This window comes from Dicentrarchus labrax, unplaced genomic scaffold (genome assembly GCF_905237075.1).
Source record: "Dicentrarchus labrax unplaced genomic scaffold, dlabrax2021, whole genome shotgun sequence".
NCBI classification, from domain to species: domain Eukaryota; kingdom Metazoa; phylum Chordata; class Actinopteri; family Moronidae; genus Dicentrarchus; species Dicentrarchus labrax.
Genome location: NW_026136723.1, coordinates 5,577,583 through 5,703,121, shown reverse-complemented (window position 1 = coordinate 5,703,121; position 125,539 = coordinate 5,577,583). Strand labels below are relative to the sequence as shown.

Here is a 125,539-nt window from a genome sequence, read left to right as displayed (position 1 = left end):
GAACCCTAAAGTATAAACCGGAGTCTCTCTAGTTTTAAGTGTCATATGACCTGTGAAACCACAAAATATAACCGGTAAGTAATTATTATTACACCATGATGAAAATTACCATGAATTTAGTGATGAAACATTTAATATGAAGCATTTAAGTGTGTTTCTTAATAAATCACTGAAGGCGCAGTGCTGTATTGTACCTCTTTATAAAGGCTCTTTTTTTTCTGGGAAAAATGTTTTGCACTGCTCAGGGTGTACGTGGCTGGAAAAATATTTCAAAGGGGATACACTGCTCTAAGAGGACAATCCTCACACAATCACTGATCACAGAAATGAATAGCTCCACAGTACAACACACCTATGGAAGAGATGTTATTCCAAGAAAACCAGATCAGACAATATACAGAATACTCAGATCAATTTGAATTGAGAGAGTATAATTATGTGTGCAGCTGACTTGAAAGAGAGCTAATCATTGCATTTGGATGAAAACATATGACCCCCTTGTAAAATGGCGAACATATCTGTCTCTTAGCAGCTAAATGCTCCACCATGTTCCCCAGCTAGTCTCTAACTGTGTCTGTCTGCTGTTTGCTATTGGACAGGTAGTGTACAGTGGGTCTATCAGAGCTTTTACAGTGAAAGCAGCACCTCAGTCGGATCATCTATGTTGGATTCTTGCCCAAGCTTTCCAGCCTGTCCTGTGTGTCACTATCCTGCCCCTATTCAAGAGATGGCGCTGCTATATAGAAAATAGCATTGTCCACATATAGATGAATTATACAGGTAACTTTTACACCTAATTCAATTATAAAAAACTGAATAAAAGAGGTCCTAGAACATAACCCTGTGGCACACCTTGTTAACACTTATTAACCAGGACTTGTTACAGTATTACATCTTTAAGTTTGAAAGATTTTTTTTATTTAGAACATATTTAAATTCACATCATGTCCTCAGAGTGTGTAGGCCAGCTGTCAGTCTCTGGTGCTGCTCACAGTTCTCAGTAGTCAGAAGCAGTGGAGGATATTTGGAGGGCTGAAAGGACCTTATTGTCTGTTATTGTTTTCAATCAGGAAGCAAGGCTGATGAGAATGGAGTCTGCAGGCTGTAAAACCAAAACAAGGAGTTGATAGAGGCTAAAATGCTCAATAGAGTGGAGAGTAACTAAAGTCAGGTAATACTTCTCTGTGGGTTTGTCACTATGAACAACACCTTGCAAGTTTCAAGTAGTTATTTCATACAATGTTAATGTAAAGAAATGTTGCTTAGTGCAGCTTTACGGGTAGAATAATTTATGTCATTTTGATATTTGCCATACCTCTCTATCACCCCCCCTCTAGTCCCTGTATTCTCTGTGGACATTTCTCATCTCTCCACCAGATGCACTCAGAGTTTCAGGCCCTCTGCCAGTCACCTAAACCTGCTCCTCACTGAATCCCACTAACTCCTTGGTCCCTCATTTACCCCAACAGTACATATACCTGCTCTTAAGTCTCAGTCGGATCATCTGTGCTGGCTCCATGGCCAAGCTTTCCAGCCCTTCCTGTTCGTCAGCATCCTGTCCCTGTTCCAAAAAACCTCCCCATGAGCTTTTACTCATCTTGCAGCTGATGGGGGCCTCTAGTGGTTTAATCCAGCCATGCTGGAGCCTGCAATAATATAGGTATTGTTTAAAGACTGTAACTGTATGCTTATATTTCTTAACTAGAAAATACTTTTCTTTGCAAATAAAATGACACAGCTTGTCATCAAGATAGCCTTTCCATTATTGAATTGACCCATTAAGAGAACTGTCAGTTTTCTAGAAAATATGCATTTTGTTTTATCCGAGTTCAACAGTAATTAAAGGTGAATTAAAGTTTGCTGTACAACACAAAAATCAAAATCCAAGTTTCAAACCAGCCAGTCAACAGAGGGCGCTGTTGTATAGAAAATAGTGTGGTCCACATACAGATTAATTGTACAGTTTCTAACTTTTACACCCAATTCATTTTTTAAGAGTCTGAATAAAAGAGGCCCTGTGTAGTGTACCTCCCACCAATTCCCACACTCTGTCCCTTAAGTCTGTCCACCCTTAGACATCCACAACCTTGGTACCAGAGCATCTTTAAGACTAGAGAGAAAAAGATTAATGAGCAAAAACAATGTGGGACATTACATAAAACTACTGTATGTCCAAAACACTCCACAAACACTCCAAAACAAAAAACACTTATATCAGTGTCTGTGTCAAGGCCCAATCCCAGACTACATCAGAAACATGAAGGTAACCAACCCTCACTATTACAGTTTTTCTCAATTGTTTACACACAAATACTGGTACTTGAGACACAATGACCACAACATGTAACTCATGCACCAACCCCCTGAACCAATTCTGCTAAACTACAAGCACAATTCCTGCTTTACACTCAAATTGCAGTTCTAAAAAATGTATAATTTGGACACTGCCTTTGGCCTTCCAGTGGATTCTTAGCTGACTCATTTTGGAGGGACAGGTCCTCCATGACGACATCCTCTGTCTCTCTCAGCCAGTGGAGAGCAGTTTGTCCTCTGATGGACAGATTGGCCATGAGAACCGTGAGCTTTTCCACAGACTCATTCTCCTCTCTGACTCTTAAAGACTGAAACACAATATTTGGATATTTGTTAGCACCAGATATCCTGGAAAGGAACTAAGTACATTCAGTACTGAGTAAGTACTGTTTAGGTACAAATGTGACGTACTTTTACTTTTCTTGAGTATTTTTCATTTCTACTCCACTACATCTCAGAGGAAAATATTGTACTTTTTTTATAATTACTGTGCAATCTATTGCACATGTGCAACTGCTGCTGCTACTATTTTGTGTTGTGTTATCTGTTGTTGTGAATTCTTACTGTTTTTTCTCTTGTACATAGTGTTTTTTATTATTTTCCTACTCTTACTGTTTATTTATACTGTTTTTTTCTCTCTATCCACTTTGCTGCTGTTACATTGGGATTTCCCCATTGTAAGACAAATAAAGGAATATCTATCCATCTGTCTATCTATCTATGTTGGATGTGATACATTTATTACAAATACTATTTGTTTGGTAAATATATCACAACATAGCCTACCTACCCTCATCTGAAATTACATTTTATTTTAAAAGAAAATCTTTTTTATCCAAATGTAGAGTAAAGAATATTTTAAAAGTACACACTTATAATATTTAAATACTACCTGTAATGTTTGCAGGCTATAAGAAGGTACGGGCTGCATCAGCTGCATCATGGGTAAAAGCTCATGGGGAGGTTTGCACAACAGGGACAGGATGCTTGGGCAAGGACCCAGCATAAATACCGGATGAGGTACTGAGACTTGAGAGCAGATATATGTACTGCTGGGGTAAATGGGGGACCAAGGGGTATGTGTGGTTCTGGCCACCCCTGAAATGTGACTGGCCATCCCATTATCCATTCACACTGTCTTTCAGAGGCTGTAGTGGGCTCTGTTTTAAAGCTAGAGTTAAGATACAGATATCATATGAAACTAGATGAACTAACGCTCCAAAGCTCTTTTTTCTTTCTTTTTCAAATTGACACTGTCAGCAAAGGGCCACCAGTCAGATTCAAACCCATGGTCACTGCAGCAAGGACATGGTGAGCTATCAGGTTTTAAACAATGAAATCATAGCTGACAAATCTAAATACTGAGTCATAACACCTATAGTTTTTGCAGTCCAAGTTTCTTCACAAACATTCACAAACATTGGGGGGGAAAGTAATTTAACTGCTCAAATTGTGTAGTTAAACTACTAATTTTATTACATGTAGGTCACAACTCCCCAATACTGCTCACAGAGATGGAATCAGTGTCAGGAGGTACTGCTGGGTGGATGAATAAACTGATGTTTGTTGAGTAATAGTCAGCATGTTAATGATCAGTGTTCAAGCACAAAAAAATCCAAAGGCTCTTCTCAGAGGCAACTAAATTAAACTACTTGTTGAATAAAATATGAATTCTAACTAACACTTTGAGTAATGTACCGTAGAGCCCACTGACCTGAAGAAACCAGAAACACAGAGATATACACAGATCAACAGACACCCAAGTCATCAGATACTTTGATAGATAGATTTGATCAGTTACTTCAGTACTTTTTTTTTACAGATTTGATGTTTTATATCCACACATTCTTAAAGGTCCAGTGTGTAGGATTTAGTGGCATCTAGTGATGTAGTTGTAGATTGCAAGTCCTTTGCTTCACCCTACCCTTCCCAGTGTAAAGGAGACACTATGGTGCAAAAATGTGTAAGCCCCTTTGGTTTGTCTCTTCTGGGCTACCGTAGAAACATGGTGGGCTCCATGGAAGGCAACCTGTAGCATCTGTTGATAAAAAACAGCTCATTCTAAGGTTAAAAAAATCAGCTACAATTCCTATATTCAGGTGATGAAAACATACCTATGAATATTCAATATATTTCTGACAGTAGATCCTCCTAAATGTTACACACTGGACCTTTAATGTGCTCAAATAGTCAGAGGGCACATTTTTTTAGATTGGATTCAACTTTACTTTTTAAGTACAGGTACTAGGCAACAAAATGCAGTTAGCATCTAACCAGAAGTGCAAAGCAGTAAAGTGCAGAGTAATGTGCATATGTACAAAAATGTTAAAAAGTAATAATAACATTTTATATATGTGAATATATTAGCAGGATATTTACAGTATAAACAGTATTAAGAGAATGAACGGAGTGAAAAGAATACACAAAGATATATACAGCAATTAAGTTAAGATATTTACATTATGAGGTTGACATTATATACAGACAGCTAGATATAATTACACTATAGGTGGTTATGAATACACTATGGGTAGGTAATACACTATGGATAGATTTCTGTTTTCTTTTGACAGAAAAGTAGATTCATATCTGCCTTGCAGGGTGCATATTGGATTGTTTCCAGAATTTTTAGACTGAGGTGGCATGAAGTATGTATCTCAGCTTTTCATTCATTCCCAGTTTATGCAATTCCAATACTGTTTATGGACCCCAGTCTGCAGAAATATTCAAATACCCTAGGCCATAATAACACATTTATACCACATGCGAAAACCCCCAAAAGTCACAGGCTTTCCTGTCTGTCAGCATCCTGTCAGCATCCCTCCCCATGAGCTTTTACCCATGATGAAGCTGATAGGGCCCCCTAGTGGTTTAATCCAGCCATGCTGGAGCCTGCAACATTACAGGTATTTTTAAAAAATTATAATACTTTTCTTTCTTTCAGGTGACGGGGTTGGTATGTTGTGATATATTTACCAAACAAATAATATTTGACATAAATGTACCACATCTAACATATTTATTTTATTATTCATTCATTTTAAAGAAAATGAAGGGAAATGACCCGTATGTAAAACACAATCATTACCATTTAATATTATTAGAGTTATTTGTACATAAGGGCCAATATTATTGCAGAGGATATAGATACATTCATAGTGCTGTATGTCACTTAAAAATGATTAACATGATTGTCTGATTTCATAAGCTTCTGTAGGTTGTTCCATATGTGTGGTGCATAAAATCCAATTTCCAGTCTCAGTGTTAATGTGATGATTTTTGAGGACCAAATATTTTTGCAGCATAGTGCAATGTGAAATTGAACTAAATGGATGCAAATCGGCACTCTGCAATAGACCTCCTTTGCTCAGGCAGAACATTGCAGTTTGGTACTTTGCACTTCTTCTTTTGACTGAAACACATTTTACAGCCAAAGTGTGGCAGAGTCATCATGCTTCTTACTTCCTCTATCAGACCTACCGATATTTTCTGGATCAGAATTTTGTTTTTAAAATATACTGACCCCAGGTGTAAGTGTTGCCATTAAAGAACCTTCCCAGTCCTTCCTCTGAGTCTCTGCTTGTCTTGTGGGACAGCAGTGACCCTAAAATAATGAAACACAGAATACTGGATACTTGTTTACCTACGTGAAGCAAAGGAGATACTTTAAGGTCCAGTGTGTAAGACATAATGGCCCCAAGCTTCACCAGCACAGGAACGGCCCGGGAACTGTACAAACATGGCGGCTCAACATGGCAGCTGAATCTTTGTCTTTTCGCTACTTTAAAATGAGCTCTTTTTATCTACAGAGGAAAATAAATAGCCTAAAATAATCCAACTCAGGGTTCTGGCCTCAACAGCTGGACGGCTGAATGCAGAATGCTTACTGGCATATATAAGTATGTGTTTCTGGACAGACTCACGGCCATTGGGACATCTGTAAAAGAAATCCAGTCAGGGGCCAAGACTTAGTCATTTCATTTATCTAGCTTTGTATTCTCATTGTTCACAAGAAACACACAAATCAGCTAAAGTTCAGGAACTTATGAAGTTGCTTCAGCCGCTGCTTGTTTCCTGAAAATATTCTGAAGTCTCATGAGCTTCTTATGAGCCTCTGCTTTGTCCCATTGTACTCCATGCAGCTCCACCTGCACCCACCTGTGTTCATCTGTCACATGGTGAGCAGCCACAGCTCCTTGAAGAACATAATTATATATATATATATATAATAAACAATAAATATATTAACATGTTTCCTTAGTGTCTGTTGATTTAATACAGTAAGGATATTGCATTTTGTTCCTAATATATATATGGATTTCACTGACCCATGGGATTTCAGGATTTCTCTGGATTGTCTCTGCAGTTGTAGGTCATCTCTTGAAAATGCATTGTGTGCTACTGCCCTCTAGTGGGGAGGTGGCTCAATTTCACAATAATTCACATCAGCTGTCTCGTCATCTGATGAAAACATGTTCTCACGTCAGCAGGACAGGTGCTCTAAATAACAAGCTTAAAGTTGATTGCATCCATATAAAACCTCTTGTTTCAAATCGTCTGAGAGAACCTTCAACACAGGATTGGGCTCAGGACACGACAATAGAGTGTAATTCAGCATACTGAGATCTAAAGTTAAAAATTAAAATGGAATGGAAAAAGGTACATTTGTGCTGAAGGACAAGCATGTCTGATAAAAGGAGGTGTGTGTGTGTGTGTGTGTGTGTGTGTGTGTGTGTGTGAGTGAGTGAGTGTACTGTAGATTGATGCCCACTGTCCAGCATGTTACTGTTTGTAGCTGTAAGTCACCACTCGGTGCCCTGAGTGGTTTCCAGTTTCCCAGTGAAACCAGATGCTGATCAATGGGGCAGTGTGACACCTCCGAACAGGGTTCCGACAGACCAGGAGTGTCTGTTGTGACAGATTTGGTTACTGATTCATTCAGAGTGTGGGTCAGCTCCTCCAGATCAGGAAACTGGTCTGTGACACTGAGCTGAGTAGCCTATATTCTGTAGCTCAGTGATATCGGCTAGGCTAATAATTTTTTTACAGAGTTAATGTTTGGTTTGTCCGTTCTGGGCTACAGTACAAACATGGTGGTTCAACATGGCGGACTCCTCAGGAGACCTGTGGTGTCTGTAGATAAAAACAGATCATTCAAGCACATACAAAGAAAAAAAACACAACAAAGCACACAACTCCACTGTATTACTTTATTCGAAGATTCTACCTACGAATATCACAAAAAAAGTCATACAAATAGAAAACATCACACAGAAATGCCATGTTATTAAACTGTACCATTTAAGGGGTCTTTGAGGGAGCAGAGCAGCACATGTGCACCCGATATCAGGTCATTCTTATTCTTATTCTCAGGTCAAACTCATCAAGTATCACAAATCCTAAATATACCAGTCTGTATAAATGACACCAACATAGTAACTGCCCATATCAGTGCAGTCTAAAAGGTAGATTAAAGGTAACAAAGTGCAAATAGTCTAACAGGGCTTCAAGTCAGTGCACTTGGACCACTAGGGCTTCATAGAGCATAATGAGGAACACACCTTCAAACTGTCACACACAGAATTACAGGTGACTTTCACCCTTTTGGGACATTTTCTTTTATGCGAGTGTAGAACATTGCTGACAGGATCAGCTTTAATTAGCAGGCCTGTGTGTGACAACTCTGATGAAGCACTTGCACGGTTATCGGTCCCTCTCTCTTCAGTAAGACACAGCTGCTTCCTGCTTTCACAATCTTTCCCTCCAGCAACAACTCTGTTTTAATGCCTAAAATCTGTACTACAAAAATAGTAACCTTAAGTGGTATCTAGAGGAAACAAAGTGCAAGAGTCTTCGCTAAAGAGACGGATATAAAACAGTAGGTAAGTACACTTAGATCAGAGGTGCATGAGAGAAAGACAAAGATTCCTTACATTGGAATCAGATCCACAACTTTTTGACTTTGGCTAAAACTAAAATGTCTAAACTGAACCATATTCATGCACCACAAAAACATTAAGCATTCAGGTATTCTCCAAGAATTTCATTGTTGTGAGGGTGAAAGTGCCTCTGCAGCAGCATTCATATTGGAGCCTGACGGATATCACCGGCTAATTGAGCTTATCACATATAGGTATTAGTGATGTCACTTCTTTAAACAATCTGTTGGACTAGAGAGAACAACAATAACCTTGTTGAAGGAAACAGGACACGCAAAGGATCAAAGTGACAGTAGTTGTGTTTCCATCAACATGTATCCCAAATTTTAACCAAATTTCTGCAAAAGATTATGTGAAGGAATGCTTGTTTCCATCCGCTAGCGTTTTGCAATTATTGGGAGTTGTTTCACTGAGATATGCAGCCGGAGAACAAGAAGAAAAGGGCGCAACAAGATGGTGTATTTAAAAGAGCATCATTCACACCTCAAACAGTGAAAAACAATGCAGAAAACAGGATGGAAATATGACATATCTGTTTGTTTCATGGGTTAATGTGAGAAAGGTTCCATCAGATCTCTGTGCAGCGATCATGGATGTATAATAGAGCCATGGGAGCGATGAGGAGACTGTCATCAGTCATGTGACTTAGATGTTTGCTAAGTCAGAACGTTTCCTAATGTGATATTTCAAAATATGTTGATTGAAACAGGACTAGTGTCTTTTATGAACTAGTACAAGTTATTTGAAGGGTTTGAATTTTGAATTAAAGTGAAAGGTATATATTGGCCGCTAAATAACAAGAGTACAGAAATCCTTAATATATGTTTGAAATCAAAAACATAATTTTTCCCCCCACTAAGTAATGACAAGTGTATTTTTCAATTGTAAAATCTCAGTACATGTCTCGGTCACAATTCTTTAACAGCCAAATTTAAGGGATCCTGATCAAATATGTTTGTCCGTGTGATGTGTCTGTTTTCAACAACACATATCAGCTGACATACGGTAAACAGTTAATGCTGCAGTGGGTAGGTAGGTAGTCTAGTGCTTCTAATGACATTTGCAAGAATCCACCGGGCCTGACTCAACAATCAGCTATTTTCAAGCTTCCAACACAAAGCATCTTTCTATCTTTCTCAGCTCTGATTGGTTGTTTTCATTCAGGCCCGGTAGATTCTTGCAAATGCCCTTTAGGAGCACTAAGAGGAGCTGATTGTTTCACAGATTATCTGTCTCATGTACTACTGTCAGGATATAGAGAAAGTTTCAGCAAATATGACAAAAAGTTAGTTTTATGAAAGTTACCTACTGGCTAGCTTTAATAGATTTTTAAGTCTCAAATGTCAATATAAGCTTGAAAACTCCAGTCAGACTCACATGTTTCAATGGATATTAATTCATATTAATTAATGAAAGTCCTCTTAAACCTGGGTATCACACAAAACAGAAACAGTCAAGTAAAAAAATGTTGGCACCAAGTGCTTGTAATTGTTATAGCAAAGAAAAGTATGGTATTGAAAAAGTATCATTTTTGTATTGATACTACAATCCTTGGATTGTATTGGCACTGATTAAAAAATTCAAACGACATCCAGGCCTAAACACAACATATTGAAATGATTCTCTGGGTGATTCCTTCTCTATCTGTGGAGAAATGACTGAGCAACAACAGATTTTTAATAAAAGCTAATATCAGATTAAACTAATGTATCCCTGTACCTAACACAACTCTACACTACATGCAATACAGCACGCTGCACAAGTCGCACACTCTGTTACCATGCACAGTGACGGTGGTGATGCATGCGGGCCATGGCTGGCAGTGGGTATTCTGGTGTGATCAGGTTTGTGCAGGGGCGTGGGCGAGGGGGGGATCAGATGATGGTCTTGAGCTCCTCGTCAGTCAGCTGGTTGACCGCCATGATTTTCGTCAGCTGCTCAGCATACCTTGCCTGGTCCTGCATGAAGTGTGGGATGCGGACGTTCTCCATCTGAGCCAGGGCTTTCAGGCGGTCCACGTCTTCAAACGACACCTGAGCCCACAGAAATTAGAAGGGACAGAATTAGTAACCTGCTGCACTGGAACTCACTGCCAGAACCAGTGCTGAAATGCAACAATTACTTGAAACAAGACTAATGCCATGTTTCCACTGCAGGGCAAGGCTTGGCTCTACTTGACTCTATTCATTTTTATGTACCAGGTACCGTGTCAATTACGTTTACTCTATGAATAGTACCCTGTCAACGTAGGGGGGGTTCTTAGCTGATCGACTCAAGCGCACAGGAACAATGGAGGATAGATTTTCCTTTTGAGATCCTTTCATCAACAATCAAACAAAGGACCGTCTGCACTTTGTCAGTTGACCCCAGCATGGTTTTGCGGGCTGCAATTTGCAGTCGGTGCTGTCTGTCCGTATCGCGCAAGGGTCGCTTCTCTCCGACTAAGACGACCAATCAGTGGTCTGCCGAGTTTTTACGACAGAGGTGATACTAAAAAAAGAATCAGGTAATATCCACAACTTTTGACAAAAAAGAAAGAGTGAGTAGAGTCAAATCATACAAACGAGTATACAGCCATGCTAGCAGCTCTGTTAGCTCAGTGGTGCTTTGAGCTCAATGCTAATGCCAGCATGTTGGCAAGCAGGGCATTGAGCAAATGCTCGTGTACATGTTTAGCAGGTAATGATTACTACTGTTCTCATTTTAGTTTACTGTCTTAGCATGCTAGCATTAGTGAGTTAGCACTAACAAAGTACAGCTGAGACCGATGGCAATGTCATCAGTTAGCAGGTATTTGGTCATAAACAAAAGTATTGAACAAATTGACATTTTGACCTGATGACGGAACTAGAAGAAAAGCACTTATTAATGAATGGCAATCCATTCAATTGTTGAGATATTTCAGTCTGAAACAAAAGTGGTGGACTGAAAGCCACGCAGCAATCAGGGCTAAAGTACCTTCCAGTTCAAAATCAAACTATTCTGTGTTAAGTGAAAAAGTGAGTGACACACTTTGCTCATGAGGAAGGTTTTTGATTGATTTCTTTCATATTTTAAATAAATAAATAAATTTGTTTAAAGCTGTGGTAGATAACTTTTATAAAAATAACTGTCGTATTTGCTGAAAACTTTCACTATATCCTAACGGTAGAACATGAGACAATCTGTGCTGGTGGCCTGAAGATAGCTGAATGTTGAGTATCATTCTCAAAGCAAACTCAACCATCAGCTCAAAGCATCTTTCTCAGCCCTGATTGGTTATTTTGGTTCAGGGCCAGTAGATTTCTTTTCAGTAGAGGAACCAGATTATCTGTCTCATTTTCTACTGTCAGGATATAGAGAAGATTTCTGCAAATATAAGTTATAGTTATTTTATGAAAGTTAGCTACTGTAGCTTTAAAGTTATTTAGTGTATTCTGCCGCAGTGGTGTTATTAAAAACACATTGATTCTTACATCACATTCAACATCTACACTGGAATGAGCACCTTGTTTAATCAGTGGCTTCTGGTCCTCTCAAGCAGAACACAGCCTGTTCTCTCCTTAGGGACAGCAAGGCCTCTATATCTGAACTGTAACCCTCTTCTGTGTAGTTAAACTTTTATTTCATGCAAATGAATGTCACAAAGGACATTGTTCTGCTGTTAGTGGCGTCATAGAAGCAGAGGGGAGATACCATTAGACGCATGACACCACTGAAGGGAAAACAGAAAACAGAGCAGGTCCGTTTATCTGCAGTAGTGAGGAAAAACCCAAGAAAACTAGCCTTTAAAGGGAAGTCCGATAAATAATGTATTCACCTTCCTTCAGGACACAATCAGCACAACACTGAGACCTTATCTGCTACTCTGATATGGAGAACCCATCCTCATTGCTGTATGGTGGAGCAGAAGAAGCCGTGCAAATGTCAGCCTCTGCTGAGGTAATTGGGGCATTTGATTAGGATGCCTCCTGGACATCTCCCTGTGGAGGTTTTCGGGCACATCCAACAGAGAAGAGACCCTGGATTCCAGCCTTAGGGATCCCCCAGGAAGAGCTGGAGGGTATGCCTAGGGAGAAAGATGTTTGGGCCACCTTACTTAGCATGCTGCCACTGAGACAAAGATAAGTCGAGAAATGGATGGAAGCTGACAATTCAGCATTTGTTGTGGTCTTTTTGAAGCTGCAGGAACTTCAAATGAAACAAGTGAAACAAGGGTCTGCCGGAAGGTAGACATTTGGATTCAACCAGTGACTGTAGCTAAAGAGAAGGAAGCAGTGGCATGGCCGATCAGGATTAATCAACCTGCCTGATTCAGGTTGTGACTGACATCACCAAAACATCTATTAAAAAGACTTTCAGCTGTGGATAATGCTGCTTAGTGAATCAGTAAACTGACTAATGACACCACCAGCACCAGACCAGAGAAAGTTGAGCTGCCTCACCTTTCCTAGAGCCATTAGCAGTGAGAAGTTGATCTTGTCTCTGTATCTCAGGATCTTCAGGATACCATCCAGGTAGACCTGATCTTTACTGAAGCATCCTGCAATGCGAGAGGTCAGAAGTTTGTCAAGTGTCAATATTAAAAGGCTGATATTAATATTTTGAACATATCATGTGAATCAATACAGGTTTAAACAACCAGTGTTGAACTGTCTAACTCTACATTAACTTTGTAATCAAGCCTAAAACTGGCTGCATATCAGCAAACTCTGACCTGGCTGTGCGGTATCGGTCTGGCCTCTCTTGGCTCGGACGCAGTAGTCCCAGCGGGTGTTGGGGTCCTGGACGAAGCGTCCCAGATTGTGGAAGAGCTGAGAGAAAGACATGTGGCTGGCCTGATAGACAGTGTAGTAGAGCAGGGCGGCGCGCCACAGAGTGGGGTCTTTCCTGAACAGGACACTGTGGATGCTGGCCAGGCCCTCCTCTGTGGGGTTCAGAGGCTTCAGGTTGTGCTTCTTCCTGCCCAAACTGCTGCTCCACGGCTGGTGACAGTTGTTGATGCCACGGAAATAATGTGTGCCTGGTGGACAGAGACAAGGACTATTTATATAGTTATATCTGAGTTCAAATTCACATTTACTTGAAGCAACATCAACTCAGGAAATGGTCTACGGATCCAGTGTACTCAAACCAAGTTTCTTAGTAGATACTGTATCTGACTTGTCATTAGAATGTCTGCTGGTGAACTATCCCTGGTGACCTACAGGAGGCCCACATTAAAAATAAACATGTATGAGAGCTACTGTACCCACCAATCTCATGCCTCAGCATGCCTTCCAGCCAGTGCTCCCGGGCAGTGGAGATGTTGATGGTCAATGTGGGTCTGCCGTTCACCACTGTCATGGATGCTCTGGACAGAAGGTCGTCTGTCACCTGGACTACAATCTATCAACACAGATAGGAGTCAGTGCTACTTTTTTGTTGATTACTTTTTTGTCGTATTGTCCTTTACCCTGTCAAGTCCAAGATAGTAGTGACAACAAGAATAACACTATAAGATCACCATAACACACTCAAAATTACAGTATTGCATGGCTGTTGTATTAGTCTGCATTAGATGGTACATCTGTTCATTTCTTGGAACTCCCCAGGTGGAGCTGAAGGATGTGGCTCAGAAGGATGTCTAAGGCTTCAGTGTGAGTGCACTTAAAGCAAGGTCCTCCCTATTAACAACATGATGCTGCCTTACATAGAGTCCAGTCTGATTCAAAAAGTAAGGCTCTCCAGTGCCCAGCAAATTAGACAGAGAGGGTGTGATTGACCTGTTGTTCAGAAAGTATTGATCATCTTTATTCTATGTAACAATAAAAGCAAGGTTGGAAGTGAATCCAAAGACATTAACAGAGTAATAACAATAAGTGTTTTAGGTGTGTATAGTTAGTAAAGGTATAGTTTATAACTTCTGTAATGTTGCCTTCAGCTGCTTATGTGACTCCTTCCACACAGTTTCCTGTCTTGCCCATAGACTATATAATAAGTAGCGGACGGAGCCATTCTGACGTCAGCCACTGGTTTGTGGACTTTCATTTTGATTGTCGCAATTTTGGACCCAGATGTGATCACATTTGGACGAGAGTGTGGAGCTGGGGAGTATACACATTGCTGCGACTCTATCCTGATTGGATCTGACTGATAACCCGAAGAGATAGCAACTAGTCAATCACAAAGTAGCCACGCCCTAAAGCATACCCTGCCTTATGGTCTATTTTACTCTAAATGGGACCAAATGAACATCATGCTGTATGGAAGAAGACTGGAACTAGAGACTGAGACCATAAACCCATTAGGAAACTGTTTACTGAGCTCATAAATCAAGTCAGAAGTAATTTACTCACAAGGTTAAATACAATCAGACAAATCTTTGGGCCTGCTGGCAATTAGAAAGAAGAGAAAAAAAGAGAACATTTTGGCCTGACCTCTTCTACAGTAGCCCAGACCCCAAAACAACAGAATAGGGGGTTGACATCATTGTGAACTTTTTTTTTTATGTATTTGTCAGCTTTTTTAAACTGAGAGGCAGGCATACTAAATTCACTATACTGAAATGGACAAGAATGTTAACAGCAGGCCAGACAGCTGAGCATGTGTTCTGTTTATACTGGACTAGGTGTCTGCGTAGGCGGACATATTCAGATGTGCAGTTGGCGTGTGCTTTCCTAAATCTTGGGCTGCATTTTGATGTCCACAAATATGTCAGTGTGAACCCTCACAGACATGGGCGCATGACAACACTGACATTGTGCAAACCCTTGCACATCTTTGTGGCCAAGACTCTGAAAGTATAATTAGAGTTAGTCCTAAACCACTGATGCTTTACATTGCTGAAATGTGTTCTTCTATTATTTGTAGCAGCAGCTCAACAAAATGAGCCCATAAATGCAAGTGTCACATGGTTTTATGTGGATTTCACCTTTAATGCAATTCCCTCCATTGTATTTTCTTTCCACGTGTATGTCTAATCCCATTAGGACTTTACCAAGCATACACAAGGTGCATGTATATGTGGTGTAATGTGTTCAGTGGAACATTATTAAGTTGGTGATGTAATGTGTATTTGTTGATGGTTACATAAATGCAGCTGCAAGCAAAGTGCAGGCTGACTTCATTGAAGTGGCGGCTTTTTGCTAGGTCTTACTTTTCCCTGGAGCTCATTCACTTAGATGCCCTGATGATGTCTGCTGCTGTGTAATGATGATGTACAAATCCACCATGACACAGACTGCAGACTACAGCCACAGAGAAGTACCAGGCTCTGCAGCCTTTTTTTTTTTCTTTACTACAGTGGAAATTGCCAGAAATGTGTTGTTTGTCATTGTCTTAGAATCACACTGTGAAAAAATATAACACCACGACAGAATACAAATAAAACACAATGCATCTCCATCATCAAATAAGCCTGAGTCGCCTTTCCTCTTACCTCCCCCAAGCAGCCTTCCTTCTCCATGTATTTCTTGACGTTGTGCCAGATGCGACTCTTGGTGAGGAGGTTGCCCCCAGTGACCTGTTCAAACTTCTCATAGCTGCCATATCGCTGCAGGGCAAGCTCCATGATGTGCACTGCCTGCAAGATATGTGAATTCATCATCAAGCTGCCCATGACTGTGTTCTGTTGTTGATGCTTTCGAAGTCAGTACTTGGCAAGATTTCACTTTGGTGCTCCAAAGTGGTAGCAATACCTGCTACTACTGTACACTGCTAAAATCAAGTCCAACAGACAATTAGACAGATATTTAACAAACACTAGTTAGTCAAACTACTCTTTTAGAAAAAAAAAAAAAGTAACAGTAAAATAATTTTTACAGAAAAACTATGGGACATAGAGAAGCTGGCATTAATTGGCAAGCGCTCTGATGGGGTTCCTCAAAGTTCTATACTTGGTCTTTCCTTAATTCCTTTTCTCTATTTATATGCTCCTGTTAGGTCTCATCAACAAAAAACATCTCTTTTCATAGCAATAGACTAATACTGGCCTAGCCGAGAAAGATATAGACTCTTTGGGCTGTTGGCTTGAAGACCCATTCTTGTGTCTCCTTCTCATGGTCACAAAGCATCTGTATTTAAAGGTCACTAGGAGCACTAGGAGGAGCCAGAGGAACCTGATTTGATTTTTATATATTTATATAATATCTATATATCTATATATATATCTATATATATATAAAAAATAACTACTGACTGCAGCTTTATATTTTATTTTTATTTTATATATATATATATATATATATATATATATATATATATATATATATATATATATATATATATATATATATATATATATATATATTTATATATTTATATATATATATATATATATATATATATATATATAAAATAACTACTGACCTAATTATAAAGAAAATAAGAGATTTTTGTCTGAGAAATTAAGTCATCTTTTTCTGTCTTTAATTTCATTTTGTAAAAAGGAATTTTGAGAGAATCATATTGTGAACCCAGTCTCATGAATTGTTGCAAATCATCAGTTTAATGTATTGGATTTGTTCCCATACATACTCTACACTGCACTCTTTTCCCTGACAAAATCCATGAATTTCATACTGTAAGACAAATGTAATTCAAGTGACAGTCCACTTTCAAAGTTCAAGACAGAGGAAGAAAGCGTGAAAAACTAGGGCAGATGCCAGGAATAAACAAACAAGCACAAGCATCCTCCACCACAGGATCATTTTACTGCGTTTCCTGTTGAGCTCACTCACTCCTTGTCTTACTCTCTGTATACTTGTGCTACTATAAGAGCCTGCAACACACCACACGTCTGATCTTATGCCCTTATTCATTAATTTGTGGGGTGATTGAACTTGCAAATACTGCGTGTGATTCTTCTATGTGCTCATACTGTTAACGTTGATTTAAAACACCCACTGAGGCAGTTTTAAACTAATCATCCAGTGTTTGCTAAGCTAAATTTGTTTCCTGAACTGATTAATCCTAGCCACTTTCCACTTTCACTTAGACAATAGGCTCACCCTGCATCAGCTCTGATCAGCCCTGATGCTAAAAACAGCCTTGGCAGCATGTCTCTGTGATCACAGTTTCCAACTTGACTGCTGGCACATGGAGGTTGCTGATCTCGAAGCAGCCAGCTCAGCACCAACCTCGTGCACTAAGGACACTGTTGTAGATGTGATAAATGACCTGTCACTGCCTCTGGGCCAGAAATTGGTGGATTTTTGCACAACACTGTCCGAGTGTACTTTCAGCATGCAAGCAAGCAAGTTTCAGGTTTTTGACTTTATCTATTTCATCTTTACCTTGATACAGTACCTTGGAGACTAATATATGAATTAAATCACAATATGGCCATGTGCAATCTCCAAGAAGCTTTTTTGAAGCTTTTTTATGAAGATAAAATGTGTGACAAAACAGCATTACAATGAAGAACTGTAGTTCTGAAATACCCTGACTTACAGACCTTGTTCTCCAAATGTAAAAAAACATGTTTTTCTGTTATGGACTTTTTCTTACTATATTGTGCAGCCCTTGTCCAAAGGCAATAACATGACTTTGCTTGCAACCCTGCTACTAACCTCAGTTTATGCAGGTGTGACACTTTAGAGATGTAACAATACACTCATCTCACAATTCGATACAATTCACAATGCTTGGTTCACTACATAGCCCCCGAGCTCAGCTGGCAGCCAGCAGCAGTAGGTCGGCTTTTGGCTAAAACAAATGTCACTATACAATGAGAAATAAGTTATATATTTATCTGAGATTATAACAATTTATTTGAAATATTTCTTGTTTACATATATGAAAAATATGCTCTCAAGTCTCGAGTTAATGCAAGTACTATATGATGGACATATGATATGACAGTAAACTGAATATCTTTAGGTTGTGATTGTGTGTAACAGTGTGTTTTTAAAATTAATTATTTTAAAAAAAAACAAGGCCATGGAACATTCAGGAGGATCTATTGTCAGAAATGGAATATAATATTCATAGGTATGTTTTTATAACCACCTGAAATAAGAATTGTTGTTTTTGTTACCTTAGAATGAGCCCTTTTTACATACAGAGGGCGTGGGTCCTCTTCTGGCGGAGGCCGCCATATTGAACTGCCATGTTTCTACAGTAGCCTAGAATGGACAAACCAAATGCTGGCTCTAGATAGGACCTTTAAAGTTTGTCAAGAGTTTTGTGGCCACTATAGTTTCTTCTACATGCTTGGAATGGGAGTGCGAGGCAAGATGCATTACATTCTACACACTTGTCCTTTAAATTGTTCCAAACACAAACACACTCTTACCTGTGTGAGAAAATGGTCAGAGGCATTGTTATGCCGGGCCAGGACAAGTGGAGAGACAGGGTTGCTGTACTCAAACTGTGGATTGTAGTTGAAGTCAGACTTAAAAAATTTGGCCTTCTCTTTCTCAACATTAGATGGCTTGATGGCTGAAAGGATGCAGAGCTTCTTGGCATATTCCACTTCCCGTGCGATCGCTGCTTTGTGCAACGAGGGAAGTTTAGTGCGAGGGGAATTGGGGATGCACGCCTTTCTGAGCTGTGGAACTGCGCGAGGGGTCAGGCCCATGGTGCTGCCCACAACTGCGATGTTCCGTGCTGGTTTCGGGACATTGGAATAGCTGCCTGAGAGGACACGATTTGCCTGTGCAGGTTTACTGCCACCTTCTGCAGCACGCACCTTTTTAGGAGCCATGCCTGGACGGTTTCTTTTACTCAACGTGGAGCCAGATTTCAATGATGGTTTTGGTCTTTTGTGCGGGGACTGCTTCGGGCTCTTCTTCTCCTCTTCCTCAGCCTGCAGCAGGACATTGTAGCTGCTGGAGCCAGCGCTAAAGAGGTCTTTGAGGACAGATGAAGATATCTTCTCCAGGTACACTTGGCTTGGACTCAGTGCCTTGTCAGTTGAGTTTAAGATGTACTTTTTGGACATTTCTACCTCTGGCCAGTGGAGTCTTTCTGAAAGAAGTAAGATGAGAGACCAGTAAGTAAGGACAGTCTGTTTGCTGCTTACTTTAGAATTCACGTGCATCTTTTATTGATAGCTTGATAGACTAATCCTCTTATCAAGGCAGGATAAAATTAGATCTATTGCAAGCTAAAAAAGGAAGGTACCAAATAAACGGATGCCCAAACTTGTATTCAGTGTGATAACCTGTGTTTTAACATCTCTATAAGCAAATGAACAACTATTGTTCCCCCTTTCTGCAATCATAACATGATCTGACACAAATAAACATAATTTGACATCTATTGGATTTCTGTAATGTCAGCAGTCCATGGCTATGCACCATGAGTCTTGCTATCACAGAGGAAATTATTCTCATCATGTCTCCAGAGACAGGGCAGTACAGCGAAAGAGTTAGAGTGGCTGTGCGATTTCCAGTAAGGAGACCTGGGGATGTCATCTCTCTGTTCGGACAGGAGCACTGAGCCGGAATCCATGCAACCACAGACAGCACAAACTAATGACCCTGCAGCACAGTAATGATCGTTAGAGTATAATTTGGAGCTTCATTGGCCTGCTCAGCCACCGAATCAAATACTATTATCAAACACATGAGCTGGGTGTCTGCTTCATCATTCAGTTTCAACTGATGTGGTACTGCAGGCTACTATCAGCTCACACTTTTAGGTACTCAACATAGCATTCCTATCTGGTAAATACTGGTGTGAAAAGTTTGACAACAAGAATTTTCAAAGTTACCAAAATGTATGACGTAATCCTGAAACTGAATGAGATTCAACAGCACAACAAAATGAATTAATGCTGAATCCATCTCACCCATCACATTAATTTAAATATCAAAGAGTCCTAATGTGAGTTCAAAGCAATAACCAGCATGATTCAGCACGGAGTGAGCTCACCAGAATTCAGCCTTTTAGACTGCTGCTGTTGGAGTCTTTCCAACACAAATGCGTAGGACAAGATAAGATACCTTATATAATACAATATGAACTATAATGAACTAATCCATCGTTTCCTAGATCATAATCAGAACCATAAATACTTTATTGATCCCTGGGGGGGGGGGGTGGGGGTTGGTTGCGTTACAGTTGCTCAAGTTACTAAACAAGATATTCTATTAAGAAATAGAAATAATAATAAAACGTTAAAATGTGTATATTAAATGTCAATATATAACAACATATATATAGAAAAATAAGAGTGTGCAAAAATATGTACATTATATTACAGTAGGCTATGTAACGATATATAGAAAATAAGACATTCAAATATATATAGTACAATATATAACAGAAGCGTTATTGATAAATACTATTGATCAGTACTAATAATGCTATTAAAAATGTTAACCAGAGTATTTAAATATTAAATATATTCGTTTGTTGTTTGTGTTCGTTAATATTACTCTAGAACTCAACTGATTTAATAACTCATTGGAGCTCATTTACCCTCCTTTAACTGTGCTAACACAAAAGGATGGCACATCCGTTTTTACTAATATACATCAGTAGTTTTAAGAAAATAAGCATAATATTGCTATTGTTACGGTATTACATTTAAGTCCTGATACTAAGTAGGAGAGCTCCAACCTACAGTCAATGGAAAATAAGAGAAACACAAGACAACATTACCTGTCACTTTTATTGACTCCAGCATCCTCTGTTAAAGTCTCTGTAAACCTGAAACACCGTGTTGCTCTTCCAACAATACAAACGTTACTTAGCAAGTCAACCTAGCTTAACTAGCCGGCTAATGTTTGTTCAAATAGAGACAAGAAAGCGAGATACCTGTAGTGACTACGTATTACGACACGCAGAAATATATATTTATATATTTAAAACATTTCACTGACTAACAGCTGAGCTGACAGTCACTGTCCCGCCTACACCGAGCCTCCTCAGCCAAACTGACGAGAAAGAGCCGAGCTGTCCGTGTAGCTCTGCATGAGCTGTTTCCATGGTTTCGCTGGTAACTACGTAATACCAATGATAATACACACGGACGCTCATGGGAAATGAAGTCCCTCTGAGAATAGGTTGGTGAAAATATCCGCGTTTGGTCTTAAATGTTCCGAGATTCATACACATAATATGTAATATTATATATATATATTATATAGTATATTGTCAGTGGATTGAATTTAGTGTTAATATTGTTGAAACTCAGACACTTGTTGCTATTAGACACCATGCTTGTAGTTTTCTATTTATTGGTCGCACCTGCTAACTTTAATTCCACACATAAACATTAAAGAAGTGTGTTTCGGTCATCTAGCCAGTAATTCTTACCTGCTGGCATTTATAAAATAACTTATGATCCAGATAACTAATTTAATTCAAGTGAAGACCCTTGTGTATACTGCTTGATTTAAATAAATGAAAAATTACAAATTGTCTGCTTGGGACAATAATATGGAATATAAGAAGAAAAATATATTTTTGACTAGAGGGGAACTTTAAGGTGGTATTAAACACTGGGAATAAATATATAAATTAAAAACATCCAATAACTATAGTTGATTGTTGAGTCTCTATAAAAAATGTCTAACTTTTATTCCCCACCAACTGTCATTTTATTTTATTTTATGGAAAATATAACCCTTTTACGACATCTTATTTGGTGACGCCTTGTTTTAACATATGTAGCTTTCCAACCCTAGTAAAGTACACAACGAGCTACAACCTCATTTTCATCAAAACAAACCGGCCTCTGCACTGCTTGAAAACCACTGATCTTTAAGTACAGTGTGCAGGGACCTTCAACAAATTTCAATAACGGAAATATATTCAATAACCGTACTCTCATATTACAGCCTCACCAAAATCACTGCACATATCATTGGCCCCCTCCTGGTTATACTACAACTGATATTTTCACAATAAAAGACTTTTGTATATTGTTGGAGATTTTTAAGTAACTCAATAATAACTCAACCATTATGAACTGTAGTGCCACTATATTCCCTCCACACATCATTGTTGCACAACTCACAATACCAAGGGGTATCTTTGTTTGGGATTTGTGCTGCTGTCATTCTGACACACTGCGTGTGAAGTTTCACACTGAATCTACATGGGGATAAAAAATTGAACATTGAAATGTTCACTTTAGCAAATCTATAATGCATACAAGTATACAAGATTTGATTACTCTACCATTATCTCAGGAATTTCAATTGAGATTATCTGTAGATTATCAACTATTCAGATCATCCACTGATGTTTTCAAACAATTAAAGATAGATTCTCACCCAAACAACAGTCCTCATTTCCACAGAGGGAACAGAAGTCATCCTTTGACACTCAAAATATTTAAGCTATATTACTGTCAAGTTTGTAGAGAGTTGTCAACATAATAATGTAATATTTTGAACAATACCTGATCCTCTCAGATTTTTTTGTGACATTTCTCTTCTTAGATTTTGAAGAGAAATAGAAATTAGAGATTGTTTGAATGAATCAATGCGAAATGTCTGCGGTATGTTTGGAAATTCCATCACCGTCATCTTGGCCATCTGTATGTCAAAACATTACATGTGCTATGTATAAGTAAAAATAATCACTTTTGCAAAGTAATCAAATCAATTTGCAAAGTCATTCTATTTTCAGTATTTCAGTACTCTGTCTAGATATTCTCCTGGTACAGAAGGTTGTTATTGAAATAACCCACCTCTTTTGAATTCATGAATATTTACCACAATATTAAAATCCTCTGTTTTTTTAGAATGGAAGGTTTAACTATTCCAAACCATCTCTCCATGTGGCAGTTTGTGTCCCTTGTTTTGCTTGGGCCAAAGGTGTCATCTTCTTTTTTCAGATAGACCACTCCAAAGGGGGAAAAGGCCCAGGTAGTTTTCAAAAAAACAACAACAGGGCAGAAGTATGGATTTTCTTCATCTTCTTTCACATGCTCTCCTTGCACCTCCTCCAAGACCTTCTTGAAATCATAAGTGAAGGGAGATTTGCCTACAAATGTGTGGGCATTTCTTCGTTCTTTATCATTTTCCTCCTGGGCTACAGGACTGTCTTCCGGTTTCTCCGTCTCTTCCATGTCAGGAATATTGCTCTTTTTTTGTAGTATTTTGCAACCTGGCAAATGTTGCAAACTCCTTTAATCCTTTGTCTTTTGTTTTTCTCCCAATAGACTCAGCAACAGCTTTGAGCATGTGTGCAGAGCATATGTGAAGCACTGTAAACATTTGTATATCTTTCCATGTCTTCAGTTTTGAACAAATAGCAAAGGCCCTTTCCAAGAAGCTTTCAATGCTCTGCCTGACAGAAGAACAATTGAGACAAAGAGTACAATAAGGATTTTTTTTGCGGAAGCTGTTATACAACACATTGGTCCATGGTTGCCTAGGTTTTGTGGAACCGTGTGGCAGAAGACTTTTTTTCCATTTCTTCATGTTCACAGTTATTGTGAATCTCTTAGGCACCACTGGCAACTTTCTCCATTTTTTTTCGTATCTTGCTCTTCTCTTACTTCATTCTTATCTGAGTCTTCCTGTGATACTGCTACGTGTTTTTGAACAGCACTCTGCAATGTCATATTCTGAGTCATATTTAGAGGCAGATCCTCTGTCCCACTGTCTTCACATGCTTCTGTATTATGTCCTTCATCCTCATTATTTATTTCCTGATTTATAATCAGATCCTTCACTCGCTTACGATTCGTGGTCCATATGACCCACAGCCAATGACGATTTTTCTTCATATCTTGAGCAAATAAGATAGTTCAAATAGTTCTAGGAAGAATAAGCTGTATCTCTGTTTGTTATGTTAAAACTTGTAATTGCTCTGACCACAGCTTCTTTTCCCCCCACCACTGCCCATAGGTCTTTCTTCTTTCCTCTGTTTCCTTTTTTAGTCTTCTCACTGTCTTCAAATAGTCCCTCGCCTAGGGAAAGGGGGAAAATGAAATGCTAAAACCTTGAATTGAAAATCATTTTTATAATAGTATTTTTATAGTCTACAAATCTGCCTGCAGATAGAGTACTTGCAACATCCTGACAGCTTATGAGTTATGAGATTTAACTGTTTTGCTGGTATATGCGAGAACTCAACCTGTTCAACATTATATAAACAAATTGGTTTTGGAACATAGTGACTTACTACTGAGGGGTAATGCATCCACATGAGGAAAGAATGTTTGCCCCATTTTGCTGAAGTAACAAGATTATTATCTCAGACTCGTAATAAGAGAGTTAATGGAACATAAAATTCTCCAAATTAGAATATAATGACGCTATCTGGGTATGCCAGTGATACTCAACTACATGTTTTACACGTGGTTAGGGTACCAGGTTTTCACCTGGGGTAAAAGTTGAGCTGTATGAAGGCTATTATCTATATCCATATCCTTTTTTATGTCCCTAATTTATTATTTCAGTGATATTTCAACACATGGTTAAAGACTGGAGCACTTCATGTGTCTTTCTTTTTGTATGCTATTTATAGAATAATACATTTGTTTGGCACTTAAGTTGACAAACATTTTATTTAATCAATTATGCACAACCTAAAGTTCAAATTTCATTTTCTGAACAGCTATATAGGCCTAGTTCTACAAACTATGTTAATCACTACCATGAAAAGACAAATAAAGATAAAGGATTACTTACATACAACCAAGGAAAGACTGTGGTGGTAAACTGGCAAAGCTATCCGAAGGCAGAAAATAGCAAAGTAATCGAAAGCCAGAAAGATGTCATTCCCCATCATCATGGTTCTGCAGTAAAGACTGAATCTCATCACTGCAGCTGGAGCTTAATTGACAGTTGCACTTGATTGGATGGTGACATCAAAGTCAGTGAGGTCACCATGGGCAATCAATGAGTTGCCATGCCTTTTTTACAAATGTGCCAGGCACGTTTGTTTCTGCAGCACTTGGTCAAGTCTGTATCTGTTAAATGTGCTATATAAATAAACTCTATTTAATTTGATGCGTAACCATATACAGTATATATATATACAATATACAGTTTTTTATTGTGAAAATGGCAGTTGCAGTATCAACAGGAGGGGGCCAATTATATGTTATTGAATATCTTTTGTGATATATATTTTCGTTATTGAAATTTGTTGACGCTCCCTGCGCACTGTACATAAAGATCAATGTTATTCAAGCAGTGCAGAGGCCGGTTTGTTATGATGAAAATGAGGTTGTAGCTCGTTGTGTACTTTACAAGGGTTGGAAAGAGGCATCGGTTGTGTTTTAAAAATGTTTCGATTATGAGTTATTGAGGCGGGAAGTTCGAATATGTGAATATATTGCCCACTTTCTCTTACTAGGGGAGATCAGCAGTCACCTCTCCACCTGGACCAGTTTTAAACTAAAATAATAGTACAAATAATAAATCAGGCTGCTGAGGCAACGCTATAGGTTAACTGATAACTAATCTAGAGCCTGGGAGCATAAGTTTGTGAGTGCTAAAACAGGTATTTTATTTGGGTTTTTAGTAATGAATGATATTGTATGCTCCCTTCAAGTAATCTTTGTAAGCAGTGAAATAAAATGACTTAAAAATGTTTAAATTGATTTTGAGTCACTATATTGTATGTAGGGTTTCAGTTAAATTGTGAAGATGTTTAATCATAAATAAGATTAAAAGGCAACCAATCAGAATTAAGAATGAAAAACGCACGGTTACATTACTGTAATGAAAGGAGACTCCTGTGCATCTGTGCATTAGGTCAGCGTATGTTTTAACCGCTTTTTGTGAATACACAGATGACTGATTGATGAAAAATGTGCATGGTGGAGGGATGTGTGTATTGTGGTGGTGGTCTGCGGTCTGGGGTCTGGGTGTGCCTTCGTTGTGACAGCTCGTTTTCCACATACCCGGGCTGTGATTGGCCCAGCGCGGCTCCTTGATTATGATTGGTTTTCAAGCGCTCCGTTCAACTGTTGGAGTCTGCGCAGTAGGCGCAGCGCTGAAATTCAAATTTGAACAGCGGTTGTTTTGTGCACAGAGAGAAGAGAGCAGCCGAGAAGAGAAGAGAAGCTGAGAGCCGCTCAGCTCGCCTCACTACGTCCTGTTTGCGTACACATCGTTGTGTACAAGGCTTTTAAAATACCAAGTTGATACCAAGGGACAAGCTGTCAAAAATGGATCCATTTACTGAGGTGAGTCGGTGAGCTACCTTAACTAACGTTAGCTAGTTAGCTGTCGCCACATATGTAAAGTTACTAACGAAAGGTGGAGTCGAAAGTGGCGTTAACGTTACCTGCTAATGCTAAGCTACCTAACGTAACTAACAGTTAGTATTTTTATAACGTTGTTAAACACATGTTAGATACATTAGTGGGTCAACTTCTTTATTTCCGTATTACTTTAACGTAAACTAACGTTACAGACATAAATATATAGTAATACATTCAAACAAGGCCAATGGAAACATCTCACGTGTTGTTTCTTTGTCTTGTCAATCTTTGAAAAGCACAAGTGTGAAATACAAATAACAACTAATAATATTAACGTTAACCAGTTCCATAGTCCTCTAACGGCTGGATATGTAATCTAGTTTTCTAACTTACATGTTATAATTTAGCCTGGCTGCTGACTGAGCGGCTCCTTATACAGTATTATAACAGCCATATCCATGTACCAAAACACACCACAATAACCTAACGTTATTCCAATGTAACAGCTTTGTCTCCATTTAAGGCAATGGAATGTGTATGGGCTGGAATTTGTCCAACACTTGGCACTCTCTTTACTTGATTTTTCTCTTTGCCTTCACTGTTGTTACCAGCTAAAACTAGAAATGATTAATATCTAATAACATTTCTTGTTACTCCAGTATCCAGGCCAGCACAGTTTGAAATTTCAAACCCAGGAACTACAAGCAGGAGTGGCTCATTGTTGAGGAATGCTGCTAAATGTGACTTCAGGTTTTCCACAGTGCCTGGAGAAAAGCCTGCAGTGCAGCTGCAGGAATGTGTTAGGGCTTGCACAGTTAACGTACAGCACAGTAAATCAGATTGTGTGAGGCCAAGGGAGGGAAATGTCATCATCTCAAGAAAAGAGGAAGGGAAAGAGGGCAAGCAAACAGAGGCCTTTTTATCTCTGGTGGAGAAGAACTGTTTTGTGTGTCTTAGGCTGTTATGTTCCTTGTTAAAGTATCCAATATAGAGACAGACAATATGCTGTGCCTCCTTCCACATATTTGCTTTTGTTCAGCAGTAATCCTGGCTGGAAAATGGAGAATTGGCATATTTTTGCCTTTTTGAAAAAGCCACAGAGTAATTGCTCACAGCAACGAGAGTGTAATTATAAAGAGGCCTGAGTCTCAGATTCTTTCACTGTGTAGTAGGGCTGCAACTAAAGATTATTTTCAGTATTGAATAATCTGTTATTTTCTCAATCACTTGATTAGTTGTTTGGTCTAAGAAAGGTCAGAAAATATTAAAAAATGTTGATAAAAAGCTGACGGTGACATCCTAACATTTTTCGTTTGGCCCACAACCCAAATATATTAATTTCAAGGTTATAGAGGGCTAAAGAAACCAGAAAATATTCACATCTGACAATCACAAAATTTGGATTTTTTATTGTTTATTTTAAACATGTCTCACAACACTTACAGCTCTATAGCCTAGACACATTTACAGAGGGAAGTCACGAACTATGCTGCAGAGGCAAAACATGCGTACAGTTAGAAGTTGTAAAAAGTCTCCATCTCATTGGTTTCTCTCTCTCTCCCAGCCACCACAAGAAGGGAAGTTGTTCTGGTTAATGAAGAATTGACAATAGACATAAACAAGTAAACAACATTTTTTGGGCCAAACTGCTAATTCAGCAATTGAAAAAATGAGTGACAGATTAATCAATAATGATGTAATGTAAGTGCAGCCCTAATTTAGAGCAATAAAATGATCTATGTAAATGGTAAATGGACCTGTACTAGTATAGCGCCTTTCTAGTCTTCCGACCACTGAAAGCGCTTTTACACTACAACACTGCAAAGTCCATCAAACAGAAACTAACTCATTCTTACACATTCACACACCGATGCACGGCATCAGGAGCAGTTTGGGGTTCAATATCTTGCTCAAGGATACTTCGACATGTGGCGGTATGCTTCTTCATCGAACCAACAACCTTCCGATTAGTGGACGACCCGCTCTGCCTCTGAGCCACAGCCGCCCAGCATATGTCAATTGATTTTAAACCTGCAACATCCATGGCACGTCAGGTTGTTTGTGGATCTGTAATGTGTGTTTCATTAATAAATAAATAGGTCTACTATTTGGGTAATTTTTGGTCCAAGAGTTTGTGTTTTTATGCAATAAGTATGGAGTTAAGCTGGGAGGCGATCAGCCTAAAGGTCGAGTTATGCTCGTTCAGAACTGGTTCATACATCATGTTTCTGACCACTTTACTGTTTGTAGTTGTTCTGAACGGTCACACTGATCGCAGGGTGAAAAGCTGGTCGTTGGGGTTGCTGTGATATCGTTGAAATATGGGGCTAATAACAGTGCACATTTTACATTTCATATTGTTGCACTTGGTTGTTCAGACGAGAAGTGACGAAAATGAGTAAAGAGAGAAGCTCCTAATCCGACGGTGGACAGGTGTGGGAGGAGGGGGTTTCTGAAGCTAATGATCATCTGACAAGGACTTCTGAAGAAGCATACTGCTCACTTAACTTTGTAGGCATGGTCAGTGTGTCTAGCTGTTTAGAAATAAATAGTTTCATCATGTGACTCCCCCTAAAAGCCCAGATAGTTGCTTTTATGTTTATAAACCGCTAACAGGACAAAACATTCAGAGGTGTGGGATCACATGACTAAATTCTAATTCTATAATAATAATAAAATAACTGTTTAATCTTTTCATGTCATGTCTTTTATGTTTTGTACCAAAGTATATATCGATAAGCAGTATGGGTATCAATCAAACCCTATCAAACCTGGCTTGGATTAAACATTTCTGCTGTATACAGGGACGTAATAAAAACAACACCTCTTAAAAAATATGTAATCCAATACAGTAGTCCTGCCACAAATAGTACCTCCTGAGCAACTTCTAATATAACATTAAGATCGTCAATTCTTTGGTTTGAGGCTTTAATTTGTGCAGTTGTTGTATTGTACCTGATACAATAAAGTCTGTCCAGCCTCTGCATGTATAAAGCAGCCATTTGAGTAACTTTTTTTCCCCTGTCTAACCAGAAACTGTTGGAGCGGACCCGGGCTCGCAGAGAAAACCTGCAGAAGAAAATGGCAGAGAGGCCAAATGCAGCCAACAGACCGATGGTGAAAAGGCCCAGAGAGCCACTGGCTGACACCAATAGTGTGCTCAGTGAGCCAGTCATTGATAAAGGTATGAACACTTTGCTGTCAGTTTGACCACCGCATTGCAGCTCTACTCTTTGCTCACATTTCCCTATCACCTCCTCCCAGTTCCACAGGGCTCCACCAAGCCTTCTCCTTCCAAGCGCAGTCGCTCAGGGGAAAATGTTCAGCCTGCAGCCGGCGAGGAGAACCACGAACCGATGACAATGCGACCTGTGGTCCCCACCCTCCCGGATCCCATAACGGACAAGAAACCACCCGTTGGCCCCGCCAGCGTCCGCCCTTCCTCATCCCTGGAGAAGACTGCTGCCCGGCCTGCTGTCCAGTTTCAGCCAGGGCAGCTGAAAGCTGCACAACCACAAACAGAGAGGATGGCCGTCACCCCTGTCCCTGATCCTCTGAGCTGCATAGAAGCAGAAATGGGTCCTGTCAGTTCAGCTCCGCAGAGGAACAAGGAGGACCTGGTGGAAGATCCAGCTTCATCTGCTGCTGGCATGAAGTCTCGTCTGCATAGGCTGGCAGAGCAGAGAAAGTGTTGGGATGGCACTGGTAAGAATATCTTGTGTATGATTTCTTTAATAGCTTTTCAGATAAACTAGTTCTAAAATAGAAGTTGGCAAAATTCAGAAGAGAAGATTGACACCAAAATAACAAATGAAAGGGTTTGATTCCACTATAACTGACTGACAGTTAGCTGTTTATAGACTGATCTAACAGTAGACAGCAACCAAATCAAAAGTAACTTGTTCCTTTTTAAAGCATACACGTGCACTGTTCTGTATAGAAGTATGGCTCTGTGATGGGACCAAAATCTCATCACCATATACCACATACCACATTTTCTGTAAATAAAGTACATTTATAGTTTATATAAAATGACCACATGGAAGGCCTATTTCTTAATACATTTAGAATTATATACTACAAATAAAAGGCACTCACTTATATTTGACTGTTTTTGTCCTTTTATTTAGAAACTAAACAAAAGAGGCAACCTTTCAAGTAAACTTATAATAAAATATCAAGTCATTATTTTCTTTTTGTCAAAATGTGACAAAACAGCATTCTAATGAAGTACTATGAAGATGTGCCCTTGTCTACTGATCTTATTCTCCACATGTAAGACAACATAATAGTTTTGCAACATAATTGCTATATGATTTTTAAAAAATGTTTATATACAGTATGACTAAAAACATTGTTTCATCATATATATGTACGATATAGCATACCACATAGCCCTATGTATAAGTGCATTTATTTAGAAGACTGGTCCACAGAAAAGTTTTTTTTTCTGCATTTGTACTGTATGTTGTTGCAGCAGAAAGCGCTCCTGACTTCAATGTGGGCCGCTCACATACATTTAAAGTTTGTGAATGCTAATTGTCAATGCTGTGATGTTTGCTTTTCAAATGTTTGATAGTCATATAGTCTCTCCTTGCCCAATTCAAACACAATACTACCTTTTCAGACACCTCTGACGCAGTTCCAGACTGCACTCCCCTGTCCCTGTTGAAAAGACAAGCTGAGGTCCCACCAGTCACCGTCCCCACCGTGTCCTCAGGAACTCCACTGGGGAGGAGAGGCAGGCTGGCCAACCTCGCTGCCACCATTGGAACCTGGGAGGACGACCTGAGCCATGCAAGCATTCCCACTAGGGATGAAAAAGAGAAGCCTAGTGCAGCTGCTCTCAAGTTCGCAGCCAGAGATGCCATGGTGGCTACCAGCACTAAACAAAGTGCTGCAGGCCACGTGGTGGCCAGTTCTACTGCAAGCAGCAAAACCACCTCCAGCTCTAATCAGGTAGGTCTTAATCCTCAGCATCGTCACCCATTTCTGTCAGACTGGTATTATATGAGCTGTCTGCTTCTGTAAAATTTGGCAAGATAGAAAAACCTTCTGTGACTGCTTCATTACTTTGCACACAAGAACACCCATTGCTTATGATGGATATAAATTCTCTTTTTTTTTTTTTATTAATTGTACTTATTGTATTATTAAATATAGAATTTACATTTGCATAGTTTGTTCATGTCTTTGAGAAGTAAATCATTCTTCATGCTGAATGATGATCTATGCAGAGTTATTGCATGTAAAGCTGCAGTGATAAACACATGAAATGAATTTGCAACTGCTTTGATAATCAATTAACTGTTTTCGGTATTTTCAAGAAAAATTGCAAAGATTTTTGTTTGTTCCAACTTCTCAAATGTTGACCTTAATATTTTGCCATATATGATAGTACTGCAGCCACATGCATTTTTTTGTTTTGAAGACCCAATCAGACCCATAGACCACCAGGTTGTTGTCGTTGTTTTCGATTATGCTTTCTAAATAGATTGATTATTAGAAAGTACCTGTCTTTTTAGCAGGCTTCTTATTCTCCGGTGAAGTCTAGCAGAGTGGTTTTCCCAAGCCCCCAGAAGGCTGACACTCCTGCCGCCAGGCCAGCACTTCAGTCAGTAACCAGTCCCCAGAAGAGCTCCGCCCAGGGAACAGCCTTCCCATCCAGTCCCCAGAAAGCCGGCCCCTCCTCCTCAACATCCGTGCCTCAAAGTCCCGTGAAGAATCAGGCCTTCTCCAGGGCTCTCAACCCCACCTCCAGCCCCCAGAAGCCAGAACTCCGTGCCAAGCCCACCACTGCTGGCCCCTCTGTCCCCCAGGAAAAGGCCACCGCCGGAGCACCTGGTGAGTCATGTTGTAGTTCATTTTGGAATTATTTTATAAAATTTGATACAGAGTGACCGTCCAGTTCTGGGTGGCTGTGGTGCAGAAGCAGAGCGGGTTGTTCCCTAATTGGAAGGTTGTTGGTTCGATCCCCGGCTCCTGGTGCCACATGTCGAAGTATCCTTGAGCAAGATACTGAATCCCAAATTGCTCCCGATGCTGTGCATCGGTGTGTGAATGTGTATGAATGTTAGTTTCTGTTTGATGGGCTTTACCATCACTGAGTGAATGTGTGTGAAAGGGTGAATGAGCATGTAGTGTAAAAGTGCTTTGAGTGGTCGGAAGACTAGAAAGGCGCTATACGAGTACAGGTCCATTTACCATTCTTCAGATGTGCTGTCTAAGTTACTGAATTGCTTGGAAAACTCATTAGGTTATTTTGTATAATGTTTGGTATAATTCTGTATATAAGTGTATATCTTGTACAAAAGTGACATGACGAGAGTTCAGTTTATGGTATTGCATGTAGAGCTGCAACAATTGGTCGATCAACAGAAAAGTAATGGCCAACTATTTGGATAATCAGTTGTTAATAATAAAAATAATAATAATAATAACAATAAAATGTGTTGTCCTGGAACTAATTGTATTTAGCCCCTAACTCAGATCGCCTACGTATTTTGTGACGTGGAACAAACTTTATCTTTTGGGTGTTGAGTCAATTTTTCCGGTGGAAAAATGTCTCATTATTGTGGATAATAAATACATGCACAGAAATGTTAATTGCATGTGCAACACACACTTTTTTCTTTTAATTGATCATATTCTTAACCAACGTTGTCTTTCTAATCACATGCACAAACCAGTAACACTGTCGCTGGATTTGTTTAGTGTTTGATGTTGTGGTTAATGGGTATATTCTCACATAGGTGTAAAATCTTTCCTGGAACGCTTTGGAGAGAGGTGCCAGGAGCGTACCAACCACAGCTCCCCAGCAGGGGGCACTCCCCATGCCAAAACTCCCACTGTAACTCCATCATCAGTCACACCAAACAGCAGACTGGTACAGGAGAGGTTCAGAGCTGCCCAGACTACAAACACGACCACCGCTGATCTCGCCCAAAGACAGAAGCTGGTAGGTTAATGTTGTAAATACTATAGAGTATCCCCATATTAATTAATCACAATAGCAAAATTATTTTAAAAAATAATTTTCAATCCCCCTCATTTCAGGAGCGAGAGTCTGAGCTGGCTCAGATTCGCAGTCGCTTTCAGAAGGGGAACAATATATGGAAAAACAAAGATGAAGCAGCAGAAACCAATAAAAGCACGGACATCAAGGTTGGCTCAAAAGCATCTGACACACAAATGACAAAGATTTTACATCTTACAAGGTAGTCATGTTTTCATAGCATGTGTGAGATTTTTAATACAAAATAATGTGTGTTTTTTAGGAACAGCTTTACAAGCCTGTGGAGGCTGAAGTTGCCCCATGTGAGCCACAGGACGAACCCACAGCACCGTCCACTGAAAGTCCATGCACACCCAAAAAGTGCCCTCCTCCAGGTATTCATAATACTATTATATTGCTATCACTTGCCACCAGACTTCATAAACAAAGGTGCCCCAATAGGCCCTGATACTGATCGGATCTGGACATCATGGGGAAAATGTATTTTCTAACACATGATGTTTATTAACAGGTCATGGGTTGGTGGTCTCGCCTCCAGCCTCAGCATCCAGTCCTCTGACGGTGGTCGCCCACACCGTGGAGAACACAACCCCAGAAGACGAGGAGGTGGTAAAGGAGATAGAGATGAACGTGGACCAGTCCATCAACTCTGCAGTCATCAACGAGCTGTTTGACGGAGTCCTGGAGCAGAGTGATGATGAGGAAGAGGAAGATGCTTTGAATATCTCCTCCATGTCCCTCCTTACTCCGCTAGCAGAGACTGTGGCTGCTGTGGTGAAGAGTCCAGAGAGGAAAATGATGGTAGGTGAAGTCTCTTATGCATTTAGTTGCCGTCAGACCTTTCTGAGTGAGGCAAACATGTTCAACACAAACAATTTCCTCACGTCTTTGTGCAGACATCAACCCCAGCCAGCTCATTCATCGTAAAGAGCAACACTCCAGACAGTGTTTCCAGACCTAGCAAGTTCCAGAGAACTAACATGATTCGGACTGCCTCCTCAGACAGCGTTGAGGCCTCAGACGAGGACCACAAATTGCCATATAGGTAAGTGGAGCACTTACCAATTATGTCTCAGACGTTGTTGCAACAGTTTTTAGGGTGGATACCATTTGTTACACAGATTTGGTTCAATGGGTCATTTTATACAGTGTGGTCAAGTTTAAAAATGGTCTCACTGCAGTGGAATGGCTACTATGGGGACAGACATTGTCACACATGAATACAATTGGAGTCATTGAATCCACAAGTCTGTATTCCACTCATTCCCAATTCATACAATTCCAGCACTGTTTATGGACCCCAGTATGCAGAAATATTCAAATACACCAGGCAAAAATAACACATTTATACTGTATAGGGTTTTCACAAAACTGAATGGGATTAGCATAAAGTGGGCGTGTCTATAAAGTAGAGACTTGTTTGTACCATTTCCATGTATCTTGAGGTCAGAGGTCAAGAGATCACTTTGAAAATGTTTTTTTTTTTCTTCAAATGAGTTTTTCCCTCACTCAAATTTTGTCCAACTTTGGAGAGTTGTGTAGAATCTTCCTGACAAGTTAGCATGACGATGAAGCTACAGTCTGAAGGACTGTAATGTCAGCCGAGGACATAGGCATTCCAGCAGAGTTAGAGGTTTAAGCTTGCTGTCCTTGCCGTTGCAGAAAATGTGTATCTTACATGTATCCGTTCTGTAACCCGGTTCTGTGTGTGTAGCATTGATGCATATAGGTCCACCAGGGTGAAGGAGACTGAGAGACCCAACGTTAAACAGGTGATAGTAAGAAAAGAGGATGTTTCTCAAAGAGCGGAGGAACCCAGAGGATCCAGTCTCTTCAGCATCAAACAGAAGATGAAGGTTTGGAATCACTATTCTTAACTTGGATTACAGTATGAGTGTAAAACCTTCATGTGAACTCTTGTTATGCATTGATTTACATACATGGGGGGTGAACGTACACAGAAGCATTAATATCACTGCTGTATGCTTCTGTAGATTCTGGCCAATGAGCTGAACCTGCAGCAGACTGTTATTCATCAGGCCAGCCAGGCACTCAACTGCTGCACAGACGAAGAGCACGGCAAAGGATCCCAGGTGGAGGCTGAGGCACAGAGGCTGCTGCTGGTGGCCAGTAAGTTCATCCACACTACTCTGCTCTGGCTAGGCACACTTGCTAATGGTTTTAGAAGTTATTTAGTTTTATTTGTAAAACCTGTAGCTGTCCTAGTGAATGCCTTTTTTATTATCTTTTTCTTTTTCTAAATTTCAGAATCTACCTATTGGATTATTATGATTATTATTAAGAATAGAGCAGCTTTAATATAACCCATATAATAACCCCTGTATGTAGGATTTGACCACTACCAGTGTTGGAATCAAAGCTTGACTCTCTTTTCTTTCGATATTCTCAGCGGAGAGAAGGGAAGCGTTGAAGGCAGAGCTGGACCGTCTCAAAGGGGACCCAACAGGCCAGAAAAAGGCCCCCGCAGCCCCAGAGCCTTCTAGCATGTCTGCATCCAAGGGCTCCATCACCCTGCAGGAGTTACGCCTGCCTCTCAAGGCAGACTTTGCTTGCTCCACCGCCAACAAGCCAGGTAGACATAAAACGCATAAAAACACAGTTTGGGAATTTAAAGTAACACCCCACTGTTCAACTTCTTCTCCAGACATCAGCTGTCACTATTTGAGAATGTATTGTACTGATGGTTATCATTATTATTCTAATGTTTTTGGTATTTCAGAGTCCACCAAACATTCTTTCTTCGTCATGATTCGAGCCGGAGCAGAGAACACCGTGGCCACACCGTTAGCCGGCACACACCGCGGCCTCAGTGGGGACACCCTCGCCTTCCCTACCAAATTCACCATGTAAGTTACACACTCCTACACCTGCTCATAGGAAAGAATACACATCACGGTATTTGATAATGACTGATTATTATACTCAGACATTGTTGTTTTACCTTTTTTTTTTTTTTTTTTGTTTTTTTTTGTTGCTGATGACTGTTGAATATTGACAACACCCCTCTCCACTTTCAGATCTGATGTCTCCAGCAACTTTGAAATTGATATTGAGGTGTACGGCCTGGTGAGTGTCTTACATCATGGTTTACCGATACCAGAATAATAATGCTCTGCCTTTACATCCTACACCTGCTTCCAGATCAGCCAATAGTGACATTTAATTGCAATAGCCGGGTTTCAACCAGTAGAGGACAGTTGCTATGCATATTTATAACACAATATGTATTCACAATTCAAATACTCAGCACTAGAATGTATCAGTCAGCAACACTACAAAATACACGTATACATGGATTTTCAACTGAAAAAGGTGCTTTGGGGCTTTAGTTACTCTTTAAATGCTTGAGTTGGACTGTTGTATAGTCAGAAGTTGTATGAACCCTTTTGGCTGTGTTATTGAGCTCATGGTTGCGCCTATCTAGAATTACTGATTCATTACCATCATGTGATTACACCCCCAGGTGCAGAAGCGTGAGGTCTGCAGTGACAAGAAGAAGAAACCCAGCAAGTCAAAGGTAAATCCCCACTCTGCTGGGTGTTATACATTGTCAGACAGTGACATGCGTAATACTTTGTGTGTGTGTGTATCTGTGTGTGTGTCCGTCCAGATGATATGGAGACAGGTTCATGAGGCCCATGATTTGTGTATGTCGGTATGAACAGTTTCTGTATCAACCCCTCACATGTTGGTGGGTGCGCACTGTGTGGGCAGAGTGTTTTGTTTCTACACAGCTTTGGTGGTCATTTCATTTAGTAGACAATACATTAATTGGCCAGGAACACACACCACTCACACACATTTATCATCATTTTGACACAAAAACTTATTATTGGTATACTTTTCTTTCTAGGCCATCACTCCAAAGAGATTCCTTGCCATCACTGTAAGTGCCCAACAGTTTGATTTTCTTTCTTTTTTCCCTGTATCAAAATGTAACTTCTCATCTGCCTGAAATTAGTTTTTCAATTTGTTTGTTTCATGTTTTGCAGAAAAGTGTCCAGACACCAGGTATGTCAAAATCTAAAATTAATCTAAAGAAACAATTTGTTCTATAAAGCCAAATGTAGTGGAAACCTTTAGCATCTCACCAAAAGCTTCAGGGACATGGTAAATGTAAGCCATGCAGGCTTTTTAGGGGGTGCCATAGTAATAGAGTATTACACAATAAAGGTGGCAGACTTGAAAGAGACAGACTCTCTTTATGTCCCAGTATAGGTCAAGATCCAAAATGGCTTAATCCTAATCTCTTGGTCAGGCCCTCTCTGGCTCTCTGTTACAAAGTTGTCGTCTCAAAGCCAAAGCTGAGGTCTGAGGAAATGTACCTGATGACGTGAGACTTGAGAAAGAAGACATTATGTAATAGGGCAGGGCAATTAATCAAATTTAAACTACAATTCAAAATTTGAATTACAATTTTGGCTTCCAATGATTACGAAAGATAATCGAGATAAAGTGATTTTGTTTCAAAACTCATTCAAACTGACGTTGATGTTTACAATTGGAGTGCAGCTTTAAGCTTCATATGAGGTACTGATGGTCTCGTTCTTTCTGTGTGTAGTTGTGGCCAGCCCAGGCGGTCCCAATGCTGTTCGCACCAGTAACTTCGTCCTGGTCGGATCACACAAACTCACCCTGTCCTCTATTGGGAAAAACAAATTTCCTTTGGAGAAGGTATAGCACTCGTAAATATTGTCCTCATGTCTACGCTCACACTTTTAGAGCGCTTCAGTTTTCTTCTTTTATTCTGCATTTCATATGTCTTGCCTCTGTTTCAACACACTTCTCTATGTGACAAATGGCTCACTTGGATCAGTCATGTGTTTGTGCACAGGCTTTGCAGAGGCTCACATTAACCCTGTGTGTTCTGCCTGTGCACTCATTCATCTGCCTTGCTATCTTTCTTTTAGATCAAATATGAAGGAAGTGAAAGAGAACTACTCAGTGGCATGTTTCATACCAAGGTTACTACTTGACCCTTTGTGTGTTTCTTGTTTTCTGTTTGTGTGGGAAAGAGGGTGAACGCACTTTAACGAGGAATATTCTTAACTGCATTGTTCCACTAACATTATCAGCTTTATCTGATCACAACGCTGTTCTCATTAACCGTCTTAAAAGAAACTTGCATCGTAACCTCTATTTGTTTAACCACATCCTGTAACTTTAACTTGTTTGAATTGAACCTTTCATGAACTGTCTGTACTTTGGATTCAAGGTGCCGTTCCTGTGCCCTCTGGAGGGCCACATCTACCTCAAGATGCAGTGCGAAGTCGGCTCAAAGGTGGAGGAGAGGGGCTTCCTGGTGAGTGCCATCACATCAAATCACCACAGATCCAACGCTGCAGCAGGCATTGGTTTGATGATACAAACATGTTGTCATTTTCATCACCCTCCACAGACTATGTTTGAAGACGTAAGTGGATTTGGAGCCTGGCACAGGAGGTGGTGTGTCTTATCAGGATACTGCATCTCCTACTGGACTTACCCGGACGATGAGAAGCGCAAGGTAACTTCTACAGCAAAACTGTCATGACAGAGCTTCTGTATGTTATGCCTCAGTGTCACATTTTTTTAACATTTGATTTGGATTTTTTTATTTTTTTAAACCTAGGGATAATTGTCCAAAACAATTGTGACTTTTTCTCTCAGCTACCATTTTCTTTTTAGATCATAATGCAGGGCTCCCATGCACCTGGAGGACTAGTTTTCCAGTCAAGGACACACCTGGAAATTGATGAAAATGACCAAATATCCTGGAAATCTATTTTAATTGCATTATAGCCTTTTACTTAGATCGCCTATGTAAACTGCAAACTGCAGTAAACTATAGTCAAATCACCAGAGACACTGCAGAAAGATTGGCTGTGGTGAGAACAGCAGAAAGCGAGCTAACAGTTTCCCATAAACTGAATGAACCTGCGTCATAAAACAAGGAGGAATAAAACTGGGTAAAATGTATCAATGCTAGGCCTACTGGTAAATGATATGACTGTTGCTGTGCGCAAGCTCTGTCCGGTATTGTCAAGAAAACTCCTGGAAAAATATTTCTTTAAAAGAGCGGGAACCCAGATTATTTTTTTTTTTGGACTATTTCTCACCTAAAATCCTTTCAGAAACATAACCTCTGACAAACTGCCATAGCGACGACCATAATGCCAGACTCAAGACTTCAAATGGTACAAACCAGTGGGTCCTGTCATGATAGGTTCACACTTTGCATTGACCATCTTTCTTTCCTCTTCGTCAGAACCCCATCAGTCGCATCAACCTGGCTAACTGCACCAGTAAGAGGGTGGAACCAGCCAACCGAGAGTTCTGTGCCAGACCCAACACATTTGAGCTCATCACAGTCAGACCACAAAGAGAGGACGACAAAGAGACACTGGTCAGTCAGTGCCAGAACACCATGTGTGTCACCAAGTAAGTTCCTGTGATTTCTATGTACACGTATCATACACGTCTATGTAGAGGTTTATATGAACACTGAGTGTTTCCTGTGCAGAAACTGGCTGAGTGCAGACACTAAGGACGAGAGGAATCTGTGGATGAAGAAACTGAACCAGATCCTGGTGGACCTGCGCATGTGGCAACCAGACGCCTGTTACCGGCCACTGTAATGACTGCACTCTGTCACAGCCAGCCCTCCTCTCTTGGACTGTCAATATCAGTGACACATGCAATTACTAAGTGCAATACAGTATAAGAATTGTTTAATATTTTTACGTGTGGACGTTTTACAGGAGATAAGTAATCAAACACAAGCTCCAGATCAGAGGAACGTAAATAAAGCCATACATTGAAACATTTCAGTACAGTATTTTGGGTAGGAGTCTGGGTTTGGCACTATATTTTATACATTTCCAGACTGGTTTGATACCCTTTGATGTTTTGGGGTATTGTTGAGTTGCTGAATTATTATGTTGATGCCAATATTGTGTGTCACTGACACATATTGCATGGCTTTAAATTATTTGGTTTCGAAGCTGAAATCAATATAAACGGTGTTGAAATTACAGATGAATATTAATTTGAAGCACCAGAGTTTTATCACATTTTATCCTGCATGGCAGCACAGAACTACACTGATACATTTGTTGGTTTTTACTTTATATATTAGCTTTTATAAGTTTTGGCAGGACTTTCTCTTGTTGTTTTCTTCATTGATATGCACAGAGTTTTGATATCAGTTATACAACAGCTTTTATTCACTTTGTAATGTCTGTTCAGTGTTTGTGTGATGTGTTTCAGTGTGGAAGTTTAAGTTTGATAACTGGGGCTAAGGTCTGTTATATATTCTACACTATACCGGTAATAATATTTGAGAGTAAAAAAGTCCAACAACCACATATTGACCAATATATTTTTTTATGCAAATGAAAAAAACATTTTTAATAAGGTTCCCATTTTTAATATTCCAGAATTCAGGCCAGCTGATGTACAAATGTACCACTGTACAATGTAGAACAGTTCAGTGCTCTCTGGTGGACCAACTATGTAACAGCAACACTATGTATGACCTTAAACACGCTTTTGGCTTTCTGTACCACAGACCTTTTTCACAGCTACCATTTTGACATGAAATAGTAGGGTAAACACACGTACAGTAGTAGTACGCTGACTACATTTGACCTGAATGAAACAGAACCTCAGTTACTATCATTGGTAACACCTAGTTTACCCTACTATTTCATGTCAAGGCTGCTATGAAAAAGGTCTATTGGAACATATGCTGATACAAATTTCTCAGCTGGCTTTTACTCCATGTCAACTGTGTTCTAGCATCGTATTAGCTTTTTTTGGTGTTTTTAGCACCAAAAGTTGTTCTTGTAGCCTAGTATATTCTTACTGGCTTCAAACTGCTTTGAAAATAATGTCAGACTCATTTCTCCTGTACATTTTGCCAGAAGTGCCGATTTATTATATTTTTAGGATTTTAAGGAGACTTTTATTTGCAGTTGCTCATTAAGCAGTAATATGTGAAATATGTGGTGTTCCTACGTATTTAGCTTTGGTGTGCTGCCTGTGCAGTGTATATAACAGACTGCATTTTCATCATAATGAATACAAACTTGCAGAACTAGACAAGATGTATTGATTCTTCACACCTTCTACTTAGATTTTCATCCTAAACAATATCAGTGAGCAGGATTCAACAGATGCCTTTAATAGGCTTTACCTCTTCAGTGTCAGGTATTTGTGGATCAATGAGACTTCAATAAAGTCCTGCTTTGACCAAAATGGGCCAGGTTGCTAACGCTCAAGTCCTTTTTCATTGTCATTTTATTGAAATGTAACATTAAATTGAATCTACCGCTTTGAATGGTTTTCCCTGAACCCAACCACAAGGGGCCTTGTTCCAGGAAACACTGTTTGAAGGCGAAATGGATCTTGATGCATGAGTCGGGATACCTACTTAGATGTATGCTTAAATTCTGAAGCTGCACTGATCAATACTTTTATATCAGCAATAAATGTATTGTGAAAGTAGATGCTAATCAAGACAAACCCACAAAGAAATAAAAGCAACTGTCGTTCCCCTTGAAGTTTTTGTTAGTGTTTATATTGTTTTGGTTTTACAGCCTACAACTTGAGTGTTTTGGTTCAGTCTCACAGCTCTCATAGCCTCACTCAGTGGCAGCTGATAAGCCCCTGTACGCTACCTGTTCAGCACCAACAGATGTACACAGTTAGCAGCTACCTGTGAATATAGTGGAGCATTTAGCAGCTAAAGCAATCTCCCAGCAAAAACGCTGATAATAGAATAATAATTATTATTCATAATATAATTATTATATAATGAATGATAAATTAAACCCTTATAATAAATGATTGCCAATAAAAGGCAATGAATTAAGCCCCTACAGACAATACATGCTTTTAATTTCAGGATGGACAGGCTGCTAACAAAGCAGTACACAGTTCAGTGGAAGCATGCAAGTAGCTCCTACTTGAACTTGCTGGCTTGTCAGCAGCCGGAAGGCAGTTAGAAGAAGAGAGTGGACAGCAGCAAGCCAAAAAGAAAAGGAGGGAGGAAGTCCCTCAGAAGAAACTGAAGAGGAGGATACTCTACATTCATCTTAGAGGTTTCCTCAGGAGGGGCATCAAACCACCATGTCTCACACAGTACCTTAGATGACCTCCTGAAAGGCTTATATATTCGTGGCCACCCTGATTTGCCTTCCACAATTCGAACCCTGTTGCAGACACCAACAACTATTCCAGTTAGTACACAGTCTGGCATGCAATATACGTTTGGATTTTAGGGAGACACTTAACAAAGCAGCTGAAACACCCCAGGGAAATGCTTGACTGCTAAAGGCTTGCAACTATGGAAGCCCATTTCCAAAAAAGACTGTAAGTCGTTATACTGAGAAACTTTCTTAAAATAATGACTTACTAAATCAAAATGATGAGAAATTATCTGAATATTTTGACTTAAAATCTCAAAATGACTTTTGAGAATGATTTTGAGTTGCTCAATACTTTGAGAAAGTTTCTCTTGATAATGATTTACAGAATCCTCTGCAGTATATATCTTCCATATATCACTCCTCTGCAACCAGACAACCTTCCCTGCGCTCCTAACACTTGGTTCCTGGACACCAACATCTAAGGTTGAACACATCAGGTACTGAGAGACTGTTTGGAAGGTGGAGCCATCAACTCAATTCACTGTGTTTCTGCACTTGTGAAAAACACCAAGCAGTATCAGGGCATTGTGTCGTAAAATTACAATTACAACAGTAAGGACACTTTGCTTGACAATATAACTTCAGACACGTGCATGTGCATAAAGGTCATGGCAACAAGAATGGTGACGCGCGGGCGAGGTCATTTAACACCTGCTGACCTTTCCCCTCTCTCACTTTGCACTTGACTGACCCGGGGTTGACCTGCTGCAAAATCCTGGTCGCTGGACAGCTGAAAGCATCTGGAACAAGTGCCGGAGAGCCGGGCCGGTGGAGAGCTGACAGGAAAGAGGAAAAGAAAAGCAAACTACAGGAGAAATATCTGTTAACAGGCCGATCATCATGGAGGAGCACCTGCCGACTGGAGGCCAGCCTCACCTGGACCAGCACCGCCAAGGTAAGAAGCTAAACTCGTTTTAGTAACTCACTGTGTTTAACTCCTGAATGAACCTTTAAAAGTGTCCTCAGCGCGACAATGAACACAGCTTGTTGAATTTAAAGGTGGACAAGAAGCAGAATATTTGATGGCCTGTTTGAAAATAATAATTTTGTGATAGTTGACGTTCTTTCGGTGTAACCTCGTTAGTTGATGCTTTGAATGGATTAAACGTCTCGGGAAATGTGTGGAATATATGAACAATGGTGTAGTGATTTGTTTGAGGGCATCCATGTTGTCCAATTTCAAAGAAAAAGTTTAGGAGAGGCCATTTTTCATAAAATGCTTCAAATGTATACTATTTTGTAACCATGGAAACAATAGAATTATTAGCAGCATGAGGAGCTATTAGTGACTGTAGGATCACAGAGGCTCTGTGTGGTGAAGCGCTGTTGGCCTTTATCAAGGAGAAACCCAACAGAACCAACAAGGGAAATACTTCAACTTAACTATATAGTATGTGTACAATATATGACTCACTAGTCTGCTGTGGCTACACGTTTCACTTCCTGCGTTGGAGTGTGAGTGTGTGTTGGGATCTGAATCAGTGCCCTGTTGTGTTTTCATGCTCCCTCAGCTGCTGCCACTGGCTCACCTCCTGCCAGTACACAGCCACTCCACCACCAGCACCCCTGCAGCGCCTCCCTGTGCTCACACTTGGTAACTGTAGGGGATCTTGGAGCAGCAGTGGGCCCCACGTGTGCAGCGTGCTGGCTCCACCAGAGAGAGAAGACAACGAGGAAGACTCAATGTTCCAGCAGTACATCCAAGGTTTCCATGACGACGAAGAAGAAATGCTCCCTGCCCAGATCAGAAGGCCGACTGAGGACATGAGATGGAGAGCATGGTGCTTGAAAGTAAGTTTATTTTATTTATTTATTGACCTTTTATGAAGACTACCACAGTAGCTACAGTGACTTAAAGCTGTGATGATCTGCAGATAACATTACATACTGTATGTTGATGATAATATTATGATAAATATTCAGAAGTTGTTTTTGATGTCAGGACAGGACTCCTTATCCCAGGAAGCTCTGGCACCACAGCAGTCCACTGAACTCACTTCTGCACCAGACCTGCTTCCAGAGCCCAGAGCAGAGCGCCAACTAAAGAAGGTGATGGTTTCGAGTCAAGAATGCTGTAAGCATCTGCTCTTATCGTTTACAGGCACTATTTTATATCATTATTATGCCTACAGTTGTGTCAGTGTACTGTACAGTACCTTCCCACAAACAGTTTCTAAACTTTGAGCTTGAATTCAATAAAATGGACTACAGTCACATGATCCAGTTTTCTGTGAGATGCTTTACCCTCAGTGATGTTGGTTAACATGAAGCTTCTGAAATACTGGATCCATCGCAGCTCTCAATATATTTGTATTGGCTGAAACGCTTCCACACAATCTGTCCACCAGGAGCCAAAACTCAGTGTTTGTTCTTATTGCTACAGTTTGCTGTGTGAATGCTGTCTGTGCAGAGTCTGACATTAGAATATTTTCACATTCATCTGCTGAAAGTGGAAAGTTTCTCTGTGCTCTAAAATCTGATTTTAAGGGGCGGGGCCTAGAAGTAGGATTTGAAAGATTCCTTTATAAGGATTTTAATTTGGAAGTTACACTTTTTTTGTGGAAAAAACATATCAGACACATTATTGTCCCTATTGGCAGAAATGTAATATATTCATAGCTATGTTGTCTATATTCACCCAAATATATGAATCAACGATATTATTAATAGAAGTATTGATGGGGTGTCCAGAGGGTGGCATGGAGGGGGTGGCAAAAATATATGCTGATTTAATCACAATCACATACATCAATATTTGCTTGGGTGTTGCCAACAAAGTGCTGAGTCATACTCTGCACTGCAATGTCTGCTTAATGCCACTAGATGTCACTGCTTACTGCTTAGGGATAATTCAGCTTGCTTAGCAGGTATTGTGATGTTTGTATTTACAGAAAGAATGATGTAATTACAGCCTCACACAATAATCATTGTGGTTGAATTTGGTAATATTATTTAGGCAAATTCACTTTATAGTAAGTAGGCTGACTTTTATATTGCAGCCTGTTTCCTTTTACTATTTTGTTTCTAAAACCACACACTTACCCCACCCCCCCTAAAAAACACACACATTGTGACAGGCATTCACCTTTCTGATGCATTCTCTTTGCTTTATTGTTTGCATTATTACAGTATCAATGTTCTCTTGCGGTCTTTACAGTACTGTAAATATCAAGACTCAAGAGTCACACTGCTGAATAAGCACCAGTTGAAGTGAGGCACAACAGAGGTGGGAGCTTTTTAAGTGCAAGTGGTTTCCTGTGGCCAACGCAGTGTCACCATCAGGCACCGAGTTAGCTCCTTTCCACGTAACATGCAAACGTTCCCCGAAACAAGTCAGGAAAACTGTAAACTCGGGCAAACTGAGCAAAAAAGCTAGTTTGAGAGGAAAAATACAAACTCTACTTTAAATATTTTTTTCCTAAACAACAATTTAAACACAACATTGTAAAAGTGTACTGACAGCAGCAGCGGCAGCAGCAGCAGCAGCGTGTGGCTGAAGCAGAGAGCAACATGTAACCTGGGTTCTCTGAGAGTGACACGAGAAAAAAGACAGATGGAGCCAAAACTCCCTGAACTATGGCATAAACATGAACAAATTATTACAGGCTTTGCCAAACATTTCCTCAAGCTGCAGCATCAAATAAATAAAAATAAATAAATAAAAATATACATTTTTAATGTGGTTTCCAAAGCATATCCACAAACAAGAATGGCTCCATGGCAATTAGGTCTCAAAAGCATTTTTAAAAAAGTTCTGTCTAGGTAGAGATATTGCTTTGATATCCTGTTATCAGTGAGTCTCAAGGAGAAATAACACTGATTATGAAGTTTATTTGACATTATAAACATGTTTGTTTGTTTTGTTGGAACAGGTCTGATGTGAGATCAGTTCTGCTCATACTGAACTTCTCAATTTAAACTCAATCTCATTGTTGAAGCTGAAACTGAATCAGTGCATTACTACGGCTACACAGTGGCAGGTTTTAGATGTGTAAAAAAATGTATTATTGTAAGGGCAAACTGTTCCAGTTAATTTGAGTACTAATCTCATCTCATTTGCTGAAATTTTATATCCTCACAGTAATACATGAGACAGATAATCTGTGAAAGAATCAGGTTCCTCTGGCTTCTCCTATTGTTCCTAATGATATTTGCAAGAATCCACAGGGAAAACATCCAATCAGAGCGGAGAAAGATAGAAAGACACTTTAGGTTGGAAGCTTAAAGGAAGTTGATTGTTGAGTCTAATTTCCGTGGTGTCAAATACAGATGCTTTGGATCCAGGGAATGAGACTCATCAACTATCTTCAAGCTTCTAACCCAAAGAGTCTTTATATCTTTCTCTGCTCTGATTGGTTGTTTTCGTTCAGGCCCGGTGGATTCTTGTAAATACCATTAGGAGCACTAGGAGGAACCAGAGGAACCTGATTGTTTCACAGATTATCTGTCTCAGGATATAGTGAAAGTTTCAGCTAATATTTTAAAGTTTTTTTTTAAATAAAAAGAATTGATCTACTGCAGCTTTAAATCAAGCAAGTTCTTTTCTACAGAGGCTGCAATGGTTCTACAGTAGCCCAGAATGGACAAACCAAACAATGGCTATAGATAAGGCCTTTCACAAGTTTTGTGGCCACCACAGTTTCTCCTTCATGCTTGGTTTGGTCTTACTCTTGCTCTAGGAGTTTGAGTTGGTTGCAATTTGCAATCTCACCGCTAGATGCAACTAAACCCTACACACTGTTCCTTTAAATGTAATCGACTTCATATTTGAGTTAACTTCATTTTATTAATTAAAATAATGAAAGAAATTCAAAAGGTTCAGCATGAGCATAAACTCAAGTCATTGCAGTTCAAAAGCAATGGCACTCGATGAGACAGTGTGGTATTGCTATGCATGACTCAAAGCGGAACACAATTCTTCCCATAATTCTGTCTGTCTTTTGCTTGAACAAAAGCTTAAAGTGCTTAAGATGGTGACATCCAAACAAAGCTCAGCAATGTCAAACAGAGAAACAGCTCACAGTTTAACCTGTAATAGTCCTTAAAACCAGAGCAGAGTTTTGTCGCACAAAACAAAAACAAAGAATATTCCCATTTCTTCTGAATTCACATGCATTCAGGCTGACGGTGGACAGCACCCTCCTCACAGCACAGGAAAAATTCAGTCCAACAGAACGGCAAAAACACGCATGACAGTATGTTGCTATGGTGATATCATATTGTTCACAAAGAATCAAATAAATATGTTAAATAAAATGATTTGTGCACATTATTTTTCTGTACTGTATTAATTACTAGCCTCTCATTGTCCACATTGCCCATGTCTTCTCCTTCTGCGAGGGAGCTGCGTAACATCCAGTTTTAAATACCATGGCAGGATGACAAAAAGTTCAAATACTCGATCTTTGGATGGCAATGCTGTGTATCGTTACCGTTGCCAGTATTCTCTGCTGGCCTCACCTGCGTCTACTGTCCTGTTTTCATCCACTAAAATCACTGACACCCAGTTAGTGTCTACCATCTGTCTGAACCCATGTGAATGCAGTATTAGTCAGTGCAACTTCAGATTTGCTTTAATGACAAACTACAGTATGTTCCAGTGACTAATGACGGTGGGAATCGTGGCACTCATTTGCTGTTTGTGCACAGGTCTAATAAATCAACACGGAGAAATGCTTACTTTCAAATAACTGTACTGAAGTCTGAATGTCCACCATGTCAATATGCAGTAATGTAAGCATACAAAAATAGACACCCAGAGCAGATTTAGTACCTAATAAAAATGTAATCTTACATAAAAACAGTTCAGCCCCTGGGATTAGTTTGTGTTTCATGTGTGAGTAGAGCTTCTCCCCCCCACTGAAGAAATGTGGAGCGTAAGGACCGCGGTGTTCCTCTTTCCTCTCTCAGAATGGTTTCTTCTGTCAGCTGTTCTTGTTTAAGTCAGTGGAGGCCTTTACTGTGCTTTCACTGCTGCCAGTCTGGCATACTGTCTGTGAGCTCTCTGGTCCTGACCTGTCATTATTGCTGTAACAGCCTGTAGAGCCCCCCATCACCTCACTGTAGGAGGGTGGGGGACCCTCCATCCTGGCATTGTTGGTTCCGTTGGGTCCCAAGTTACTGCTGCAGGGCTGCAGACTCTTGCTATGTATATAAATGTCTATGAGGTCACTATCAAAGACGGTCCGGTTTGGAGGAGCGCGCACGGCAGCTCGGATCAGCTCCAGCTGCTGCTCTGGGTGGCGGAGCTGTAAGGTGCAGGGACCCTTGTAGGGCAGCAGCTCCTCCCCGTCTGACAGGCAGATGATGGGAGGAAGGTTGATGATCTCCTGCTGCAGGTAGGGGTAGGTGGGCTGGAAGCGACACAGTTGGCGCTGCTGCATGAAGGGTGGCAGGTTGCTGTTGAGATGGCCATACATCACCTGAACACAGACAAACACAGAGCCAGGAGCTCATTTAAATCACCAGACACAGGACATTCATTTAGGTTAGAACAAGTGGAGTAGGTAGAGAGTCTCTCTCTCTCTCTCTCTCTCTCTCTCTCTCTCTCCTCTCTCTCTCTCTCTATTCAAATGGCTTTATTGGCATGACGTAACACTGTACATATTGCCAAAGCAAGCGTTTGGAATTAAAAATAATAATAATAACAATAAAGGAAAACAATATTTACAACAAATTAATTATAATCTAGTTGGTAATACTGTAACTATGATTGACTGAATCACAATCACAGTCACAATCAATCAATCTCAGTCAATTAGTAATTAATTACAATAAATTAAAACAGTAGTAAAGTAACAGACTACAGTTAAAACAAGTAGTCTGTTGTCAATATAACAGTAATAACAAATTATTAAATATATATATATAAAACAACAACAACAAAAACAACTACAACTAAAACAATCAATTATTTTATACATTTATCTGAGTTTCCACTGGTCGTCCTCAGTTCGTGGCATGAGGAGACACATTTTGCTGCAATAATTTGACTTTTTGGCATTTCTCCCAGTAAATAGGGGAGTTTCTGTGTGTCTGATAATAATTCGAATTCGGGGTATATTTGGTATATTCTCTCTCTCTCTCTCTCTCTCTCTCTCTCTCTCTTTCAATTTATAAAAAATATTTAATGTTATGCGTTGGATGTTGACATTAAACAAGGACAAAAGTGTCAAATAATGAGTAACGTATGTCAAAGTAATCCCTGTGAGCATAAAGCTCTGACTTCAGACTGCACTGTATGGATGTTTCCAACATCAGATTTCTTTATACCTTTATTTCTTTCTATCTGCTCCAGGCAGAGGAGGCTGAGCACGGCCACGGAGTACAGGTACTATTCGACAGCTCTGCTTAGGATTTACCCTTAAGGTTTTTCTATGTGACACAGTCCGTCAAAGACACTAGGTAATGTTTTTCCTGATCATTCAGTATTTCCTATTTTGTACTTACCTCTACTCTCATTGTAGGTCACTTCACTTCCTGCTCTCGTGTGTTTTCCTGCCATTTATGATTGTTTGCCCTTCCTTGATTGTGTTCACCTGTGCCTAATTAGTCCCCTCCTGAGAGTGTATATCATCTGTGTGTGTCAGTCTGTGCCACTTCTCTGTACTTTTGTTCCAGCATTTTCCCTCGTGTCATGTTAAACTCTGGTTTGGATTATTTGCCTGAAGGCAGCTTATCAACACTAGAAGGCTTCCTGAAACAAATATGGGGCCTGAGGCTACACAGGCATTACTCACCTCACTGTTTCTCTGCTGTGTCAGCACACTGTCTGGCCACTCACTGCCATCCTGAGAGAGACAAAGACAGAGAGGATGACTCACTGCATATATTTATAGGATTACAGACACAAAATCAAATGAACGGCCATCACTGATCATAAAATGATTATAAGATTAAACTCTGATGCACGTCACAGGCTGTCATATGGCTTTTTTGAGTGGTTGTCAATCTCATGTAGCACTTGAGTTGTGATTCAGTATGATGCATTTCATTTCTTTGCGTGTCTGCACATAAAATTGAGAGAGCATATTAAGATTTTTCTACAGAATTTCTAACAAAATAGTTTTAAATATGTATATATGATAAAAATGATACGGGCCATTCAGGTTTTTGATTTCAGTATCTATTTTGTTGTTAACAGATGAACTGAAACCATGTCCCACTGATCCCAACCTCTGTCACTGTGGTGGTAATGTCACCTACCAGTTGTGTGGCCTGGTCTCTCTGGGTATGGCTGAGCCTGCTGAGGAAGGCCAGGGCCGGCAGCCGATAGTGGTTGAGTAGGCAGATGATCACAACTATCATGAAGGTCATCACCAGCACGATTATTATTATCTGAACAAACTCCAGTTCAGCTGTGGACACAGAGAGATGGAGAGGAACACACAGAGGACATTAGAAACATTTTCACATATTACCAAGTGACCTCATTGTTGGCTTTGGTTCCATGGAGAAATGTAGCTACAGCAGAAGTTCAGCCAGGACGATCATTTCTACAAGACCTTTAATCAATTGATTAAAAGTACATTTTTCATTCCACCTGGACTTTAATACCGATGACAATACGAAGATAATTCTCTCTGCACAGTGTAGAGAGATGTGTATCCATATGAACTGCAGCAATGTTAGCTTCACCTCCTTTCACCTTAGAGTGCTTTTTATCCTTAATTGAGTCACTTTTTACAGTTAGCTTTATACATATTGTTAATATATATTGTTGTTGTTTTGTTTTTTGACAGCCTAATCACCTCAGTGTGTTTAGAAAGCAAGCTAGCTTAGCCAGTCTGCTAGCCTAGCTGGCTACTAACACCATAGACCATTACTCCCAACCTTTTTTTTTTTTTTTTTTTTTTTTTTTTTTTTTTGTTTTTGGTTTATTTTTAAATTTTTTTTTTTTTTTTTTTTTTTTTTTTTTTTTTTTTTTTTTTTTTTTTTTTTTTTTTTGGGGGGGGTTTTTTTTTTTTTTTTTAAATTTTCCCCTTAAAAATTTTTTAAATTTTTGTTAATATAAAGGGTTTGGGGTTTTTCAAAAAAAAAAAAAAAAAAAAAGATTTTTTGGCCGGGGTATCTCGGCACAACTACAGTACTTCATTATAATGCTGTGTGTCACACACTGACACACAAATTGCAGATTCTGCTATTTGCATATTGCACTTGCGATTTGGCTAATATTTTGATTAACTGTGGAGCCCTCGCCGTTTTTATTTTACGCTCTGTGCTCTGAAAAGCTGCCAAAAATGAAAGTCACTGACATGAACCGTCTTGCAAAAGCGAGCAGTAAAGCTCAGACCGCAGTGCTGAATAAGGGCTTTAAATAGGCCCTTTTCACATGACAGCAAACATCTTCCACTAACAGAGCAGAATGCTAGCGCCAGTGTTCGTGTATGCGAGCCACCCTATCTACAGCAAGTGATGCCAATAGATCTGCTTAAATGTTGCACAATGGACCTTTCTTGGTCCTGGTCTAAGTCTGGACCTTAGTGTTGTGTGGGGGGGACCGAAGAGACAGTGACTCAACAGAGTTACTGCTCGCCAACAGACAGCTTGAGCCTGGGGAGCTCTGCAGCAGAGAGCTGGGGGCAGAGCCGGAGCTTCTGGAGGAATAGACAGAGGTCATGGGTCATTCAGCTCTACCTCCCCCCCCCACCACCCAAACACACACACACACACACACACACACACACACACACACACACACACACACACACACACACACCTCACACACAGCGTTGAATAATTGAGGCTGCTGATTAGCTGAGCAGGATCAGTCTGCCAGGGCTCAGAGAAGCAAACCAGACCAGACACCATCTGTTTCACATACATTAGCTATGTCCCAAATCCCAATTAAATAAACAATATGTTTTATACATTTCTTTTATTCTGACTCTGGTAAGTATCTTTTGTAAACAAATAAGCAAGACAAATCTGTGAGAACCACTTTGGAATTTACTCCAAATTACAAATAAAGGCAGATATACAAATTACAGCGCTCTTATTGACAGATTGTATCTTCTCAGTGTCAGTGTATATGTGGGCCCATAAAATGCAAGAAATTGTGTCTCCATTAGATTAACATGTCATTTTTTAAAAATATTTCTTTACATATCTTGTCACAATTGTTTAAAAACTACATCTAAGGGATCTTTGATGTTAAAACGGTCCAAATATACAGTCCCATGTCTCCACAGCACTACATTCACTTCATTCATGAGCAGTAGAATAAAGCTCTATATATAAGAGAGATCACTTTGAAGACTGCCAGGTCTGTCTCAACAAACAGAAGGGGCACTACCTTCAATCTTACAACAAACAAAACCAAACCAACCACCTTTTTCACAGCAGCCATTTTGACATGAAATAGTACAGGTGTTTCCAATGATACTAATTAAGGTTCTGTTCCATTTAGTGTAGTAGAGCCTTTCCAGAGTGCCAACATGTATAGCAGCAGCACCCTGACTGTTTGACTTGAAGTGAACAAAACCTTAAAGCTGCAGTAGGTAATTTTTAGCTAAATAACTTTTTGTCATATTTGCAGAAACTTCTACTATATCCTGACAGTAGTACATTAGCCAGATAATCTGTGAAGAATTCTCGTTCTTCTGGTTTGTTATAGTGCTCCTAATGGTATTTGAAAGAATCCACCGGGCCTGAACGGAGCCGAGAAAGATATCATCAGAAATCAACTATGTTACTTGGCTCTGATTGGATGTTTTCATTCATTCCTGATTGTTTCACAGATTATCTGTCTCATGTACTACTGTCAGGATATAGTAGACATTTCAACAAATATGTCAAAAATGTACCTACTGTGGCTTTAAACTGCTGCTATTCAATGGCAGGAAACATTTTACTGTTGGTACACCACTGTTAGAGTTATAGACATGAATTACTTTTTCCTGTTAAAGGATTTTTATCTGAATTAAGGCTCTATGGATATATTCATATGTAACATATGTTGTCCCATTGGACCAACAAACTTAAAGATTTGAGTTTTTTAAAGAAGAAAAGTGAACTATCATTATTATTAGTTTATTTCAGAACTTAAGAGTTTGACTTTGACTTAACTCAAAATGTGGTGAAGACAGTTGCCTTGAAATGATGAGTTTTGAACTTTTTCCAGGTCTGCATACAACATGGACCTCTCCAGGTCCAGTATGGACAGGAGGGTTATAGTAGGCCTGCAGCTTACAATTGTTTTCATTATCGATTCATCTATCTATCATTTTCTCCATTAATTGATTAATTAATTGTTTGTTTGTGACATCCTCAACACAAAGATATTCAGTTTACTGTCATAGAGGACTAAAGAAAGCAGAAAATATTCACATTGGAGAAGCTGAAATCTGATAATCTGGACATTTTTTCTTTTAGATGACAATTAATAGAAAATAGTTGACAACCCATCGATTAATCGTTGCAGCTCTTGATTACAGCAACAAATAACCCTTTTCAACATACATATGGCATGCGAGTGTATTACAGTAACAGACGGAAAATGAAAAATATGATTGTATCCTATAAATGATCAGTATATTTTATTATTTTACATTAATACTGATTTTCTAAATTAGAGCTAAACGTCTGATTGATTTGTTTTTATTTCAGGTTTGAGCGAAGACAACAAAACATAGAGAATGCATGAACAAAGAGGAAGCAGGGGCGAGGAGACAAAGGCTCAGACACTGGCAGTGACTGACGGGCCTTCACCTTTCACCCTTGACCCTGGGGAGGAGCGAACTGAGACAGCAGCCGGCTGTAATGAGGAGTCTGGTGCATTGCTAATAAACCTGATGTGTGTGTGAGTGTGTGTTTTTGATTTTGTCGTCTCATCGGCCCCTCTCTACACCCCCTTCACTAATGCCCCCTATAACTCAAGCTGTCTGCGCTCATCTCTATGATCATATTGTCAAGACAAAGAAGTAGAGCGCGACCGATATGGGATATTGGAGACCATTTTAGAGGGGGGAAAAGTCACTGATACAATGAAAATAGACCTTTTCTATATGGATTGTGCAGCAATTTTTGACTATACAAAGGTTACCCAGAACGCTGCTTTCTTTAACAAATAACTTTATTAAAGAATATTTAAGTTGAGTATTCCTTAATGTGTCAAATAATTTAACATTAACATTGTCAACCAATTCTAGTTGACGTTGCTGAGAGCTGCTTCCCTCACAGTACTGTATGTTACCACCAGCATTTTCTTTTTGAAAAAACTGTGTTCATATCGGCACATACTGAATAGAGTATATGCCACCACGAAGCGATACCAATATGTCTGTGACAGTATTGCCTAAAGCACTAGTTTCCAAAATTTTTCCTTAAGGGACCCCTTTTTGATCGTTGAGTAAACATATTTTATATATGTAACATATTTTAGGGATATTAACAGTACAGAACAACTGATAAACTATACATTGAACCCAAACAGTAACACAATAACTGCAGGAAGTTTGTGTAAAACAAGCAATTTGGCAGTTATTTGAATGAATATTACATCAGAGGTGAATATTCTGATGGCTTTACTCTGCATTGTGTATTTTTGTCATATATTCTATCCATCCAAGCAAATAATTTCTTCTTCACAGAATTGCTGAGATATATACGTCTACATAGTGCTGTATATTTTCAAGTTTTCTTACACCCCTTAATATTATGAAGACCATACGACCCACCCTGAAGCTTTGGCGGTCCATTGGCCTAAACGTCCAATATCGGCCGATAATATAGATAAATTGGTTGAGCTCTGCCAAGAAGTTAGTGAATGTGAGCATTTGGCTGATCAAGATCCGATCCTCTGGCTCAAGGTACAGCAGGCAGCTGTCAAAAAGGCCCCATCATCATGCTCCATTAAAAGACAGGAACCACACAGCATTGTGGGATGATTCTGGCACCTTGGAGATGACTCAGTTGTCATGATCTGACCATGCAAAAGCATTAGGGGTGTAACACAAATGTATCGCAATATTTTGTTTTGTGGTATTGTATCAATTCTCAAAAAATGTTGTTTCGATTGTTGTGTTTAACTGCTAGAGAGCAGCATTGTAACCATAAACTGAGGGCTGTGATGTTGGATGTTACAGGGATTGTGATAATACTATCTTTATTTAAATATCGCAATACACTGAAGTGTAAAAAAGCCAATTAGAGCCGAGAAACATTGTTGATCATTCCCAGGTCATCAGATATTGACACATTTGGTGGTTGGTTGCTTGAGGCTTGGGACTCAAAAGGGCCTGTCCTCACGAATACGCGGCCTCACCCAATACGATGTCATTTCGAAAAAAATCTCCGTAAACACGGCGTCGTTTCCAGAAATATCTGCGTCCACACGGATTCACTGAAACGACCCAAAACGCTGTAGTACATATGCCAGGCCTGTATGTGGCGCTGTGACGCCGCCACACCAATACACTAAAACCGGAAGAGAAGCCATGGAGCATGTGCTGTTTACAAACAAGTAGTAGTGGTCGCCATTGTTGTTGTTGTTATAACGCATCTAGCGGCGGCAGCTGAGGTTAAAGGCTAGAGAGGCGGGGCTAATCCGTTTCCTCTGCCACAGTAGCTGCTGCTGTTTGACCATCAGCTCATCAAGACACAATGTCTCACCCGCTGCCTGCTGTACAGCATTCAATCCAGTTACCTGGCTTACCCTGACCTTACTTCACATGCACCCTAAAGGCACCCTTGACTAGCGAATCAGTGAGTGCACGAGAAAACCGGAAGTGACGATGGTAAACATGCTACGCCAACGCCAGTATCTTGTTATTATTAGCCATCGTATTTTCCATTCAGCGAGTAATGACAATAACGATCCTTCTTGACTACTATCAACACTCTCTGATGAAAACAATGACTGACGACAGCGTGCTCTATGTTTACTAGGTCTAGAGTGATCCGTCATTGACGGTTTTCATTTTTTTTGGGCAACAACACAGATTAGCGCCGCCTGCTGTTATGGGGACGTATTACGCCTTGTGCACGCGCAGAACGTACGCTCCAGTCGGCATCGGTTTGGTGTGTTTGGAGGCACTTTTTTGACTGACTCCGGGAGACGGGAGCCGACTGATCAGTCCGACTGCTTTTCTGCTGACGGTCGGCCGTCGGGTTGGCGTGTCCTGGCCTTAACATGTAGCACATTGGTTGGCCAACTGGACTACCCCCTGGCCTTTCTGGTTTCATTTGCATACAACTGCAAATGAACCCCCCTATCCTGTCTTGGATGCTATTTATAGCTATGGATGTTTTGAGTAACTTCACAATAAGTCATGTATACATATGAAATTCAAGCTCTCCTGTAACTTTAAATATCACCATGCCTTTAAACATTTGTCGCCCCACTGGTTTCCATGAGTGTCTTTGTGCTGCAGGGACTGTGCTGTCTGTCTAGCAGTCTGCTGGTGGGAAGTGGATGATGTGGGGGATGGTGGGCGCCTCGTCAGCCGGCCTGTCCACACAGACAGGCCCACCAGGACCAATAACCTGCCGCAATATACCAGCCATCTCATTAGTAGTAGTATTTCCTAGCTGCTGTTCCTCCATAACAGCCACAATGCTTTGCTTCACTTTGCCCAAAATACACATAAATATAAAATACTGTGACAAAATAGAGCCGAGGAGTTAAAATCGCAGCCAATGAGGAAGCCAGCCTCCGGAGTGGATGGACAGTCTGCAGCTGATGCAGATAATATCTTCCAAACTCATGGCTATAGGTGCTTCTACAGCAGGGATCTTCAACATTATTCAGGCCAAGGACCCTGTAGTTTATAGAGAGCATGTGAAACAATAACCAGGGGTGTAAGAAAATATCAATACACTTCAGTATTGTGATATTTTGTTTTGGGATATCGTATAAACACCAAATTCTTGGAATACACAGCCCTAATAATAACAATATTATAAATTAATATTTAAATAATAACATGTCTCTGTATCTTCAGACATATTTCAATTTAACAACATCAAACTTGATCGTACATTTGGCATCAGTGCAGTAACTCTGAGGACCCCCTAGGGGCCGCGGATCCCATGTTGAAGACCCAGGACCTACAGCATTACATACATACAACACCATATAATAAATACTAAACATGCAGCATGTCTTAATCACAGTGTCAGTTCAGAGCTCTCTAATAGAAACTACTGTCACAAGCAGCACTTGCAGCCCACACAGGGGCGTTCAACCTCTCATTTGTCTGGAAAACCCCGCCGGGTGACTTACATATATCCATGCCCTGTCTCTGGGCTCTGGTGCAGTTGCAGGAGCAAAAACCATTGGACCTTGCGTTGCTGGAGGAGCTTCCCGGGACCGTTCTGCTTCGCATAAGGCAAGGAGCCCCGTCCGGCTGTCGAGGGGCGGAGAGGAGCGACCAGTCCAGCGGCCTGTCAGCGGCGCCCACCCCGAGCACACAGCCTACATCACGGCCCTGGAGCTCCGTGTGGTACATGGGCCGTCCTCATCCTAGCAGCATCCTGTGATACACTGCTGCCCCGAGGGTCTTTCAGCTGAGCAGCAGCTGAGCAGAGTGTGTGTGTGTGTGTGTGTGTGTGTGTGTGGTTTAGAGCCCGCCCCCTCTCTCTCCTCCTTTCAGTGATCCATGAGGGGAGGGGGGAGGGAGCTGGTGACAATGGTGGACGGCGGATAGGGGGGGAGGGCCCAGACCCAGACCCAGACAGTAATCATCCATTCAGAAAAAAGAAACGCCACAGACTGGAGTAGCTCAGACCAACCTAGACCTAGTGCCCGCCCCAGGGGCCACTTTTACAAGATGACAGGAGGCCAGGGGCCACATTAATGATATTTACCAGATAAAATGAATAAACATTAAGTTTGTTGATGTGGCCCAATAAGAAGACTTCAAAGCAGACACGCATTATTGTTCCAAGCATGTCTGGAGTAAAGTCCCAACCCGAATCCGAAAACAATCTGTGCGAACCCCAGACACAGTTTTGGGGCCAAGTCCCGGCAAGCTAACTGTATCGTGCATGTAATATAGTGCAAATTATTATAAACACTAATAACAAAATCACTTATTAATTACAGTTGCTTGCATTATTAATATAATATTGATATATAGGCTATATACTATATAGATAGGCTATATATGTTTAAAAATCGGATTCTGTCTAAGCCCGACCCCAGTCCGACCTATGGCAGCACTTTTGGGCCTGAAACGGGTCGCGGGTCCAATCGGGTTTGGGGATCTTTTCATGGATAACAATGAATCTGTGATCTTTGTTGGAGCAGCCCTTTTATCAAAACTCACATTTCCGTATAATTGGAACTAAATTGCGTTGTTCTTTTGAGGAAATGTCGCAGAAAAGTATTCGTGAATTACGGGCCCATAAAATAAAGCATTATTTTATAAAATAAAGCATTATTTTATAGATAGCACCTTGCTTTACTTGCATAGGCTCTGGGAGTGGGGGTGCTAAATCAGTTTTATCCACTAAAATGTGAGTAAAATGTTGTTAATAACTATTGAATAGGCTATAAATTACCCTGACCATTCAAATGAATGCAACAACCATGAATGTCCTGCATATATTTATATAGTAGGCTATATAAAGGCAGACTTTCTCTCAGCTACACCCACAACTCTGACTGACTTCCTGCTTGTAAGATCAGATGAATGTTGGTCTCAAACACACAAAATAGGGTAAAACAGAAACCTGGATACACAATAATCCAAGGTAATAAAACATGTTATTACAATACATTTCTCACTGAGGTACACATAAACAACATCTTAGTGGAGATAAGCAAACAACTAGTTCACTACTTCAGTGGCTTTCTGGTGTCAAGGGCCCCCAAACTTATATACATCAGTCTGTGGACCCGTATTTGATAAGATGTAGTCTCAGGGACCTCGTCTAAAAGATTTAGTCATTCCATAACTGTATACAGTAGCCTGGCAGATTAACAGTGAAGAGTGTCAACCCTATGAACAGAAGTCATTCTTATACATTCTCTCATTGGCATAACTTGTAAAATTAAAATATTCCCCCAGGTGGACTCCAAATACTACAAATCCCATCAGTAGTAGGCTACTAGGAGGAGATTATCTGTGGTCACGTCAGGATACAGTGAAAGTTTCAATTTCTATGACAAAAAGTTATTTTTATGAAAGTTAGCTACTTAATAATAGTTACTACTTTCTTTTAGTTGAAAATAATTTGGTTGAAAATGTAAAGCACTCATATTTGAACGCAAGTGAATGCCTTAAAAGCCTCTGTACACTGACACTGTGTGGATGTGCTGATCCTTCCCGTGTAGTTCTGTGTGGTTTAAATAAAGTTTTATTTACAAAAAAAAAAAAAAAGAGGGCGAGGGAAAGAAGGAAGAAGGTGGATGAAGAAAAGATCAGCCATCTTCGTGAGGTCGAAAGCTGCAGTGCAGGGGTAATATTTCTGCTATGTATAGATCTTCATTGACTCAGCCGATGATTGAACTCAAGTAACGTTAGCGACCGGAAACTGGAACTGGCGTCAGGTCCACGCCGCTTACAACGGGCTAGCTTTTACTAGCTCCTGGGTTGCTTGTTACATTAGCTAAATGAGCGTAGCAAAGTTAGGTAGAGGCAAGAAAACTACGTGACAGCCGCTGTATGGCAGTGGAGAGTACTCCCTGTTTCATTCAAATGTCTCTACAGCGAATGCGCGTAAATTAAAGTGGTTTAAAAGCCAATAACGTAACGACGAGGTCCTGGGAGTCACTGTGTTAGCCACATTAGCTGGAACCACCGACCACAGCCGTCCGCCAAACAGCGGCTCACTGGCTGCACGTAAACAGTCCAACGGCTAACGTTACGTCTGCGAGCTCTCCTCGGTTTCACTCGACGTAACACATCGTTAAGGACTCCGTTACATGTCAACGGTTTTTTCCCCCGGTAACTTTATTGCTAAAACCAAGAGCAACATTCAAACAGGCCAACAGTGCCATCAGGTGGTGGTACAGATATAACGTTAGAGAGACTCAAGACTTAATGGCGGATTGTACCCGAGTATGCAGAGGGTTCTACATCACTAACAAGTACATAAACATCACATTAAAAACAACAACAACCCTCAACCGACTAAAGCAGTGGTTCCCAACCTTTCTCCTTAAGGGACCCCATTCATTTACTAAACAAACGACCCCGGACTATACGACATATTTTATAGATATTTCATGTTATATTCAAAATGGTACAATGAACCCGAACAGTGAACTTCGTAACTGCAATCAGTTGTAAATATTTAACAGGTTTCTTTTATTCAGGGTTTTCTTGTCCCTATTAGACAATGTATTTAATTGACTTTACATTTACTTTCTTCACAGAAGTGAACCAATTGCAGAAATATGCAGCAAAACCATAAACATGAATGAGACCAAATAAAATAAATGCTTCCGTTGTTTCCTCACAGGAGCAGTAATGTGGAGACCCTATCTCCTGCTTCCAGAACGTGCACTCACTTTATGAACAAGACCATTTATGTACATTTAGCAGGAGTTAAGGATCTCATTTTTCCATCGTCAGCAAAACTCACACACATTTTAAATACTTTATAAATGAGAAAAATAGGTGCATTTTGCAGGAGGAAGGAATTCTGAACATTTATTTACGACCCAAATAAAATCTTCCAGTCTTTGGGAATGAATGGACTAAAGATCCTGTGATATAACCTTACTTCATTCAAAAAATCCATTATAGCTTTCTGTGCACCCCTTACGCCCTCTCTTCCTGCCTTCCTGATCCTTTGTTTGATCCGTTCCCTCTCTTCCCTATATTCATTGCAATTCATGAGTGTGTGTTCTTCATTTTCTATTGTTTTGCAATGGGAGCATCCTTCTGACCTATTTGTTCCCACTGGGAATAGAGTTTTCTTAAGACCTGTGTGATCAAACCTTAATCTAGTTTAAATTACTTCTTATTTCACCTCCTAACACCCTGTGCATTTAATGGCATTTATTGATTTCTGTACTTTATAGTATGATCAAAATGATGATCGATGAAAGATAGTTGTTTGTTGGATCTCATTCTCAGGTTGTCAAATATCAATGCTGGGAATGAGACTCAACAATCTACAATCTTCAAGCCACCAACCAAAAGTGTCTTTCTCTCTTTCTCTGCTCTGATTGGTTGTTTTTGTTCAGGCCCAGTGGATTCTAGCAAATACCATTAGGAGCACTAGGAGGAGCCAGAGGCAATCAATCAATAAGACAATCAATAACCATGGGCTTCATGAAGAGAAGAATGTTTGCCAGTTTTGTCATTCTGCAGCTTTGTAAAATTGACTACAAGAGTTAAAGCCTCACTAGTGCTGTTTATTTTTTGGCATCACTATGCAAAAATCCCATAATAATCTTTCAGTGTATTGTAATTTATGTGGTCAGAGAGAAAACTAGACTTCTATGCCTCCTCTTGGCTCTGTTTTTTAAGGGTCTAGACTCCTGCTGCCGTTTTAAGTGGTGAGCAAGGTGAAAGGTTTTGCACAGGTTTGCTGCAGCTTCCGTTAGACTACAAAACAAATCACTGACTCCTTTTTTCTTCTCTTTGCTGTATTATTTCCAGATGCCAAGACATTGCTCAGCAGGCGGCTGCAAATCTCGGGACAATCGTGAGACTCGGAATGCTGGTATCACCTTTCACAAGTAAGCAATTTGCACATTTTGTAGAATGTCAGTTTTAAACACTTTTTCTGCTGCTCCATCCATTTTTTTAACTCAATTTTAATGCACATTATGTGTTCTTTATACTATGACAGTTTTCTTGAAATTTGATGTAAAAGAAAAACTTGTAGTATATCACCTGGTTTACAGTATCACATTATATTGGATCGTAACCGCTGTATGGTGATATGCATCATACCACCAGATTCTGGCTAATTGTCTGCCCTAGGGAACAGTTAGAGCTTTTTATTCAGCAACCAGCAGCATAAACATTAAAAACTCAAAGTTGCCATCTGCACCAACATGAACCGATTGAACATCCAGATTAGGAAACACCTGCATACAGAACAATCTCCATATATACTCATATCTTGTTAACTGTAATGACACATGTATTTGAATATTTGAGTATCTTTCGAAGCATCTTGTCAATAAACACAATTTCCGTTCACCTTTCATGGAACATTTTTGAGATGTCGTGTTTTTGTAATTTTCTATACTAGAAGTATGCTGAAATAGGGACGGGATGATACACAATATTATTGCATATCACAATAAAAAACACTCATGGTGAATTTCCATTATTGTGATAATCGTGAATTGAGATAATTGTTAATATCCTCACATGGTTTGACTTGAAAAAGGAACCTGGCAACATCAGAACCAGGGAACATTCAGTACATAGGCTCACGCGCCTGTGGAAAGTGTTGTGGCAATACAGTTCAGACTCAGTGGGCTTGTTGGTGAACTCCCACACTTACAAATACAGACAAAACACTGTAGATGTTGTGTTTAATGCCTTGTTGTTTTTGTATTGTCCTTAAATGTCTACCTATTTAACTTGAGAATCGAAGAGACAAATGTGACGACACACGCTTGATCAATGATAATTTGTCAATGGGATGGCCAGATTACCAAAAGGAGGAACTCGGAGGAACCTTTGGATCACCAACTCCCATCGGGCAGACTCCTGGGATCCTCAGACTGACTTTGTCTACTTTTGCTCCAAACACTTCACTCCAGAGAGTTTTGAACTGACTGGGTGCAGGTCAGTAGACTCAGTCAGGACCTTATAGATCTCAATAGTTGAACTCAGTTTTCTGTAATTGACCTGTGGTGTAAAATATGAGTCTACTGCTGACGTTAAGATAGCAGGATAAACTGTGTTTGACCTTCTCACTCACAGTGGGATCAGAAGACTGAAGGAAGATGCATTCCCTACAGTATTTGATTCCTCTTCAACGACCAAATGCAAAAGACCAGAAACACTGCAGAAACAAGAGGACATTCCTGTCAGGTAAACAGAACTCATGCTTAGTCAGGTTTTTGTCATTGCTGATGAGTAGTGGTGTAACGTAGTTAAACTATTGTCGTTGTTGTGTCCTGTATTGTCAAGAAATCTCCTGGAAAATGATTTCTTCTAAAAGAGTGGGGCGTCTGTCCAGTCTCTGCCTGTCTGTGGCAGTGTTGATTACTCATGTAACCAAGCTACCAGATAGGCTGTGGGCAGGCACTGCAAGGTGGTGACTATAGACAGAGAAAGGTGGCTACATCAGGGAAAGTGTAAGTTTGTAGTTCATGCATGCTACATGCATAGAAAAAGATAATCCAATTCCGATTCAAAATTATATTGTGGCATGATTTCACTAGTTTGTCACCTACAGTACAGTACAGCAAAAAGATCATTGCAGGAATTTTGACATCATTATTGTCTATTGTTCAGTACCCAGTTCTGGCATTTAGTTTTACCTTTAAAAATAGATCTGCAATATAATAGATTACATTTTATTCGACTTTTTATGATTTATGTTACAAGAGTGCTAGGCAAATATAGTATAGTAGTATATAGTATCGAAATATGACACTAGTACATCAACATGTTAAATGCTAACATTGCACACTAGCTGTAGTGCTAATAAGAGAGCTATGAATTGAATGTGCAATGGTTTGTCCTGTCATATGTCAGCCCTCTGTATGGATTATTATGGAACAGGCAGCCTTTGTCACTTTCTTTTTCTGTAGGAAGAATTCCCACTCAGGCGACCAGGAGAACGTTCAGCAGGAGACAGACAAGGGTCGACCTTCAGAAGAGCCCACAGTTCAGAGGTCAGTGGTGGCAGCTGAGGACACTCGTGCATCTTCTCAAGAGCCATCAGGGGTGGAGCAGCTCTCACAGCGAGAACGTAGTCCTTCACCACCACCAGCGTCTCGTCCCCTCTCCCCATCACGTTACATGAGGCGCCTGCCCCCTCCTCCAGGCTTCTACCTGTCGAAGGAACACAGCTACGCTCAGCTCTGCCCCCTGTTGTGGAGGAGACGTTATGACCAAGCTATCGACTGCTTGGAGAAGGCCCTGCGACAGCTGCACGCAGCCAGGCGGAGGGAGAACCGCCTGCGGAGCACTGTGCTGAGGCTCCGTGATAAACGGCTGAAGCAGGCTCTGCTTGTGTCACGAGATGGTTGTAAAAACAGGGGGAGCTGGACACCAGGGGGGGAGAAGAGAGGAGGCAAAGAAGGCTGCAGCCAGGAGGAGAGTGAGACTGACGCTAAATCTGAGGATACAGGGGTGTTTGAGGACAGATGTGTGGATCAGATGGAGTTGGGGGGTCATTTTCTTCCAGACACCAGCAGCTGGTCTGAAGAAGAGAAGGCATACTGTTTTTACTGCGGAAGAGGACAGATGCAGGTTGGTGGTCGGGTAGCATGCAGAGGTTCAAAGACTGGGAAAGGTGTCCAGCATGAGCATAAGGACTCTGTGAAGATTCAGAGAAGTGTTGAAACCAGCACTTGTAGCACAGCTGAAAATGCCAAAAACATACAGAAAAGTGTAGAAGGCAGTGACTCCGATGGAACAAATTCCGAAGTCCGGCTCCAAACTCAAAGTCTTCAACACGTGATCCCTGCTGGAGTGACCGATACCCATGAGCAGAGTTTGCAGCTTTTAGGCTCTCAACAGAAGCTGCTGCTCTCTGATGTGTGTGAAGGGGACAGTGAAGCAATGGGTCAGGAGCACCATGTGGACCTGCAGCAGCTGTTTTGGATACAGGACAGCGCTGAGGGACAGGTCATTCTGGTGCCTGTCCCTGCTGAAGACGGATTACAAAGCGGAGTTGCTCGCGGAGCACAAACCATACTGGTGTCAGAAGTGGGTCTTAAAGGACATATGGGACACATGACGGAGAACAGTGGAGGTCTGTCTGGAGATGAGACAGCCTGTGATGGAGTGCATAGTGACCAGCATTCTGCTACCAACGCTGCATCAGTGGAAATTAGAGAAGATGTGAGGGAGAAACTTAAAGAACACCTGGAGGGATTTCACCTTCAGCTGAGCACTGAGTTTATAAACTGACAGGATGCTGTAGAAGCCAATTTCCGCCAATGTTACAGAAAAAAAAGATTCTGTTGGTCATTATAATGAGAAACGTCTCATATTGAGTGGGAGTGCTGCAGCCTGCAGCCATGAAACGGGCTATAATTGTTGTGGGCAATTGCACATGATTAATTACGTCCATTGAATGTGCTTGATTTCGCTAGCTAAATAAAGGTCCAGTATGTAGGATTAAGTGACAATTTCTGACAATATATCCTCCTAAATCTTACACACTGGACCTGTTTAAGTCTGACAAGAGTATGGAAAGGACCCAACAAAAATCTACGTTTTCTGTTCCTTTCGCCTGAAGGAAGTGAAATCTCCAGTGTCACAGCACCCACAGGAACACCATCCTTCTCCTGAGCTGGTTCACCCTCATCTCCTTTTCCGCTCTTGTATGAGCTCTTTTTCCTTTTTTTTAAAATCCAAAAATCTAGTATTAGGAAAACGGCCATACTGTAAACATACCACCTTATCCATAAAATCTGTAAAAACAAAACAAGTTTATTTTTTATGCAACCAGAACAGTGAGATCTTCAGTTGTATTTATCACAATCCCTGTAACATCCAACATCATAGCCCTCAGTTTATGTTTACAATGCTGCTATCTAGCAGTTTGGGGCTTTTAAGCAGTAATACTATATCACAAAACAAAATATGGCGATACTCAAGCGTATCGATATGGTCTTACATTCTATAAGGTGTGTAGAAAAATACCCTTTCAGAATCAACTCGGTAAGCAGTCACATGTTTTTCTTGAGCAACAAATCTTTTTGAGAAGCTTTAGAGATGTATTTGGTCACTGTAGATAGGTGCAGATCAATGGATAAATGGGTGCTTTTGTGTGTAGAGCCAAACCCACTGTATCCCACTAAGTATTGTGTGTGCATCAAAGCCTGATATATCTTATTCCTCTGTGTCATAGAGCTCCATTGTTGCTTTTGAGCCACACTGTTACACTGGGTGAGATGTTCCTTCATTACCATAAGGGAATGTATGTCACTGTCTGTCAGAAATGGCCCCTAATGTGGATTCATCCACCGCTGAAAATAGTCCCCCAACAAATGCACTATTTCCTCCAGTTTGAGTAATTTTTGTTAAAAACTACAGTGACTATTGGCTATTTTACTCTAAATTACATTTTTAAATGGAACAGTATATTTGTGAGGTGTTTTTAAAGGATTTAAGTCTTCAGTAGGAGCCAATGGGCGTGGAGCTGAGCCACAGACAGGGTGGGGAAGTATTGAGATGCACTAACACACTGTTGGTTTTGGACATAGAATAACACAAGAATGATGCTTTTATTGGAAAATCAAACTTGTTAAAGACACAACTGGTTAAGAAATAAAACACACATAAAAAGAGAATTTTCGACGTTGAAATAAAAGGATAATTACCTTTTTGACTTAACCTTTTTCTGTTTCCCTCTCATTTTAAAAATGTCAGCTGTTTTAGGAGCTGTTGTTGTGCAGGAGCAATGTTTTTTGTAGTACATATACAGAAGTGAAAGATTTGCTTGTGGATGTGACTGTGGTGCAAAGGAATAGAAAGTGTTAGCGCACAAATATTAAGATCCAGCTGAGAAAAACTTAGTGGCCATTATCTTGGTCCTAGTGCTCCTAATGGCATTTGTAAGAATCCACCAGGCCTCAGTGAAAACAACCAATCAGAGCCAAGGAAGATACTAGATTGTTGAGTCTCATTCCCAGGGTGTCAAAAACAGACGCTTTGGGACCCTTGCAAGTGAGACTCAACAATGAACTGTCTTCACGCTTACAACCCAAACTGTCTATATCTTTCTCGGCTCTGATTGGTTGTTTTCATTCAGGCCCGGTATTTTCTTACAAATGCCATTAGGAGCACTAGGAGGAGCCAGAGGAACCGGATTGTTTCATTTTCTCTGTGTTCTGACAGTAGTAGACAGATACTCATGTACTACTGTCAGAACAAAGAGAAAATGTCAGCAAATTATGCCAAAAACATATTTCCATAAAAGTTGCCTACTGCTGAGGTAAAACATTTTTAAAACAATACGGCTGATATCCATTTGCAAATTTAACCAATATTTAGGAGAGGCCTAAATATACTTAAAAGATAGTTCAACCCAAAATCAAAAATACATGGTTTCCCTCTAACTTGTAGTGCTGTTTATCCATCTAGATTGCATTGGTGTGAGTTGCTGAGTTTTGGAGATGTCTGCCTTCTCTCCAATATAATGGAAGCAGATGGCACTCGATGGTGCTCAAGGCACACAAGACATTCATTTGAGAAACACTGTTGTGACCAGTTTCATGTAGGAACTGCTTTCAAGCACTGAACTGTCCCTTTAACACAGTTTCATGACCAACCCACCAAAACTAAACATTCCTGTAAAGTTCCCCAGGCCTTTTTACTCATTTCTTTCTTGCTCAATCACCTAGAAATCCTTGATTCTTTAACCCATTGAGGTTAAGTCAACCAGTATAATGACTGTTTACACAACTAAAGATACAATGTACTGTATCTATAACATGCTTTAAGGTCCAGTGTGTAACATTTAGGAGGATCTATTGTCAGAGGTGGAATATAATATTCATAGGTATGTTTGCATTGGTCAAGAATCGTTGTGTTTTTATCTACAAAAGGAATGGGTCCTCTTCTTCGGCGAGCAGCCTGAACCATGCTAGGAGGAAAACAACCAGTCAGAGTGGATAAAGTGTATTCTCGAGTCTCAATCCCAGATCATCAAATACCGACACTGGGAATAAGACTCAACTATCAACTATCTTCAAGCTTCCAACCCAAGGCGTCTTTATATCTTTCTCAGCTCTGGATTCTTACAAATACCATTAGGAGCACTAGGAGGAGACAAACCTGATTGTTTCACAGATTATCTGTCTCATGTACTACTGTCAGGATATAGGGAAAGTTTCAGCAAACATGACAAAACGTTATTTTATAAAAGTTACCTACTGCAGCTTTAATTGAAGACAAAGTCACTTTGCTGTTTAAAGAATTTGTGTCTTATTGTAAGATTTTTTTGCTATTTATGAATCTTTGATTACGGTACAAATTCTAAAATTCAGCTCATAAAGTGACCAAAATCCTTATCATACTTTATCATGAATAGATACAATTTCAGGAAGTAGAAGCAGTTAAAGCTGCAGTAGGTAAAAAATAACTCGCTGAAACTTTCGCTATTTTTACACTGATTATCAGTGTCATGTACTACTGTCAGGATAAAGTGAAAGTTACAGATTGCAACCAACTGAAATCTAATAAGTTATGTTTATAAAAGTGACCTACTGCAGCTTTAAAAGGCTCCCAAAGTGGTTTTTGGAAATGATGTTTAATTCACAACCATGTGCAGTGACTTGTGTGATATCATGGCAATGTTTGCTGTTCTGTGTTTGTGTATTCATGTACATGTGTGTTCATGTTTGTGTGTGCATTAATGCAAAGCATATGGGAGCAGCTCAGCGCAGCGAGGATGAAACAGTGGGAAAGGTCGATGGTCTCATACTGAAACAATTCACTGTGGCTTCTTTGACTGGGTGTGGCATCAGGCCTTCCCAGTCACATATTCACGGACCTGGAGGTGAAGGAGGAGTTCGGGGTGGGGAATGTGACCATGTAAATTGTTGAAATCATATATTTGTACACTCCCTTCACCCGGAGGACATCAGCTGCTCTCACAAGTACCTACCCCAGCCTGGAAAAAGCTCTCCTTTTAGTCTCTGCTGGAATCTTGTTGATTCTTTTGATAGATTCTTGCGGTTGAGCTTTCCCCCTCTCTACACCCACCCCACTGACTGTTTCAAGTCATAAAACCAGATAGAAAGAATGTGGTCGTGCCTGTTTCCTTACTCCCTCTCTGTCTCTATACCTCTTTTTTTTATTATTATCGAAAAACTCTTCCAAGAACATATCTTCAAGGCATTTCCCACCACAGCCTGAACGCCTCACAGAACAGCCTGGACAGATTTGCATATAAACCTGCAATAAAGTGTCTGGTGTCATGTTAACAGTTGGCAGTGAGGAGGTTAACACAGTGACAGTCTGGAAGAAAAGTAGAATACCAGCCTCAACTTGCAGGCAGTTATTGCAAAACAACAGTGTCCAACTTTGACTAAAGGTTTCCAGATGTGGAATGAGCTGTCTGCTGAGTGTGGGCTCAGTGATCCAAACACACCACTTTACACAGTATAATACATTACACAAGTTTTTTGCTCACACCAAAAGCTTAAATGCATATATATACGTGTGTGTGTGTGTGTGTGTGTGTGTCATAAAGGTAGAGTGTATGAGGGTGAGGTAAATTGAAGGTATTGCCTCGGCTCACTGCTCCCTCCTCCTGGCTTTCCCCTCATGCTGAGGGAGGATCCAGGAAGGTTGCCAGCTGGTGACAGAGGCAATGCTCCATTGACACACAGCAGCAAGCAAGCGAGCGAGCAAGGAAGACACGCTGGAAGAAAAAAGCTAAAAAGCCTCAGTCGCCATGCCTCAGGTAAGAAAGAACGCGCGAGCTCTTCTCCTACAGGTGACAAGTTTCGTCGTGTTTTAAACTTTTTAAACTTTTTAAACTTTAAACTTGGGGGAAAAAGTTGTTTGCCGCCGAGTTAGTTCACCGAAATAAGAAACGTAGGCTCGGATTCGGACGGGAAATGCGTTTCTAAAGTATGAGTGGCACGCGAGGGGAGCGGAACAGCTCGTTAAAGAGCGGTTTCCTGGCTGCCGAAGACGCGCCATCTCACGCGCTCAGGCGGAAAAAAATGTCGCTGAGGAGCAATGTTTCACCCGATAAGTGCCGTTTAACTGTTAATGCTTCACAGGACAGACTTATTGTGTGTCAGCCGCCGTCTTACAAGTCCAACAAAGTGAGTTCAGAAGCCTAAAGACACCTAGTTTGACTTATTTAACGGAGAGGCTCCACCGACTGCCATCTGCCCCTCCCTGAGAAGAAGTAGCTGTCAGTGCTGTGATACAGTTAGATTCACACACTCATCGTTCACCTATAAGAACATTCCAGTAATCTCCAGTCAGAGAAGATACATTAGAGAGAGAGAGAGAGAGAGAGAGCATTTGTGTAGGTTTGATATCATTAATACAGTTTCTGAATCAGGGGCGTGTCCCATTTTGAATGTAGGGCCCAGGTGAGCTCCTGTGTGCGTGTGCGTGTGTGTGTGTGTGTGTTACACAGATTATGATTGTACAGTGCAGCATCGCTTCCTCTTTATTTCAGGATCTTTCTCATTGTTCTTCCTGAATTAATTATCAGGGGTGAATGTAGATGAGTGGCCTCCCACTTTGGTGTCAAATGCTGTCCAATTTAACATATATTTAGATTAATTTTAAAAATAATTTGTTAAAAACGGAAATGAATTATCTGTTACAGACACATTTTAGACTAAGTGAAAGGCTTATGTTCAATGACAAAAGGCATTTATTTTGATAAATGTGTGAAGCTTTGGCCGTTCAATGAAGGTCGGTGCTTTACTAATGTGCCACAATAATGTTTTTGATTTCAAGTATCTTCAATTGGAGGCTTTTCCAAGCAAAAGTTAATTTAACTCAAAAATTGTTGAGAATAAAATACCTAGTAGCAAGTACTTAATCTGTAATGTTTAACTTACATAACTAAGTTAGTGTCACTTAAAATTACCAGTACAAACTGCTTAAGCAAGAATCTTTTTTAACTTACAAAACTGACAACATTTCAGCAATTAGTTTGAGTTAAAATAACTTTTTGCATTACAGTGTATATTTCTGCCATACATTAAAGTCTGTGCCACCATCTGCCCCCCCCCGCCATGAATATTTCTCTATATTCCGCCCCTGTTAATAATGACACACAATCAGAATCTGAAGAGAATGGGACACCATGGGTGGTCTCAGCTTCCAGTAGCGGCCTGTCCTGGCCCAATTTAAAAACAAAACCTTACTTATGGGACCATCCCATACCTAACAAACCACCACAATCAGTTACACCCTGGAGCTTAGAATAACGGATTTAGAACTGCCAAGAGCAGAAGTTTCTAGAAAGCAAACAATGCTCCACTGCAGCCTGTGGTCACGGAGAATGTCCTAGAACACTGGCTCTCAAACTGTGGTGGTATGTGAGCTGCCTCTAGTGGTAAATAGAATCTCTCAATTATTTTTTAATTAATTAATTCAAAAACATGTAATACTGTACACATACTACATAATTTGACTATGAGATTACTGAAATATAATTTTAAATCCGTTTTGCATTTCCTGTTTTAATAGTCACACTGCTACATAGTTGTGTTTATCCATGTAGTGCAAGCATATATACATTATTAGTTAGGAGCTGAAATGTGATGGTAAGAAAGTAAGCGGAGGTAAAATGAATGGTTCAAAAGTACTGTAATTGTGGCTTCAAACAGGAACTATTGGGAAGAGAAGTTGAGACCATGAAGTCCCGTTTTCCACCAAATTAGCTCTGGTTCCATTCAGGATTTAACAAGAGTCAACAATAAATAATCTTATTAGGAATACAACTGCCTCCTGTGTGAGCTGTCTGTGGCTGAACAGGCTTAGTGTACTACGCCTCTGTATTGGCAAGAATCTGGCAACACGATACATATCACATTACAGGGGTTACAATTCAGCATATTGCAGTATACTTCGATGAAATAAAAAAAATCTAATCTTAGGAAAGGTTTACTTTACTTTAAGCAACCCATACAGTGTTTTTAAGGGTTGATATAATATCAGTTTATCAGTCTTTTCTTACACCCTTACGGCCTACGCTACTGTATTTAAACGTTGGTCATGATGACGGTACTTGGCGAGCTGGATATTTCCTGAGGTGGGGCGCGGTGTAAAAGGTTTGAGAACCACTGTTCTAGAACTTAATATACACTTGCAAATGTTATCATAAAGCAGTAAAAAGTTTCTTCCACCTCACTGTTGATGTTCTAAAGCACAACTGTGTAGAGTTTCAGATCAAGAGAGAGCTGGGAAGAAATGAAGGGATTTGGGCGTGGTAATGGGCACTCTAAGAAAAAGGGAAAAAAGCAGGGAATCTATCTTTACATGTTCTCATTGAAACTAAATCATTAAATGCTTATCCCCTACTGTACTTTCCAAAAAGGGATTAAAAAAATGTTACATGCATATACACAACTTGTTTAATCTGCCATTAAACTAAAGCCTCCACAGCGTTGTGACAGTGCTTGTGTTTCAAAGACTCATTGGCTCATTTGGTGTCTTTTATTCTAACATAATCTTTCTATAATACCTTGTGAATATAATGATGTGTTGAAATTGTCTGTACCTTGTCTACAGTCGGGGTACTGGCACTCTCTGTGGGATAGTTTTTGTTGAGGTGAAGAGGGCTTGCAGCAGCTTGTGGTACATCAGTCAGAAAGGGTGTGGTTATGACAAAGCAGTCGGGCCACATGCATAGAATAACTGTAGAGAGACTGCAGCGTGTTCTGCTCATGGCCGAGAGACAACTGCCTTTAACGCTGCTCTAATCTGTGTGTAACGTGGAAGATGGACTCGCAGATAATTCTCTCTCTAACTCTGCAGCCCCACACAGCTCATAGTTTTGGTTTCACAGCACATTTAGAGTTTGGTTCCGTCTCACAGCTCAATAATGCACACAAGTTATTGACCCATTTATCAAACTAATAACTAACAGCAGTCAACATCAGACAGCATTATCATACTATAACAGTTACCTAAAGTTGTGCTGACAAGTTAAGAATGATATATATATTAACAGTCTGAATTTAATTATAAGCTCCCTGAGTCAAACCAATTCCCGTACAAACACAAGATAAAGGGTGTCATATGTCGACTGTCTTCTTGTCAATTTGGCATCAATATAATCTAGAAAGATAAGTGTATTCAGTACAAGTGTTACATTTAGTCTCAACTGGCTCAGCCTCCGTTGTAGCTGCGCTCTCAGTGGGAGAAGACTGTGGGTATGAGAGGCAGGCACTTTCAGGAGTTGTTTTGGGCTGTTACCAAAGTTAACTACCCTGTTAGCTGCTTCCTGTCTGGTGCTGGAGAGACACTGCTCTCATTGGCTGTAGCTTGTAGCATGGTGCCCTGACACAACCAGATATTTAGCCTGCTAGATCTTTTTCAGGCGTTTGCAAGGCATCGGTGAGCCCTCTGATCACGTCTTTGAACAATTCACATAAAGTCAGTATAAAGAGACAGAGCTTTCCCTCAGGAACACAGAGCTAAAAGAGAGTGAGAGATTGCAAATGTATCTGTACTAGTGCTGGAGGGTGGTTACAGTTCAGTTAAATGGGTAAACCTTTAACCAAAACATGCCATACGATCTAATGTTGTTTTTTATGTATAATTCCCCCCCCATCCAGAAATGCACAAACCTTTTGCCAGCCTGCGTGTGGTAGATTGTCTGGTCATCTTGTTTTTTTACAGGCTTTGTAAAGATAGAGTTATAGCTAAACAGGGTGGATCAGGTTTGGTTCCAGACATGGACAGGTAGTGTTGCTCACATTCATGGCCTTATTCAAACAGAGCTCTCCTGTTATTTGTTTAACAGCTCTGCAACTGTATCAACAGTCAGTCAGTATACCAATTATAAAGTCTGTTAAAGCTAAGGAAGGAAAGACTTTGAAGTGTGAGAGCAAACTCACTCAAGGTTTTTGTTCTAGGAGGATCTATTGGCAGAAATGGAATATTCATTTCCGTTAGAGTGTAATCACCTGAATATAAGAATCATTATGTTTACCTTAGAGTTATTTACAGAGGGAGCAGGTCCTGTTCTACGGAATCCACCATGTTTCTACAGTAGCCCAGAATGGACACACCAAACACTGGCTCTAGATATGGCTTTTCACATTTTTGTGTTTGGAAAGGGAGGGTGAAGCGAGGGAGTTGCAATCTGGTCATTTAAGGTACAAATACAGTACACATATCTAGGGTCTGCCTGTTTCCTTCTTGCTGACCTTGCGACAGTACAGGAGGTGATGATTCAGCTCACAGGAAGCGCTGACATTGACGATGACCTCCTGTCCTGCATTACCATCATTCTTTGAATTCCCTGTTTCCTTCGGCCTGCCTTAAAGCAGATGGAGATCTGCTTGCCTGTTTGTGTTTGACTTTGCCACCGGAAACCAGTCTTCCCATCCTGTCTCCCTGACCATAACGAAATCACTTTTTAAAGCTCCAGTGTGTAACATTTCGGAGGATCTATTGGCAGAAATGGAATATAATATTCATAGGTATGTTTTCATTAGTGTATAATCACCTGAGTGAGTGAGTGAGTGAGTGAGTAAGTAAGAATTGTTGTGTTTTTGTTACCTTTAAAATGAGCTGTTTTTGTTCTGTTTTTACTGCCACGTTTCTACAGTAGCCCAGAACGAACAAACCAAACACTGGCTCTAGATATGGTCATCATCTTTCGTGTTCCACTTATTCCTTCCTTTCCTTCTCCCCAGTTTTCAGACCTCGAGAATGCCATCAACACACTGGTCACCCAGTTCCACTCTGCTTCAGCTGACAATGGTCCCACGCTGAAAACGGATGAATTCAAAGGTCTTCTGTCCTCCCAGATGCCTAATCTGGTAAAGGTAAAACCACCGTCAGTCTCCATGTGTGTCACCCTCTGCCTGTTGACTGCAGCAGCTGGGTGTGGCAGCATAGCTCACCTTCCTCACCTCACACAAAGGCAGCCAGAAACATGCTCAGCAGCAGAGTCACACACCAGCAAACACACACGTAAGAACTAGGCTCAGTTGACTGTTTGGAAATTCATCATCTAAGCCTTAATTCAGCTGACAATGAAGGTGGGTGTGGGTGTAATTTTTTATGAGTGAGTATGCCACTGAAAATCTGTTATTTGAAACATCCCTGCAGGATTAAAAGATGGCTCTGTTTGTTGTTCATAAACCCCTATGTATGTTGATCGTAAGTGAAAAGCCTTCCTGTCACCACCTTCCTTATTTTTCTATGGATGTTTTGATATATACATGTTTTTCCAACATGAAACTGTCTCCATTGTAACCGCAGTGGATGCATGGGAATGAAACTTCAAGCCTGAAGATGATATAAAACACATTTTCATTGGAGTATTCCTCTAAAAGATATAAAATCTGTATTAAAGGTTTCATGTGTAAGATTAATTTGACGTATTATTGCCAATGCCAAAGATAGGGTATGATATGAAACAAGAAGACCTCGCACATCCATTGGTATCAACTGTGTCATGCAATCTAGGCTACATTTTGGGGATGGACCTTGACCCTTGACCTCTGACCTCAAGATATCTCAATGAAAATGGGTTCAATGGATACCCATGAGTCTCCCCTTTACAAACATTTAAAGCCTGCTTTCTGCTAATCACTTCTTGGCAAAAACCATGCAGTTTTTGCATGGAATCTTGATGTCACCACTGCCTCCTCTGTCGAGGTTTGTTCATAATTTTTTTTATTTCGTAAAAAGCATTCACCTCACATTCATCAGTTTACACAGTATCACTAGCACTGCAGGTGGAGTCACACAGCACCGTGCACAAAACCAGCCCAGCTCTTCCAGAGATTTCCTCACACAACATTAGCTTGAATTATTTAGAGGTTGAACACTGGAAGCTTTCATTTTAGAAAAGAAGATTCAAAGTTCAATGTATTCAGTCGCCCTGGTCCAAATCCAGATTTCTTTTTTTTTTTACTTTTGTGAACATGAGTAAAAAGGCTTTCCATAACATATATTTCATGTATTATCTGTATCCATTCACAAATGGTGGGTGGCTCTAATTTTAGCATCATCCTCATGACAGCCTTTTTTACACTGCCAGAGGTATTTGTACTATTTTCTTATCATTGCTATTCCACCCTTAAAATGAGAATGTACACGGTGTGTCACATCTAAAAGGAATATTGACTCCAAATTATTATTATTATTATTATTATTATTATATAATTATTATTATTATTAAGGCATTTTTTTTAGAATTTTCTGCCAATAGGGCACAATAACCTGGCAGTTCCACAAAATACGTCCCACATTGACCACCCTGCAACCTCACCATTCAGTTGAACTAGCTGAATTGCATTGTGCTTGACATATTCTTCTCCAGACCTCTTCTGAAATGTTAAAATATCTCTCTCTCTATACATACGCATTGGGACCCTGGGAATGAGACTCAACCATCACCAACTATCTTCAAGCTTCCAACCCAAAGAGTTTTTCTATCTTTCTCACCTCGGATTGGTCGTGTTTGTTCAGGCCTGGTGGATTCCTGCAAATGCCATTAGGAGCACTAGGAGGAGCCAGAGGAACCTGATTTTTCCACAGATTATCAGTCTCATGTTCTACTGTCAGGATATAGTGAAACTTTCAGTGAATATGACAAAAAGTTATTTTTATAAATGTTGCCTACTGCTGCTTTAAGGCACCAGAAGCATTCTTACTTTTGTCATTTTTTATTAAAACGGTTTTATTAAAACTTTATTACAACACTTCTCTTAAATTGAGATGTTGTGCTAGTGGTCTTACTCTTAAAATAAGGAAAATAATCTTGTTCCTCTGCTGGAATATTACACTAACTATTGTTACACAACATGTTGGTTCAGTCTAGCTCAATGTTAATATCTTATTAAGACAATTCATTAATTAAGATATATTTTAACCAGATTACTTTTCTAATGCAAAATATCCTTGACAATATTTTATTTTGTTTTTACTTTCCTCATGATTACAAAACATGACATGACACATTTTGTCCTGGTGTGTTCCCACAGGGGGTCGGCACGGACCAGGGAATGAGCGAGATCCTGCGGAAGATGGGTGTAGGCGACGGCGAGGGCATCTCTTTCAAGCATTTCTGGAACTTAATCCAGTCGTTAGCCACCTCGCAGCACAGCCTCCTCAGCGGCCAGGGCTCCTCGTGCAGCTGCATCCTCCTGTGAAGAGCAGGCTCTCACCCCGATACATCAGCAAGCTCTGAGTCTCCACCCTGAAATGTAACTAAACAAGAGTAACACATCCCTCCCCCCATCAGGTGTCAGACAGAATACCAACGTGCAAAGTCTCATCTGCACACAGCAAACTATTCCCAACATTTATCACTAGTATATTACAGTTTCTTAATCCTGTGGTCTCTGTCTGACAGGTTTCCACATTACGCTTCTGCCAGTATACTACCCAGCATCCTTTGCACCAGCTCAAATACATTTTTAAAGGTTTTAAGAATCAAGCTACAATTTGAACAAACTTACAATGAAATAATGTAATCATCCTCATACTTATTATCTGTTTGTAGCCATTTGGTGATGTTTTATTTAACACATTGGCTAAGGTTGCTGTTATTGGACAGGACAGTATAATTTTGGCTGGCATGTTACTAGCCATAGAAGGCTAGCAGTCCTTCTTTGTAAAGATGAACACTCTTATTTTGTTCCATTGCTCCCAGATCCAACTCAGTTGTCATCTATGTGAAGGTCTAAAACATTGCCTGTAAAGTTGGAGGAGATCTGCGGAATGGACGTTAAGTTCAGTTCAGACCAAAGATTCATGACGCCAGTCTGCAACATTCTGAAAACCTGCCAGTTCACACGAATACAACTAGACAACATGTTGTACTGTCTATATAGCAACGACTCTCTATACCTCCTTTCAAACTGACAGCTTTTCAGGTTTTTTTTGTGGTTGGATACAAATTGTAGGGTCTTAAAGCTGCAGTAGGTAATTTAATTATGTTGTTGTTTAATTATGTTTTTTTGATCATATTTGCTGTAACTTTCACTATATCCTGACAGTAGCACATCAGAAAGATTATCTGTGAAAAAATCTGGTTTCTTTGGCTCTTCCTAGTGCTCCTTATGGCATTTACAATAATCCACCGGGCCTGAACTAAAACAACCAATCAGAGCCAAGTAAGATAGTTGATTGAGTCTCATTCCCAGGGTGTCAAATACAGGCACTTTTGGATCCTGGGAATGAGACTCAACAACTATCTTCAAGCTTCCAACCCAAACAGACTTTATATGTTTCTTGGCTCTGATTGGTTGTTTTCATTCAGGCCCAGTGGATTCTTACAAATGCCATTAGGAGCACTAGGAGGAGCCTGGGGGAACCAGATTTTTTTAACAGATTATCTGTCTCATGTACTACTGTCAGGATATAGAGAAAGTTTCAGCTAATATGACAAAAACATTTTTTTATAAAAGTTACCTACTGCAACTTTAAAATATGAATGGGGATAGTGATTACTTGCTACAGTTGCATTTTATTGATGAAACTGCGAAAAAATATAAATATTATTACACATACTCATATTCATACCGCTGCAACTTTTCCCTACAGCGTTCTAAAACAATTTTGTCTTGTCATGAACCCTTGGTCTGATGTCATTGGACTGCGCGCTGTATAAACTAATTACACACATTGAACACTTCAGCAACTATCAGGTAATCCAGCAAGCATTAGCACACAAGGCCCTCACACTCATTTTGAATTGAACTTTTCGCTTTCGCAAAAATGTTGTCTTCTGTTGAGCCGCCCACTGTTGTGATATTCACAACGTAGTGAGAATACCACAACAATGGTGCTTGATTGCATTTTAAAAGCTCAAAGAGTTCTGACAGCATAGCCTTAAAATGGAGAAAACATCATTCACCATTTTAGAAAAAGGAATGAGAACAGGGTCATAAGTGTTGCCTAGCAAAGGCCCTCTCACTAGTTAACCACACAAAAGCCATCATTATCATTTATATAGAATAATATAGTCAACATTGCATGTCTAAAAGGCTAACTCACAAGTGCCATTTAAAGGTGCATCAGTATAAGAGCATGTATCATCAGAGTTGAGGCCAGATTGTAATTGTCACTGAAACACTATTAAAATGATGATGATGTGAAATGTGTTCGAGTTTATGCAAAACAAGCATATGTTCTTTTATCTGCTAGAATAAGATTTGTTGGCCAGATAATCTCCACAGAACTACAGTACTTCATTGTAACGCTGTCGTGTCACATGTTTTACCCTTTGTCTAAAAATTGCAGCTTCTGCGATTTGGATATTGCACTTGGCCATATTGCAATTTTGATACTTTAATTAATTGTGCAACCCTAACTTTAAGTGTTAAAACTTTTCTGAATCTTTACTTATGTGACATTAATCATCTCAGTTTGACCTTGCGAGTCAGTAACAAAACACAAGTGTAGTTTGGATTCTTTCTAAATGCAATCACCTGGAAAAACATCTCAAATTGTGTGCTTTGTAGCCCTTTTTATAAGATTCTACTAGTAATGCTTCACCCTCTGTGATCCTGCATTTTGTACGTATTTATGTTTTGTAATTCTCTGTATGCTGACCTGTGTGACACCATAAGAAAAATTATGTAATAAACATACAAATAAATCACCAGTACTGCTTTTTGTTAAATCATTTATTGTTTTAATAAGAATGAACAAATTGTCTCACACAGTTTAAATAGTTTACACACAAATGTGAAGTAGCTGGTTTAAAAGGACCAATGTGTTGGATTAAGTGGCATCTAGTGGTGTAGTTTTAGATAACAACCCCCTCGTCATCACCCCCCTGTTCCAAGCCTGTAAGAGAAACTACGGGGGATGCAAAATTTGGGAAAAAAAAAAAAGGCCCTACCTGGAGCCAGTGTTTGGTTTGTCCGTTCTGGGCTACGGTAAAAACAGCTCATTCTAAGGTAATGAAAACACAACAATTCTTACATGCAGGTGATTATACACAAATGAAAACATGAATATTATATTCCATTTTTGCCAGTACTTCCTTCTAATTATTACACACTGGACCTTTAACTGTTTTATTGCCCTATTTCCTATTTTATCAAGATAATTTCCACTCTTCTAGCTATTAAAACACTATCAAATGTGTAGCCGTGCCAGTAAGCTGAAGCAGTAAACTATGCAGAACTTTATGGCAGTGTCATATCAGCATCAAGCAGAACATCTGTGTCAGACCTTTCCACACAGAAGAATACTCAAGCCAACTATGCAACGAAGATGCAATTATCATTTATTACACATTAGACCAGCATTATGGATTTAAATTCTCATGGAAAGACTGAGTACATCCCATCTTGAGTTTCTTTCCCTCAGGTGTACCTCGAAAGAATTCTAGATAAGACGAGAACACATACTTATTCATGACTTTGACCTTCCCAAAGATGTCCAGCTCTGTTTGCTCGTCATGGTCGACGGCGGTCATCATCTGCTTCGATTTGATGTACAGGGCATTTTCCTTTGCAACCACTTGATCTAACCAAAGCTGTTTGTTCTGCGGTGCCAGGTCGTAGTTGTCAACAGTGCAGCCATAGAATCCCCGTTGCAGACGGTCAGGCCAGGGTTGATCGGTCATCATAGGGTGCTCAGCTCCAACAAACGCTGTGCACAGGGGGCTGTCAGTCCCCCGGGAGCGGCCTACTTCACAACCTATGACACTCATGAGGAAAAGTGAGAAGGTTCTGAAGTTTTGCACAGATGCTGAGAACACTGCTGCCATGAAGTAACGACCCCATCTCTCACAGTTGTAGATGCACTGCTGAAACTGGAAGGTCTGGCGGCAGAAGTCATTGAATTTGGACGCTTTGAGACCCTCTCTCAACTCCAGCAGGGAGGACTCACCCTGCAGCTCATTGAAATTCTGACGGAAGCTGTCAATTTCAGCTTTATTGTCAGTGCTTATGAACTTGCCCACCAGACTCACGCTAAGATTTTTTTGTACTTTGTAAATGCATTCATTGAGAACATAGTGAAGGTCTGATGCAACTTCCTCCCTGGCATTATATCGTATCTCCACAAGTAGATCCTGAATGTTACTAATATGTTTGAGGACAATGCTGTCTTCAGCTGGTCCTGGCTCTGTTATCCAAATTGCTTTCAGGTGTCTTTGATCATGGTCTGGGACATAATCAGGAGCACGCCTTTTTTCATTCTCCTCAAAAAACAAGCTCCATGTAAGCCCCTCCAGGCAGTCAATAGAAGGGTACTTTTTGCGCAGCTCCATCGGGACAAACATTTGAGGGTGGCTTGGCCAGTCCAATGTCTGACGGTACAAAACCTTTCCTTTATAATCAGGAAACCCTGGCCCTGCACAGCCAAGTTCCATTTTCGTAACTAGGCCACCTCTTTGGTCCAGTTCAGCATGGACTCTTCCGCTGTTGTCATGGGACCTCCAGACTCTGTCAGTCCAAGTCATTATCTCTCCGTCAGAGCTAACAGACAGGAAGGAGTTGTGTAGGAGCAGCTTTGTTTCCACACTGAGAGACCGGAGAGCTTGAAGCAGCTGTAACATAAAGTGGCGGTCATTTCCAAGGTTGCAGCTGATGAGGCTGATGGTGCCAAGATGATTAAAGGTGCTTTCAATTTGTAACACAACTCTGGCAAGCTCCTCTGGGCCATAACCAGCTAGCTGGACTGTCCCATTGGTGCTACCTCTGCCATGGCCGACTAGTATGATGTCATGGTCTCTGGTAGAAAGGAAATGGCTTCCTCTGAGAATATGCAGTGCCCCCTTCTGGTACCTCAGCAAAGTTGATACAGTAGGATCTCTCTCAAACAGGTAAGTGGCTGATTTAATCACTGCAGGGTCCTCTTCCATAATAACTATAGTCTGGTGGCTGTACGTAGTATCACCTTCTCTAAGGGTCACATGTTGTTGGTTAGACATCATTTCTGTCTCGAATGTGTCATTATAGCTGAATCTAAAGCCATCTGAATGAGTCAAACAGACTGGGAAGGCCTCCATAATGAGACTTCTGACACAAGCCGGTACTGTTGGATTGATGGAACAAAGTGCATGAAAAGCAGGATTCCAGCTATTATTGATTCTCTGACACTGTGTCTTAGATAAACCAAACCTAAACAAATCTACACTAGTATTGATGGCACTCATTTGTTTGGACTTGGTGTCTCTGTAAGGATCAGTCGGCCACTTTCCAGCATCTCCAAGCTCAGAGTGCAGAAGGTCAAACATTGGTGGAGTCATCTGAAGATATGCCCTAGAAGTAGATATATGATGGGTGAATAATGATCCAGTCGACCAAATACTTACACTGACTCAAGTAAATAAAAAATAATTGTAATATCCTCTTTGATAAGCACACTGTTGCAGTTTGATTGTATTGATTTCAGGGGCAAGGTGGAGTGGAGGGGGTGGCTTCTGGGGCTCCTTCCCTGAATGTTCTCTAAAAAAGGCCTGAATCTTTTAGGCTTTTAAAATAACTTCAGCTTTGTGTTGTTGCTCCTCAGTCTTTCTGACTTGATTGGAAAGTCAATGGAGCAAAAGTTCTATTACTGTGGAAAGCATCTCTTACAGCATTGATTCCCAACCTTAAGGGGCCCCTTTTCTATCATTTAGTAAATTGACGTCTCCTATTTTATGGATTTTTCGTATTATCTTTGAAACTGTGCAATGAACCCAAACAGTGAACACAATACGTGCAGAAAGTTTGCGTAAAACCAGTGATGGTGTTACATGTTAAATAATACAACATGTATGAGTGGTTCCCAACCTGGAGGTCGGGAACCTCCTCTAGTTGTTGCCAAAGCTTCACAGGGGGTTGCAAAGCCTTCTTGATTTTAAGGGGTGTAAGAAAACTTTAAAAATATACACAATAGGGCTATATCTCATTTCATATATGTCGCCAAGTGCTTGCTCATGGTGGAACTGTTGGGTCTCTGTAAATAATGTTATAAGGAGTTCGGTCTAGACCTGAAAAGTGTCCTGAGATAACTTCTGTTATGAATTGGCGCTATACAAATAAAATTTAATTTAAATTAAAAACTAAATACAACTTATTAAGTTATTATTTAAGATCTAATCTCTCAAAAGCTCCCATTCACATAACCATGTGGGTTCATTGTACAGTTTATCAGTTGTTCTCTACTGTTATTGTTATGCATTGAATATAATATGAAATATTCATAAAATAGGTCATTTAGTTAACTGTAATGATAGAAAAGGTCTCCATTAAGGAAAAAAGCTGGAAACCACTGATATATATTGTCAACCAATTCTAGTTGATGTTGCTGAGAGCTAGAGTTGTGACGTTCACGAACGAACCAAATCTATTGAACGGCTCTTTAACATGAACGATGGGAACCAAGTCGCAGTTGAGAGCTGTTCTTTTTCTTTTTTTTCGTTCTTAATTTGATATGCAAATTTCGCATGACGTCATCTGAGTTGTCCGACACAGTGGCACACTGCCTTCACGTGAGTGCGGAGTGTCAATACTGCAGCTACAATGAGCCAAAGAAAGCGCAGCAGCATTTGGATGCACTTTTCGGACGAAAAAAACGGCAAAGCAAAGTGTAATATCTGTCAAAATAATATTTCCTTCAAGTCAATGCAGATCAGACATTAAAATCTAGTCCACACATGTCAAATGAAATTATAATCAATATTTCAAAATAATTCAAAGTCAGATGTCTGAGTTTGAATGATTCTGATCCAAATTTTACCCTATCATTCCTCTCAGTGATTATTTCCCAGATTCAATGGATTACCCCCGGGCTAGCTTCTTAAAAATAAATAGGTATAAAAATGAGCCAGTCTTTTGAACGGCTCTTTGAAGGGAGCCATAAAACCCATCTCTACTGAGAGCTGCTTCTTCTCTCTTACTCTGTGTTGCTTGCCACAGTGTCGTAAATCACAGCGCACTCTGCTGGATGAACTTTGCAGTGACACCAATATATTATTATATTATAAAAATCTTAAAATTATATACCAGAAAATAGTTTTTATATTGGCGCACATCAGATTGGACCATAAACACTGAAACTAATACAATACTGATATGTCACACTCTAATTCATTCTGGTAACTTTACTCCAGCATAGTTTAACAAAAATACGTAACATTGGACAGGTTTAGCCTCTTTTTAGGTGGGAGGACTAAAAAAAAGTAATCCTCAATAGATAAAAATGTCTCATTCTAAGGTCATGAAAACATAATGATTCTTATTTTCAGCTATTTATACACTAATGAAAACATACATATGAATATCATATTCCATTTCTGTCAATAGATCCTCCTCAATGTTACACATTAACACTTTAATTCTGAAAGAAAGAAATTGGTCTTCTTCGTCTTTATTAGAGTTAAATTAGTACCAACAGTTTTGTAGTAACACATTTCCACAGTGTTACATTTTACAGCCGTTTCCCATCAGAGATCAATGGAATAGTATGGTATAGTATGATAGTATATCACATAAAAGCCTCATTGTATTGCATGTGGTGACTCACCTGTTTCTAAGACTGGAGCTGAATGGAGTCCTCTGAACACTCCAATCTGTAAGGACAAAAAAAACACAAATGTCTAATGTTCAGTCCACTGGCTTCATGCAGTTAGCATAAAATGCTGCTAATCTGATTATCAGAAAAATCATTAGTTCGGCCCACATATGTAGGTCAAAACAGGCCAATGTTGTTTTCTTGTGTCTACAGCTCAGTTTATAATAAATAATATTATTATTTCTTGTCAGTTGTCACATCTAAGGAGAGACATTAAGACAGCAGTACCTAAAAACACATACATACAAATACACACTTAAAAAAGTGCAATGATCTTACCAGCATTCATTCCTGCTGCCAAAGACAGCTGCACGATAACAATCACACAAAATCCACAGGGTTTCAACATGGCTCCGAGGCTCTCTGCACAGCAGCTGAAGTGAAGTGAATTCACCAGGCAGAGGAGCTTCAGGTCATATCAGTCTACATTTGGTTAGATAGGCATGGAAATGACAAAATACATGTATGACTGCACAGTTGATCAGTTAAACATTACAAAACTGCAGGCTGTAAGCATTTTACTAGTTTAGGGTTTAGATCACTGTTTAAAACATGTATATGTGCATGTTTTCTTTCTGTTTTCACTGTGGTCACTATATATGTATATATATATATTAGCTATCATATGGCTACATATTCAGTCAAACCATGTAGATACGTTTGGCTATGCACACATCCGAGTGTTATAAGTGCAAAACGACACTGAATATTAAAATGATGATGATTCATATATCAATGTTTTAATTTCAAACATATGTGTAGTTTATCTTTGTTAATAATATGTTGGATTCAAACCCCACTGGGCTTCATGAAGTGTTCTGAGGCTTTCTTGATTTTAAGGCGTGTTTAAAAAATACAGACGAGTAGGCCTGTATCTAAGCATTTGGTTTACCTCTGTGAAGTACAGTAAAGTAAAGTAAAGTAAAGTAAATTGTCTAATAGAACAATTGTCAAGCATCAGGGACATTAAAACACTGGAAGCTGGAAGCTTGAAGATTGTTGAGTGTCATTCCCAGGTCATCAAATACAGACGACAATTAACTACCTTCAAGTTTCCAACCCAAAGCGTCTTTATATCTTTCTCAACTCTGGTTGGTTTTTTTTGTCCAGGCCTGGTGGACTCTGTAGGAACTGCACTGCTTAAAGGTGCTGTCAGCGATTTCTTTTTTGTTAAAATAAGTGTTATATAGCTCTACATTCTGACAGCCGTCACTGATCAGGGAGTAACGGGGCTCTCCCAGTCCCTCCTGTCTGCAGTAAATAGAGAATACATTTTCTAGTATCCTGTTCCCACTTTATCCAATCAGGAGAGAGCACTCCACAAAGAGGTGGTGGTAGGAGGAGCGAGGGGACTGCTAACTGCAAGAACGGACAGGAAGTTAGCCAAAATGCCGATTTCATTTACAGCACCTTTAACTTAATATAATTTATTCATTCTAATAGTTCTTTATCTGTTTTGTTGCTGTGCTGCTGCAACTGTCAATTTCCCTTTAGGGATCAATAAAGTCTCATCTCATCTCATTCTCATATTAACCCATATTATATTATATTATATTATATTATATTATATTATATTATATTATATTACATGTGGCAGTTTCAATATTTTTAGTCTTCAGCCACAGAAACCAACCAGTCCTGCTGGACCATGCTCAGGTTTCCTGTGTGACAGCTAATCAACATAAATGGCTGTAGGAATATGTACCATGCAAGTCCAGTATGAACCCAAATAAAGGTCTTAACATTTTGACATATGCGTCCTATACAAGACAAGGCCTCAAGGTAAAACAGCAGGGGCTGTTTTAAGACACATCAGTGGTGCACACAGTTTTACCAAACAAATGTGCAATTAATCAGAATAGAATGAGCTTTATTGGCCAAGTATGTGTACACATGCAAGGCTGTTTCTTTGAAGTACAGTATGTGGTGTTCAGACACAGATTCAGAGTTTAGTTAGTTTTTATTGACTTAAATTATCCTAATCTTAAAAAGTCTTAATGAACGTACACACAAATCCTTGCGTTACTATATATGCTGGGACCAGTCATTGACCTAATGCATTCCCTAGCCCCTTATCCTAATCTTAACCATCACAACTACATGCCTAACCCTTATTACTCTAACCTTAACCTTATTCTAACCCTATAGCCAAAACCAAGTGTTAACCCTCAAACAGCAATCTAAACTTGTGGGGTCCAGCATTTTGGTCGCCACAAAGCTGTAGGACCCCACAAGTATAGTGGGCACCTGGTTTTTGGACCCCAAGAATACACACACACACACACACACACACACACACACACACACACACACACACACACACATTTATTTAGCAGTTGTTGCGCACACTGTATTGCCTCTAAAGGCTTGTATTCTGATAAAGATTGACTAGTAACCCTCACTTCAAACTGAATACCTGCTACCTTTAGGGTTTCATTACATCACCTTCTACAACCTGTTAGTGATGTCCCTGCCATGCTTTTCTACTAGATGGTCTCACACAGCCAACATGAAGTGGTCCAGAGAGAGCATCATACTTGTCGCATGATATGCTAATTGCTCAACATCAACCTGTGTGCCAGCAGCTTCATGTTTGACGCTGGGAGGCGTACAGCCTGTTACCACATGGCTGTTTCCAGGTCACAGCTAATCCCCTCCAATCTTCTTTTCTTCTCATTAGCCATCTTACCCACTCCTTTCCCTGCTGCACTCACAATGAAGCCTGTCTATGACTAATTCTCTAGAAGTCTAATTTTACACGCCATAGTTTGTACCTACGTTTGGGGCTGGAATTACTGCTGGATTCTAATCTGTAAAGGGGTGACATGACAGGCAAAACAGACATTTTGATCAACAGAGGAACCCTAAGATGAGGCTGGATGGAGAATAAACACAGGCTGGCTTTAAGAAGAGCCAAGAATGGATCAAATCTACAAGCAAAATCCTCTTGTTGCATGAAGTTGTTTTGCATGTCAATATAGTTTGACTGATTCCGCAGTTTGTACATGGAGGAGTCTGAACAGATGAGATAACCTGGTGGGAGACGGACAGTGGAGCCAAACATCAGAAGATTCTTCAGCAAAAGAGAGACAGAAATCAAAGAAACAACCAACAGGTACATACACAGATTACACACTGTAGACCAGTGTTATTTTTTAAAATTTCTTCCTAGTCAGTGGTCCATATCAACATTGAGATTAACATTAAGTTTAATTTTTACACCGCATTCAAATGAAAATTTCCAACAGATCTGTGATTTGATTCTATCCATATGGGAAACGTGCATAGCAGCATACAAAAAAAAAACATTCCCATAATCAGAACATTGTAATTATATACAAGAGCACTATACAAGAAGACTGCCATCCTTATGATTACATCCACATCTGAGTTGAAATCATATACACAACCATGAGGTGCTTTAATAAGACAGAAAGTGCAACTCCCAAAAGCTACAAAAGAGGTAATTTAGGGCACTTTAACATTTCCCAAAAACTTTTGCACACTCATTGTTAGTGTGCCATGGGTAAGCTAATGCGTGCCAACGATGGCACGTGTGCCTAAGCTTGCTGACCCCTGCTGTAGACCTACATACCAAATGGTTTCAACCCTTGAAACTACCATTTCCCTCTTTAAAACGCTTTCATTGCTGTCTGATATGTTGTTTCAGTACCTCACTGCAGATCATTCTCTAGATGTGGTTCAGCTGACATGTTGGGACATATTTTGAAATCTTGAGCTCTGTGGATTTGTGTCCACACAAAATGAAATTGTCATAAGGACAGTTATTGAGATTCAGGTATCAAAATCAGTACAGAGGGAAAAATGGTATCGGAACATCTCCAATTAAATGGGCACCTGCAGGCAGTGAGACACTTCTTTGGCAGATGCTGGATGAGCAGCTTTCACTTGAGTAAACGTGTTGCCATATTTGGATTCACTGATAGGCCTGAGGAACAGGGGTGGATCTAGAGAAATATTCCTGTAGGATTATTTTGTTGACCATACAGATTTTATCATGCATTACTGATGTATGCACAACCAGAGTTGGATTTACCTTTACTATGCTTCTCATGGTGATGTGGTGTTAATGAATAAACTGACACCTGTCTAGGTCTTTTTTTCTTTCTTAATTTTTTAAACAAATTAATTCAGACACAATTAGGATGATCCTAGTATTTGTTAAATATGATCCAGAAACATCTCACTTTTGGTAATCAGATCCAGGCATGGTAAGACTGTATACAAAACATAATTCAATACCAACAAAATGTGCACACTTATGGTTTTTGATGATTTTATACAAAGCATACTGTATAACTATTGTATTCTGGAAATTGTTATTAGTATGTGTGTATATATGCCTATATATATATATATATATATATATATATATGTATGTAAAGGTAATCAGGAAAATCAATACATTGTTTTATTTCCAAATTATTTTATTTATATAGATTATGTCTTTCCTTTGAATTTTTTTAATTAACCTACATGAATATATTAACTTTGACAGCACCAAACCTTAGACCCCTTTAAACCTCTTCAGATCTGTCCCTGTAGAAGGGTCTAAACCATCGATGTATGATACAGCATTGAAGGAGACTCTCCGTTCATTCTGTGAAAAAAAAAACCAACCAATTAGCAAATAAAAAATGTTTAAAAAACACCTTCCGCTGCAAAGAAATTACCTGGATGAATACATACTAGAGACTTATGCTGGCAAAGCTACTAACTTCCAGTTTACCCCTCAGTAAACTGTCTGGGTAGATATGTTTTATGAAAATAACCTTTTGTCATTATCGCTGAAACTTTCACTATATCCTGACAGTAGAACATAAGACAGATAATCTGTGAAACAATCAGGTTCCTCTGGTTCCTCCTAGTGCTACTAACTGTATCTTGTAAATGGATCTTGGCTCTGTGGTTGGTTGTGGATTCTTGCAAATGCCAGAAGAACCTGATTGTTTCACAGATTATCTGTCTTATGTTCTACTGTCAGGATATAGAGAAAGTTAAAAAAGTTTAATCGGATGCATCTTCTAGACTTTCAAAATCTTATCGGACCAAATGGATCCAATTCTGAAACGAGTCATTTTGAGGGGGTTGTGATGCTTGAAAAAATGTATTGACTGTTTGACAGCTGCTGCTTTTGCAGTGTAACCTTACAGGAAAAAGTAATTTGGGGCCAATGTGCATCACGTGACGGACGCCATTACTGTAATCACACGGTTCGGTCACTGTGACAAGTTGGCTACAAAGCCAGGCACTCCTCCTGGGGGCTAAACAGGTAGTGTTTGGAGCCTGAGGAAGGGTGGACACCGGCCCTGCTGGGCGGCTGGCTGTAATGTGGGCGGCTGGCTGTAATGTGGGCGGCTGTCCTATAGGTGGAGGCGGGAGCGCGCAGGACCGTCGGATGGGAGGAGGCTCTGAGGCTTTGTTGTTATAGTGAAGAGGCTCAACCGCGGTCAGCGTTTTCCCTCACTGGCCTGGGGTCAGTCACGTTTCTTCTGTGCAGTTTTCACCGGCGCTAAGACAGTTTGCGGGTTTTCTTGTCGAGCGTCCAAAGCAGAGCGGAGAGGACGCGGTGAAGGAAACCGTCCACAGAGGTGTAAGGTGACTTTAACTGTCTCTCACTTGTAACGTACAACAGTTGGATGAGTGTTTAAGATTTACAAAAAAAATATGGCTCGTTTCAGCTTTACTGCGTCCTGTTGCACAACCTAGAAACCTGACTGCCGAGTAGAAACAGAAGCAACGGTAACGTTACAGCTGCTGCTTTAATAATGGAGTAACGTTATAATGTGTTGTTTAGTGTTCGCAGTCTGGTTGTTGGGCTCAACTTCGGGTACCACGTGTTTCATCAGCTTTTACCGTACTTTATACATAACTGTCTGTCTCCGTACCGCCACTAGCTAACGTCTGCTACGCACTTGTGGACCTACACACAATGTAGCCTACAGCCAGAACTGATACAGCTGAACAAAGACAACACACACACACACACACACACACACACACAGACAGTTCATTAAACCGTGTTTGTAGCTGGTGTTGTAGTCAGTGGTGATGCATTGTGTTGAAAGGTGTGCCATAAGTCAGTAGTGAGGTGAAAACAGGTCTGTAATAGTGTTATCATTTCAAATGGTACCTGGAAGGAGGTTCCTGAGTGACCATTGGAAGCATGCATGTACTGTTGATATGTGTCACAATGAGCAGCAGCAGCTCAGCTACATACCAACAGTTCAATGTGAGCTTCTGTCAGTACTGTACATCAGCAGCATACTATAAAGCACTGGTTCCCAACCTCTATCATTGAGTAAATATTTTATGGATATTTCATATTGTGTTCAACAATAAGAGTAGAGAACGACTGATAAACAGTGGACACATTAACTGCAGGAAGTTTGTGTAAAACCAGATTTGGATGATTTTTTGAGTGGAATATTTCCTATGAATATATGCATATATGAATATTGATCAGAGTTTTTCTTTTTATACAATTCTTTGTATTATGTAGTATTATGTATTCTTTTTTTTAACAATATATACTTAATAGTCTTAATTATTGACTAATTTAGTGTTTTCTTCTCCCTGACTCTTGGCCATTTTTCTATTAGCTCTTCAGTTGGTTTAACTTTCCTAATGCACGAGGCTGTTCATCAGACTGGGAATATACCTTGTGTTCAGCTCTTCAAAGTATTGGTCGACTCATATGGGTTTTTCAATGGTTGATGCCGATATTTAGAAAGCAGGGCTGTCGATGGCTGATCTATAATGCTCTGATTGGTTGTTCATTCAGATGCGATGGATTCTTAAAGTCCAGTAGGAGCACTAGGAGGAGCCAGAGGAACCTGATTGTTTCACAGATTATCTGTCTCATGTTCTACTGTCAGGATATAGTGAAAGTTTCAGTAAATGTGACAAAGTTATTTTTATAAAAGTTACCTACTGCAGCTTAAATGGACAGGCCGTACAGCAGCAACACCCCTTGTTTCCTGTCTGCCTCTCATTGATTTGCATGGACGTTTTGGGCTGAGCTTTGCTCACAACATGCACGTTCTTATGCTCTCCAATCCTTGGCTTTAATGCTTAATTTTATTAACAGAAATGAAATACAAAGACATCTCAGAATTTAAACAATATAATTGACGCAGATTTGATTGATGATGAAAATTTTCCATTTGGAATGCTGATACCGAAATGTCAAATAGGGAAATTTTGCTGCTCAGAATCAAGCCTTCTTTCACCTATATTTCTGTCCATCTGTCTGTCTGTCTGTCTCAGATCCAGTGATGGTCTACTGTAGAAACCAGAGTATGTGGCTTCAGCTGCCATCTCCACCCCTCCTAACAACTCCTTGACACTCTGGATGAACCACAGACCCAGCGCTTGCCCTCTGACCTTAAATGTAATTAAGGTCAGACTCCCTCATTCCTGCTGTAATGGACAATCACAGCCTGCTGTCCCTCACTGTGGCCTTGCTGGGTTTTCTGAGCCCATGTCTGACAAGGCTGACTCCCAGAGTCTCCTTCCCTATGGGTAAGTAGAGACTTTAATGATCACACTCGTCTTGTTGTCCTTTATCCAGTTGATAAACCCAAAGGAAGCAGTCGGAAGTTAAATATGAGGAGAGAGCCATAGTTAACAGTGTAGGTCTCAAATGGGGTTCCAGGGCTTTTCCAAGCAAATATTGATATATGTGATTGTTTGCAATTAAATCAGCATATTAATATTTCTGCCTCCCTCTTGCCACCCAATGAATGTTTCCCTAGATCTGCCCCTGCCTACAAAGTTTGGGATATAGGGATTGAACGATGTACGATGGTGAATTTCCATTATCGGCATAATCATGAATATCCTCACGAGTGAATTGAAAAAGCTGTCTAGCTCAGTAACGTACAGTCCTATATTGATTTCTTCCTGATTTTATTTTGAATTTCCGGATGGAAATACTGTGGTTTCCAAACTAAAGAACGACAGGGAGCTCCTGTGCTGCCAGTGTAAACACCCACACTCCCTCGGTGCTCTGAGCACCCAGCCCTGGGCATTCAGGGCAGTATGGCTAAGTTAACTAGCTAACAGCAACTACATTTGGCAACCGTTGCTTAACTGTCCATCAGGAAACCCTGTAAATCACAGAGTTGAGGCCAACATCAGGGAGAAAACTAGAAAACATTTTCTCTATAAAATAGGATCCAGTTTCACCAAAATCAGCGACATAGTTGTGTGACTTGGTCTGTGCATGTGTTCCGACCCGGAGCTAAACGTTCTATAATGCAGGAATATGTGTACAGGGCACAGCGTGGAAAAGACGGAGGCCCCATTAACCCCATTACAACTCAACTTTGTTATTTTAAGGTAGAAAACAATTACACAATAGAGATTTGACTTCATAGAAGGTTAAGTGACTCAGTATGTTTCAGACTCTGTATGTTCAGTGCCTACTGCAGCTTTAAGAGTTTAACTAAGAGTTTAACTATTTGGACAATATCATGAACTGCATTTATCGTCCCATGCCTAATGAGATATTCAGGGCTGTTCGCTGTCTGAGCATTGAGTGCTGTGAGCAGATTAGAAAATTGCAGCCTGCATATATCTGGATGACTTTAATTGTCTGTGGAAAATGCCTAATCCCAGTGTTGACTGCTGTGAAACAACAGGTAGTCCTGGGAGACATCTCACCCACTTCAGTAGCCATGATGTCAGCAACACCACCACACTGCTGCTCAGTGAGGATGGAGACATGCTGTATGTGGGAGCCCGGGATGCTGTGTTGGCGCTGGATGTTAGCCACAAGGACGCCATCATACTTAGGAGCAAGGTGGGGAAGCGACCACTGGTGGGAGTTGCAGTCTTAACCTAGACTGAGATAGTCACCAATACTTAATTTCCTAATCACTGTCCCTACAAGTTACTGAACTTAAAGACAAACTGGACAATGCAAAAATGTGTGATGAAAATTGAAAAAAGTGTGTGATAGGATAAGGTGGGTAGCATCCATCCATACCAATATAATTTCACAGAAACTTCAAAAATAGATGAATAAAATCAAGAAGTGTTTCATTTAGCTGCTACATCCCCATCCATATCACCACCTGACCCCTATACAACAACTACAGCTCTTTAATGGAATATGTAAATGTTTGTGTGTTCTTGTGGTTAAGGTGGATGTTAATCTCAGCTGCTCTGATGAGTTTGACTCTCCTCTATTCTTTCAGCTGGACTGGAGCCCTTCAGAGAAAGACCTTGAACAGTGTTCCATGAAAGGCAAGAAAATGGCAAGTAGTTAATTCGTGCATATGTACCACACATACTGTGAACTGGTTCAACTCCAAAGTTCAACATGTTTCCTCTTGACAAACAAGACAAGGCGGTCAGTAACAGCTACTGTTTACACTTCCTTCAATGAGCAGAGGAAACAGTTGATTTTAGACTGACTAATTTCAAAGTTTAATGAGCAAAGTGTAGAAGCAGAGTGTCTCACAATCTTTCATTTAATGTGAATTCTTAGTGAGCACACTATGAGAAGATAGCTTTCTTTCTGTTCTGTAAATATTAGTATTGAATCCAAAGGTCCTCCTTTAGGCACACGCTGCTTGCTGTACGTTTTACTGAAACTTGATGAAACTAACTTGATGTTCTTTGTGTTCTTTTTCTAGGCCGACTGTCCCAATTTCATTCGAGTGCTGCAGTTTTTGAACACCACCCACATCTATGGCTGTGGAACATTTGCCTTCAGTCCCCGCTGCACCTACATTGTAAGTTTGTTTACACAGGCATTTAAACTGATTGGTTAGTTTAAAGGTTATGTATAGAAAATTCACTTACCACTAGATGTCGCACTACAGCACTAAAGCTGACCAGACTACATTGACAAAACCAATAATCTTACGTAGCAGATAAAAACACCCTTCAAACTGGAGAGAAACAAATAAAACTAGTAGTCTTTCCAACAATCACCAACTCTGGTTTGGTTGAAATAACCTTTGATTCACTGAGTTAGATAAGAAAATAGCAGCAAAACGGACTGCAATGTAACATTGGCTAATCCTTGAGGACAAATGCGCCTGTCAGAGTACGTTCACTAAAAGTTGTTGTTTTTGCCACTGACACTCAGATTGTTATTCTAAGTGTCTGACAACATTATGGAAAGGATCCCTGCAGAGAACCAGAAACAGCAGTTATATTGCTATCACTCATCACCAGACTCCATAGACAAAAATGATAATTTTACCTCGCATATCATCGTACCATTGTTACTTAATTGAAAGTGGACAGTAACAGAATAAAACTCACCAAAGCTGTCTTTGTTGGTCTTTCCACTGTTGGTCTTTCCAACAATCACCAACTCTGGTTTGGTCAAAATAAATCTTTAATTCACCGACGTAGCTGAGAAACAGCAGTTTCAGTCGATCTTCTCGGTTGTACACAAAGGGACTCACATACAATAACATGCATGCGCAGCCAGACAGTATAATAACGCTCACTATATTTTATTTAAAATCAGTAGGTTGCATGTGATGTGATTTGGTTTGATTTCTCTCTTCATCTTTATTTAGTTTGACATCAGCTGGAACTTTTCTCTCTTTTCTGTCCAGAACTCAGAGACGTTAACAATGAGCCTCAAGCCTGATGAAGGAAGAGGTCGCTGCCCCTACGACCCCTACCAACGCAACACTGCTATCATCGTAGGTAAGGCGATAATGCCACGGCTGCTGGACTAAAATGTTAGCTGTGGCAAGCTGAGAGGAAACATTTGTGAGGAGGAATTTACTACTGAATCCAAACCAATAGCACCTGTGTGGAATAGAAACCAGAACCCTGTCTAATTTCAAATAAAAGTAGACCCAGTACTGCTACCTGCCCCAGTCTGCAGGAGCGAAGTAAAGAGCTGTGTTTCTATCTTTCTGTTATTTCAACTATTGGTGACACTTTTGACTCAAAGGTCAAAGGTCATTGTTTTAGGTTTTAGGTCAAAGCTCAAGAACTGATGCAGTAATTATGGCAGAATTTCACACAGATATTTAATTGGATACAACAATGAAGATATTTTTTACCCAAAAGGCCAAAGGTCAACTTCACTGTGACATCATGATGTCCTGGAAAAAACTTTTTTGGCCATTATTCAACACCATAACTCAGGAGCAAAAGGGGAGATTGAGGCCGTATTTCACCGTTGGTCAGACACTGAACTGGTGACACTTTTTACTCAAAGGTCGAAGGTCATCATCCATTCTGCATTTTAAGAATCACATGACTACAAGCAATGTATTGCAGCATGCCCAGCTAATGGTGATCCTGTGAGGGAGTTTTACCTACAGCTCACAGAGGATTCACAACTTAAAATGCTAGGAGAAAACAAAAGCACCACATTTTGTATAGTTAGACTTTATAAGAATCCATCTTTACATGCTTAGACAATACATGTAAATATGTTAATCAAAGGTGGCAAAAGCACACATATTGTTTACTCATGTAAAGAAGTAGTAGAAGTACTGATTAAACTTCTTTACTCAAGTAAAAGTGTAAAATCACAGGCTCAGTATAAAAGTAAAAAGCACTCTACCGGCTGTTTCTGTGCAAAGCTAACTGAAACTTCAGATAGGGCTGAGTCTCCCTCTCTTGTCTGTTTCATCTTGTTACATCCTTTACATCATGTTACGTCTGTCATGATGTTTGGAAGGCATGCTAGGATGAAAAATATAATGATAATACACGATAATTCCCCTCAAATGTATTCAAACTAAAGTAACAAGCTTGTTTTGAAAATGTAAGGAACGTACAGAACAGTTATGGCAATGGATGGTAAATAGACCTGTACTTGAATAGCGCCTTTCTAGTCTTCCGACCACTCAAAGCGCTTTTACACTACATGCCACATTCACCCTTTCACACACATTCACACAGTGATGGTGAAGCCCCACTACAGTAACCAAGTGTTTGTACTTAGGTACTTCCCACTTCTGATGATAATTCTTCATTAATCAGTTCAAAAAAGTATATTCACTTAAATTATACTTATGTATCATCAATATGGTGATAACTTTCATTTAGTAAAAAAATACACTTTAAACCCTTCTTTCATCATCAACTAGTCATTCTAGTTGTGCTCATATTCACTGTTGCTCTTCAGTACTGTGGAAGTGTTATTATCAGGGCTCCCACGCATCCTGGATAACATACAATTTAGAGACTAGTTTTCAAATCATGGAAACACCTGGAAATTAATTAAAAAGTTGTGCTGGAAAACTTTAATTGTATTTTAGCTGCTCACTTAGATCACCCATGTGAGTGTATGTAAGTATAATTCTTCCGTAGCAGTGAACTGAATTCTCAGTTTCTAGAAGATTAATTTTCTGTAAAATAAAGTAAATTCTCAAAAGCCTCTTCTTCTAAAGCTGTAGTCAGTTTGCTGGAGAACAAACTGGAAAAATGTTCTGTGGTGAGAGCAGTCAGGTACAACAATGGCAAGCTAACACTGTCCAATAACCACGGTCCACTTACGAGAACTACCTGTAAATTCAAGAAATGTCCTGGAAATGATTTCTTAAACAAAGTGGGAACCCTGTCTTATATCTCTCAGATGGGGAACTGTATACTGGGACAGTGGCAGACTACAGGGGCAACCGGCCTGTCATCTCCCGGCACCTCAGCGAGGGCAGACGTGTTGACCTGAAGTTGGATGATACGTTAGGATGGCTGGAGGGTGAGTGTGTCGTCTCTCCAACCTGAACCCTTTAATTTATCCTACTAATGATTAAACGTGTTTAGGGTGCACAGTCTTGTGTGCAGTGCTCTTTTAGTCTTTTACTCCAGTGGATTTGGCCATCAACCCTCTCCCTTTAAATGGCATATACATGGAGTTAACATTGTGCTCCGTCCCTGACGTCGTCGAAAAGACAATTTCACACCGAAATACAGTTTATGTATTGACTCAGGGTCAAAGACACAAACACTGATAAGCTGTACCATATCCCTTTATTTTAATGTGAAAATCTTAATTTTAACTGTAATGATGTTATATCAGAATCTCTTGCATATATTTCCACAAACTCATGGCTTTGCTATCTGTTTTGTATAGATCCAACCTTCATCAGCTCCAGCGTCATTCCTGATGAGGAGAAAATCTACTTCTTCTTCAGCGAAGTGGGCCGGGAGTACGACTTCATCGACAAATTCATCGTGTCTCGCGTTTCTCAGATCTGCATGGTAAGGGTGAAACGATATGCCTTGTGCGAGAGAACCTTATGGCAATTCAAATTTTCTCCCAGGTACATACGAAATTCATGTATGTACTATATACATGAATGTATTATATAGGCTGCCCCTCTCCACAGCGGTTGTGTCCGTTTGTTTGGGAGAGAATGCTGGGGTCGAGCTTATTATTCAGATAAACTTTACAATGTTTTTTTGCACAGGAGGAGGGTTGTGTCCTCCATCACTTACACTAAAAGCACATTTGGAAGGGATCTCCTAATGACCAGTATGAACAGGAGAACTGATTACAGCAAGCAAAACCTGTTTTAGTGTACATATGGGCACTTGAAGCCTTACAAATCTGTATCTGCTTTGTAAATTGCTCTCCTTTGATAAAACATAAAAAATCTAAAGGGAGAAATTTATATTTTGTATTTTTTGGCCAGTGGTGCTCTCCAGTTAAAATACAAGAGCAACAGACTGTGAACAACAACCCAATTAGCTTTTCCTGCTTATCCTCCTTATCAAACTTATGAACACAAGTCTTGTCCTGAACCTTAGGTTGTTGAACGAGCCACCAAACAAACAAACAATTACAGTGGAACGGTGGAGTGCACGTCTGCCCATGACACGTAGGCTACAGCAGTGTGTTTACTTTGTCTCTCTCCCTGGTATCCTGCCAGCTGCTGTCAATCAAACACAGACACGCCCCTCCAGCCGGCTGAGACGAAAAGGAGCATTTCTGATATTTTATATTCCAACCACTGTGTCATTCTCGTGCAAGTTTGTCATCTTGCAAGTCCAGCTCCCTCCCCCAAGGTTGATTATATCCTGTATTACATTACTTAACTCCAAGGTTTCCCGAACTTGCAGTTTAGCAAATTTTGGTGTACAAATTCAAGCATGCAGCTATGGGCACAGATTCCACTGTATTTCTGTAATTGTAATTTTGTAACATAAGGAGGCTCTGTTTGTAGTCTGCTAGAGGTATTCTGAGGCTCTGATGAAGTGGGAGTTGGCCAGACCCCTACATACTGCTGTATCTTCACCAGACTAAGTTCTGACACCAACAGGTTGCGGTGCTCGGTTGTGCTTGATGCCTTCTCCTCCTCTCACGTGTCAGAGTGATGTCGGAGGCCAGCGGACCCTGCAGCGACGCTGGACCACGTTCGCCAAAGCTCAGCTGTTGTGCCAGGCTGACAACGAGCTGCCCTACAATGTGATCCAGGACATAGACACCCTCCCGCCAGCAGAGGGAGCTCCTGCAGATGACACACTCTTTTATGGCATCTTCACCTCGCAATGGTAAGTAAACTAAAGGGCAGCGGCATGAGCTGTGCTGCACCTAATCCTCTGAGGGTGGTTTAAGTGCGATTCTCAATATGTATGTCAACCAGCATCTTACTTGGAGTCTCATTTCACTAGTGAATTTTGAATGTTCTAACCACACTGAGTGCAGCTTAAAGCAATGGTTCCCAAAGTGGGTTTGGTGGGTTTAGTTTAGATCCAGTAAAATGGCCATTCACCACTACCAAGAGAAGCCTGCGTGGAGTGCAGGGAATACACTATGGTGGTGTCATCTGCGTACTAGTAAAATGTGTGCATTGCATTTAGGGCTCTGCATAAATGCAGATCAAAGAAATCCTGGTACAAGGTACAAGACCAACCCCAGGTTGACTTAGGCTACAGTTAGCTAGTTTGATGCCCCTGCTTTCCATCGTTCTTGGTTAGTAGCCGTTTGCTTTGTACTTTTCCATAGCGATAATGTAAGGGAGCAAGCTAGGTAACCAGCCAGTCTGTAGTCGCTAGCTTACAGTATTTTTGCTACGCTAGCTAGCAGTTTGTTCGTGTTAGCAAGTAAAATAAGGTTAGCCAACTAAAACCACAATATGACAATATATTCCACAAGCTTTGCTGTAATGTTAGCTTTGACTTTGGACTGTTGTGGTAGGTGCTGGTCGTTTGTTGTTGTCAGCGAATTCCATTTATAAGCTAACGTTAGCTAGGGTTGCTCACTGCAGAGAGAGAAGACACTCTGGAGCACACATAAACGTCACATCCTTGTGGATTTTGCATTAAAAAATCAATGCACTAGCAACTGAGATAGTTGGAGAAGGTCTATTTTTAAGTTATGTTACAACCTGTTCACTCACTGGCAATAAAAATAATATGTAAAATGTAACAGAATCTTACCAATGGAACCGTTTAAGCTCAATATTTATCTACGTCTAAGTCAGTACAGCAACGTTCAAAATAATTAAAAAAATAAATATAAATATATTGTGTGTATTAGTTTTGGGAAACCTCAGAAGGATTGTTTAGCATTTCAACATGCTTTTATACAGGATCTTAAATGTGGTAGAAACTTATAAACACGCAGAAGAAATTCAACAACAAACATACAGTATATGTACGAGCAGGTGGAGGCATCAGCACTGTATCTCTTTACTGCTCTTACCCTGTAGAGTCTTATTTATCTACAGGAGGATCCCAGAAACAAGGTGTTGTATCCTATAGCATCATGGGGCTTCTGTCTGCAGCTCTCATTCAGAGTGTCTTTTAATGTTTGTTTTTCCATCAACTAGGTCTGTCAACTCTGGACGGTCAGCAGTGTGTTCATTCCGCCTGACTGACATCAAATCAGTTTTCTCTGGCAATTACAAAGTCCTGAACCGGGACACATTACAGTGGAGCACACGGGTTCAAGAGAAAGTCGCAAATCCAGGAGAGGTAAATGGTCGCTTCTGATTGATACGAAAATGGAAAGGGACTGGCAGGAGACTGCTCATTTGGTCGTTAGAACAAAGAAAGACTAAGACAATAAGACATACAGGCAGATATATTGGCTTCAACTCTAACAAGCTGAGCTTACAGTCTAACTTATTTGAGTTAGTTTATGCACCAAAGTAACCCTCAACTTCAGAAACAGGAACCAAGGAAATATTTTTTACTTGCGTCAAATGTATCTATTTGAACTTGAACTGTTAGTTATGCTGCGAGTTAGAGGAAAACTGTAGTAAAATCACTGAAGACGCAGCAGAAAAACACTGACCACCCACCTGTAATGAACTTGAGACACTTCCTCATGGACAAACTGGGAAAGACTTGTAAAAACGTTGCCTATTGGTAATTGATAGGACTGTTTGTGAGCAAATGCTGTCCTGTATTGTCAAGAAGACAATGTCCTGGAAAGGTTATTTTTTTAACACTCAGGTATCTTATTAATGCAATTAAATTGTAAACATAAGTGTGTTAAATTGAAAAGTGTGTTTTAATTTTTATTATGTCAACCTGCCTTTTGTTTAACAGTGCGGCCTGCACAATGCGTCAGACAACGCCCTGCGCTTTGTCAAAGAAAACTTCCTGGCAGACGACAGTGTGCGACCAGTTGGAAGAAGTTTAACCATGGTGTCTGCAGAGCACAACTACAGCCATCTGACTGTGCAGAGAGTCCAGGCTGCCAACAACAGAGACTACACTGTCCTGTTTCTGCTTACAGGTAGGCCACATGAGAGGCCACTATGTTCTGTCCAGTATGTAACCTGTCCAGTATGAAAATGCCTAAGCACTGGCACAGCTGGGTCAGTAAATTTCCCCAGTGTGGGATCAATAAAGTCAATCTTATCTTGTCACACCTGGAAGTGGCGATTTGCTCACAGTGGCAGGTTTACATCCTCTTAGCACTTCTTAAATTAGAACCCTATCTGGACATCTTGGAGATAAAGGATTCAAATAAAGACACATGAGCTTGGCTGTCCAATGTCCCAGGCATAGGCCGTGCTATTAAGAGGCTAGGGGAAGCTTGGATTCCCCAAAATATGAATTCACCAGCTCCTTCATATAGCTATAGTGCTGTCAGCATCACACTACACTGATCTGAGTTAAGTAGTAGACCTGCCATTCAGTACCCGCATATTGGTGTACGTCGGCTATTTATGTGTGGCCTCTGCTGTTTTCATGCTCTCTCTTTTTAAGCAGTGCATTTGATCTGCTGCTGATCTGTGAGTCTGAGGCTGTTGTGGTCTGGGTAAACTAATGTGCTGTTTTAAGGACAATTCAGTAAAATGTGCAGTGTTTTGTGTTGCTCCCAGTTGAGTCATATCTCAAATCTCTTGCTTTCCTGGTTCTTCTTCCCCTCCATCATTTTGGTTAAACTGAACTTCCTTCCATCCATGTTTGCTAGCTCGCAATCTTTCTTCTTCCTTCCTCGTTGATGATATTTATCGCCAGCATCATACACTGCCAACTAACAGCTGTCACTCCACATGGCTTGTACAGTATGATGTCTGTCCACTGTCGGAACCTGAAGTGTGTTTTCTCACTAACTTTGTTTCAGAGTCTGGTTACATGCACAAAGCAGTGCTGCTGCAGAGTGGGGCCCACATCATAGAGGAGGTCCAGGTTTTTGAGCAACCTCAGCCTATCAAGAGCCTGAAGCTCTCCATACCCAAGGTACACAGTGAGACGGACATTTACTTCATGATTTAGTTCAAGTCTTTGTTTTTACTTATATTGATCATTTTTTTACATTTATGTAAAGCTCCAAGTGAATCACCACATTGTTTTTTTCTACTTTATTTACACCAGACGTCAAAGGTTGCGTAGCTTATTTGTGACACTGCTGTTCTTCACAAAGAGTTTCATATAAAACATCTACTTTTCTAATAGTTTGAACAGTTTTGATCTCATTGTGTCTCACTGCAGGGTATGCTATATGTCGGCACATCAGACGGTGTGGTGAGGGTTCCAACAGCCAACTGCTCTTTCTACTGGACCTGTCCTCAGTGTGTTCTGGCCCGAGACCCCTTCTGTGGTTGGGACCCTGCCAGCAGGGCCTGTGTGGCTGCCTCCAACACCCAGACCAGCCTGTGAGTACCACCAGATTTTGCCATCCTTATGGTTAACTGTAACAAGGCATCATTATGTAGACACTATTTAAGTGGTTAATGGACTTTTATATAGACCCTTTCTAGTCTTGACCTACTAGTGCTTTACACTACATGTTCATGTAAAATAGAAAATAAAACAGCCTGTTAGCCCCTGCTGCTCTGACAGTTGTGAATAAAGTTTCAGAGGCAGGTAGAAGTTTGTTTGCTAGCAATTGCTAACAAGCAGAAATGTGCTGCCTCGAGCAAAGGCAGAGACTTTGGGGAATGAACTTATGGATCTGCTTCAGTCCGACTCTAAAATGAGTCGTACCGCTCAAGTAACAGGCTCAAATTGTTCAGTGTATGCCCAGCTTTACTCAACTAGACTTACTTTAGATTCTTGAATCTGTATCTAAAGCAAGTCCAGTTGCTTCTAGATATTCTGTGACCTTGATGGCTGAGAATTTATTTTTCATTCATTTTTCAGTCTCATTTTCGGTCTCAGTTGTCATTTTGATTGGTTGTAAAACATCAAGAGGGTAGGTCTTATCTAATATAAGAGGGAAGACACCAGAGAATAGAGTGTAGAAATACAATCACATGACGGTCATCAGCCGTAAACTTATGTACCAACCTTCTCTGCTCACTCCCTCCTCAGAGGCCAGGACATAGACCGAGGGAATGTTGAAGAGGCATGCAACAGTGTTTCATTAACACACAGAGCCAGATTTGGTCCAAACAAACTGCCTGCAGGTAAGTGTTATTTATACCAGATGCCATGCTTTGCTTCAGCTGGTTACATACTCCATGTAGCAAACACTGACTGATTTATAGGACTAATGCAAGACATGTTCTTCATAGCACAATGTCTTCTTTGAATCTTTACATTTATGTTGCGGCAATGAGACACAAATGTATAATTTTGGTTAAGGATCCATTGTTTTATAGAATTGTGACTAAGTACTGAGAGGAACAACTTAAAAATAAACTTGTCAGTGGAGAAAGCTATATGCTTTTATGATCTCTATATTGTGAATGAGCGCAAAAAGAAGAAAAAGCAACTACAGCTTTATTAGTTCAAAACTTGCCACTATCATTGTTGTGGTTTTGTCAGTCTGTGTCTGACCTTTCTCCACATCGTTCAAGGCAAGTGTATCCCGAGCTTGGGATAAAGGAGCACTTTGTGTGGAGTATGTAACTACAGTAGCAAGTGAAGAAATGTTTGTTTGCTTGCAGCCTTTTGCTTTATAAATTCCCTTCGGGGCACATGGGTTCGACTCCAACCCGTGGTCCTTTGCTACCTACCTACCTACCTACCTACCTACCTACCTATCTATCTCTCTCTCTCTCTCTCTCTCTCTCTCTCTCTCTCTCTCTCTCTCTCTCTCTCTCTCTCTCTCTCTCTCTCTCTCTCTCTCTCTCTCTCTCTCTCTCTCTCTCTCTCTCTCATGCCCTGTGGGACATGCTCATGTCACAGTTATGCTTTTCCTTACTGCAGCAGATTATTCTTTTAGGTTTAGATTGCTGTTGGCAGTTTTCCTATCTGATGACATTGTGTAGAGGGGTATGGGGGGGGTCCTGGTGTATTGGGGGTTTTGGTGAGCTGTAATCTGTATGTCAGCCTCATGTCCTGCAGGTGAGCTGGTGTCAGTGTCTCTGAATGAAGTGGTGCGGCTGCAGTGTCCCGCAGCATCGCGGCTGTCCCAGCAGCTGTGGGAGCGCCCCAACAGCCGGCTGTCCCCAGACCTGTACCTGCACCTTGAGGATGGGAGTCTGAGCTTTGTGGCCACCCCCACCACACTGGGCCACTACCTCTGCCTGTCCACTGAGAACGGTTACCAGCAGACCATGGCCATCTATCAGGTCAAACAGAAGAGCAGCCCAGTGGCTCAAACTCCAACAAGTTACACGCGGCCTCCGGCACGCCCCAAACCCACCACGCAGGCTGAGGCAAGGCCTGGATCTGGACTGCATACCTCTGTGGGGCCTAAAAGAACAGAAACAAGACAGGGAAAGACTGAGCCAACACTGTCCAGCAGGGACACTCAGGTCACCACCAGACAGCTGGGCAGAAACCTGACCCTGTGGACAGAGGAATCTGGGCAGAACGATTCTGGGTTTCGGGATGGGGAGCCCCTGCTGTCGGCCCGAGCCCCCAGCTACCTGAAGGAGCTGGTGGTTGTGTCAGTTCTGCTGGTGCTCTGCCTCAGTCTGCTAATCACCATGCTTCTGTACGTCATTAGACAACGCTGCCGCAGCCGAACGGCCCCGCAGGCAGGAACTCCAACCAGCGACTCTGACAGAAGGACCCCTGTGGAGCAGGAGGCGCTCAGGGGAAACCAGTTTCTAAGCAAACGCAATGGACAAGCCCCCCGCAGCGGACAGGCCAGCGGGTTAGTTTGTAACGGGGCACTCACAGGTTCTAATGGGCATTTGCCCAACACCCCCATCTGACATCTCCCAGACATTTTGACAGATGTTACAGATGGAACCGAAGGTAAAGGGAGTCCATGGCAGGCACAAGAGTCACCATGGTGACTGTCAGTCAGCCCAGTAGGGAGGTTCTTTATGCACAGCCAATGACAAGAAACACTGTGGACTCTAAGGTTTGGATCTAATATGATGAAAGGCAATCTTCCTGTGGTACTTTAAATGACGACACGCGACTGTTGAGATGGTACTTTGTTGTTGCCAGGCAATGAAACACATCAACTGTGATTACCTGAATGTTCTGTGTGTGTGTTTTCACTTACTAGACAGTAGGGATGGGACAATTATTCAATAATATCGCGTATCGCGATAAAAAAAAGTCACAGATAAGTTTATTGTGGTGAATTTCCATAATTGGAATAGTTGTCAGTCCAGCAAACACAAATATCCTCACATGGCTAGACTTGAAAAATGTACCTAGCTCACTGACTTACAGTCTTATATTGATTTCCTGATTTATTTTGAATTGCCACAAGGGGGAGCCCAAATCTTTCCTGTCATTCCAAAATCCCAAGAATCCCCACAAATGGATTCCAAACTAAAGAACGACATCCTATCCTTGATGCAGAAAATATTTGTTTCTTAACTAAATGTAAGGTAAAGTGATTCCAGTATGTTCTAGTGCCATTTGTAAGATTTTGATGGTTATCCTAAGTATGTAATGTATTGCATTGGGCAGGATAATCATGACATGAAACTTTGATATCGTCCAATGCCTACTGGACAGAAAGGTACAGGCTGATTCAGTACAGCTAGTTTTTTTATATATTTTGACAGAATAGTCAGTATTTGACAGTATTCGATGCAAAGCCAGTGACCTCCACAGTTCTGCATCTATTCTCTAAGGGATAAATACATTCACAAGGGTTCATCTAAAATAGACATCAACAGAAATGTTAGATTTTAAAATGTCCTCCCTTGTTTGCGAAACTTAGAATAATAAATTCTGCATACAGGCAGATATCTGATGTGACTGTGCAGCTTCTATTAAATGTGTTTGTATTCTGCAAATTTGTTGTGCCAAACACATTTTGGAAGAAACATAATTAATGCCCAGATCAGGTGTGTTACTCCTGTGACAGACGTAGGTGGCTGGGGTGGATGATGGTTTACCAATGCATCTGCAGAAACAGGCCACAGAGGTCAGGCCGGTACGCTTGTTTATCATTGTTTGTGAGATTTATTACACACAGGACGTGAGTGTGCCTTGGCTTACAGTTAGGTGCCAGTTATGCTTAAGGTGCAGCTGTCGGCAGTGGTGTACTGGACATTGGGCCTCTGAGGACAAATCCCATTGGGCTGTCAAACAATCCATAATGTTTTTACCAGCTGTCTGGCCCGGTGTGTCTTTTTACCCACCCTCTCTGTGTGCACTGTCGACCCGTGCTTATGCCCCCTCCCAAATGTGTTTCTCGATTCCTCTCTCCTCACATCTTTTCCCTGCAGTTAAGATGCAAGTGAGGGAAACGAGAGCTCTAAGACAATGAGAAGAACCCATGGTTTCTGTCATCTGGGTCGGGGATTAAAGGAACCTGGTTCCCCCAGCTAGTTTTCTCCTGGAGAACACCGATTTGTTGCCGATGTGTACATGTCACTGGGTTTCTGATCTGCTATTTTACTCACTGCATGTCCCAGTAACCAGCTGACTATTTGTAAAATCCAGCCATATTTTCTCTAAGCGAGAACTGTGCTCTTACTACAGAGCCAGTCAGCCCCCCACACAGGCATTGTATCACAGCTACAGTTTCCTAAATAATGTTGGGGGGGGTAGGGCTGAAATCTGATTACTGACCTGCTGTATGTATACATAGAAATTACGGTTATAATTCTGTGCATTGGCAAGAATCTGGCGATGCAATACATATCAGAGTACAGGGGTTACGATCACTGTAAGCAAGGTGATATATTGTGATTTCACATCACAGTCCTCAGTTTACATTTACAGCACTGCTGTCCAACAGTTGGAGGTTTAAACACAGAAATCACTACGATGGTTTTGAGAATCGATACAATATCACAGTATCATATTTTTCTATATTTTCTTCCACCCCTGTAGGTTACAGTGCAACGTGGTGTCTGATTTCCTGCTTCCTGATTACTTTGAGTATGCTGCTTTCTTGTGAGTATGTAAATGTTCTGACAGTGTTTGATTGTGTTCATACAATCAAACACCAATTTGAGACATTGTTTTTCTACAAATCTCTTTTAGTGTAAAATGTATGTTACAGGAGCTTTCAGGTGCACTAAGCTCCATCTGTTCTTGGTCTATAACAGCGTCTACAGACACTTGGCTGCTGGTTTTGTACTTTATGTTACCCATATGTATAGACCTTGCAAGCAAGCAGTGAATGAAACTGGGTTTGTGGTTTGGAAAATAATTTTTGCATTTCATCTGAGCGTGTTGTTGTAATTCAACACCTGCTGAGAAGTCTTAACAGATTCAGGAAGGTTCATAATTAACTGGAGGAGGTCTAAGAAAGCTCGTCTGTGGTATCAGGACCAAATGTACATCGCTGCTGGAATGTTTTCAAATGAGCTTGTCATGCTGACCCCAAAAAATGCTTGCCTTTGTAAAACCTTCAGCACAATCATCAGTTTTTTGTATTGTATTCGACTTGCTGACAACATTTTCAATGTGTTTTGGGTACTGTATTTAACTACATCACTATGCCATTTGGGGTGCACATCAAAATGATGGCCATCCACCCCAATGAGAATTCAGAAGACCAGCTCCCTTTTTTTGATGTTTTGAAAATCTAGAAAGAATAAAAGTCATCTGTCAACAGTTGTTTTTGTTTTTGCATATTTTGTCCATTTACTTTTTTTTGTATTTTGTAATACATTTATAACATACAAATCCTGGTATGTTTCTTTTAAAGCATGTTGACACTGATATAAAAATGTCAGGTTTTCAAGATGTTTTTTCTAGCTGTTGTCATTAAGTAACCCCTGTCATGTTAGAGATGGAAAACAATAACTGGCTAGATAATTAAAGGGCCAGTGTGTAGGATTTAGCGGTGCAGATAGTAACCCCTTTGTCTGTCACTCCCGTTCCAAGTGTGAAGGAAAAACTGCGCTGGCTGTGAAAAATGCAAAAGTCCGTATTTAGAGCCAGTGATTGGTTTGTCTGTTCTGGCGGATTCTCGAATTGGACCTTATATTCATTTGGTCCAATGTTTCCATTAGTGTATAATCGCCTGAAAATAAGAATTGTTGTTTTTGTTAAGTTAGAATGAGCTGTTTTTATCTACAGAGGAGGAGTCCGCCATGTTTCTACAGTAGCCACTAAATCCTACACACTGGACTTTTAATGTATGATTTGACACCAGTCTCTCATTATAGTAGTAGTTGTTCAGTGTGAATGAACTGTGGCAGATGCTGAATGTTTCTCAGTTATGGGGGAGTGACCTTGGTGACTGGCATGCAGTGACATCACACCCATACACTCTGCATGCACACGCACTCAAAGTGGCCTAACTGTCAATACATCCAAAAACAATAATTCTGTCTTTTTTATTTTAGAGAGAGGAAACAGAGACTGATTAATCTTTTTAGGGGATTTCTGAGGCTCTCCCAAAATGTCGGACTGATCCTTTAAAATATGTGACAGGTTTCATTCAGATTTATTACCCACTGTTATGTTCTGCTTTGTAATTCTCACTGTCACTACTTGTTTTTCTTTTGTATATGTTTTAACAGTTACAACTTATTGGGGAAAAGGGAGGGGAAGGAGGTGCGTGTGTGAGGCACACAGTGAGGTTCATTTTATTTATTAACTCAGTGAAATGGATCCAACAATGTACTGTATTCCTAAAAGAGGTACAGGGGGATGAAGTAATCAATAATACAGGATAAAGTCCTGATCAATCCAAATGTATCTAGTGTTTACCTTTATGAAAGGTCCTTAAAGTTGTGACCTGTGGAAAAAGAAGCATTTCCTCGTTCCACAACATGACGCTGAACACAGCTGTCGCAACAAAAGAAAAGATCTGCGGGCTGCTGGGTCGGCAGAGAGACCTCAGTGAGTTGGTTTTGGCTACAAAGAGAGGTCCGTTGTTAAAGTGAGATTAACAACACATTCATCTAAAGGAATTAGGAATGTTAAAGATCCTAGTGTCAAACTCTGCTCATACATTATTCTGCACAGTGAAAATCAAACACCACTGTAGGAATAAGAAGAAACAGTTTTTTGACCAGAGGGGACTTTAATAATATTCTGTTAAAGTGTGAGTTAGCACTAGCAGCTCCCTTCCCAGTTTAATGTAGGGATGCACAATATTGGATTTTTGCCGTTATCTGATATGCCGATATCTTCCAGTTTATTTTGGCTGATGTCGATATATGCACAAACTTTATTTCACCTCAAGTCTCTTCTAAAGTGTAGTTCACATTATTATGCGTACTCTTATCCAAATAGCCCACTGGCAGATGCAGACATAAAATTTAAAACGACGACATTCACTGGGCTACTCCTCACATGGCCAACAGAGCAATCCTTGCAAATAGCAGATAAACCCACTTAGGACACTTCAAAAAACCTCCACACTGCATACATACTCACATTCTGTGTGCATTATTAAACTGTCATCTTATCGGCTGACCCGATATATAATTTGAAGGTCTTTACTGGCTGATGCCGATGACGTGCGGATATTATCATGCATATCTAGTTTAATGTGTGAATTGGTGAACAAGAGTGGTGCATTTAACCTGTCTTAAGCTGTATGTATGTCCATAAAATCAAATATAAGGTGGCTGGGGTAAATCCCTTGCTTGTTTAGAACCTTCAGAAACCTCAAATGTAGTACAGTATTTCAAGTTTCCAAGATTCCTATAGCTGCTTGCCTCTGTCCTACTGCTAGACTGCTTCAGGAAGCACTGCTGTGGCTGCACAGCATAACCACAGAAAACCTGCTTGTCTTTTGGCGCCAGCTTGTGGCCAAAATGTATTTCACATTGAATCCTAAACTTAAGTCTTGATTTAATAACTTGTACCTGTCAGGGAATTCTCAAAATAACACCCATGCAAAGCAGCGTGAGCGCTCACACACACATCTGACCAGCTTCTGAAGACTCTAATATTAAGATTTTTGAGGTTGTATCTTGTATTGGATAACCTGTCTCATGAAGAGTGCCACAGCATCTGCACAGCAAGTTCAGCTTCTTTTGACTTATTCATACTGGAGATTGTATTTCATAGATTTTACAGTCACAATAAATGTGTATGTTGTTACGGTTGCCGTTGCACTTCACGGCCACCGTATATGTGGTAACACACATTTAATCTTTCCAATAATTAGGACATGATTGATGTGATTAAATTTGTTTTCAGAATATTTGTCTCTTAGCGTCTGTAGAAATGTGGGAGGCATTGCAGCACAGAGGAGGCAGGAGGACAGTTCAAGGTCATTTCACTGAAGTATTTTTGGCTCTACTTTTATTATGTTGAATTTCCACTGTAACGCTATAGCAAAACAGGTCTGGCCCAAATACAGCAATGAATTATGGTCCAGAGGTGGTCCAAAAGTTTCAGAACTTTTCTGCTGAGTCTCCCCAAATGATCTATGTGAAATTCAAATGTAGGTTGTTTTATCAATCTGGATGCTGAGATATTTATATTTAGTGACTCTCTCAATCATAAGGCCGACCATTCATAGTGGAAAATATAAAAATCATTTTAGTCTATAGCTCTGGGTCTGGAAAATAGAATACATTTTGTTTTCTCAGCATTTGGTACAAGTATCAGGTTTTTAAAAGTCCAGTGTGCAACACTGAGGAGGATCTATTCTCAGAAATGGAATATAATATTCATAGGTATGTTTTCATCAGTGTATAATCACCTGAAAAGAATTACTCACTATTCAAAGTACACGTCGAATACATTTTTCCTAAAGATGGTTTCTGTCATTTAGGTATTTTTTTATCACACTGATGTATGCTCAACTGTTGAATTAGTTACTTAAGGCTATAGAAAGGGAGTTTCACCTCATGAGTGACAGCTGAGCCCTGCTTGTGTTTGAGTCGGCCGAAAAACGACCAGTTAGACTCTGGCTCTGAGTGGCCTCAGATGTTAACAAGATATTTTGGCTTCATGTTTGTACAGTGGGAGGAAGTGAAGACTCACATCTATCTTTTTATATGTCAATGGTCCCACCTCTGAGAGTTTTCATGCTGCCCCCACCAGTTGGAGGCAAAAGTCATGTGGCTACTCAGTACCCATGCATCACCACTAGGGGGCCACCAAAGGGGCAAATTCCAAATATGGGGTCCCAAAAAACTTTTGGGCCGGCCCTGCCAGTTCCCAGTGTCCCTTCACACTCACTCTAAACTTGTTTAAATAAAGCATCCTTCAGACATAATTCAGAGTTTGCTGCCTTACACGTTCATAAAGGTACAGTCTTACGTAATGGGAGCTCAGGCTGCTGCGGGCTCTCCTGTCTGCAGTCGTGCATGTGAACTGCATCACACAGCAAGTCTAGAAACAAGTCGCAGCATCAGTGTGCTGCAGTGAAATCCACCCAGCCCTCAGAACACACGCTGCTGCAGCCTGCGGAGCACCCACAGCACCCACAGCACACCCAGCACACCCAGCACACCCAGCCGGACTGTGCACCTCCACCGAGCCGAGGACGACACACGGCGAGCTGCCGGAACACAGCGGAGGTAAGATCATCTGTTCACCGCATTTTGTCCCGCAAGAGGAGCTAGGACAGGTAACCCGGGACAGGACGGAGTGTCATTGAAAACAGCGCTGAGGAGGCGAGCCGCCAGAGCTGAACTATTGTTAGTATGGGTGCGGTTTTGGGGGGAGCAGCGACAGTTGGCTGCTAAAGGGGGTGTCCTCAAAGAGAAGATCCAGGAGTCCTGCACGGAACGGCCTGAGTTGTGTTGTGGCGGCTCCTGGAGCTGTGCCAAGTGCTACTGCGGTCCCATCAGCTGCAGACCACTGTGCAGCTCGGTGCTCATCCTCTACACTGAATGCTGTCCTCTGTCTATACACAGTCCATAGACAGTCTGTCATTTAAAAGGTCGACTTCTTCAAGTACATTAATATTTATGATTGATGGAAGCACACTGTGTGTTTCTGTCTTAACAAGTAGCACAAGTCTTTGCTTTTGCTGACTCAAGGCTCAACCTTCAGGCTTCGGCCTGGACACAGATGCATGAGACCAGATCTCTGAGCTCAGTGCTGATGCAGGGAATAATGCAGGCCTGCCTCAGATAAGTCTGGGCCCAGGGATGCTGGAATTCAGTCAGAGTTGGGAGTAGCTACTGAGAGAAGTCACTATATATAATGACATCTCACTAAATGCTGAATGAATGATGGTCATGGTTTTACATTCATTTGAATGTCAATTTATATCCTATTGAATAGTTATTAACAACATTTTATAGAAATTGAATACATTTTCAGTGCAGTGCTACCCAACCCTTTTCCATCATTGAGTAAAGTAACATTTTCATACATAACAATAACAGTACAGAACAACTGGTAAGCTGTACAATGAACCCAAACAGTGAACACACTGGAGGAAGTTTGAGATTATATCTTTTAACAATCATTCATACTTAACAGGCTTCTTTTATTGACTAATTCAGAGTTTTCTTTTCCCTGACACTTATCCATTGTTCTATTAGCCCTTTGGTTGTTTTAACTGAGGCTGTTTATCAGACAGTGAAGGCTCTGTGAATATAGTTTGTGTTCAGGTCTTCAAAGTTCAGATCTTAAATAATAATCTAAATACAGAAATAAAGACATTTCTTAAATAAAGGCCTACTGTTCACATTTTCAAGTTTTCTTACACACCTTAAAACCAAGAGGGCATTGTGACCCCCTGTGAAGCTTTGGCGACATCTAGTGGGCGTCTCCAACCACTGTTTTAGCACATGAAACATAAATAAATAAGGTAAAACCACATTACTGCCATTAATACCAGTGCGTATGTAAATCCCGGTAAAAAAGGAGAAAGTCACTATAAGTTTAAACATTTATGAACTAATGGTTTTCATTTTGTGAGATTTATGGGGGTGCTGCAGCCCCCTCAGCACCCCTACCTCCAGTACCCATGGCTGGGCCCCTGAAAAGCTCCAGTGGATGGGCCTTCCCAAATCTGCTTTACTTATATCAACACATGCACAAAGTTTTGAAGACTATAGTCTAAATCTATACATTGTAATGCCTTTTGAGACTAACAATAATCACTTAGGAAATAATGTCAGTGCCAACACATCGATGAAAATTCTGCTGTAGCCTACTGCCCAGTCTGTAAGTACTAATGAGTGTGGGGGGGCCAGGCAGTGGTTGAGTTTGAATTTGGTGGTTGCTACATCCACTAAAAATGGCGTGCCAGGCAGACACTTAAAGCTGCAGTAGGTAACTTTTATGAAAATATGTTTTTTGTCATTATTGCTGACATTTTCGCCATATTCTGAAAGTAGTACACGAGACAGAAAATCTGTGTAAAAATCAGGTTCGTCTGGCTCCTCCTAGTGCTCCTAATGGAATTTACAAGAATCCACCGGGCCTGAACAAAAACAACCAATCAGAGCTGAGAAAGATTTGGGTTGGAACCTTGAAGAAAGTGGTTTGTTGAGTTTCATTCCCAGGGTCCCAAAGTGTCTGTATTTGACGTCCTGGGAATGAGACTGAAAATTCAGGCTCTGATTGGTTGTTTTCATTCAGCCATGGTGCACTAGGAGGGGGACCTGCTACTACACCACTAGATGCCACTAAATCCTACATCCTAAATCCTTGCACACTCTCCCCCAGCGTTACCAGGCTTTTGTGTATCATTTAGGCCTAACAAAGGTGCTGAATGTGTTTCTTTTATCAAAACTTTCTTGCAAAGACAATTTTTTGCAATGTCTACACCTCTCTAGCTAGCAGTGTTCTTCTTCTCTGCCTTGTGCCAGCAGATTTCTATATCTATTGGCATGTCAGCGACACCAACTGTTGACCAGTAGAACTTAACCTTTTAACCATCCTGTCCAGTCTTTGGCCACTCTTTCTTTTTGACTGCATCCTTTTCTACACACTCTCGTTTCTCCATCAGCAGAATGTCTCTGAATGACAAAGACCCGGTTCCTGCAGTGGGGAACCTCTCCCCGGGTCAGCTGCAGTCTCTCTTCAAGATGGAGCCCAAGACTCTGGGGGTGAGTTTCATTCAGAGTTTGGAAACCAAACCACATACAACATACCTGTCTATCAGAGATTCACAGTCACATTCTACATGCGACAAAGTAGGAACTGACTTGTATTAGGGTTGGGTGATGTGTTAAAATTTCCGACCGGCTACCTTTAGTCCTCTGTGACAGTAAACTGAATATCTTTGGGCTGTGGACAAAACAAGACATTTGAGGACGTTACCTTGGGCAACTAATCGATTAATTGAGAAAACGGTCGAAGGAATAATCGATAGTGAAACTAATCTTTAGTTGCAGCCCTAAAATAAACCCTTAATTCACTCGTTTTTCAGTGGGTGTGTACTGTCTCTCTGAACAGGAGCAGCTCTCACTTGTTCTTTGGAGGCGGAAAATTAAATGAGCAAAATTTAATTTATTTCCCAAGATATCCCGCCCCCAAAAAACAACTGGCAATGCATTCCAGTTGCTAATGGCCGATATATTCATCCTTTTCGCCCAACCCTACTGTTTATGGGACATAGCATACTGTAATTATAACTGTGTTCCAGGAGCCCAACATAGAAATAAAAGCAGAGAGGAAATATTAGCTTGGTTTTTTAGATTTTGTGATTCTTATTTACCAAAGTATAAATCTATATTAAATATGTCCTCCTTTTTTGAGCGTTGTCAACAGATTTGTCTCTTATTATCCTCCCTCCCCCACCCCTCCTCAGGCGATCCAGATCGTTATTGGGGCTCTGATTCTTTGTCTGAGTGCCTCTGTGCTCCAGATCCACGAAGTCCACTTTACGGGAGACGTGGCCCTCTTCCTGATAGTTGTCATACAGGTCAGTTGGAGGCCCCTGCCTTCACATATTCCTTACATTTCCTCCAAATGCTACATATAAGTAAGTTGTATCGTAACCCTCCAGGTGACCTTGTCTGGTTCAGTGTTGGTCCACAGTGGGAGGAAGCCTACTCTCTTTTGGGTGAGTCTCAATCAAACCAGAACTCTTTGTTGCTTTGTGTTATCTGTTGCTCTGTGTTATCATCAAGCTAGATTCATTCAGTAATCTAAAGGAGCAATCCACCCTACAACAGGCTATAACACGATGGCCTCTAGTTTCACAGTGGTAAACTGACGGTAACAGCTGATAATGCTGCAGCCGCGTGTTCATTGATGTGGGTGTGTTATGAATATTCCGCCTACTCTTCCTCTTTATCTGGAGAGACTCTGGACAGGACACACAGACTAAGTCCTCTAAGTCCCTAAAATGTTATACTGATGCCATCCAATAAAAATGTCATAAACTCACTGTTTAGTAGTTACAACAAACACCATCATTTATTGTAGGAATATTTTAAGAAATTACATAAAAGAATGTAAAGTGTGTGACACTTTTCATATTTGCTGAAACTTTCACTATATCCTGACAGTAGAACATGAGACAGATAATCTGTGAAAAAATCAGGTTCCTCTGGCTCCTCCGAGTGCTCCTAATGGGATTTTTAAGAATCCACCGGGCCTGAACGTCTGTCTCATGTACTAGTGTCAGGATATAGTGAAAGTTTCAGCGGTAAGTTTTTTTCATAAAAGTTTCCTACTTGCAGCTTTAAGTACCTTTATAGCTTTGGTTATTTTCTTCTTCAATTATTGTTAATGACAATCTCAATAACAAAGATCATATTTGAGGCTAGTTGTTATTTTGTATGGTAATGTTATTGTATTGCACGCAGAGATTGAATTAACTCAAAACTTAAATGGCTTAAACAAAATACTAATGGCCTAAACTAAAGATACATACTTCATACATACTGGCTGTAGAGTGGCAACCCAAGCAGATCATTCTTTTCAATCAGCTCCACTTTTGTCTGGTTACCAAATACCACCACTGCTCTTCCTGTACATGAGCACTGCTGTTGTCGTTTTTAGGTGAAATGTGTCCTGGTGCTGCATCTCATCAGTGCTGCGTTTGCCACCGCTGCCCTGGGTCTGATGTCCAAACACCTCCCCTACCGCCAGGACTCTTACCACTGTGAACACTGCCGCAGACTGGAGCTACATGCCGTGGTATTGTCTTTAAAACCTACACAGACATTTTCTCATGATCTCAAACATGTGTGTGGTACAACAGAATAGCCATATCAGCAGCTAGTATTGTTGCTTTTCTGCTGTGAAAATGTAGAACGTTCCTCTGGCTCTGTGGCATCTTCAAGATGAACTTGAATAGTTGTAATTCAAAATTGCTGGCCTAAACAACAAAACACCATTTCTGCCAGAAAATTCCATTTTGGATTTGCTTTCTACATTGTTTGTTTTGGAACATGAGTCTTGCCTGGTGCAAGACTGAAACAATGTTTGCAGGACAGAAATACAGTCCCCTCTCACATTATACTGTCACAGTTTTAATCTACCTATGACATTTTTTTTCCACAGTTACAACAGTAAATGGCTGAGTGGCTATGGTCACATTGTAGCACACTACAAATAACTGTGATAGTTTTTAAATTTTCCCAAAGTAATTGCATATGATCCAATATGTTTGGACTTTAAAAAGCATACTTGAATGTGTCGACTGGACTAATTATTATGGTTTTAAAGGCGCACTCCCTGATTTTGTAATATGTTGTCCAATAGCACCCATTACTTAGTCCCGCCCCTTTTTGCTCTGTGGTACAATAACAGTTCAGTAGGCATCAGAACCTCGGTCAACTTTATCCTTTCCCATGTTTAGATGTCCTATGTGCTAGGCTCGGCTATGTTGAAGCTAAAGTTTTGCTGGAGAGCAATACATTAGCTCATATACATCAATTGTTAGCTAACAATTAGCTAATAGCTAATATTAGCAAGCTAACTAGCTAGCTAATTTACACCAATCTTACACAAGATGTGATTATACATGTTATATATCTATATCTATCTATATCTATATATCTTTTAACTATTCAATTGTGGTATTTTAGCCTAGCACATAGCATATCTAAGTACAGTAAAGGAGAAAGTTGACCGAGCTTTGATCAGCTGTTATTGGAACAAAAAGGGTCAATTGTGTTGAGTTTAAAAATTAAAACAGAAAGTTGAAGGACTTGTTGGTAGCCTATATGTTGGATACTAAAGCAAAATAAGTGACTATACCATTTTAAGAACTGGAATTGTATTGTTATAGTGAACTTTAAAATCACTGGGGGTATTCACAAAATGTCTTTGTCAAACATGTTAGCTACAGGTAGCTACTAACTGGCCAAGTTAGCATAAACGTCTAAAACGAATACGTTTTTTGGTCTTCTTGGAAATCTATTCGGTCTTGTGGTAAATCACAAAGCATTTGAGGAGAAAAAAACTGTTCATAATTCTGTAACAATTTAAGAGTCCTTTGCTCTTTCTTCCCCAGTGGTCCCTGTCAATGTATTGGATAATACATTAATACATGTTGATGGACACTCTTAGCAACCCTCATATAAACTGTATGTAAGGAAGCAAATGGTACCGCTTTTGTATATAGCCTACATTTTCCCCCTATAATTCTAGAAAAACGGAGCTAAATTCTTAACCTACTTTATCGATCTTTAGGGGAATATAAGAAACATATTTAATAATCCTTTCTGTGATTGAACCAGTCTTTTTACATGGAGATTTGTTTTCATGCATTAGAGGAGGCAGGCTATGAAGCATACACAGAGCCATCACTGATGTATGACTAGTTGACACTACATGTTATGAAAAAGCAGTCTCTGTGATTCTTTGTTTTTACTGTCCACTGCAGCAACATTGTTTCAGGAAATGCACTGGGCTGATCGAGCAAAAGTGTAAAGTAAGTGATTGACTACTGTTACAACTAATACTGTGGTCAGATCTCTTGTAGAGTGCATGTAGAACACAGAAATGTCTTTCACCAATGAGAAACATAGCAAGAAACACGTTGTTTCATACTGGCCCTGTTTTCTCACCGTATGTGCTCTTGGATTTGTCTGTCTAGCTGTTGATTGACGGGATCCTGGGCACACTGGTGATCTTCCTGGTGCTGGAGCTGTTGATCTGTATCACTGCCATGCTGTTCGGACTCAGTGTCCTTGCTGCTGGTGGAACCCAGGTGAGCTATTTGAAAACTCCAAGTCTACAGATACAGTTTTGATGTACTGTCACCTTAAAAAGCGCTCAAATAATGCAGGAGTAAAGCAATTACATTAGTGTACATTCAATAAGTGGTAAACTGGATTACACAGGTAGTAATAAATCATAGGTGCTTAGGTGAGATGGGAGGTGAGTGGTTGGTAAGGTGTGGTGAATCACCTGCTCTGTTAAATTAAGTGGTATATCATTGAAATACAATGATAACTTAGCAATAGTTAGGGTACATAGGGTTAGGGTACATATTCACCATTAACTAGTTGCTTATTAGCATGCATATTAGTAGCATATTGGCTATTTATTAGTCAATTTCCATTTCATTAATTAATAATGGATTGTAGGCTAAGATAACCATGTATATTAGATTGTAATGTGTGTGGAATAATAGAATTATACATCACTTTTCTTTATTTTGATATGCATTATATATCGGCCATCGGCTGCCCTGCTGTCTGAATATCGGAATCAGCCATTTACAGTTCTTTGGACACTATTGACACTTGTTGTTTGTGTTTCGTTACATAAGAACAGGCCACATTTGTTAAGTGTTATTAAGGGAGAATTCATGTGGTACAACCACCTTATAGGCCCACATTGAACAAAGCATATTAAGATCATAATTCATCTACAACTACTTCCTAACTTACTATCAATAAGCAATAATCCAGAGATTTTTCAGGGAAAACTAATGACCTAGTAGAATATAGTCATGCAGAATAAGGCATTAATATGTTCTTTATAATGACTAATAAAGAGTCAGTATGCTACTAATATGCATGCTAATAAGCAACTAGTTAATGGTGATATGTGTACTTTAATATAAAGAGTTTCCATAGGTACTCCCTCTCTCCTCACCACTGCTGAGGGGCCCCTGGACTGGGCAGCTCCCAGCTCTCCTTTGAGTCTTTGTGCTCACCTTATCCACCTTAGTTGCATTAGCATTTTAAGTACAAATTGAATTGAGACATTAAAAGCTGGTCCTATTACTGTCAGTAGTTTGGCAGAAGGCTGAGAGGAAACTACTACATAAAAGCTGTGTGTGTGTGTGTGTGTGTGTGTGTGTGTGTGTGTGTGTGTGTGTGTGTGTGTGTGTGTGTGTGTGTGTGTGTGTGTGCGCGTCTCCCACAGGCTCCCAGCCACAGACCTGTCTATCCACAGACTCGCCCCCCACCTGTTCCAGCTGTGCAGGCTGTTCCAGCTGTAGCTGAGCCATCTCAGGTACCTAACTAACTGAGTCCCTGTGAGCTTAATTCCTCAGCTGTGTCTTCATTAGTTAGTTTTGCTGATTCACCACACACAATTACAATTTAAAATGCTGATATCTTCTGCAAGCCATGTTCTCATTTTATGTGTATCAGCAGGTGGCTGTAGTTGTGACTGAACCAGATTCAGAGCAGGTGGAGGACATCTCCACCCCCCCTACTGAACCCCAGGTGGAGCCGATAGATGCTGTGCCCTCAGAGCCCTGATCTCAGCACACACTGCGGTGTCATGTCATGTCATGTCAGTCATAGGGTAAATATGGATGTCAATTTGGGAGAACTACTCCTGCTGCTCGTTGTAATTAGGACTCAGTTATCTCCTATTTAGCTCGATGGCTCATGTATCAACTCAGGGGACAATGGGACAACAGATCCGCTGCTGGCAACAGTTTAAGGTGATACAAACACAGGGTTCCCACTTCCCACACGTCCTGGAAAACCAGGAAATTTGGAGACTAGTTTTCCAGTCATGGAAACACCTGGAAATTGATTAAAATTAACAAATATCTTGGAAAATGTTTTATTGTATTTTAGGCCCTGATTCAGATAGCTTACATAAACCTGGGTGCATTTTATGTTTGAAACTCGACTGTTGACTTCAGAGTAGGGGTAGCAGACGTGAAGCAGAACTGACCTGCAGCGATCTTTTCGCCATCAACTCTGTATCTACATCTATGTTATATCTATGTGCATTCAGCCTGTTAATGAAATGTACAATTGTTGTTGTTAATTGTACGTGCAATGGACACTTTGACTCTCTACTTCTTATTTTAATAGGCTACAGTGTTGGTCTTGTTACTCCAGAATTTGTATTTATTACTCATTACTCGTTACTCTTTTCAAAAGTAATATTACTACTTTACCCATTACTCCCTGCCAACAGTAATTTGTTTTATTTCTTTCTGCTTCACCCCACAGAAATGGTAATTGCGTCCTTTCTCCCCAAAATTCAGACCCAAAATCCAGTTTTGTCTGTTAAATGGGAATATAATGGGAATACTTCCAGCAGCTGAATGAAAGCGTTTCCATCTTCCAAGCTAATTTCTTGCTTCCTGATGTCCACGATTACAAAAATGAATCTATGGATGTGATCAGATTGTTGAATTTTAAATCAGCAGGAGGGTGACAAAAGTAAGGTTGTAACTATTTACAATGAGTAACTACAAAAAAAATGAGGGGTAACTGTAACATTATCACTGTAATTTATTAGTAATTAGTTAATGGGGAAAGTAATATTTTTACTGTAATATCATTATTAGTAATACCTTAGCACCCAAGACTCATAGGCTCATAGGTGAGAAGATACATTTAAAATATATAAATAAAATAAATAAATTCTACTTGAGCTATTTCATATGGGCTGTGGACAAATTAGTGTTACAGTTAGAGGAAAACTGCTGGAAAGTGTTGCCAATTTGCAGAAACTGCAGCGGAAAAATCAGCACCTGGAAGCGAGCTAGCAGGAAGTGTCCTACAAACACTAAAAGAGTTAAATGTGTCAATACTGGGCTTGCCGGGAAATTATATGAGGCTGTCCTGTATTGTCAAGAAAAACTCCTGGGAAATGATTTCTTAAAAAGAGTGGGAACCCTGAAATAATAAGGATAAAAATATATATAAATGTCCGAACACGTTTTACACATAAACAACAGGTTGCCATCCTGTCCCTTCACTTCTGGCATGACATGAACATCAGCACGAGTGTTAGCACTGCTGCACCCACAGTACAGTATGTTGTGATTGTGATATGGATCAGTGTTATTGGTCATTTATTCTTCCAATACAAAGAACACTAAAGTCAGTATAGTCAGAGAAATAAAAAAGAGAAGCATGGGAAGGCAAAGATGGTGGTCCCTGTTGGAGTATGTTGAATATATATTCACTTCACTAATAGTGTGTGCACATTTTGTATTTATTAGAACGAAGGCAGATTCAACATGTAACATAAAACTAATCTTTTATTCAGTTGATGCTATTTTAAACTTTAAGCCATTATAGAATGAATTGATGAAAGAATATTACAACAGTCGATCTTCTGTCTATTGTCCATTCATACTTAAGGTCTGATATCTTGAGATTAAAACTTAAAGAAGTACTCCAACAATGTATTGCTTCCATAAAGTTTCTCCTTTGGGGACAATAAAATCCATTGATGTCTTAAAAACCTCTCATATCCAAGCCCAAATTACAGTCACCCTGAAGACATCACAATGATATAATTGTGGTTCTATTTAACATTTGATTTACCTGTTTATGTACATTAAAGCTGCAGTAGGTAACTTTTTAAAAAATAACTTTTTATCATATTTGCTGAAACTTTCACTATATCCTGACAGTAGAACATGAGACAGATAATCTGTGTAACAATCAGGTTCCTCTGGATCCTCCTAGTGCTCCTAATAGCATTTGCAAAAATTCACCCGATCTGAAAAAAACCCCCAACCAATTGGAGCTGAGAAAGATAGAAAGACACTTTGGGCTTGGTATTTGACAACCTGTGAATGAGACTCAACAATCAACTACCTTTCTTGCCTTGCATCAAGTCTGCCGACCATTCAGAGGCTGTTTTCCTGATTTGTATACAAACCAGAGGCTGTGTAGGCATATGTGTGTTTCAAATTGCCATATTTTGAAGATTTAATCAAAAATGTAATCAAGTAATCCTTGACATTGTAACTATAATGTAAATACACATTTGTATGTAATCTGGGCTGATTATAGTTACTTATTTTTTTGTAATCTGATTACATAATCCCAATTACATGTGATCAGTTACTCCCCAACACTAAAGATAATATAGAACTTTATTTATCCAGAGGGAAATTGTTGTGCAGTACAAAGTAGGAAAAGAATGCAAATATATATAAAGGTGTATATAGTATAAAAAAATATCAATAAACAGATATCCTGAATGCAACATATAAGCAATGCCAATGTAAGGATCATTAGTCGCTCATGTTTAGGTTGCTTCTTGGTGAGTTGCATATGGATATGGATGATATGTATCAAGTCCACTACTCGCCGATGTTTATGAGATTGAGAGGGAGAATAAAACCATGTGGGCTGACACTTTGGGACAAGGTGTGGAGCTCAGAGTGGAAATATCCTGTAGGAAGTTCTGGAGGAAGTGGTTGGGGGGAATGACATCAGGTCCACCTCCTGGATTAGCACTATGGCAAGATAACAAGATAAATGAGCAGTGGTAACAGGCATCAAAACTTCTAAAGCAGCCATAATCACCCATATTATACACTCACAAACCCTGAAGCATTCTAGCAACCTGACCTGAGCTCAGTGAGTTTAATATTAGCCTGCTCTCATTCATTAGAGATGACTGATTTATCCTTCATTCATTAACCAGAGACTCTCTCCTCTAATGTATAATCATGGGATTTAACATTTGTATAGTTATTGCACAGGAATTTGTTGAGCCTATGAAATTCACTTGCCACTAGATGTTGCTCTAAAGCACCATCAGCTGACCAGACCTTTATTGACAAAAGCAGTAATTTAACCTAGCAGTTAATCGTAAAACACACTTCAATCTGGACAGAAACAAAATAAATCTCCCCAAAACCATCTCTGTTAGTCTTTCCGCAGTCTTTCTAAATCACCAATGCTTGTTTGTTCAAAATAAACCCTTAATTCAAATTTAGGTCAGCTAAACACTCATCAAGTGCATCCACTAAAAGTGCTTGTTTTTGTCACTGGCAGACTCAGTTGTTATGTCAAAGACCTTTTCTTTATTTAAAAAAAGCAGTAATTTCGTTGTCGCTCGCCACCAGACTCCAAGGACAAAAACGATAATTTTACCACTAATCATTGTAACATCATAACTTAATTCAAAGTGGACAGAAACAAAACCATCTTTGTTAGTCTTTCCACTGTTTCAACAATAACCAGCTCAGTTTTGGTCAAAATAAATCCTAAATCCTAAATTCATTAAAGTAGATGATGAAAACAGCAGTTTCAGTCGGAGCAGACCAGAGTGAGACATTATGACTCCACTTAATCTATACACAGAGAATAGCTGTTTTCTGCTATAATCATTTTTTAAAATCTGTTATATATAACCTTTAAAGGCACACCTGCAGCCTGTAGCTACTGTACCATTATGGAGGTCTTTAAGAGTGAAATGTGTCTAAAAAGAATGCTACTGTAACTATTGTCTTTGTTCTAAGCAAACATGACAAAATCGTTCTTCATTAAAGCTGCAGTAGGTCATTTTTAGAAAAAATACTTTTTGTCATATTTGCTGAAACTTTCACTATATCCTGACAGTAGAACACGAGACACATAATCCGTGAAACAATCAGGTTCCTCTGGCTCCTCCTAGTGCTTCGAATGGTATTTGCAAGAATCCACCGGGCCTGAATGAAAACAACCAATCAAAGCTGAGAAAGATAGAAAGACTCTTTGGGTTGGAAGCTTGAAGATAGTTGGTTGTTGAATCTCATTTCCAGGGTCCCAAAGCATCTGTATTTGATGGAATGAGACTCAACAATCAAATATCTTTCTTGGCTCTGATTGGTTGTTTTCGTTCAGGTCCAGTGGATACCATTAGGAGAACTAGGAGGAGCCAGAGGAACCTGATTGTTTTACATATTATCTGTCTCATGTACTACTGTCATGATATAGTGAAAGTTTTAGTATGTTTATTTATATAAAGTATGACAAAATAATATTTTTACAAAAATGGCCAACTGCAGCTTTGAATGGGGTTTTTAAATAGAAGAAAGATGAAATGAGTTAGGGCTCACTGACGTTTCTAAAGTCTAGGCTACAACCTTGGCTGCCTGCCAGTTAGTTTTCCTGTTCAGAAGTGTGTGTCAGGCACTGTCTTGTTGTCAGGACTCTTTGTGGAAACCACAGTATGGCATGATTAACTGTAAATGAATGTATGAACATTTCAATCACAGTGAAAATAAAGCTACAAAAAAAAAAAACAACAGATATCATATATCATCACTCTTACCAATCACTGTATCTCTTTGTAAGTTTGTGAAGTACCATTTTGAAGGCTCGAGTTTCGTCGCCATGATGACGTCTGAGACAGCTGAGGTGACGTATTGTGAGTTGAGCTGCTCTCATTGGCTTTCAATCTTGCTTCATATTTATACATATGAGAATGACCTGTCAATCATAAGGTAGCCACGCCCTAAAGCATACCCTGCTTTATGGTCTGTTTTACTCTAAATGGGAACATCATTTACTAAATGAACATCATGCTGTATGGAAGAAGACTGGAACTACAGATTGAGACCATAAACTAATCAGGAAACAGTTTACTGAGCTCATAAATCAAATGAAAAGTCTGCTCATTTCTCTGTAAGATTTCATGGTATCTGTGTTATTGCAGCCAATGAGTTCCCCCTGCTGGCCTTTATATAAAATGCAGGTTCAAGACACTTCTGCACTGACCACACGTCATAGACCTGGAAACTGTCAATTATATATACTGTCAGTGGCTGAAGTACACCATGTTAGTGGAGTCGCCTCCAGCTGGCCATTAGAAAGAATGCAGGTTTAAAGGACTTCTACACTGGCTTCAATATTCAGACCTGGAAGCTTTGTCCACTATTTACTATACAACTATGCCAAATACAGAACTGTGAT

General features: G+C 40.2%; 8 protein-coding genes and 1 long non-coding RNA gene across 19 annotated transcripts; 6 read left to right on the top strand and 3 right to left on the bottom strand.

The window, feature by feature from the left end:
- Positions 1–7,509: 7,509 nt before the first annotated feature.
- On the bottom strand, positions 7,510–21,139 carry matcap2 (microtubule associated tyrosine carboxypeptidase 2). Its single transcript, XM_051390852.1, has 7 exons — positions 20,823–21,139; positions 18,508–19,181; positions 15,652–15,795; positions 13,487–13,619; positions 12,949–13,254; positions 12,677–12,774; positions 7,510–10,285 (listed from the first exon to the last, which is right to left on the bottom strand). Exons 1-7 carry the CDS (start codon positions 20,845–20,847, stop codon positions 10,127–10,129), a joined length of 1,539 nt encoding a protein of 512 aa, XP_051246812.1. The 5' UTR covers positions 20,848–21,139; the 3' UTR covers positions 7,510–10,126.
- A 5,012-nt stretch (positions 21,140–26,151) lies between these two features.
- anln (anillin, actin binding protein) lies at positions 26,152–41,913 on the top strand. Of its 5 annotated transcripts, none has more exons than XM_051390616.1 (25): positions 26,152–26,316; positions 29,368–29,518; positions 29,599–30,039; positions 30,962–31,293; positions 31,863–32,178; positions 33,087–33,292; positions 33,391–33,498; positions 33,612–33,723; positions 33,861–34,150; positions 34,246–34,394; positions 35,064–35,205; positions 35,344–35,479; positions 35,760–35,942; positions 36,090–36,216; positions 36,388–36,436; positions 36,834–36,887; positions 36,981–37,025; positions 37,224–37,256; positions 37,363–37,381; positions 37,932–38,044; positions 38,281–38,334; positions 38,586–38,672; positions 38,769–38,876; positions 39,618–39,790; positions 39,873–41,913. In XM_051390616.1, exons 1-25 carry the CDS (start codon positions 26,299–26,301, stop codon positions 39,985–39,987), a joined length of 3,561 nt encoding a protein of 1,186 aa, XP_051246576.1. In that variant the 5' UTR covers positions 26,152–26,298; the 3' UTR covers positions 39,988–41,913. The 5 variants fall into 5 exon arrangements, with proteins under 5 accessions (XP_051246576.1, XP_051246574.1, XP_051246577.1 ...); XM_051390614.1 differs by having other exon boundaries at positions 31,860–32,178; XM_051390617.1 differs by lacking the exon at positions 36,981–37,025 and having other exon boundaries at positions 31,860–32,178.
- A 2,591-nt stretch (positions 41,914–44,504) lies between these two features.
- LOC127358142 (uncharacterized) lies at positions 44,505–54,365 on the top strand. Its single transcript, XR_007882372.1, has 2 exons — positions 44,505–44,635; positions 54,169–54,365. It is a non-coding gene; the product is annotated as an uncharacterized LOC127358142 (long non-coding RNA).
- LOC127358053 (protein TMEPAI-like) lies at positions 45,642–60,336 on the bottom strand. The gene is made up of 4 exons (XM_051390937.1): positions 57,785–60,336; positions 50,767–50,918; positions 50,301–50,351; positions 45,642–48,983 (listed from the first exon to the last, which is right to left on the bottom strand). The coding sequence occupies exons 1-4, from the start codon at positions 58,008–58,010 to the stop codon at positions 48,486–48,488; spliced, it is 927 nt and encodes a 308-aa protein (XP_051246897.1). The 5' UTR covers positions 58,011–60,336; the 3' UTR covers positions 45,642–48,485.
- thap7 (THAP domain containing 7) lies at positions 59,886–66,995 on the top strand. Its single transcript, XM_051390818.1, has 5 exons — positions 59,886–59,964; positions 62,118–62,197; positions 63,126–63,263; positions 63,402–63,512; positions 64,238–66,995. The coding sequence occupies exons 2-5, from the start codon at positions 62,118–62,120 to the stop codon at positions 65,562–65,564; spliced, it is 1,656 nt and encodes a 551-aa protein (XP_051246778.1). The 5' UTR covers positions 59,886–59,964; the 3' UTR covers positions 65,565–66,995.
- Positions 66,996–69,903: 2,908 nt separating this feature from the next.
- s100v2 (S100 calcium binding protein V2) lies at positions 69,904–79,938 on the top strand. The gene is made up of 3 exons (XM_051391016.1): positions 69,904–70,071; positions 75,011–75,142; positions 77,312–79,938. The coding sequence occupies exons 1-3, from the start codon at positions 70,063–70,065 to the stop codon at positions 77,477–77,479; spliced, it is 309 nt and encodes a 102-aa protein (XP_051246976.1). The 5' UTR covers positions 69,904–70,062; the 3' UTR covers positions 77,480–79,938.
- A 7-nt stretch (positions 79,939–79,945) lies between these two features.
- LOC127357995 (uncharacterized) lies at positions 79,946–85,211 on the bottom strand. The gene is made up of 3 exons (XM_051390742.1): positions 85,128–85,211; positions 84,801–84,846; positions 79,946–82,552 (listed from the first exon to the last, which is right to left on the bottom strand). The coding sequence occupies exons 1-3, from the start codon at positions 85,195–85,197 to the stop codon at positions 80,590–80,592; spliced, it is 2,079 nt and encodes a 692-aa protein (XP_051246702.1). The 5' UTR covers positions 85,198–85,211; the 3' UTR covers positions 79,946–80,589.
- A 2,433-nt stretch (positions 85,212–87,644) lies between these two features.
- sema4ab (sema domain, immunoglobulin domain (Ig), transmembrane domain (TM) and short cytoplasmic domain, (semaphorin) 4Ab) lies at positions 87,645–108,197 on the top strand. Of its 4 annotated transcripts, none has more exons than XM_051390711.1 (15): positions 87,645–87,963; positions 92,139–92,393; positions 93,515–93,675; positions 94,073–94,132; positions 94,514–94,612; positions 95,453–95,546; positions 97,438–97,560; positions 97,936–98,063; positions 99,175–99,356; positions 100,637–100,781; positions 101,361–101,550; positions 102,388–102,503; positions 102,756–102,919; positions 103,578–103,672; positions 104,541–108,197. In XM_051390711.1, the coding sequence occupies exons 2-15, from the start codon at positions 92,297–92,299 to the stop codon at positions 105,371–105,373; spliced, it is 2,487 nt and encodes an 828-aa protein (XP_051246671.1). In that variant the 5' UTR covers positions 87,645–87,963; positions 92,139–92,296; the 3' UTR covers positions 105,374–108,197. The 4 variants fall into 4 exon arrangements, with proteins under 4 accessions (XP_051246671.1, XP_051246670.1, XP_051246672.1 ...); XM_051390710.1 differs by lacking the exon at positions 87,645–87,963 and adding an exon at positions 90,086–90,462; XM_051390712.1 differs by lacking the exon at positions 87,645–87,963 and adding an exon at positions 90,086–90,467 and having other exon boundaries at positions 104,556–108,197.
- A 3,611-nt stretch (positions 108,198–111,808) lies between these two features.
- On the top strand, positions 111,809–121,080 carry si:dkey-81h8.1 (uncharacterized protein LOC100034657 homolog). Of its 4 annotated transcripts, none has more exons than XM_051390963.1 (9): positions 111,809–112,072; positions 114,466–114,562; positions 115,267–115,380; positions 115,465–115,521; positions 116,466–116,603; positions 118,297–118,344; positions 118,510–118,623; positions 119,790–119,879; positions 120,020–121,080. In XM_051390963.1, exons 2-9 carry the CDS (start codon positions 114,467–114,469, stop codon positions 120,128–120,130), a joined length of 768 nt encoding a protein of 255 aa, XP_051246923.1. In that variant the 5' UTR covers positions 111,809–112,072; position 114,466; the 3' UTR covers positions 120,131–121,080. The 4 variants fall into 4 exon arrangements, with proteins under 4 accessions (XP_051246923.1, XP_051246922.1, XP_051246924.1 ...); XM_051390962.1 differs by having other exon boundaries at positions 114,463–114,562; XM_051390964.1 differs by having other exon boundaries at positions 111,810–112,072; positions 114,463–114,562; positions 120,023–121,080.
- The last annotated feature ends 4,459 nt before the right edge of the window (positions 121,081–125,539 follow it).

Excerpts from the sequence above, each read along its gene's own strand:
- matcap2 (XM_051390852.1), bottom strand. The coding sequence starts at position 20,847 with ATGCTGGAGTCAATAAAAGTGACAG. Across the intron at positions 15,796-18,507 it reads CTGACCATTTTCTCACACAG|GCAGTGCACATCATGGAGCT; the intron begins GTAAGAGTGTGT and ends CATATCTTGCAG. Across the intron at positions 10,286-12,676 it reads TGCTAATGGCTCTAGGAAAG|GTGTCGTTTGAAGACGTGGA; the intron begins GTGAGGCAGCTC and ends CTGTGGGCTCAG.
- anln (XM_051390614.1), top strand. Across the intron at positions 36,217-36,387 it reads TTCCCTACCAAATTCACCAT|ATCTGATGTCTCCAGCAACT; the intron begins GTAAGTTACACA and ends CTCCACTTTCAG. Across the intron at positions 36,437-36,833 it reads ATATTGAGGTGTACGGCCTG|GTGCAGAAGCGTGAGGTCTG; the intron begins GTGAGTGTCTTA and ends TTACACCCCCAG.
- LOC127358053 (XM_051390937.1), bottom strand. The coding sequence starts at position 58,010 with ATGTACCACACGGAGCTCCAGGGCCGTGATGTAGGCTGTGTGCTCGGG. Across the intron at positions 50,352-50,766 it reads GAGACCAGGCCACACAACTG|GATGGCAGTGAGTGGCCAGA; the intron begins GTAGGTGACATT and ends TGTCTCTCTCAG. Across the intron at positions 48,984-50,300 it reads CACAGCAGAGAAACAGTGAG|GTGATGTATGGCCATCTCAA; the intron begins GTGAGTAATGCC and ends GTCTGTGTTCAG.
- thap7 (XM_051390818.1), top strand. The coding sequence starts at position 62,118 with ATGCCAAGACATTGCTCAGCAGGCGGCTGCAAATCTCGGGACAATCGT. Across the intron at positions 62,198-63,125 it reads GCTGGTATCACCTTTCACAA|ATTACCAAAAGGAGGAACTC; the intron begins GTAAGCAATTTG and ends TGGGATGGCCAG. Across the intron at positions 63,513-64,237 it reads CAAGAGGACATTCCTGTCAG|GAAGAATTCCCACTCAGGCG; the intron begins GTAAACAGAACT and ends CTTTTTCTGTAG.
- s100v2 (XM_051391016.1), top strand. Across the intron at positions 75,143-77,311 it reads AGATGCCTAATCTGGTAAAG|GGGGTCGGCACGGACCAGGG; the intron begins GTAAAACCACCG and ends GTGTTCCCACAG.
- LOC127357995 (XM_051390742.1), bottom strand. The coding sequence starts at position 85,197 with ATGTTGAAACCCTGTGGATTTTGTGTGATTGTTATCGTGCAGCTGTCT. Across the intron at positions 84,847-85,127 it reads GGCAGCAGGAATGAATGCTG|ATTGGAGTGTTCAGAGGACT; the intron begins GTAAGATCATTG and ends TTGTCCTTACAG. Across the intron at positions 82,553-84,800 it reads AGCTCCAGTCTTAGAAACAG|GGCATATCTTCAGATGACTC; the intron begins GTGAGTCACCAC and ends ATCTACTTCTAG.
- sema4ab (XM_051390711.1), top strand. The coding sequence starts at position 92,297 with ATGGACAATCACAGCCTGCTGTCCCTCACTGTGGCCTTGCTGGGTTTT. Across the intron at positions 95,547-97,437 it reads CAACACTGCTATCATCGTAG|ATGGGGAACTGTATACTGGG; the intron begins GTAAGGCGATAA and ends TATATCTCTCAG. Across the intron at positions 102,504-102,755 it reads TGAAGCTCTCCATACCCAAG|GGTATGCTATATGTCGGCAC; the intron begins GTACACAGTGAG and ends GTCTCACTGCAG.
- si:dkey-81h8.1 (XM_051390963.1), top strand. The coding sequence starts at position 114,467 with ATGTCTCTGAATGACAAAGACCCGGTTCCTGCAGTGGGGAACCTCTCC. Across the intron at positions 115,381-115,464 it reads TCCTGATAGTTGTCATACAG|GTGACCTTGTCTGGTTCAGT; the intron begins GTCAGTTGGAGG and ends GTAACCCTCCAG. Across the intron at positions 119,880-120,019 it reads CTGTAGCTGAGCCATCTCAG|CAGGTGGCTGTAGTTGTGAC; the intron begins GTACCTAACTAA and ends TATGTGTATCAG.